The sequence below is a fragment of the Hyperoodon ampullatus genome (assembly GCF_949752795.1).
Source record: "Hyperoodon ampullatus genome assembly, chromosome: 9".
NCBI classification, from domain to species: domain Eukaryota; kingdom Metazoa; phylum Chordata; class Mammalia; order Artiodactyla; family Ziphiidae; genus Hyperoodon; species Hyperoodon ampullatus.
The window spans coordinates 35,422,611-35,566,789 of NC_136922.1; the positions used below are offsets into that span (position 1 = coordinate 35,422,611).

At 36.9% G+C, this 144,179-nt stretch overlaps 1 protein-coding gene across 1 annotated transcript; it reads right to left on the reverse strand.

Moving 5' to 3' along the window:
- Window positions 1-4,764: 4,764 nt before the first annotated feature.
- ABCB5 (ATP binding cassette subfamily B member 5) lies at window positions 4,765-103,805 on the reverse strand (the record flags this gene model as incomplete). The annotated part of the gene is given in 28 exon segments (XM_079711818.1): window positions 4,765-4,962; window positions 6,634-6,650; window positions 6,653-6,779; window positions 12,447-12,653; window positions 14,461-14,546; window positions 14,549-14,654; window positions 17,393-17,549; window positions 28,448-28,588; window positions 29,462-29,562; window positions 32,417-32,620; window positions 42,615-42,698; window positions 47,126-47,203; window positions 47,398-47,502; window positions 48,456-48,599; window positions 69,026-69,196; window positions 80,316-80,519; window positions 81,793-81,918; window positions 84,239-84,343; window positions 84,874-84,918; window positions 84,920-84,991; window positions 86,333-86,510; window positions 86,591-86,715; window positions 89,377-89,548; window positions 89,634-89,825; window positions 97,409-97,463; window positions 99,786-99,936; window positions 101,591-101,645; window positions 103,780-103,805. Coding segments are annotated over 28 exon segments (3,432 nt in total).
- Between the last annotated feature and the right edge of the window lie 40,374 nt (window positions 103,806-144,179).

The following is a 144,179-nucleotide window of genomic DNA, read 5'->3' on the forward strand; positions in this document are numbered from 1 at the left end:
GTGGCTTGTTAATTTTACTAGACCATGTAACTGCTGCCAAAACTTTACTTTGATCCTCACATTGATATACTCTTGTGAGCAATGACTATACTCTCAGTTTGGCTAGCCATCTTCCTGAATAAATTGTGGACAGAAGTACTTGGTGCTATGATGGAGACTGTGGGCTCTGGAGTTAGATAACACTGTGAATCCCAAAGCCCAGGCCTCAGCAAATTACTTAATTTCCTTAAGCTTCAGTTTTCTTCTCTTTAAAGAAAGATAATGTTAATATTTGTAATTATGGGGTTGATATAAGGACTAAAGAGACAATGTACATAAAGTGCTTATCCCATGCCTATGTGAAAAATTTCACACACAAAAATTAGCTCTGATTAGAAGCAGTAGTTTAAAATGGTTTTAGGAAAATTCAAAAGTATATTGAGTTAGAAATGTGTGAAATCTCATATATTTACAGTATTAAGGATGCTATTTTTACTTGCTAATGCATAAAGCATTTTAGTGGAAAGAGAAAAAGGTTAAGAAAGTAGAACTTAGTATAAACTTCTATTTAATAAATCTAGTCTCAGGATAAAAGCGAATACCAGCAACAGCAGAATCCAGTAGCAAAGGTGAAGGGAGAAAGATAAATGCATTCCAAATCTTTGCCTAGCAATGAGGATGGGTAGCATGTTGCAATGGAAATAGCACAGGGCTTGAAGGCAAGATTTGTGAGTTTTTGCTCTCTCATCAACATATAACGATGATGTTCGATTGGATGTTTTCAGGGTTCTTTGTGAGCTTTTATTCAGTGGAAATCTAAGAAAAATTGTCTTTTCTTTTCAATGGAATAAAAGCTTGAATGCTTTGTAGTAGGCTGGGCCTCCCAAAGATGTCCACATGTCAAAAGGGTCTTTGCAGATGTGATTAAGAATCTTGAGATGGGAAAATTATCCTGGATTCCCTACGTGGGCCCAATGTAATTGAATAGGTCCTTATAAGAGTAAGAGAGGAAGGACAACAGCGGAGAGAGATGGAGGTATGATGAAGGAATCAGATATCCTCAGCATGCACGCTGAGGAACATGGAAAAGAACAAGGAATAGATTTTTCTCTAGAGCCGTCAGAGACTGATTTTAGACTTCTGTCCTCTAGAACTATAGGATGATAAATGTGTGTTGTTTTAATCCACTAAGTTTGTGGTAATTTGTTACAGCAGCAATAGAAAAGTAATACAGGCTTTATCAGTGTGGTTTTGCTAAAAGGTGGCAAGCTGTGTTACTTGAGGTACTATGTATACATTTGATGATCCATGCATTTTTTTTATAATTATGGCTTTTAAATGAGCTTTTTAATTTCTGTTTTATTACCTCCAGTTTTCCCAGTTTCTTCCCCTCACGAGTTCTTATGAGTGAACTTTCCAGTCAACCTATGATTTCACTTCAGTAGCCCTCTGGGAATAAGAGCTCAAATTAGAACAATGAATACACAGGTGGACACTAACAGGAAATATTTTCATATAATAGGTCATATGCAAAGCACGCTATACATTGATGAAACTGACACATTGAGTAGGCTAAAAACCAGATTATTAGCTATGACCTAAGTTGACTTAACATAAAAACACACCACAGCTTGTTTTAAGGAATGATAAGATATAAGGTAGGTTGGTTGGGTTAGTTATAAAAGAGGTGTGACATGGTGGTTTATTTCTTTTTGTTAATATCTGTGCCTTATCCTTGCTACATTGGTTCAGTTCCACTGGTACCCTCATTGGTGTTTCAATTATTTTAAGACTCAGTGAACAGCCCTCCTTCCCAGGAAGGAAGGGTGGTGCAAAGGACAAGATGTGGCGATGGCTGAGAGCTACTATAACATACTAACATTTAAAGGATGACTCTGATGGATCCTGACCTCCCTGGTCTGCTGCCTTCACTATATTTAGGACTTTCCAGGCCAGGTATTTAGAGGTTCTCCTGTACCCACCCCACTGCCCACCTTCCCCTGCCCACACCCCGCCCCCCTCCACCGGTGCTTCCTTTTTGTCTCCTGTAACATATCCAAGCCCAAAGTTCAAGTAGAAGCAGAGGGCAAGAGTGCTTGGACAAGTTTGGATTGAGGTCAGCCTAAATGAGTATTAGGCTATGAATCATGATGGCAGAAGTCAGTGTTTTCCTGAGACCAGGAAGTCCTCAAGACTAGTGAATGCCTAGTAATATAGATAGAAGTCTTGTGGGAATTTAGGCCCACAAGGATCTAAAAGGGATTTGGCAAGGTACACTCAAGTGCCAAATTATTTCAAAATTAAATAAATTAAACCAACTAAATCACTATGATAAAAGACTATAATTAATTAAATTAAAGTTAGTTAAAGTAAAATTAAAATTTCGTGTGAGTGGAAAGAAGACATTTTTATGGACTTAGGCTAGCCTAGAATAAAAGCTAACCATCCAATGGGTCACCAGTGATGGATAATACTCGTGACAAAGGGATGGCAATATACGACTGTTGAAGCAAAAACAATTTGCAGCCCACCAGCTCATCTTTTCAGTAAAATATAAGCCTCATTTCTGTATCAATAAAGCGTACCTACTATGAGAGACGTCCGTCTGAGCTGAGTCACCTAGTATTTATTTAATATCTACAATATCTAAGGCACTATAAGAAGATAATGCTGAATGAGCTAAATGTGCTGATTTGGTGCCCTGAATAATGCAGCATTCATTACTTACAGCCCTTACGTAAATATCAAGTTGGGAACTATAAACCTAAACATACTATTATTTAATAATTAATTTATAAGAGCTTTAAGGAGTGATTTAAAATTTAAAACCTAGACTTAAATCTGCTAAAGTACCTTTTCATTTCATTTTTTTTAAGATAAAAACCTCAGTTCCTAACTTAGCTTCTTTTCCAGTTATAGAATACCCTGATTTAAGAAAAAGTATACGGATTAAAAAGTCAGACTTACAAAACTGATAAGGTATGTGTAAATGGTGGTTCATTTTGAAAAAATTTCTACAAGTATTCGTAAAATCCTGACCTCACTGAAGTAATTCCATAGCTGGCTGGAATAATTTTGGGGATGGAGTGCCTTGGTTCTATTAAAACTAGTGTTTTAAATAAAATGATGTATTTTAAAACCATTTTAAGAACAGTACAGCAATTTTAAACTTTTAAACTGTGGCAGTCCCTAAAAGCAGCTGGTCTCTACTTATTTTCTGCCTTCATCAGCTGATAACCCCACAGATCCTTGTGTACTATCTGGGACCCTAATTCTCAGCATGGTTGCTTATTCCCATGAAGGCAGTGACTTTAAGAGAATGCTGCTTGTGGAGCACCCTTTAAAATCTTTTGAAATAAAAATGCAAATAAAAAATGAGGGCTATTAATTAGAAAGGAAAGTGTTTCTCTGACATCTGTAGGTATGACGGTAGGATTGCTATGGATAGGCTCAAGGGGAAAGTAGGCATTGCAGGTATTTGCTAATCTAGGAGGGATTACAGACTTGGAGACTGGGCTGCTCCTGCTCTGAGGAATTAAGCATATCCATATCATATTGCCCTTTCCCTCCTTCCCACCCTACTCTGGAAAGAGAAAACACCAAGGGCTCTACATCCACACATAGCAAAGGGGCCACAGGCTTTCAGTGCCAATGCTTTTAAACAATAATCTGGTTCTCAGTCCCCCAAGCCTATTTTTATTTTGCATTTTCTAAAAAGTGGCATAAGACACAAATGGTTTTACTTTTTTTCACAAGATTTCAGATTACCGGCAGAGGGTACTGTAGAGAGGCTGGTTGTAAGTATCTGTAAATGGAAGAAAATACAGTTAAGAATGGAGATAAATCATTAGATGAAATTACATATTTAAGTAAATGGAAAACATGATTCAGTTTACCAATATTGTTATTTACACAGAATTTTTAAATCATACATATATTACATAAAATAAAGTATATATAAAGTTTAAACAAATTACTTGATTGAATAATAATAGAGAAAGGCATTTAAAAATTTTCACCTGTAATAAAAGTAGCTCTTATTTTAAGTAAATAAGTGTTCATATACAGGTAAGGTTGTGACTTATTCTGCCAAACCGAAAGCTTGGAATAATGGAATCTTCAGAATGGATCATGTAAGGCATTTCACTTACTGAAGTGGAAGATAACTACCTAATTCTGCCAGAAATTTTACACTGTAATTCTCCCTATCCCCCTGACAAAGGAATATAATGGAATTTTGGGAAACAGTGGATATTCACTGAAAGAAGTATTGAGAGATATTATGAGAGAATGTCCTATGGTCTGGAGTGACGGACTACCTCAAAGTACTCTAATTTGCTACAAAATTTGGGAAGTTCCAAATTAAAATCAGTCTCCCTGAAATGCCACAGGCCCAACTACATCTTACTCTCTCTTTGCTAAAATCTTTTCATTTAGTTAACTGGGTAATTTTTCCCTCTGGGAATATATTCCCAATTTTATAGTGGAAGTTGAAAGGAAAATATTCACTTTGCAGCAAATTGTTTTATAAGCAAATGTGCTTTTTATAAAGTGAGGCATACAGGGATTATCTCACTTAAATGAATTTAGTAATTTTTGTTTCCTTTTAAAAATCTGAAGGGAAGATGGTGTGTAAACAGAACATGTCTGTACTTGAATAGCATGATTCTATTGATACATGCAATAAAGGAGATCAAAGCATGCCAAATAATTCCTAATTCCTACTAATTACTAATTATTCTTTGCATTACACAAAGATCAAAATACATGTTAACTCCAACAGCATCACTGCACTGACTGTGCACTTACTAATTTAAAATATATGTCTCGATTTCTCAGGAGCTCTTGATGAGTTCCTTGTTCCTTAATTTTTCCATTGTGCAGAACCACTATCAAATCTGCGCTCTGTATCATGGAGAGTCTGTGAGCCACCACGAGGCACGTCCTCCCCTTACTGGCCTTATCAAGGGCATGCTGAGCCACCTGGAAGAGAGAAGGACCTGTGATTGCAACCTTGGGTTAAATGCTAATAAACTTGCGCAAGTCAAATTAATTAAGGTGATCTAATAACATTCATTGTGTATTTGCTTATCTCCAAGGAAACTACCCTACTTTGTGAAATACCCTACTCAATAGAAATCTAGAAAAAGTAATTATAGACACATTAAGTAAGACTTTTAATTTGAAGAGCTTTTGTGACAATGAATAAAAGTTAGGTGGTTATTTGTGTGTAAGTAAGTGGTTCCAAAGTCAAAGCCAGAAAGTAGTATTTCCATACCCAAGTGGAACTGTCTAATTTACTTACTTTATTTCTTCTCACAGTTTTATTTTTTTATTTGTTTGTGTTGGTTTTTTTTTTTTCTTTTTTTTTCATATTTAGTTGTAAAACTGTCCTGGCTAAAACAGCATCTCAGCTACAATGAGGTTATAATGCTATATAAGAGAAATGAGGGAATTCCCTGGCGGTCCAGTGGTTAGGACTCTGTGCTTCCACTGCAGGGGGCATGGGTTCAGTCCCTGGTTGGGGAGCTAAGATCCTGCATGCCATGAAGCACGGCCAAAACAACAACAACAACAACAACAACAACAACAAAATGAAAGTGGAGGGTGAAAACCAATATTTGCTGAGTATATAAAATATTCCAATGATGGATATTTCATTTAAATCCTTTCAGTAACTCTGTGAGGATTATTTTCATTTCCCTGATGAGTAAACCAAGATTTGAAAAGTCCAGGTCCCTTGACCTAGGTCACACTGCTAGTAACTGATGAATCCAGGATTACAGCCCAAATATGTCTGGTTCCAAAAGTCCCATTTTTTTCTTTCATAACACACTGTCTCCTTAGAAATCAAGAATGATAATCATCTACAAATAGCAATTGTGTTGTGATTAATCACATGGGATCTTAGGTCAGACACCGTCTATTAAAATTTAGGGAAGTTTCTTAACTTTTCTAAGCCTTAGTGTGCTGATCTGTAAAATGAGCATAAAATAAGCTAATTCATCAAGTTGTTGTGAGGATTGAGATAGTAGTATATAATAAGCACTTGATAAATATGAAAGATTATAATTCATTCAACCAACATTCATTTAACAAATAAGAACATGCTATATGCAAGAACTATTAGGGGACAAGGACATAGTAAAATTAAACATCTGAAGGACCTTGCAGTGTAGGTTTATTGTTACATGTCTGTTTGCCCCCTTGTTTCCTTCTCAAACAGAGCTAATAGTCTATAGAAGGTAGAGTAGCAGGCTCAAACATTGCAGTGTAGATCACTCTTTTATATATGTAGATTGCCTTATTATTTTGTTTGGTGTCATTAAAATAATAATAAAACAGGAAAGTAATTTTCATTGGGCTTTTTCCTTGAGTGGAGAAACATTTCAAGAATTGGGTCCCTTTTGATAATGAGACCAATTCAAATGAGAAAACCTTTCTAAAACATGAGATGCCCTGTGTCCCAACTCTCTCCCACCTCCCCACCAGCCTCTAACCTTTTTATAAAGGCCAAAACCTTAATTACAACTGGTGACCCTATGACTACAATTCTCTCCAGGCCTTTCTTCCCCAAACTGACCTTGATTTCTTCCACAATACTCCACTTTCATATTTCATATTACATTTTGAGATGAAAGAAGAGGATGTTACCTTTTCACTCTCATTATAAGGGCTGAAGTGGCCTCATCCAACAATAAAATTTTTGGTTTTCGGAGAAGAGCCCTTGCAATAGCTAGTCTTTGTTTCTGGCTGCCAGAAAGCTGTGTTCCTTTCAGTCCAACTTGTGTGTTGTATTTCTTTTTTTTTTTTTTTTGCAGTACACGGGCCTCTCACTGTTGTGGCCTCTCCCGCCGCGGAGCACAGACTCTGGACGCGCAGGCTCAGCGGCCATGGCTCACGGGCCCAGCCGCTCCACGGCATGTGGGATCCTCCCGGACCGGGGCACGAACCCGCGCCCCCTGCATCGGCAGGCGGACTCTCAACCACTGTGCCACCAGGGAAGCCCCTGTGGGTTGTATTTCTATTACAGGAACATGCAATTAAGAAAGCAAGGCTTGGTTATTTAAATTAACATGGCAACTGTGGGCGAGAGCCATCTAAATATTTCAAATTTTGCTACTCTCTAAAATTTGTGTCCCAACAAGTACTACAATCTATTCTTGGGCCTTGTTGCTAATAAATGCTAAACCAGCAGTAAACACTACCATCTCATTTACATATCTAATCTGATCACAAACAGTAGACCTTTGCCATTGTGCTTCTACAAAGGAATTGTTCAAATTAAAGCATAAGAAAAAAAATTATTACGGAAAAAAACTTCCCAGTAAGGACAAATCTTTCCCCATTAAGTTAAATTGTCTTCTGTTTTCAGATCAAAATGATTTAAAGTATCATTTTAAAGGAAATCACTGGGTTCCTTAACTTTGACTTTCACCAACCCTCTATGGGCACATCTCTCCAGACGCCATAATGCCCTTCTCAGAGGTGCAGGTATCATCCTAGCAGTAAGTTAGGCTGACATCTTGAGACAGTCCATTCACCTTTTCAGGCCATGATAGTGACATTTAGCACTTCACAATATTTCTACACTCTCCTACATACTAATGACCCCTTTTTCAGTATACCCTCCATGGAAGGGTAAAGGAAGTTTTTCACTTATCCTGAAGCCATCCTAAATCACAATGGATCAGCAAGCAGGCTCCCACTTGCTTTCTAGATTGTCCGGTTAACTCTGCTTCCCTCCAAGGTTTCACACTGCTTTCTAGTAGCCTTTGCCAGCTGTCTGAGAAATCCATGCCACTGGTACCCAGACAAGGATGTGTGGATGGATGAGCTCCACTGGGAAAGTGAGTCCAAGGGTACAGCCTTCTAAAGGTGGATCCTGTAGCAGCATTATAGAGAAGATGCAGCACATGACTGATGTGCTATTTATCTTAGTGCCCTGGAGAAGCCTGATTCAATTGCTTTCCCTCCATACCTGGCTGCCTTCAGGAGGTGCCTTTCCAGCAGAGTGGGTTTCGAGAGAGCCTATGATATAACTTTATAACAAATGTGTCTGCTTCATGTCAAAGTTCATTTTTCAACTTAAAATGCTCAGTTGCTTACTTTATATCAAACAATGGGTATCTGAATTACTAACGCCCAGTAAAAGCATCTTTTCTGAAGTGAATGCTCTATGAAGAAAACAGACTTTAGCTAGCTCCTCGTGATTTTATCTGGGACTGCTAGCATGCTGGGTCTCTTCCTCCTAAAATGCATTTTATTAAAATTGGAGTCATAGGGCTACAGATAATCAGGTAAAACTGTAGTTCATTTCCACACACTGCAAAGTTCCCATCTAATTAGAGAATTCAATCTTAAGCCAAAAATTGAGAGAGGATTGGGTGGGAATGATAATGGGCTTGTAGCTCTTTCTGCCAGTCCAGCTTAAATTGTATGTGGATTCCTCTATTATAGCTGAAGAAGATACAATACTAGCTTAGAAATCACTTTGCATCTCTTGGCCTTCTCTGGCTTGCAGGGAGATGTAAGTCTCAAGACTGAACTGGTTGAAAATACAATTCAGATGTTTTTGCCCATCATTAAGCAGAACAGATTATAAATGTGACTATACACGTTGTCTCAATAGCAACCCCAAAACATTTTCAGACACTTAAACGGAAGGTTTTTGTTTTTTTGTTTGTTTTTAATGAAGAACTATAGGATTTCATTCTTTCCTGTTTAAACTGAAAATCTAAATTTTCTGGCAAACACTGGGATAGTGAGTGCCCTGAAATCACCTGTTTTATGAGACACTCAAGGGGCAATGGCTGTTCAGTGTGAACCTGGGTCTAAATACCAGTTGGATCCTGGAGGGAACATCAGAAAGAGTCTAATCCTAAACTAACTGCATTCTGGAGATTTCCTGCAGGCCCTGGAAAGAAGTTTCAGAGTGGTTCCAGCGGGAGACGTCATGTGGTTTGACTGAGAGCTGCCACCATGTGAAATTGTGGCCACTAGGGGACATCTACACCTGTTGTGTTTCTCCGAGGATCCTCAAGACCAAGTCAGTGTTATGTCAACTCGTCTTCCAGGCTGATATTTCCAAATGCCTGCAGTTTATCTCCATGGCACATACCATAGATGTGTTACCCTTAGCGTGCTCTGAGTTGACGCTCTGCTATTCACCCTCCTGCCTTGATCTGCCAGATAGGTCCATAATCCTTTATCTGAAACCCACAGGGCTATATTTGTTTAAGAATTCTATTTTTTTTTTACTTTAGAAGAAAATATACTGTAAATTGTACATACTATATATTATTTATATTTAATATGTGATATATATTATTTAACACCCCCAGAAAGGGCTGGGTAGCAACCAGTAATCAAATATATGAATATTTCTGTAGAAATATTTGACAATTCATTCTAAGTAGAACTAATAAAGATTTCATAAAGCCTCACATCATTTTGGCTACCCAACAAGTTGACATCAAACACATGGTCTTTGTGCGTGGAGGGGAGAGGAGGGCATGGAGTTTAAGAACTTTTGGAAATTGGAACTGGGGGAAAGAAAATGTGGATCTGAATTTCTCTCATCTAGACTGTTGTAATGTATCAGGACTTCCCCCTTTCATGCAGTGTATGCCATTGCCACAGAGACCAAAGAGCCTCTTGAGTGAGCAAACAAAAGGCTGAGCTTCAAATGCAATTATTTTCTTTAAAAATTTGATCATGTCATTTCTCTGCCTAAAAATGTCTAGCGGTTTCCTATTTCCAAACTTAGCCTGATAAATCAGAACCTTCGCATTTAGTCCATGTGCATATTCTGTTTGGCTTCTTCTTCTCAATTCCCCAGTTTATGCTTTATGCTCTGAATTTTAAATTTATTTTCCCCCAAATACCTAAAACCCTTTCACATATATGTGTTTCTTCATGAGCTTATTCTGCCTCCTAAGAATGGTGTTGTCCCCTCTCCGCCTAGTGAACTACTCATTCTTCAAAACCCAGTTCAAAGCAACATCCTCTGTGTGGTTTTCTCTGAGCTCCAGTGACACCATCGAGAACGTGAAGGCCAAGATCGAGGATAAAGAAGGCATCCCCCCTGATCAGCAGAGGCTCATCTTTGCAGGAAAACAGCTGGAAGATGACCGCACTCTTTCTGATTACAGCATCCAGAAAGAGTCGACCTTGCACCTGGTCCTCCGTCTGAGGGGTGGCTGTTAATTATTCAGTCTTGCATTCATAATGCCCAATGATGGCATCACTCTGCACTCTAGCCATTTGCCCCAATTTAAGATTAGAAGTTACCAGTTTTAGTAATCAATGAACCTGTTCAAAATGTTAATAAAGGTTTTGTTGCATGGTTAAAAAAAAAAAAAGAGACTTTGTCATTCCTTCTTCTGTACTCGCACCATATGCTCTGTGTGTTTTTATTCCAGCAAGCTGCCCAATGTATTATGTACTTTCTTTCTCACTTTCTACAGACAACCTTAAGCTAAGTCCTGAATATCCACTTTTATGATATCTTTTACATCCTTTTCCTTGTTTTACTTCAGTTTATAATTATTAATTCAGGCCTTCATAACTTAACCCTGGAAATAGCTCCTAAGTGATCTCCCAAATTCCCTATCTTCTCTTCACTCTAAATGGTCATTTTCATTGCCGTTAGACTAGTAGTTCCACTGTCCTATTCAAGAATGCTATTTTGGCACCAGATTTCTCTATGGTTGTATATATTTTAGGGGTAACAGTGATATGAAGGTAAACTAAATTTAAAAACATTGAGAAACAAGCTATTCTTTCTTTTGGAAATAACATCATCTTGATTCTCAAAGTTTATTGTAAAAAGCACACTGAATCTCTGCAGTATGTAGTTTTGGGTAAATCTGAGAAATAGTACAATGAAAAGAATGAAAGATAATAAGCAATTTAAGGACAAAAGTCAAATGGTACAAATATAAAATGGATAGCATTTTACCATGTATAAATTAAAGAAAAAAAACCTATCAGGCGTATGTGGATAATAATCTGACCCTGAATCAATAACGCAGTGAATGCCTTAGTAAAAAAAGGGAAAGACATAGGGTCACAATATTGATAAAAATATGTTACTCCTTCTATTATAGGTAGTAGTGAAGAACCTTACTGGAGTTAGGGAAATTGCATTAAAGGCCCATTTATAGTTAGAGGCATCAATTAGTGTGGACAGGAGATGGTGAGGGAAGATCTAGTAGTATAAAAGAGAGTATGGTGACCAGTATCCTCCCCCAAAGAACAGGGCACTAGATTAGTTGTTTGATATAATGCTTACTAAACTTTGGCATTTCCTTTTAAAGTGAGCTAGAAAATCACATTATAAAAATTGTTTCCAATCAAAAGTAGGTATCTATATTTTTATTTTATCTATGTGTATATGTAGGTTTAAACAGATATTGCAAGAGTTTTAAGCTGCAATTACAGTGTCTCTATGCACTACTTCTGGATTTGTATCAATGCTTGCTATGCTAAAGGCTTCTCTACAGTTAGCCAAGAAAATCTAATCTACAGTTAGCCAAGAAAATCTCAGAAAAACTTTTCTGAGATTTTGTGTCAGCCATCACAGCCAATACAGAGAGGTCACAAAAATGGCAGGCATTTACTTAACACTTTAGCGGGAAAAGGAGGCCCTAAAGAAGTCAATAAGCACCAGGGTAATTTTCGACTGTGATGAGTGCCCTGAAGACTATGTGATAGGCTATAAGGGCTGGTGGGGACTCTTTCAAATAAGGTGGCCAAGGAAGGCCTCTGCAAGAGTGACATCTGAAAGATCTTGAAAGTTAAGGAGCTGGCTCTTCAAAGAGCCAGAGGAAGGGAGGCCCCAGCTGAAGAAATAGCAAATGTAAATGTCCTGTGGTAGGGAAAAACTTGGCCAATTGATGAGACAGAAAGAAGCCAGTGTTGCTGGAGCGGAGGGAGCACATGATGAGCAAGGAGCTGGAGAGGCAAGCAGGGATGGATTATCGAAGGCCTTGCCAGCCGCATAAGGAGTTTTGACTTCATTCTTCGTGCAAAGGGATGCCATTAGGAGGTTTTAAGCAGGGAGGGGTATGACTTACTTTATGTATTTAAAAGATCCTTCCAGTTGCTGTGAGGAAGAATTATAAAGGGGCAAGACTGGAAGCAGGAAAATAGATTAAGAGGCTACTAAGGTTGTCCAGAGGGGGATGATGTGGTGTAGACATGGCAGAGTACAAATGAATAGAAGGTGTAGAATCAAAATATGAAAATTAATTCAGTGAATATTAATACAGTTTGGTCTTGGAAAAAATAGTCACACAAAAATCTCAAATTTTGCTTTTTGTATCTAACTTTACATTAGATGCTAGCTAGCAACAACTAAATTGTATAATCCATGGAGCACATAAAAATAACCACTTAGGCCCAATAAAATACTTGGGCTTACTTGACAGCTTTGTAGTTCAAGATTTCAGATATTTTCTTACCTCAGGGAGACTCTCAATAAAAGAGTGGATATTCGCTGCATTTGCTACTTCTTTTATCTCATTCAATGGTACGACACAGCTGTTATCACCATAGGCAATGTTCTCAGCAATGCTACAGTTGAATAGCACAGGCTCTTGAGAAACGATTGCTATTTGGGAACGGAGCCACTGTACGTTCAATTCCTTCGCATCCACACCATCAAAGAGCTGCCAAAAGCAGAATGGAAAATGGTATGTGAAGATCCAACAACTGTATCATGTTACGGTTCACTGTATTCAAACATATACAAATCATAACAAGAAGGTTAGGAATTCAAGCTGTTTCATAGTATAATGTTACCCAAGGAAGGTTCATAAATCATATGTTGTATAGAAGCAGACAGCATGTAACTGACTAAAGTACCGACTCCTAAACTTACTTGACATTTCTAGGAATGGCTATATATTCTAGAGACCTGCTCAGAGTCTAGAATAACGTCTGGTGCTCTGTACTGAAGTCAGATGAAAAAATACCAACCTCCACTGCAACAGGACCCCACTTTATTAAAGCCCGGTGAGAGAGTAGGTGCAGACTGATACAGTAGTCCACATGCAGAAATAAGTCATTTTGTACAAAGCCATGTTTATTCACATGGACGTATAACAAAATTCAAGTGGCATTTGATGAGCATACCTATTATGTGATGGGGACTCTTCAGACACTGGGGAAACAGTAATAAACAAGACAAAGCTCTTACCCTCCTGTAGCTTATATTCTGGTGGAGAGAGGCAGGCAATAAGCACACAAACAACTCAATAACATCAGAAAAAGAAAGTGTCATGAAGACAAGATAATGGGATAGAGGGTGACTAAGGGTGTGGTGAGGATTTGGGAAGGGGGTGACTGGATGCATTATATTCTATCTAAGGAAGTAGCATTTAGACTGAGACATGAATGATGAGAAGACATTGGCAAAGAAGTTAGAGTAAGAACATTCGAAGCAGGGGAATAGCAAGAACAAAGGTCCACAGTGTGTTTAAAGGACATAAAGAAGCCAGTGAGACTGACACACAGTGCACAACGAGGTAGGAGGGATAGGAGAGGAGTTTGGAGAGAGAGGCAGGGGCCAGATCATGAACGAACTTGATTTGATGGTATGGACTCTGGTTTATTGTAACTGTGGTGGGAACTCATTGGAAAGTTTAAAGGAGGGAGTGTGCTATGCTATGTGCAAATAGGTGAATGTCACCTGATTTTCATACTCATTGTTTTCTCTTGTAACAAGGCAGCCATTTTGGACTGTTCCATTTTGCAAAGGGTCTTTGAGACTCTGTGATGGGGAAAAGACTGTAAATTGCAGCAGAAGGATGACTAACATGACAGTTTTTGACTTTTATGGGCTTATGGTTTTTTGTGGGGGTAGGAGAAGGCAGAACAGGAAATTGTCTTTGTGTGTGTGTAATTTGGTGGTGGTTGTGGGGAGAGAATAATTGAAAATCTGAATACAAGTTAAAGTAAGAAAAGTGCCAGGCGAGAAAAACAGTCCTTGGAGTTCAAAGGAGGGAGAGGTTGCATTTTTTTGAAATCAGGATGCAGAACTTAACGGAGCTGATTCAAAGAAGCTCTAATCATGTCTAAGGTTTTGAGAGTTGGGAGGTGGAGATGGCCAGAGTGAATAGCAGGAAGCCTGAACCAGGGAGGCAGAACAGAGTGACAAAAGAGCCCAGATGTTGATATTACACCCATCTTCCAACACCTGTATTCTAAGAGAATTCCATGGCTTATAAGATCAAATTTTCTGCTCTATAATGGTTGAAGAATCTTTGGAGCTTTGATCTTAGCCTCAAAGTCCTATCCATCATTTCTGTTATTGGTTTGCTTATCCTCTTAGTTAAGGCATAGAGATTTTTTTTTAAACTACTGCACTGTTTGCCCCCCCCCCCCCTCAAATCAGCGAGGATGCTTAAGCCCAAGGGAATGTTTAAGAATAGCCCCACTAACCCCCAGATAAGTTGTATTTGAATTCAGTCTTACCACTTGTTCTTTCACTGGGTCATAAAATCTCTGCAGAAGTTGGACAGAAGTGCTTTTCCCACAGCCGCTGCTCCCAACAAATGCTACTTCCCTTTCTCAATGCTGAGGGATAAACTGTGAAGGATTAGAACATCTGGGCAGCATGGACAGAAGAAAGAGACTTCTCGGAACTCTATATTCCCTTCACATATGTCCTGTGAAAGGAAGTTGGCAGTGTTTAGAGGATGACTTAGAAAGGCTGTAACAAATTATAGCACATTGGCTGAGTGCTTTCTGAAAATTGTGCATGTTTCCACAGCCATTTTAATTTTATTATTTTTAAAATTTATTTATTTATTTATTTATTTTTGGCTGCATTGGGTCTTTGTTGCTGCGCACGGGCTTTCTCTAGTTGCGGCGAGGGGGGGGTTGATCTTCGTTGCGGTGTCTTCTCTTGTTGCGGGCCCTAGAGTGAGCGGGCTTCAGTAGTTGTGGCACATGGACTCAGTAGTTGTGGCTCGCGGGGGTCTAGAGCACAGGCTCAGTAGTTGCTGCGCACGGGCTTAGCTGCTCTGCGGCATCTGGGATCTTCCCGGACCAGGGCTCGAACCCATGTCTCCTTCATTGGCAGGCGGATTCTTAACCACTGCGCCACCAGGGAAGTCCAACCATTTTAATTTTAAACATCGTATTCCTCTCTATAGAGTTGCTGACTGCACATTTGTTTCTGTCACTTCTGTTGAGATTTTTATATCTGTAGTTCTTGTCTTCACTACGGGACTTCACCAAGTTCCTAAAATCACTAGTTTCCTTTGGCTTCAGTACCCAGTCACAGTGTGATCTGTAAATTACCGTTTGACCTGCTGCTCTAAATAAATACATTTTTAAAAAATTAGTTTGTGCTTTATAGACATTTATTGCTTAATTCATCATAGCTGGGGTCCTCATCAACTGTACATATAAATGTTATTTTTGTAGGTTGGACCATGTTTTACAGTTAATATACATTATATTTTGAATTCAGATTTATCATTGTTAATTGATCATTTTTTGGCAGTGACACTTGCCTAAAAGTTTATCTTTCTCTCTATGCTTCATTCTCTTTAGTGGTTGGTAATTTGTAAACCAATACTTATGTACACCAGGGATGTTTATAAAAGACTTTCCAGAATGATCACTAAATGATGATTAACTTTCTATTTATATATTTGGTTCATAAGATTTTAGGTTCTTTTGAACTTCATGTTTGCCCTCAATCAACTGCATTTTAAGTAGTCAGGTTTAATAGTCATGCTCAGTATATTCCAAGCCCAGTATATAGGTAGGAGGCGGGGGTAGGTGGAGGGGAGGAGTACCAAAAACTGTTTGACAATGAAATTATTCTGTTCTCAAAGGAAAGAAATGTTAACATGTGGTTAAGGGTCTAGAATTAGAAAAAATATATCCTGGAAGGATATATGCCAAAATATTAAGTTTAGTAGTAGCTTATTTTTAGCTTATTCAATGCTTTCTGTTTTGCCCACTACAACACATGAATATTATTTGTGAAAAAAAAGTTTTTAAAAAAACCTCAGGATACTGCAGAATAATGAGAGTGCAATTATTTCTGTGTATGCTCTGGTGCCTTTTGGAAAGGCATAGAGAGATGTTCTAGATTTCTAGACTTAATACGTTTAAAAATTTATTCCTACTATTTTAAACATTTTGTTATGGAATATTTCAAACATCTATAAAAGTAGAGAGAATAATATGTAATGGACTGCTATATACCTATCTCCCAGCTTCAATAATTATCAATATTTGCCAATTTTGTTTTACCAAACTTTAACTTTTTTAAAGCATAGGGACTGATATTTAGAAGTATTCATATATTAAATAAAGTAAAGATTAAATAACAATTTTGTAGTCTTTATAAGGAACATTTCCACATTCTATGTCTTGTATACAGTTCTATGAGGACATTTATCAATGAGATGCTCAATCCCTCTATTTAATGTTTAGAAAGAAATGAGTAGTAATATTATTAAATATCTAAATCCTAAGATTAAAAATGTTTCCAACATAGTTTACTTTCCAAAAGACAAGTATAAAATCTTACTTTGACAATAATGTATCTTAGAGTACTCTATTTTGAGAATTTCATGATCTTTTTGTTTCTAACAACCAGCATTCCTTTTAATAATTATGAAGTTCGAGTGATAATGTACTATTTTAAGCTATCATACGTATAAATCTACTGTTAAAATTCTAGAGGGAAATACTTTTAAATGAAAATTTTCTTTTAAGTATATACCTAATAGCTATTCTTTTAAATTTAAAATGTCTAGAAAAATTGAATATATGTTTAATGTATAAGACTACTATTGAGAGGTTTATTTTGAAATTATACAATCTTCCTATTACTTCTCTTTTAATATTCACAGTCTTTTAGAGTTTGTGACTAAATATGTGCATGTGTTTTAATATTTAATAATTTAATAAATATAGTTCCCTTTTTCTCTCTTTTGTTTGCAGATATATTTCCCACAAAAAATGGCATCTGAAATAGCAGGGCACTATTTACTTTGCATATGTTATCAGAGGAAAAAAATGAATAAATCCTAATGCAAATCTTTATCCCAGACTAAGATTTTTGCAGTCTAAGTAAAATCAAATATATAAATCAATCATTTGTTCCAGAATATTCTCATGGCATCAGGCAAATAAGTAAACTAGAAGTACACATTTTAAAATATAAAGTCTGTACATTTTAGTAACAGAGGTGAAAATTTGATTAAGACAAGACCCCCTCTCTCCCTTTGTAGCCGTAACAATTATTTATACCAGCTTTTAATTCTTTATAGCACTCTCTTTTGCAGTTATCAGATAATGCCTTCATTTAAGTCTCTATTTAGAGAGCATGCATATAGACAATTAATAATAAGTGGACATTTAAAATCAGAGTTGTGCTTACGGGTTTTTTCCATTCTTGACTATAGCTGTCTACAGTTGGTTTCTTTTCCAACAAAGCAAACAGATGTGCAGCCCCAGATTTGGCTCTCCAATATTCAGGTGCCAAAACAAGTGTTTCTCCAATGGCCATAGCTCCATATGCAATTGCAGTAAAAACTCTATCAAAATATAAAGCATGTGAATCTCAGTTAAGTCTGTTTTCAAACAAGAGCTGTAAAAGTGAAGGAAAAATCAGGCACTGGAATATAATCTTTTGGCCCAGACAATACCATCAATGCTGAAGGCCCAACAATGATATCTCTTTTGTAATTTTCTACCACATAGTGATTATCCCTTGTCTTGTAGGCCAAAATAATCTTTGGAGCTCAGGTAATCTTAAAAATTTCTTTTCCAATTAGAAAGATAGCTCAAAGGCTCTAACTAATGAATATAAAACTTCTTAGCCTCCTTGATATAAGGCTCATTTGCTTGGAGATTTAACAGAGAATTCAACTAACAATAGGAAGAATGTGTCACCAGTAGTGAGATCTGAATTTACACAGTAGATATGAATGTTTTTTTTTCTTTTTTTGCATATAATGTAGTTAGAACAGATAACTGATGTCAGATGATCGGTTATCTGTCTGAAGTGCTACATGATTTAAAGAGAGCAAAGCATGGAGATTGTACTTTGTTAAGGTCCTCAAAACAATATCTGACTAAAATATACCTTAGCCAGGCTGGAAGAAGAGCTTTGATCTTTGGTCTGCTATAGAATATGATCTCAGTCTTAAAGTATGTTAATTATAAAATGGTAAGTATGCAGATGATATTTGGAAGCCCACAGATTGTTCACAGAAATGTGGCATATCATGTGGCCATGGTTAAATATTTTCCTCTCATTTTCTTTTTCATTTTAGCCATGAAAACATATTACTAGAATGAAAAATAATGCATCTCAGTGGCAGAGCTAAAGGTGTAATTCCGTTTCACTGGCAATATTTAAACATTAGGCAGTAAAAAGACATCACAGAACCCAGTTGTTTGTTTGCTGTGCTGGATCACAGCAAGGTAAACACACTGGTCTCCTTGTGAATTTCTTCAGAGATGGGACCTACTAAGGGGTGAATTTTGATGCAATCTCTTCAGTGACACAGACCTCAGATCTTGAATCTTGTTGTCTTTACAAAGGTCAAACACAGTAATAAAATATACAAACAACCAGTTCACTGGGATGTGAGATGCTAAAATGTTGTAGCCACTAGTTCTGTGATGTCAAGGCATTTTTAGTACTAATATTTACTAAAATTATTTAGAGCTCAAAATGCCATTCAAAATACTTAATACTCAGCTATAAATATCAGAAGTGGTTATTGAATTTAGGTTACACATCAGAGGGTTGTTTTTGTTTTGTTTTTTTTAATGCAAGGGAAAAAAACCAGGCTGAATCAGACTCCAGCCTCAGTCTGATCCAAGAGTCAGCAGGTAAGATGGGAAGAGAATTGGATTATGAGTCAGGAGACCTGGATTCTAGTCCCACAGGGATGGAGGCTTCTCAGAACAACTAAGAAAATACCACTTTCCTCTGATATGAGATGTGCCAAAATATCTACCTGTCCTAAAAGTTGCATCATCAAAAGTCAGTTTAATCATTTGGCATAAATGTACAAAGGTTAACGTCTTTGTTAGGTCTCCCATAAAATGCAATTTACTGAGAAGGGTAGAAGGGAGAACTTGTTTCTGTGAGAGGTAAATGATCCAAAGGATGCACAATAGAGCAAGAAGAAAAGTTTTAGTAGAGAAGGGAGAGTACCAGCTAAAAGCCCTGATGCTGTCTTTATTGTGTATATGTTGAGGGGAGGCTAAGTGGGATGGGGGTTGACGTTGATGAGGATTACATTGAGGAACCTAACTTTGCGGTGATGGGACTATCTGGGGGTTGAGTCAGGGACATTAATCTCCTTTATACTTTTTCCCCAGGTGGGTTCTGTAAAAAGAGGCCAAAGCTGGTCTGCTATAGCATCTGTCCTAACCTAGTCTGGCCCAATTAGCTAGAGTGAACTAAGTTGCATTTCACTTCCACTTAGAAAGTATTTACTGCACAATAACCAGTGCTCTAACTTCATTAGAGAGTTAAACCAGATCCTTCAATTTGGTCCAACCTCCTGGAGGCAGCTGAACCGAAAGCTTACTCCAGAGAAATGTTCAGGCCAACTTCCCATGCCAATGTTGGTCTTGGGAGTTTCACCCATGTGGGATATACAAAGAGGAATGATTTGCTATAATGATGAATGTTTTAAAGTCACTAATAACACATCTGTCAAAGTATTAATCTATCATAAATGCTTATATAGCCCCTTCATGCCCAAATAAGATTACAAGAAACATTCCACCATTCAGAAATGATTTTCATGTTGAAATAATTCTTGAACCATAAATATGTAAAGCAGGAATTCAAAAACCTAAAATTTAACTTCTATAACTTTCTTAGTTTAAATTGTCCATGGAAGAAGAAATCTTATCTACAGTTTATCCTTATATGGATTTACACTGAGTTTATACTGCTTTACTGAATTTATAGCAAAAACCTCCAGGTTGGCTGGGGTTGAGGAAAGAGAATATTGAGCAGGAAGAGGTCTGGAGAGGGTTTTCACATGCTAGGCTTCTTCTTTCCTAGTTTTATGGATTCTTCATGGGTTCATGGGGCTGTTGTCACTGCACCGTTGCTACAATGATTCTTCCACGCATTTTCAAGCAGTGGGGAAATCCCCTTGCCCATCATTGCTGCTGAAATAGAATTAGATTTTTTTAAATAAATTTATTTATTTTATTTATTTATTTTTGGCTGCATTGGGTCTTCACTGCTGCGCGTGGGCTTTCTCTAGTTGCAGGGAGCAGGGGTTACTCTTCATTGTGGTACGCGGTCTTCTCATTGCTGTGGCTTCTCTTGTTGCGGAGCACGGGCTCTAGGTGTGCAGGCTTCAGTAGTCGTGGCTCGCAGGCTCTAGAGCACAGGCTCAGTAGTTGTGGCGCACGGGCTTAGTTGCTCAGTGGCATGTGGGATCTTCCCGGACCAGGGCTCGAACCCGTGTCCCCTGCATTGGCAGGCGGATTCTTAACCACCGCGCCACTAGAGAAGCCCGAATTAGAACTTTTAAAGGATCGTTTGGCTGGGAACAACGTAAAAAAGCATAGAAATGAACAATCCTAATTTTAATACAGTTGATCCAAATAGAAATACCCAGCATAGTTACTGGTTCAGGTCTATTTGTCTCCCCTTAACCCTGCTCCCATATCCAGTTTGTATACCTTTGGTGACTTATTCTAAGAGGAAGTATACTGGGCAGTTCAGAGACTGGACTCTGAAGCCAGATCACTGGGACTACATCCAAACTCCATCATTTATTTGCTAGTTCTGTGACCCTGTGCATGATCTTTGTGCTTCTGCTTCCTTACTGACAATTGGAGATAACAAGACTATCTACATCTTATGGTGTTGTTGTGAGAATTAAATACATTAATAATATAAAGTGTTTAGTATAGTGCTCATTAAGTGTTTAAGTTATTGTTATTCCTCTCATAGAACTGAAAGTTAATTGGACATTTTCTGTTGGAAAGTAAGTTCTCACATTTCTATGGATGTAGATTAGCATAGCAGGTCACACCACAACTTCTGAAGTCCCCACTCAGTAAGTTTCTTCTTTTTGATTGGAAGATAGAGTATCTTTCCTCACAGGGGTGGCCATTACAATTATTCCCATACTCATACTCTTTTCCCCTAACATCCATGTAACAGTACAAACATCCTTTTCTTTTCACCATAAATCCCTTTCTCAACAGAAGGGAGAGAGAAAATATACAACTTATATTTATTTGGTACTTTGGGTTTTATAGAATGTTTTCGTATACATGATACCATTTGATCACCTAGGAGTAAGGCACACACATCACTTTTTAATAAATAAGGAGACTCTTTATCTCAGAGAAATAAGCAATTTGCCCAGAATCACATAGCTATGAAACTGTAGGCCTGGAACTTGAACCTCCTTGTTAACTGTTTTCCCTTACACAATGCTCCTTCTAGTGGAAAGCTGACCTGAACTGTCTCTCCCTGCATGTTGGGGTTTGTTACCACTTGTTTCCCATTTTAGAATCTTCAGAGGACCCTAGATAGCAAATCCTCCTTGATTTGTCTCCTTTAGATCCCTTCAATGGTTGATCCCTCTATCTGGTCTCCTTATCTTTTCCTCCTAACCTCTGGATAATCTCTGGGGAGGAGCCTGGCAGAAGCTGGGTGGCTGCCATGGCAATGAAAACTGAAAGAAGACTTTCCTGTTTTCCTTGTTTTGGCTAACTGAGGTTGTTTTCCTAATTATGTTAACACAGTTCCAAGGCTGCCTGGCCTACCAGAGCAAAGATGATGGTGGAGACCTAGCTTGCTTTCTATCCCTTTTTACTCCAAGCTGTTAACCTACTATTAATATTCACTGAAAACCCACCTATTGTTCTTTTGGCCAATAACCACATTAAATATTCAAAGTTCAATATGATTTCCTGTCAAGAACTGCATTTGGATTTTTGGAGGACTAGGCCACAACACATAAGCTGCTTGGCTCTCTGCTTATCAGGCAGTTTTCAAAGCTATGGCTTTTATAATTACTGTACTGAAGGCTGTCATGCCTTGATTCTTTCTTACCCATCTGCTCTACTTAGCTTCCTGCTAATATGCGTAGCAAAGAAGGAAGAAACAGAGAGAGGAAAGTTCTGACGTGGGAGTATGGAGAATAACAGAAACCTCTGCTGGGCACTAATGGTTTCTGGACTATACTGCAAAAGGCAAGTTAGCTAGAAACTAACCTAAAGGCACTAAAATTCAGACGGGAGAAAATAAACTTATGTTGTATTTCTCAAAGTCTGTACATTTATACTGAAGTAAATCCATAGTGTTGCCAGGGCTAACAGAAGCAGAAGGGGAGATTTTTACTACACGTATGTGTATGAGAACATAAGTAAGAGATTTTCTGAATGCCTATGCATTGGCTGCAAGACAGCAGAGGGAAAATGTTATCACCTTTTAAAAAATGCTCATTTCAGAGAAACTTCTACAATAATAGAGATGGATGGAGACAGTTTCTACCATAAGAAATGTATGTTGCCAATTTTTTTAGAAGAAAAAGCTAAGGTTTTAGCTAAGTAGCCTTGCTGATAAAGTAACATTATGAGCACATCAAGGGATTCTGCTGTTAAAACTCCCTTTGTGCATCTCCTTCTATAAGGCACACTGTCATTTCTGAAAGAGAGACAGCTTATCCATCCTGGTAGCTATAAATCATGAAAATACATTCACATTTTATAGAGTGAATAAAGCATCTTTATTTTATACAATAAACTAAAATATGACTTCCCCAATTTTTATATAATTCTAGAAAATTTTCTGGTAATGGCCAAAAGAAAACCCTGAGGTTTCAAGTAGCTATGGAGAGCAGCCTGGAATTCAGTCCCTATGCTCATATTTCTTAAAGAGTGATCTTCAGATTCTGTGCCTCAGAACAGTCTGGGACGTTTGGTAAAACGTAGTTTCCTGGCCCTACACCAGATCTACAGATCTCTGGGTTAGATCTGTAGGGTGAGCTCCAGGTATCTGCATTTTTAACTAGCTCCTCGATTGATGAGTTGGGAAACCATTGATTTAGAGAATGGCACAAAGTTCTTTTTATGTAAGGAGGGTTCTAGTAGGAGAGAGTTTTCTTTGTAAAATCTTCCATTCAATTAGCTGATTAGATAGAAAGCTGTCTGTGTCCTTAAATTCTGGAAGGCACAGAGTCCTTTAGGCCAGGTGTAGTTTAGTGTGTCTAAAAGGACACTTGTGACATGTTTATGGTAGCTGGGGACCACTTTGGGTCTCTAAGAAAACTGAAGATTTTGCTATTGAAGACAAATCTCATCTGTTCACATTTTGCACAGCCCCATACCCATATTTCCCAGAGCCTCTCTTCTTTGTCCATACTATAAAAGTATGGGTATCCTTACTTTGTTTGTAGTCTGGTTGAATGAAACTCAAATCAAAAGTGATACTCGTGGTCCAAGCTCAGATAGCTCATTGTTTCTTCCTTTCCTCAGGGCACTAGGAAATACCAGTGTGATTACTGTTCATTAATCGTTGCTCTCATGTTAATAGTTCTACATGTGTTCTGACAGCTAAAATTCTTACGTCTCCAGAAATGACCCTTTTCAATGAATTTAATGAAAAAAAAAATCAGGAAGTATGGTAGTCCAGTAGGAATTTTTGTATGGGGGCCTTTTGATTCTTCTATATTTTAGGGTCATAAACTAATACTAAGCAAGTTACTTGTTCCATTTATGGTAAGAATCAGCCCAGCTCTGGATATTTAAATGTTTGGAAAACTACACAATAATTTTTTAAAAAACCAATAATTTTATAGAAAGGTTCTATGAAAGTTTGTCACAGAATTAGTTATAATAATAATAATAATTAATAATAATAAATGTCACCTAAGCAAAGCCCCTAGCATCTTGAGTCATGAACTTGAATCTGTGCTCTGCCACTTGCTGATTAACTGACTTTGGGCAAGTTAGGTAACTTCCTTGAGTGTTAATTTTCCCCATCTGTACAATGGGAATCATAGTATTTCACAGGGTAGTGGAGAAGATTAAGCAGAAAATGTATTACAAATCCTTAATACTAAGTAAGGACTCAATCAAGTTTGTTGTTATAGTGATTATCATATGAAACAGAATGGTTGGCAGCCTTGAGAGGCCCCATTCAAGAAATGTCCTGCCTGATGTCATTTGCAGGCATGATAGTGATTGCATGATTTTGAAGTTGTATCATTCTTTAACTAAGAAAATTCTTTGCTTAGTTTTAATCTAAACAAATCTCAGTATGGAGAAGTAGATTCCCAGCTACAAACATTCTACTTTTCTATAAATGGCTGTCTTTGACTTACACCCAGTCCTTATGCCAAAGCACTTGGATGTAGAAGGGAAGAAAAAGAGAAGAATCTGTAAAAAACAGGAGTGATGTGGAAAAGTTGAATCTGGGAACACATTTCCAGGAATGACTGGACTGCTTAATTATGCACCACTCCAAATCTCCCCCTTTATTTTTGGTTCAGTCATTTATTCAGTGAATATTTATTGTGTGCCTATGATGTTCCAAGCTCTTATTTTTGGCTCTAGGGAAACATCAGTGACCAAAACAGGCTAAGCTCTGCTCTGACTGAGCTTACAGTCTACGCACTCAATAAATCTGGAAACAAAAAAGATAATTTCACATAGTGGTAAGTGCTATACACAAACTAAACCATGGTAATGGGATAGAGAGTGATGAGGAGAAGGGCTAAGAGGACTACTTTGAGCCATCAGCAAAAGTCCCTCTGGGCTTCCCTGGTGGCGCAGTGGTTGAGAGTCCACCTGCCGATGCAGGGGACATGGGTTCGTGCCCCGGTCCGGGAAGATCCCACATGCCGCAGAGCAGCTGGGCCCGTGAGCCATGGCCGCTGAGCCTGCGCGTCCGGAGCCTGTGCTCCGCAACGGGAGAGGCCGCAACAGTGAGAGGCCCGCGTACCACAAAAAAAAAAAAAAAAAAAAAAAAAAAAGTCCCTCTGAGGAGTGGACTTAGGAGCAGAGGCTTGGATGGTGAGAAAGAGGCAGCCCAGTAAAGAACTGAATGATTATTCCAGACAGAGGAAAGAGCAAGTGCAAAAACACTAAGAAGAGAGTTCCAGGGACAGAAATGCAAGCAGGGGTCTGAGGTGCAGATCACAAAAAAAGACAATGGTAGATGAGGTTAGAAAGGAAGGCAGAGGCCCAAATGTGTAGAGCTTTCAGGTCAGAGTAAGGAATTTGGTTTTATTCAAATTTCAATGGGAATTTATTACAGTATTTTAGTAAATTGATGGAATTGGATTTGTGTTTTAAAAGATCAGCCTAGCTACTGTGTGGAGAATGGATTACAGGGAAGCAAGAGAGTGAGTACAGGGACATCAGTGAGCAGGTAGTTGCAGTGGTCCAGTCAAGACAGGCAAAGGGATAAAACAGGAGGTAACATGGGTAGAGATGGTAAGAAGTATTTTGGAGTTACAGCTGTTAAGACTTGGTGCTGTATGTGGTGGGTGGAGGCAAAAGAAGCAATAAGGGTGACTCTTAGATTTTTGGGCCGAGCAACTGCATAGATGGTGGTGCTGTTTATTGAGATGGAGAAGTCTTGGAGAAGAGACACTTTGGGAAGGAAAAACTTCAAATTCTGTTCTGGACACATTAAGATATGATTAGACACCTAAGTGGAGATGTCCAGTAGGTAGTTGGATAAGCATGTGGTATTTAGGAGTGGAAATACACAGAAGGGAGTCATCAGGATGACTTTAAAAAAACACTTTTTAGTTATTTAAAAAAATTTAAATTTTTTATTTTTAATATTTAAAATATTTAATAAATATTTATTTATTTATTTAATAATATTTTAAAAACCATCAGATTGGATGAAATTACCAATTAGAGTGTGTGGATGAAAAGCACTGAGGGCTCTAAAGCCCCCCAACACAAGGAGGCCCAGCAGAAAATCAGGAGCCCGTAAAGAAAATAGAGGAGGAGGGGCCAATAACAAAGGAGAAAAAGCCTAGAGAAGAAAATGTTTCAGGAAGCAGAGTATAAAATGCTGCTAAGAGGTCAAGTTAAATGAGATGGGAAAACCGGACACTGGATGGGTCTATGGGTGGGCAAGATGGAGGTCAGTGGTGACCTTGATAATGAGTCTTTCTAGTGGAATGGTAGGAATCAAGGCTTGACTGGAATGAGTTTAGGAGAGGTTGGAGATGAAAAGGTGTAGATAACAAGAATAGGCTACTCTAGAATTTGTTTTGCTGCAAAGGAGAACAGAGACATTGAAAGTAGGCAGAAGGGGACTTAAGGTCATGGGAGAGATTTCTTTCTTTTTCTTATGACAGGTGATTATAAAGCAAAGAAATAGTAGTGACAGAAACTGATGTGAAGAGATGATTGCAGGAACCTATTGCAGACAAGGACTTTAGTTCTTGCATGGAGATGGCAGGCATGGTGGATCAGTGGTACCCTAGTGAGTTTGGTGATGGGAAAATGAGGTGATTCTGTCTTGATTGCTTTGTTACACTATCTTCAAGTAAATCCATTAGAAAGTAACTGGGATTATAATTGCTTTTATAAATGAAAATTCTTCTGTGAGAATTGATAAAATCATCAGACATCCTACATTAGTATAAATATATTTAATTGGCTTGCTCTCTACTAATACCAAGGAACAGTTATATGAAGGAATGGGAAACTGGGGATTTAAAGATGGCTGCAGAAAGTTTAGAGCAACGTAAGGAAGACATGTTCTGAGTTTCAAACAATTGGCTTGCAAGCAAACTTTTGGAATACAATCAACTTTTAAGCTTGTGATTGCCTGCATTTCATAAGAACCAAAGAAACAACTTGCTAATTTAGTGCAGGCTGGTGAGCTGAATGAAGTAATTTAGGTGATTCTACATTTGGTTTCTTGTTAATTTATCTCTGTAAACTAGTCTGTGTAATCAGAATGAAGTCCAAGGCTAAATGTCATAATTGTGATTTATATGTTCACACAGACAATACTGCACACTGTTTTAGAGGGTAGGAAAACATGGTATAACAGGGAGCCTAAAATTCCTGTTGACATTTTACATACAGATATTCCTTTTTTTTTTTTGCGGTACGCGGGCCTCCCACTGCTGTGGACCCTCCCACCGTGGAGCACAGGCTCCGGACGCGCAGGCCCAGCGGCCACGGCTGAAGGGCCCAGCCGGTCCGCAGCATGTGGCATCCTCCCGGACCAGGGCACGAACCCGCGTCCCCTGCATCGGCAGGCGGACTCTCAACCACTGCGCCACCAGGGAAGCCCCCAGATATTCCATTTTATAAGAAAATCTGCTTCATGAAACCTCTAAATGGCCTCATAGATTCAAAAATATTAGGTTGGTGAACTGTGGATGCTTTCCTTCTGAGTGCCTAGCAAAGAAACTTCCTGGGAACTCAGTTAATGTTTGACAGATAAACAAACAAACAAATAAACACATGAAGAGGAACTGAAAATTATTCCAAGTTATTCTGAAATTATTTGGCTTCAAATGATTTCTGGTCATTTCTTCAAATTGAATATATCCTCAAAGTACAAATATGTGCCACCAATAAGGATATTCAAAAGAATGTGTCTGAGTGTTGAGAGGTAAATCCCAAAGAGGAGTTCCCGACATTTTTTGCCAAATGGCAGTATCCTTGAAGCAGGTGTAATCTCCCAAGTCATTATTTTGAAGAGGCTGATCCTTGCTTTGATGTGTATGTTTTGGTGGGCTTCTTAAAAAAAAAAATAACGTTACTTTTTGGAGTCAAATATTGTATGGATTTCTCTAGCTCTAAACGTTTAGCAGTGACATTTATGATATAGATTAGTAACAATCTGACATTTTAGGGAGACTTAAGAAGCTCAGAATTAATACCCAAGGTAAATTTTTCTAATTTCAGAAGTTGAATTTAGGTGTTTCTATGAAGTAAAGAGATTCATAACTATGTGAACAGAGTTCCAAATAGAAGCACCAACAAATGCTTTGGGAAGAGGCAGCCTCATTGGGATGCCATGATCAATTCTCAATGTGACTTTTCTGAAGAGAAATACTCATTTACATGTGTTTCTCCTGGAGTATTTGCTTAGCAAGGAACTTACCTCACTGATTTACAGTCACACTTGATAAAGCCATCTCCACCTTGGAAGATAATGGATAACAAGAAGGCATATTTTACCCCTACATTCCCACGTCTAGTAAACTGAAGTAGGAAGCAATTCATCTGGGAGTTTAACTCAGAGTACCTGTGTTATATCAGTATTTTACCAGCTTGACTGCACTTATATCAATAGATATTAAATAACAAAAAATTTTTTAATTTCCCCAACATGTCTTTTGCACATATATATGATTTAAATGATAATACACGCTAAACTAGACATTTTTCTGGTTAATTTAAGTACATAACCCATTTACAGGGTTTATATACTTGTACAACTTACATGAACATGCCCTCTGGGGTCATTCGTCCTGCTTGAATTAAATAAGTTCCAAATCGAAAACACGCTGCATAGGCAAAATATACAAAGGCATGGCTGAATGCATAACAGATTCCAATGATCTGTGCTTTCTTCAAGGTATTTCTGAAATGCACAAAATTTACTAGATAATGGGGCATGAGGTATAGTAAGGTCCTTTAAATAAATGTAGAGTAATGAATACAGAAGGTAAGACGTTATCATTTAGGGGGTATACACTTTTTCTAATTATTAAAGAGAAAATGACTTTTTAACTACTGAGAATTATTATAGAGAAAACAATAAATATAATGATTTTCTCTATAGCTATATGCTCTATAGTTCAGTGTAACAAAGCTGCCTCTCTGTATTTTCAAATGAATGGACAAGGTCTGTGAAAGGATAATTACTGAAAGAGTTAAAGATAAAGAGATTTGGTTTAAAAATATTTTCTATCCTAATGTTGTACTAATAGAATAAATAGTGGGAATTAAATGGCGGTACCAACCACAAGCATGAGTGTAAAAGAGTACAGAGCTATCTTTCTGATAAAGTAATACAAAGAGTATCACTAAGTAAATGTGGTAAGGAGGACTAGTTTAAAATTAAAAGAACTGATCATATTTGTTGTCCATATATTCATTTTAAAATGTGAACTCTTTTATTAGAGATTCAATATAAAGGGCTAAGCAATATTATTTTCTTTCTTAAATATGTTATTTCCTCAATCATGTTTCATGGAAATAAGAAAGATATGCACACTTTGTTATAGTTCATGGCAATGTGGGAGGACCTAAAACATATATTCTAAATGTGCTTGCTCTCAACTCCTCTTTCTAGTTTCCTCTTGGTGGAGTCATATAAGGAATTATGCTATGCCATCACTCGGAAAGATTCCAGAGCAAATGAGTTGGCAGGCAAACCACTGGAGTCACCCAGGAGTGCTGCCTTTATAGGAACAAACTATAGTTAATACAGTCAGTATGAGTCTACAATCACCTGTGCTGAGTCTGAAGCATCTCCCCATACATTTGCCCGAAGGCTTTTTCTCTTGTTAATGACACTGTAGTGCGTATATTCTCCACAGCTTCGGTTGCTATCTTATAAAACAAGATAATCAAATAGAGAAATAAAATTAGTAGTGGCTAAACTTCTGGTTGTGAGTTACAGTCACAACGGGGACATATTAAGTACATTAAGTCAATAAGTGTTTCTGATGAGTTTTCTTAGCTTCCTTTTTCTCCTTCCCCAAAGTAAGACAGGAAAATAATATATTAGGATAACAAGCTCAAGGAAAATTCCTTTTGAAAAGATTTAGTCCACTGGTCTAAATTTAGCCCTCTTTAAGTCTTCATTGAGTTTCTATTTAAACTAGTTCCATAAGCAGAGGGATCAAACATTAGTGAGCATTATGTCCGTATGTAATTATGCAAAGGAGCTGTCCTATGAATTATGAGCTGATTTAAGAAGAAGACAGCAAAGAGAATCAAATAAATAATTATTTTATTCTAGCACAGAAATGCAAATAGCAACCAAAGTTCTCAGGAACACTGCTGTAAAGTAACATGGAGTGTGGCTTTTGAATTCTGTATAAGATATTGTATAGCTGTTTTTCATTTTGATGTCTGTGAACTTAAAAAAGATATTTAGTTCAAATGTAATGCTTCTTCATAGTTATATAGTTTTCAAAAAGAAGGGGGATCAAAAATGGAGGAGACTTTTGGCTCAGAATAACTTCTTGGACATGAGAACACATGTTGACTTGAAAGAGAAACTTTCTGCTTCCACATTCTCTTTCCAGGCTGGCAGAGTGGACTGTGGGACAGATGAAGACTTAGGCGGAGACCCAAGGTTGTTTGAAGGAGAACTTGGGTTACGGGAGAGAACTGGATATGTAGACCATGGTCAGTACACCAGGATTCTGCTCTAAATTCTCATAATTTCAAAATGAACTCAAAGAAATCTCCATCTGTAACATTTTGTAGTGCATGAGGAAAATGGATGAGAATGCTGATATCTTGAGGAAAACAAAAAGAAATGAACAAAAAAGTCTTGTGATCATTTTTCACAATAAAGAAAGGACTGAAAACAGAACCTTAGAAAATAGTCCTTTTTTAAAAACTAATATTGTCATTTTATTTATTTATTTTTTACTAATATGGTCATTTAAAATCTGAAAAATAAAACATTTGATGATTTTTCCAAATCTACACATGCAACCAAAGAAGGACCAATACGTTTTATTGGTCCATATTCTAAGTTTTGGTGATTGGTAAAGTGACTGATTGAAAAGCTAGTGGGAAAGGACACATTGCCTATTTTTTTTTTTTTTTTTTTGCTGTACGTGGGCCTCTCACTGTTGTGGCCTCTCCCGTTGCGGAGCACAGGCTCCGGACGCACAGACCACATTGCCTTTTTGATTGCAGTTATTGATTGTATAGTCTGAGGTTACTTTAATAATACAAAAAGGAAAAAAATCAAACAGCACATATACAACTAAAGCTCATGACATAAAAATTAAGATGAATAAAATATAATTAATTAGGGCCAGATTAACTTGGAAATTGTGATAATTTGCTCACACAGAGGGCTGAACAACTTTTCTGTGTTTCTGAAGCAAATATATGCTATGTAGTTCAGTCTGTACTGCTCAAGCAGACATTCCAAGGGTCCTTCTCTAGTGCAGGAAAGGTGGAAAGGTCCAAGGGTCATGAAAACCAGATTTCTATGAGTCTTGTGCTTGGTTGGATCCCTATTCATGAATATTCATGCTATTTATAATATGATACAGTCGCTGTGATACAGACCATAATGATATTAAAATCATTTTTATATTCAGGCCTTTCACCAATGTGATATAGATCTTTGAAACGGTATCATGAGGGGAGTTGGGGCTGGGTGACCAAGAGAAGACTTGGCATTTACATGATGCAGCTTCATAGCGTCACAAGAAGCAGGTTTTGGACCTCTATCAAGATGAAAGACAAGAAGAGAAGGATAGAAGGCCACCAAAAAAAAAAAAAAAAAAAAGAACTCCCTACCATCTAAGGGGTAGGCAGCAGCCTGGGAAAGTAATGCACTGCCTGCCACTGGAGAAAAGGGTGGATAAAAGATGGATAGACACTCAACAGGGATGTTGTACAAGAGATTTCTACTTTGGGTGAGTGGCTGGATCAAATGACATCTCTTTCAACTTTTAGATATTATGGTACTACATTACTTATGTTTCTCTAAATCACTACTACAATGATTATTTTTATGAATATGATTGATCCTGAGAAACTTATATATGTCAAAAAATTTTCCAAGTAAATACATTGTTCATTTTGATCATTTTAAAAATGGTCCTTGTCTCTAAAGCTTTGTTTTGGGCACTACCAATATCAGTACCTTGCCTTGAATTTAGTAACTATTATATTTCCTCTTTATTTTGAAAAATAAAATACCCAGAATTGTTCAAGACATTCAATTATTCAATAATCAGAGAATGTGGAATCACAACGTTAACAAATTCCCCCACAATTTGGTAAGAGTAATAATGGCTGACATTACTGAGTGCTTACTGTTTTCCAGATACTATTGCATATACTAATAAGACTAAGTGTTTTCTGTAATAGTCATAAAGATCTGTAAGAGGTACTATTTTAGTTCCACTTTACAGAGGAAGAAACTGAAGTCCAGAAAGGTTGATGTAACTTGCTCAGATCACACATTTGTTAGTGGTAGAATCTGGATTCAAATTCAGCCAATTTGACTCCAGAGCCTATGCTCTAAATTATGCACCCTATTGCTATGACATTATCTACACCCCATCTTAAACTGATCTGTATGAATTTCAATACATATACATCACCTTACAGATTCCTAAGAAAGGAAGTTATGTATTGTAAGGATAGGAGCTCTTATTTATTTTCTTTTAAAATGTTATGATGGGAACAACAGTCTTTATTTTACCTTTCCAGCATGCTTAAGTTCTTGCTTATCCTTGTTGGCAAATCCGGTCATTGCTGCCATTTCAATCATTCCTGTCAGAGCAAGTACCAGAGCAATACTCAGAATCAAGAGTGTCATCTCCCATCCATATATGAAGGAAATGATAACTGAAAGTCCCATATTAGTTGCATTTTGTGTTAAGACACCAACCCTTGAACCTGTTGCCTATAATCAGACATATTTTGGAAAGAAGTCAGTTAATTTGAAATTTACAAGAATTGCTATTATAGTTTCTTGCAAAATAAGATAAGCTTTCTTTTTTAGGCTTTATATATAGATTTTTATTTTGAATTTATACTTAGAGATTAAATAATAGTTATAGTTTAAAAATGTCCACTACTGGGCTTCCCTGGTGGCGCAGTGGTTGAGAGTCTGCCTGCCGATGCAGGGGACACGGGTTCGTGCCCCGGTCCGGGAAGATCCCACGTGCCGGGAGCGGCTGGGCCCGTGAGCCATGGCCGCTGAGCCTGAGCGTCCGGAGCCTGTGCTCCGCAACGGGAGAGGCCACAGCAATGAGGCCCACATACTGCAAAAAAAAAAAAAAAAAAAAGTCCACTACTAAGGAGTCGTTATGTTTTATTTGTCTATATTATGTCTGATATTGTCCTTTGACATGTTCCTATTATTTCTGAATATGTTCTTACTTTCTGACACAAAAAGATTTTCCAGGCCCTACACCTGAAATCTGTCATTTCTCCAAGGAGTCCCAGTTCCTGTTAGTGGAGAATGTTATTTAGGACTTACTATATGAAGAAAAAAAAATTCTTAATTAAAAAAATCAATATATGATGCTAGTTGTGCTCATTATCAGTGGAATGTTAGTAGATAGAACTGGGGAGTGTGTGTGTGTGTGTGTGTGTGTGTGCGTGTAGATGCATGCACATATTGAAATCTATATTTATTTCTCTGTTTACATTTCTTGAAATCCATGAGTTCATACCAATACCTCCAGTTCCAATCCAAAAACACAAGGTTATTTCCATCTTTCTCCCTTCTAATATTTGTTATCCCCTTCTTCAACAGTGAGAAACCTGGCTCCCATTTTCTTTAACAGGGTTCCTTGATCAATCTCTCTGCTATCATGCAGATCGTGACCAATCTGCTATCATTACCCCTGTCTCTCCCCTGCATGCATATCCTCCTCACTCTTCGCTGGCTTGGCTTTCCCACATGAGGCTGCTGCCTCACATGGATGCCCAACTTACCATATGTGGGCTCCAAAACCAACCCTGCCCCTTCCCCTTACACTGAAAAAGGGCCAGTACTTTTTAGCCACTACACTGTAGTAGTGCTGAATGGAATGACTGAGGATATTCATTGAAGTATATACTTTGGATATGATATCTTGCATTCCCTTTTCTGCACTTTATAACTTGGTTTCACTCAGCAAAGGTCTAAAGAGGCAATATCAAGACAGAAAAGGAGTTGGAAACATCATGGTGTGAGGTAACTTAAAAGAAATTTGGAAAAAAATCTTAAATTAAGTAGAAATATCTTCATAACTGCTTTACGAGAACTGCATGTCTTATGAATTAACTTTCAGTGGGACACATGTTAAGTAATAAACAGAAATGTTAAATTCCTTTATGCTGTGATGAAAAAATGAAACACCTATTTACATAGAAACACAGCTATAATCAACCAAGATATCAATTCACATTTTCAAAGATATGTTTTGCTCTGATCATGAAAACATGGCCATTGGAAAAGGTCTAAATAATGTTAAAAATTACATCCTTCCAGACATAAATACATACACACATTCAGATTAGGATTATTGTGTGTATTCAGCTTTGTATCCTGCTTTTATCCCTTTACATTATACAGCAAGTTTTTTCCTGGGTCACTAAATAGTCTGCAAAAAATATCTAGTAGATTGCTTCCAATTTTTCACTATTAAAAGCAAAGATGTAATGAACATCTTTGTGCAAAATATTTGTGCTCATCTTTTATTTCCTAATGTTAAATTCTTAGCCTGGAGTTATATGTTAAAGGGTATATACTCTTACATTCTTCATAGATATTGTCAAATTCCTTCTCTAAAAGATGATATCAATATTCACTGAAGTATCCCCCAAATTAGTATCATCATTAAAATAACAATAAAAAGCCCTCTTTGGGCTTCCCTGGTGGCGCAGTGGTTGAGAGTCTCCTGCCGATGCTGGGGACACGGGTTCGTGCCCCGGTTCGGGAAGATCCCACATGCCGCGGAGCGGCTGGGCCCGTGAGCCATGGCCGCTGAGCCTGCGCGTCTGGAGCCTGTGCTCCGCAACGGGAGAGGCCACAACAGTGAGGGGCCCGCGTACCGGAAAAAAAAAAAAAAAAAAAAAAAAAAGCCCTCTTTCTCCACAGGGCTCTGACTTGTTCCTAAAACACTTTTGTGGTTTTAGTTTCAAGACTGCATCTGATAATGATCCACTATGTTCCCATTTTTTCACTGAACTATCAAAGAAAACTCAAAAAAAGTAAAAACAAATAACAATAGCAAACACCAAACAAACCACTAAATACTGAAAACTCAGACAGGTAACCCATTTTACATGCTTTAGGGCGTTATACACTAACTCTAAGCTATGAGGCTGAAATAAAAATGTCATTTGGTACTAATGCTTGCTTACACTCTGCCTCTTGAGAGTTTAAGATGATGCAGAGATAAATGATGCTGTATATTATGGACTGAATGGTCCTACACCCTCCACCCAAATTCATATGTTGAGGTCCTGACTCCCAGTTCCTCAGAATGTGACTGTATTTGGAGATAAGGTCTTTAAAGAGGTAATTAGATTAAAATGAGGTTTTGAGGGTGAGCCCTACTCCAATATGACTGGTGTCCTTATAAGAAAAGGAAATTTGGTTGCAGACGTACTTGCATAGAGAAAGACCATGTGAGTACACAACACGAAGAAAACTGTAAGTCAAGGTGAGAGGACTCATTATGAAACCAACCATGCCAACACCTTGATCTTGGACTTCTAAGCTCTAGAACCATGAGGAAATAAATTCCTGTTGCTTAAGCCACTCAGTCTGTGGTACTTCGTTATGGCAGCCCTTGCAAACCAATATACTGTACTTGCTCCTCTCCTCCCACCCTCACCATGAGTTTCAAAGTTATATAGATCAGATAGCTGGATGAAGAGGCTGTGGAACTTAAGTACTTGTACTGTTGAAGGTCCCACCCCACATCAGATTAACTATGGAAAGCTCCTACAGCCACATAAACATATATATTTTTTGCTATAAAATAGTTAGAAGTTTTTAAAAAAATTACAATCAAGTTTTGTTAAGAATAAGATAATCATTGTTCTTTTAATGTAAAATTTATCTAAATATTACTAAGAAATTACTTGCCATCAATTACTTGATAGCTATGTTTTTAGGCCTTTATACATTCATTGATTTCCACTTTGTACTTTCTTATTTTGAGATCAATGACTTTTCCTTTTTCAGATCTCAGTCTTTGGCATGATATCTATATTAACAAAAGTGTAAAACATATCCAGTGAACAATTATTCTTTTCTGTTTGGGTATTTCCTATTAGGTGGCCATAATATAGTTCCTTTTTTCACCACCTTCCTCTGTTTTTATCCTATTTACTTTAAGATTCCAGCTCTTTACAGGAAATCAAAAGAAAATGAAGCAAAAAGGTGAAAAACAGGAAAAGTAAAGACAGAAATCATGCTGAGGATTGTAGTTTTTGAGTATAAAATTATGTGGTGTGTTGGGAAAAGAGGTAGAGGTACTTATCAGAGGCACATCAGATAAACATTTGAGAGTCACTTAAAATTAGTCTAAGGAGTATGCACACCAACCTCATGTCTAAAAACATCCAAGTGTAAACTTGCCAAATTTTTAATGGAATGGTCTTGTATTTGAGCTTTTTGTTTGGGACATAAGAACTTTCTATAAAGTGACTTGCACTTGCATAACCTTGCTTATTCAATAAGCTTGAGTTATCCACTCTTGTACTAATCTGCTTCTTGAAAGTAAGATCATATACCTTTCTAAATGGCATTTTAGTTTAAGCTACCAGAAACTTACTGAAATATTCAGTCAACGCAGCCATGGACAGGCCACAAACCCTGCCTTTTGGTGATGGTAGTAGGATAAGAAGGATCTGAATATATCTTTCCTGTTCCAGGAAGAATTAACAGAAAACAACAGACATCTGGCGTTGAAAAATACTACAAGAACTAAAAGAAAATTTAAAATTGCCTTAAAGACCTAGAGGAATAGTGTAGCTCTGGAAAGAATTTAGAACTGGAATCAGAGGAAATTTAATTAAACTTCTTTAGATTATTTATCAACGTGCATGATGATAGAATTTTTCCTTGGAAATCAAGAGCAGAAAGTCATAATTAAATAGTTCTGCAGATAACAATTATTTATGGAGTATCTACTATGTCCAAATACTATGTTAAATGTGGGTAATACAACTTTGATAAGAAAGTTCCAGAGGAATAGCTGCCATAAGAAAATAAATGGAAAGATACTCAGTAAGCAATTGTAGAAATAAAATTCTATATAGCAGGATTTCTGCTTCTGGCTAACATGAAGAGAGGGAATGGATTTGTCCTCCCATCTGAAACTAATAAAAAATAGACAAAATATATGAACCAATAGTTTTCAAGATACTAGACCTAAGGCAACCAAGGGTAGAAATGGGAAACAAACGAGGTGAGCCCTGTGTTTGCCACAGTTTACCCCTTAAAAGAGCTTCCAGGCTTCAGAATAGGAAGGGTAAACTGAGATAGAGCCCAACAGACTCCGTAAGTGGAGTAGACAAAGCTGAGTCTGGAGAAACCAAGGAAGCTAGAGTTTGCAGCACAGAACACTGAAGAAGAGAGAGGTATACCAAAAGAGAAATCTGGATATCTGCAGAGGGTCCTCCTTGAGTATTCAACTGAACAATGCATGTGTGAGGGCTAGTCATACCAGTCATACCAAGACCATATGTTTGGTCATACCAGCCTGACTGAATAACCTCATGGTTCACTGGTCATTGGGTAGAGTATATTGAAGGGTCTTGCCTCAGTAGTTGGCTCTAGTCCTGCTTAATAAATCTTAAAATCAAGACACCCCCCAAGATCAAACTGTTCCCAAGTAACTTAACTGCATCCCAGAACAAAACAAGAATATTTCTAGAAATACAAAAATATTCAGCACCCCAAAATGTTAAATTCACAATGTGTGGCATCTACTCAAAAATTACCACGTATAACAAAAAGCAGCAAAAAAGGACCCAAAATGAGCATAAAAATCAATCAGTTGAAACTAGCCCAGAACTGATACAAATGTTAGATTTAGCAGACAATGACATTAAAAGTTATTATCATTGCATAACATACATTCAAAAAGTTGAGGTAATGAAAATAAATGAAAACGACCCACATCAAAATTCTACAAATTCAAATGTCAGTATCCATAAAAAAAGTTTTATTGTAACACAGCCATGCTTCTTTGTTTACCTATTGTCTATGGTTGTCTTAGGACTATAACGATGGCGTTGAGGGGTTGCTAGAGAAACCATATGTGCTGCTCTCCTTGCTTTGCACTGCTGCTCAGTGTGATGATATTGTATATAATTTGGCAGCATGTTGAGTGCCCTGTGTGTTGCTGTACTGTGATGTTTCATCCTAGTTTTAAAAATTACCATTGTATGCCCATCATCTAAAGACAAGAAAGGAAGAGAAAAGTGGACTTTGGATGTCCTGCTTTTAAGGAAGGCACAATGGACTGTGGATCACTTTGTGTTCTAATTAGATGTCACAGTGCTGTGTTTATTATGCCATGAGACTATATAGTCTTAAAAATACACAAAACAGGTCGACATTAGCAGACTAAGCACACATCACAAAATTCCTAATTCACAGGAAAGTAACATTTATAAAAATTAGAAATGGGAAACAAATGGAATGGAAATAACACATCTTAGCAGAATTTCTTCATAAAACAAAAAAGTGAAAACAAGGCTGAATCTAAAGTAAGTTTCTGAGTGGCTCATTTATTAGCTAAGCAAAGAAAGTCACTCACAGATAGTGAGTTAATTAAATCATGTTTGACTGCAACAGTGGAAGAAATGTGTTCAGAGAGCATAAACTAATATCAGATGATTAGTGTTTTGATAAGAACAACTGCTCAAAAAGTTGAGAAAAACGACAGCAATATCAATCGTCAACTGAAAACCAAGGTAGGTCATTTTGAGTCGTTTTCCCTGGCTCTTGATGGGTCGACATATGTTACTGATACTGCTCAACTGTTGGTTTTTTTGAGGAGTCGATACTGAGTTTGAAGTGACTTTAAAATTAGCTGCTATGAATAGTCTGTGTGGAACAACTGAAGGTGACAATATTTTCAAAGAAGTTGAGAGATAAACTAGATGAGTATAACCTGAAGTGTAATCTGCTAAGATGTATTACAACTGATGGTGGCAAAAATATTTGTAGAGCAGAAAAAACAAAAAAGGTTTAGTTGGCAAATTTACAAAGTTTGTGAAAATGTAAGGTGTTTAAGGCCTATTGTTATTCGTTGTATTATTCATTAGCAAGTATTTTGTGGAAAATAAATGAACTTATCACACATTATTAGACCAGTGGCGAAGTTCATTTGCTCCTGTAGACCTTACTATGTTTATTTCTTTTTTTGTCAAAAGTGGAAGCCGAATTTCTTGACTTGTCTTCCCAGACAACAGTTTGAGGGCTTAGCATTGGTAAAGTTTCACTGGAAAGTTTTGAGTTCAGGGCTGAGATTGAAATTTTTTTTTTTTATAGGAAGGACCACCTTTAACCACTATGGTTTTGGATATTAGCTTTTGCTGTAGACTTGATAATGTCTCAATTAATTCAACCTAAAATGGTAATGCAAAACAGCAATTATATGCCAACCTTATACTGTGGTAAAGTGATTTCAATGACTACTCACATCATTTGAATTATAAGTAATGTTAAGCTGTTTTATGCACTTTCCATGTCAAAAAGTTAAACCAAAAAGTGAGGTCACCATTGTCCACGTAATGATACCCTAGCTCTACCTAATCAATTCACTGGGCTCTAGGAATTAATAAAGGAAATTTTTGTTTCTTGGGGCAATGTAACTGTAGTTCTGATGAGAATTCTTGGAACTAACATTGTGTCTGTCGGTATATCAAGTGTACACTGTGGCATCAATTACACACTTTCATGTGGACAAAAGTGAGGTAAGACTTCTGGTTGATGAAAAGGGGTTGCTAAAATATACAGAAATAATACTTTGTAATTTTGTGAAATTCAGTCTCCCGAAGAATTTAAAATGGCTTTATACCTTTAATAAAACTACATACTACACAGAAAATAGTCTGTTGACAGATGTACTGGCAGTAAGCCATTACCTTGGGCTGAAATAATACCAGTTAAATTGGTTGTATTCAATCAACTATTTCAGGAATCATTTTGTCCTATAACCTTATTTCACTAACATGTTTTTCTCATGACTCTCAAAGTATCAGAACATCTAAAAATAGCCAGGAGTTTATATTTTTGGTGACTAGTAAGGGTTTCAGAATAAAATTTACTGTTATTAAAGGGTTAGTTGATAAACATTCACCCTAATACATTTGCTAAAGTAACATGTAACCGAAATTACATGATGAAGAAACTGAGATGGAAATATCTTAAGTTGATATGATAGGATATATGACCCCAAATTATTGTTTCCTGATTCATCTCTAGTGTGGTGTGTCTTTGTGATAAAAGAAATAGTGGACAAATAGGATTAGTAAATAATCTTCCTTCAGTAGAAAGAGAATCTATTCAAGTTAGATATGAATCTACCTATATATGGCAAAGCAAGGGTTTATGTGAATTGTATGCCAGTAGACACAGTCTTATTCTTGGAATCCTTCTTTGGTTGCTATGCTTTACAAATTCTGCAACTTTAAATGTGCCATCAGTATTCCAGCCATCTAGTGTTTAGCTGCTACTTCTTACTTAATGAAAATGATTTGACTTGCCCAGAAGTTATCATGAGACCAACATTTACTAACTGAAACAGGAAATTTTCAAATGATTCAAATAGTATTAGTCAAAGGTTTATAAGGAATCACACTGACAAATATTCTCATTAATTTTTCTTGATGAGAGACAACATTATGTATTAGAAACAACTAATGGGTATTCAGAGAGTAATGTTGGTCTTTAGTACTAATTTGTTCTTTTCATTGAAGTAAATACTAAAAGAGATGTCTCACGTATCAAGTATAGCTTATAGTAAGAATACCTATTTCACTGGATTCTTAAAAGATCTGAATGATGATAGGTAGTAAGAGAAAAACATGCACACAGCAAAGGAAAAAAACCCAAGTTTTGTAGAATGGGGATTCAAAGGGAATTATAGGGATTGATACTTCTGCCAAAAGTAGTGAACCATTGAATTTCTAAACACAGATGTTGTCATTTATCTGATTCTATTGTGCTATGGAAGATTAATGCTATGCTCATTAGTTAACTATTAAGTGAAATTTTATCCATCATTTTCTTACCACTTATACAAGTAAAATCCAGCTCCTCAGCCTTACTTTAAAATTTAAATACTATCTAGTGAAATTTAGAGTCTTGTTTTCAAAATTATCAAAAAAAGTTTCAGGAAGAGATGAAGATGATGTCCCCTTTCCTCTTGAGCTCTTTCTACATCATAAAATTAGTTTTCCAAACCAATACAGAAGCATGTGAATATTCATAATTGTAACCAACTTGTTTTATTCTCTAGTAATATAAATCTATCCTTGTATGTACATATTGAACAAAGAAGTCTTGCAAAAGTTACAAAAATTAGAATAGTGGCCACGTCCTGTGGAAATAGCTTCCAAAAGAAAATACAATTTTGAAGAGCTGTTTTAGTTGACAATTTGTTGCTATGGTAGCAATGCTGTAATCAACATTTCAGTATTTCTAAACAACAACAAAAAAATACTTTTAAGATTTTTCTGTCATTCGGAGGTGCATCTTTGACTTTCCTTTTCTCCCACATGAATGATAAGGAAAAAGGAAAGTCTATAATTCTGCTAGAGTTCTTATTTTAACAGAGATCAAAAACTTTACCTCACTTAAATTAAAAATGGGAAATCTTGTTTTGCATTCCTTTTCTCAATTATAGTTGAAATCCTGCTTGTAATATAAAGGTTAATTTTATTAAAATAATTGGAAGAAAACTAATAAATTACTCTTCATCTCTTCCACACTACTCTACTCCCCATAAATATTTAAGTGTCACTTTGATGTACACTATGCTGGTCATTCTGTCATTGATTTTGAATATGGTTCATAAACATGAATTTTATTTATACATATTGTGACCAGTCATGATCACACATATCTCTTTAACTTGATCTGTATAACAACTAGCACAGAACCATTTCCAGATGCATATGAATTTAACATGTTACATATTATGCTAAATAAGATTTTATTTTCTGGGGGGAAGGAAAAACTAAACTTCATTCTTTTATTAAAACTTCTAAGTTACGTGTATGTATTTTCATTTTGTCACTTTTTCTTATCTTACTATTTAATTCTGAGCTCTTTTCTCTAACTCATTCTTGGTATCTTCTTTAGTCCTCTGGTTATCCTATTACATGTCCTAAATCTCCTTTATTTTTGGTTAAAAATGTCCAGAACTGAAAGGCTTCTTTATATCTTTCACTGAGAGCTCCCTGTTAGCCCTGAGACTTACCTGGTCTCCTTAATGATGTGGGTCATCTCAGCATAGCTCACATATATGCACAAACACATGTGTGTACACGCATGCATGCATACCATATACATACACCATTTAAAAATAAAAGCAAGGACTTCCCTGGTGGCACAGTGGTTAAGAATCTGCTGGCCAATTCAGGGGACATGGGTTTGAACCCTGATCCGGGAAGATCCCACATGCTGTGGAGCAACTAAGCCCCTGAGCCACGACTACTGAGCCTGAGCTCTGGAGTCCGCGCCCCACGGCTACTAAAGCCCGCGAGCCTAAAGCCCATGCTCCGCAATAAGAGAAAGCACCGAAATTAGAAGCCCACGGACCCCAGTGAAGAGTAGCACCCACTCGCCACAACTAGAGAAAGCCCGCGCACAGCAACGAAGACCCAACGCAGCCAAAAATAAATAAATAAATAAAAAATAAAAGCAATATACATACTCCTTGAATTTGTGCTGTATCTATGGCTAATATTGTTGTCAAGGCTCCCGTGCTGTTTTCCTTATCATCAAACCAGGATATATCCTAGAGAAAAAAGGGAATTAACATATGGTCATCAAAAAGATCCTTTTCTGAGTTGCAATTTTGCTACATTAACTTAGAAGCCATTTGCCTGCCTCCTTACTCACAGGCGCTTAATTCTTGTAAAAACTATGGATCAAATAACTTTTGTTTCTTACTTCACAAAGATCTATATTTAGATACAAACTGAAGAACTTAAGCCCAACAGCTTGGACTCATTACCATGCTGCAATATTGTATAATAATCAATGTTTAAAATGGTCATTTCGAACCACAAAATAATTTGTAATTTTACTCCACAAGTAATTTGTGGAGAGCAGATTTTACTTAAAAAGTAAAGTAATGCACAACACAATTTAGAAATATTTCCAAACCTTTCTGTCTAAACATATAAATGATAAAAAATAAAAGAAAAGTCTGTCTCCTTCTCTTCAGGACCCAGATAGGTGAGATTTTCCCTGACACTTCGTATTCCCCCTTAGATCTTATAAGTACTGGGCCTTGTGGGAAGCTAAAGAGGCAGAAAGGCTGCTGTAAAAACCCTGCAGCCAAAAAGCATGCAATTTGAAGGAGACAGGTCAAAAATACAAGCAATAAAAGCCTAATGTTATAACCAATTTCATTTTCAACAGCAAATAGAGATAGCACTTCTTAGCACCTCTCAACTTGAGGAATGCTGATTTCCTTTTATTAGTTATTGACTGTTTCCTCCCATGCACTCAAACCAGTTATATCTCTTGTGGATTAAACTACATGCAGACTGTCTCTAAAAATTGACTGATTTTTAGTGAGTGAAGAGCAAAAGACCCAGCCAGGGCCCTGATGCCCAGGTTACACATTTTTGCCAACTAAGGAAACAAAAGCAAGAGAGATAGAAGGCTGTGCATTAATCATGCTGTTGTGTGAGAAGAAAGCCCCCGTGGAGGAATATGGCAGCAGCCAGGGGGATTACAACCCTGGCATGACATCACTACTCTTTAAACCCCTGGATTGGGAAGGTGTCCCAAAGAGTTTGGGGTCCTAGACACCCAAAGGGCATCTTATAGAGATCATGATATTCACTACACAGTAGCCACTTTGAGAATACAACCCGAGTCAAGAGCCTAACATATAACCATGAACACACATCAGCAATGATAGTAACTATAGCACTCTTGATCTAGAAGACATTACCTGTTTTTTATTGTATACTAATTCTTTCTATATTTCAACATAACATGGAATACACAAAGAATTTCTAGATACAATATAAAGTAAAAATATAGAAAAAGAAAAAGAATTTATCATTTACTATTACATTCCTGATTCTATAGTATAGTAATTGCTATAATACGCAAGGCAAAGGATACATATATGACTAGTCTTCGTCTTTCTCTGATGTTCAATCAGCAAGATATCCAAAACTGCTTTTCAACAAGTCAGCAATTATGCACTCTAGGGATTGTTTTCCAGCATAGGCATTATATGGTAAAACACTTAGCAGAGTTTCTGGAACACAGCTGGTATTGAGTAAAAATTAGCTTGCTTCTTCTCTTCCTGATGGTAAAATGATTATAAGCTAGGCTAGCAGGTTTTCTGATACTAGTAAATCCATTTTTTTCCTGCCAATAATTCTATTAGAAATAAAAAATTACAGTAGCACTATCATAAGTGTGTGGTATGTCTTTTCTCATTTAATCATCACAACTCTATGAGATAGATACTATGACTATCCATATTTTATATATGAGGAAACAGAGGTACTGAGAGATTAAGCAGCTTGCCCAAGGCCACATAGCTGGAAAGAACTGAGGCCAGGATTGAAACCTAGGCAACCAGATGCCAGAGTTTTTAATCAACTATCCTGTTCTGCCCTTCATCTAACTGAAACGTTACAGCTGAGTTTCCTGACATGTTTTCCTGCTTGAGTAATTGTTACTTCAAATCCTTTTGGAAGTAGCTTTTTGAGATTCCTTAGTGATCTCCACTAATGCCATCATCTTATGATTTAGTGACCCTCCACAGAAGCCCTAGCCAATCCAATTTAGAGAGAAATAGGCAAAAAAACCCTTCATATCTTTTAAAAAACCTAATAGATCTATAGGTCAATATTTATTATTAAGAAATATAAATTTAGCTTTAACCACAATAAGCAATGGATTATTTATAACCACTGAAGTCAGCAACAATTAGAACATTCTTTTCAACTGGAGGGATCTCAAGTCATCAAATAAAATAGAGATTTTATACCTACAAAAAGACCACACCTGATTCCATAAATACCTCTATTTCAACTGAGGTTTCAAAATGGTTATAAAAAGCACTGCAAGTCTCAGCATGATTTCTAAGACTTAAAATATCTTATCTTAGGGAAAAAAAACAACAACCAGGTAATAGGAGTTAGGGCAAAACTGTACATTAGGAACTTCCCTTACTACAAACAAAAGTGAAATTCGTTAAGACATTTATTGAGAAAAGCCCAAACACATTACTCTTTTCTTTCAATTTAAGAAAGCACATAAGCAAAAAGAGTGCTAAAGAATGAAGAGGGGGCTTCCTTGGTGGCGCACTGGTTGAGAGTCCGCCTGCCGCTGCAGGGGACACGGGTTCGTGCCCCGGTCTGGGAAGATCCCACATGCCGCGGAGCGGCTGGGCCCGTGAGCCATGGCCGCTGAGCCTGCGCGTCTGGAGCCTGTGCTCCGCAACGGGAGAGGCCACAGCAGTGAGAGGCCCGCGTACCGCAAAAAAAAAAAAAAAAAAAAAAAGCCCGAAAGAATGAAGAGGGAAAACAAATGGTAAGCTGAAAGGGGCTCAGGTGAATTTATGGGAGAATTTAATAACATCTGCTGAATAACACAGAGTTTCTGTCTGTTTGGCTTTTTATGTGTTTTGAGGAAGAAGAGTTTATGGCTTACAGATTGCTGTATACTTATGGGCAGAAACTACTTAATCCAAGAATGTTACTGTCCTCCTGCTCACATGGCTAATGCTAGGGCAAAAGAGTAAGGTCCAGTATCAGCCATCAGGATATTGGATTAACAATATCCACTGGTTTAACTGGCTTGTGGCCTTGGGACTCCTCCACCAAAAGCATCCTGTAATCCTCTAGAAAGTTCAAAGTAATGATTGGAAAAGTTAAAGTTTATACTCTTTTATTTAAGACATTCAGACATTCAGGAAACATTTTCAAAAGTTCCTGAAAATTGAAAATAAATGTCTTTGAATGTGTAAAAACATAAATACACAAAGAAAAACAAAAATGAGCAAAAATTGTCAAGTGTGAAACATAGTATTAGTTAATTAAAATCCTGCCTAATTTCATCAAAGATTTGAGGTAAAGACATAAATTGTTCATAAAAAAAACCCCAAAAGTACAAGCTTAATGTGAGCGAGAGAAGATGTGCAGTCATTAAATCATTTTATGACCCTTCATGTAGATTTTTGTTTTTCTGGATTAAGGAGTGTCTGCAGTTGTCTCTGACAGGACATTTTTGAGAGAAGAAGTTAGGCACCAATTGCTTCAGAGCATTAAGTTGCTATGGGAAACCTCCCACTCGCTTCATTTTATATCTTGCTGTCCTCTAAGAGCGCACAAAGGCAGAGGAGTTTTGTTACTCAGCAGTCCTTTGAGCACTACTGCTAAAAGTCACAAGATGTAAAAACTGGTTTTGACGACTCTGCTGGAGTGACAGTAACTCTACTTTTGAAAAGAAATGACCCTGGCAGGAAGCTATTTGCCCCTACACGGTGAGCTCTGGTGACAGAAAGTGTGGCAAAGGGCTTCAAATGATTACTGGCTTTCAGGGTAACCCAATATACCTTGGCCTTCTGAAAGAATTTTAGAGGTGCCAGTCTGAGACATTTCTGCCATTTGCCCCCAAGACTCACTTTTCAAGATTACTATTTGATACACCTAGTTTTAGTTATTTCACAGGTGTGAATGATCATCTGTGGCAAGCCAACCTGCCAGCTAGACTGATGTTATCTGAATTCAGAGAATGGCTGCCTTAAGAAGTCAGCAATGAAAAAACTTAAACTGTGCATATGGATGAGAAGTATGGCAATTAACTCCTTTTTAAACATGTTCCCCAGGATATTGTAGTTCTTAACACTCCTTTTCAGTTTTAATTTAGCCTCCATTCTGATTCTAGAACAACTACATTATACATTAAAAGAGATTTGTCAAGATAAATGCAAGGAACAGGGAGTGGACTCTAAATCTTGTTTTCTATAAACTGCATTTTTGAACATAACAATTTTGGACTTGCTTCTGTTAGAAAATACAATACAATAATTCTAATACAGTTGCTGCTTGGTACACAAAAAAGGATGCTTTAAAATGATCAAAGGAAAGGTTATGTCAAGAAATTGATGTGAAGAAAAACTAAAAGCTAGAATATTTTAAAACACATTTAAAATAAAATAAGAAAAAAGCCCAACTAAACACTGACCTGATATAACATGGCTTTAAATGCCAAGTGTCTTAATCTCATGGTTAAAATTTCCCCTGCTCTGCCATAAAATAATCCCTGGAAAAGAAACAAACAAACAAAAATCAACATTTATTCTTAACTGTCTTATCTATTTCTTTGGAACATTTAGTTACTATATTTACTTATTTGTATTTTATTTAGCTATTATATTTAGTTACTATTTTTAACTCAAATAGGATGACATAAAACAGTAATCATGTACATATTTGTTTAATTCATTAAAAGTTTATCTGAATGAAATAACTGACAAAGCAAATAATACCCAAAATTACAAATATCATAGAATAAATTTCTGCATCATGCTTTAATGTGGTTTTATCATCATTTTCAAACATCTGAAAAGGAATAGATTTTTTTAATCAGGTGATTGAAGGAGAATATATTATAAAAGAAGGAGAAAAAACTAAAATGTCTATTCATCAGGATTTAAAAAATGAATTTCAACATAGTAATTTCCACACATTTCTGGGGAAAAAAATGCACCATTATTCTATCCTTTACATTCATTACATAAAAAAAAAATTCACTACTTCAATAAAAAAAACTTCACTCTTAATTCTCTCACTTAAGCAATGTAAATATAGGATCAGACAAATAAGTCCTCTATCTGCTATTAATATCACCACATATTTTCAAAGAAACTATTGAAATTAGTTTTCTGATTGAGTTATTACTTCTAATAACTTCTCATAACTCAGGTTTCTTAATATTCCTCTACTCAGAGTACTACCTGCAATATGAGACCTTTATAAATTTCTCTAGTTCCTAAAATTAGTAGTTATACATATACTGGCATCTATGTTGACACAGTGTAGCAACAGTCCAAGAGACTGAAGACTTAAGGTGGCTCTAATAAGATCCATGAATTCATCAGCTCTCCTGGGTTCCCCAGCACAATCCCAAACTCTCATTATTTCCTTTCTCTGAGCTGGCTGGTAATAAAAAATGGCCATTGTTCAGACCAGTTGAAAGAAAGAGTGGTCGTATTTGTCTCTTTTATTACTTCAGTGCTTTGGAATGCTGATACAGCACTGGAGTCAGAATTAGAAAACAAAGCAATTTCTTTACTGATTGCCCAGTCAACAAGGTCCAGCCAAACACTTCACAATAGAGGCTGGCTTATCCCCTGAGAACATTAGTTAACCTTTCTATCATGGATCCCACACTAGGGGTGACCTACTACACGTCCCAATTTTCCCCTTGCTGGGTCAAAGTATACCAGGTCTGTTCTCTCAGGTTACACTTTGCTTAAAATTGTTAAAAATACTAGCAAATAAATTTTACTTACAGTTACAATTTTTGCAAAGATGATGGAAAATACTGGATGAACAGTTCCATTTAGAACAGAAGCCAATGTCCCCAGAACCACAGAAGGCCATTCAGACTTGTTTAATTTAAAAATTTTTAATAGAGAAACTTCAGGAAGACTTGTCTATAAATAAAATACCTTGGTTATAACCCCAGTTTGAGAGCATAATGGAACCTAGAGAAGTTAGCCAATCTTGAATAAATCTATAATGTAAAATGTCAAATATAATAGGTAACAGAGTAGAAAGTAGAATTTTTCTTAGAAAAATTTTACTGCCCATATTACTGATAAAGATCTCAAAACATAAAATAAATTTTACACAAAAGTGACTATTTGTGCAACTTATCACCTTTTGGCATTTCACTCAGTCACTATCATTAAAAAAGTACAAAGTAACCCACATGTTCTGAGAGCTAAGACTCACAAAAGAAATGACAGGCATATTTTCCTTTACACCTGTTAAACTGAATTGAATATCATGCTCTAGCATAGGACAAAATCTAGATAGGAACTAAGCAGAGACAAAAGATAAAAGTTTTTCTAGCATTTTAAGCTTGAAGATTTTCTAGTTTTGTGACATTGATGGAAACATTTTTCTAATATCTTGGTTAAAACTTGTTTTGGGGTTCCCATTTATAAGTTAAGTGCTGCAATATCTGAACATATTATTTATAGTCACCAAGCCTCCGTTTCCTTATCTTTTTGAGGAAGGTATCAGTTCCTATCTTACAGGATTTTAAAAAAAATTTATTTTATATTGGAGGATAGTTGATTTACAATGTTGTGTTAGTTTCAGGTGTACAGCAAAGTGATTCAGTTATGCATATACCCATTCTTTTTCAGATTCTTTTCCCATATAGGTTATTACGGAATATTGAGTAGAGTTCCCTGTGCTATACAGTAGGTCCTTGTTGATTATCTATTTATTTTATGTATAGCAGTGAGTATATGAGTATATGATCCCAAACTCCTAATTTATCCCTCACCGCCCACCTTTCCCCTTTGGTAACTGTAAGTTTGTTTTCTAAGTTTGTAAGTCTGTTTCTATTTTGTAAATAAGTTCATTTGTAGCATTCTTTTAGATTCCACATATAAGTGATATCATATGATATTTGTCTTTCTCTGTCTGATTTACTTCACTTAGTAAAATAATCTCTAGGTCCATCCATGTTGCTGCAAATGGCATTATTTCATTCCTTTTTATGGCTGAGTAGAGGATTGTTTTTATTTTTTAATTTTATTTTATTAAATTTATTTATTTATTTTTGGCTGCATTGGGTCTTCGTTGCTGTGTGTGGGCTTTCTCTAGTTGTGGTGAGTGGGGGCTACTCTTCATTGCGGTGCGCGGGCTTCTCATTGCTGTGGCTTCTCTCATTGCAGAGCAACGGCTCTAGGTGCGTGGGCTTCACTGATTGTGGCTCGTGGGCTCTAGGGCACAGGCTCAGTAGTTGTGGTGCATGGGCTTAGTTGCTCCACAGCATGTGGGATCTTCCTGGACCAGGGTTTGAACCCGTGTCCCCTGCATTGGCAGGTGGATTCTTAACCACTGAGCCACCAGGGAAGCCTGAGAAATGTTTTTAGAATTAAGCTTAACTCAGTATTTGCAAACAGTAAGTACCCAATAAATGTTAGCTGTTGCTCATGTTATTATGAAAGGAAGGATAATATTATGCAAAATCTGAGATCTTATACAGAGAAAGAACACTGCAAGTAGCTCTGGTATCTGCTAGTCTTTCCTGGGATCCATGGAGGGTGCTATGGGGAGGTAGTGATCACAATAATCAGATGATAAATAACACAATGGTGAATTCCCCTTATTTTTGTCTGGAATATGTAGGGGATTTATTTCAGAAACTTAAAAAATCTTATGAATAATTTTGTAGTGAGTAATTATTTTGAATAGGAAAGTAGACAGCGAACTACTAGGCATTTCATATGTTAAAACTTCCTCACGGCATTCACTCTTGAAGTAATGGCGTTTATGAACCTAATTAACCAGAGAAAGACGTCAGGAAAGACTATAAAATAGTTTATAATTCTTGCTTTAATTTTAGTCTGGCAACTATAATAGAAACTCCATTGTTTGAACAAAAGAACTTTTAAAATTCTAAAGCCTTTGAAGTCTAGTTTCAGGATGGCTAAACCTGGGATTACTTAATAATTTGATTACCTATTATCTTTCTTTCTGAAGTTTTCTGAAGATTAACTTCATAAAGAGCCTTACTTTTCAGTTAGGTCACTGTCCAACAGAATATACAGAAATTTTAAAAGTTCCATTCCAACTCTTTGTGGAGCACTAAATACAGATTTTCTTTTTTGTCAAATTCTTCATAAAATTACCTCATTTTGTAAGGAAACTAAGGCTTAGCATGTTCTAGGAACAACACCAGTAAATTACAGAGCCAGTAAATGTAGGAGGGCTGTCTTGCTCCTACAGAATAATCTACCCTTTTGCCTCTAAAAATATAAAACAGATGGAAAAAAAGGGTATTACTTAAAGTTATAAGATAGAAAAGAATAAAATGAAATAGGATCAAAACAAAATGAAAAATTTTAGTAAAATCATGAAGGACTCTGTGCTACCTAACTGTGTTACAGGTTATAGCATGTTTTAACGGAATTTGATATAAAAATATATGAAATTAGAGGCATTTTGTAAAGAGATATGAAAACGTTTAAAAAAGCTAAACAAATCTCTTAAAGATTTAAAAATTTAATCTGATATATTTTAGAGCTTTATTGCATTATAATTTTCATGCAATAAGCTGTACATATTTAAAATGTACAATTTGAAAAGTTTAGACATAACTACACACCCGTGAAACCTTCACCACAGTCAACATAGTGAACATATCCATTACCCCTGTAAGTTTTCTCCTGCTTTTGTATTCTGTTCCTTCCATACCTCTCAGCTGCCAGTGCTCTTCTACTAAAACTACTAATGTGTTTTCTGTCACTATAGATTGTTTTGCAATTTCTAGAGTTTTCTTTTAATAAATGGAATCACATAGTATGTGCTCTTTTCATCTGGATTCTTTTGCTCAACATAATTACTTTGCGATTTATTCATTCTGTTGCATGAATTAATATTTCATTCATTTTCATTGCTGAGTAGTATTCCATTGTATGGATATACCACAATTTATCTGTTGACATAAGTTTGGTTCATTCCAAGTTTTGGGCTATTACAAATAAAGCTACTATAAATACCCACATATAAGACTTTGTGTGGACATATGCTTTCATTTCTCTTGGGTAAAAACATAGAAAAGGAGTGGCTGGATCATAGTAGGTATATGTTTAACTTTTTAAGAAACTGCTAAATGATTTTTTGAAGTGGGATTACTAATTTTTTTATTCCCACCAACAAAATGTGGAGTTCTAGATGCTCCACATCATCACCAATACTTGGTACAGTCTTCTTAGATTTAACCATTCTAACAGGTGTATCATGACATCTCGGTTATGATTTAATTTGCATTTCTCTAATGCCTAATGATTTTAGGCATCTTTTTGTGTGCTCATTTCCCATATGCACATCTTCTTTGGCAAAATGTCTATTAACATCTTCTGCCCATTTTTCAGTTGGGTTATTGGTATTTTTATTACTGTGCTTTGGGAGTTCTTTGTATATTCTGAACACAGTCCTTTATCACATATGTGACTTACAAATATTTTCTTCCAGTTTATGGCCTATGTTTTCATTTCTTAAAAAGTTTTACAGGGAATTTCCTGGTGGTCCAGTGGTTAGGACTCAGCGCTTTCACAGCTGGAGTCCAGGTTCGATCCCTGGTCAGGGAACTAAGATCCAGGTGGTGCAGCCAAAAAAAGGAAGTTTTACAAATAGCAATTTTATGGATTTTGGTGAAGTCTAATTTATCAATTTTTTTCTTTTATGAATTGTGTTTTTGGTGTTTATAGCTAGGAAATCTTTACTTAATTCAAAGTAATAAAGATTTTCTACTGTATTTTCTTATGAAAAGTTTCTAACTTTAGGTTTTTCAGTAAGGTCTGTATTCCATTTATAGTTAATTTTCATCTGTGCTTTGAGGTATGGATTGAGGATGAGTCTTTTGAATAGATATGTAATTCTTTCAGCATCATTTCTTAAAAAGACTATACATTCTCTATTGAACTGCCTTTGCCACTTTTGTCTAAACAGTTGACCATATGTGCGTGGGTCTATTTCTTGACACTTTATTCTGCTCTATTGATCTATTTGTCTATTTTTGTTCCGATAGCACATTATTTTGATAACTATAGCTTTGTATTAAAAATTGGAATTAGGAATTATAAATCCTACAACTTTGTTCTTTTTAAAAGTTGTTTTACACATTTTATCTTTTTGAATTTCCATCTAGAATCAGTTTGTCAAATTCTACAAAAAAGCCTGCTAAGATGTTTACTGGGATTGCTTTGAACCTATAGACCAATTTGGGGAGAACTGACATCTTAATAACATTGAATCTTTTTATCCACACACATGGTATTTCTCTCAATTTATTTAGGTCTGCTTCCATTTTTCTTAGTAATATTTTATATATTTCAGTGTGGGGGTCTTATAATCTTTATCAAATTTATCCCTAAGTATTTAATATTTTTGATACTACTGTACATGACACTGTTTTGAATTTCATTTTCCTACTTTTTGTTTTTAGATTATAGAATTAGAGTTGATTTTTATATATTGATCACATATTCTGATCAGTTGTCAGCCAAACTTAGTTGTCAGTTGTAGTACCTTTTTTGGTGTGATACCATAGCACCTTTTCTTGTGGATTCCATAGAATGATAATCATGTTGTAATTATGTTGTTTGTGAATAAAGACAGTTTTATATCTTTCTTTTCTATCTGGATGCCTTTTATTTTCTGGCCCTATTGCACAGGCTGGAACTTTCAGTTGAGTAGAAGTGGTGAAAGTGTACATACTTGCCTCATTCCTGATCTTTCACCATTTAGTATATTGTCAGCTGTAGAGTTTTGGTTGATTCCCTCTATCAGGTTGAGGGAATTTCTTTAAATTCCTAGTTTCCTGAGAGTTATCAGGAATGGATGGTGCATTTTGCCAAATGAGCTTTTTGCTTTGATTGAGATGATTAGATAGTTTTTTCTTTTATTTTTTTAGTAAGGGAAATTACATTAATTTCTGAACTTTAAACCAAACTTGCACTCCTTGGATAAACCCTACTTGGTGATGATGTATTATTCTTTTCATATATTGTTGGTTAGATTTGCTAAAATTTTGTTAACAATTTTTCCATCTGTGTTCATAAAGGATATTTGTCTATAATTTTCTTTTCTTGTAATAGCTCTAATTTTGATATCAGAGTAATGTTGTGCTCAGAATGGGATCTTCTTCCTCTTCAATTTTCTACTTCATAGAATTCACAAATAAAGCCACCTGGGCCTTCAGTTTTCTTTATGAAAAACGTTTTAACTTCAAAATCAATTTCTTTTTAATTGGTATAAGATTATTCAAGCTATTATTTTATTCTTGAGTAGGCTTTGGTAGTTTGTGTCCTTCAAAGAATTTGTCCATTTCATTGGAGTTGTAGGATTAGTTTCCATAAGATTATTTTATTATTCTTTTAATAGCTATAGAATCTGTAGTGATATCACCACTCTCATTCTTAATATTGGTAACTTGTGTCTTCTCTCTTTTCATTTGCTCAGTCAGTCCAGAGCTTTTCAGTTTATTGATGTCTCAAAGAAGCAGCTTTGGATTTCATTGATGTTTCTTCTTTATAATTATTTTCTTCCTTCTACTTTCTTAAAGGGGAAGTTTATTCATTTGAGATCTTTCTTTTTAATATAATATAGGTGTTTAGTAGTATAAATTTCTTTCTCAGTACCACTTTAAGCCTCATACCACATGTTTTTTTTCGTTTTTTGTTTTTTTTTTTGCGGTTCAGGGGCCTCTCACTATTGTGGCCTCTCCCATTGTGGAGCACAGGCTCCAGACGCGCAGGCTCAGCGGCCATGGCTCACGGGCCCAGCCGCTCCGCGGCATGTGGGGTCCTCCTGGACCGGGGCACAAACCCGTGTCCCCTGCATCGGCAGGCGGACTCTCAACCACTGTGCCACCAGGGAAGCCCCCATACCACATGTTTTGATTATGTTTGGTTTTTATTTTCATTCAGTTCAAAATACTTTTGAATTTCTCTTTTGATATCTTCTTTGATCGTATATTATTTAGAAGTGAGTTATTTAGCTTCCAAATATTTCAAGATTTCCCAGGCCACTTTCATTCTTGATTTCTGATTTAATTCTATTTTGGCCAGGTAATATACTTTGCATTACTTGAATTTTTTAAAGTTTGTTGAGGCTTGTGTTATGATCTATCTTGGTAAATGTTTCAGGTACACTTGAAAAGAATGTGTATTTTTCTGTTGATAGGTGGCTTCTTGCATAAATGTCTGTTAGTTGGTTGTCAGCTTGGTTGTCAATTTAGTTGACAGTGCTATTAAAGTCATCTATATCCCAGCTGAATTTTTATCTACCCATTCTATCAATATTTAAGAGAGGGTATTAAAATCTGTGAATATAATTGTGAATTTGTCTGTTTCTTTTTTCAGTTCTTGATAGGTTGATCCTTTTATAATTTTCAAATAACCTTCTTTATCCCGGGTAACTTTTTTGCTCTGAAATATACTTTGACTGCCACTAACAGCACAGTCTACCTTCAAGTAATATAATAGTATATACCATTTAAGAACCTTGAATAGAATACTTCCATTTCCAGTCTTTTGGCTATTGTTTTTATACATTTTTACCTTTACTATAAACCCCACACTATAATGCTTTTTTTCTTTAAAGTAGATTATTTAAAAAACATTATTGATACTCTTCATTCCTTTGTATAGATTCAGATTTCCACCTGGTACCATTTTCTTTTGCCTGAAGGACTTCCTTTAACATTTCTTGTAGTCTGCACTACATCTACAGGTGATGAATTGTTTTAGCATTCTTTTACCTAAAAATTCTGCATGTTGCCTTCATTTTTTTTTTTTTTTTTTTTGCGTTATGTGGGCCTCTCACTGTTGTGGCCTCTCCCGTTGCGGAGCACAGGCTCCGGACGCACAGGCCCAGCGGCCATGGCTCACAGGCCCAGCCGCTCCGCGGCATGTGGGATCTTCCCAGACCGGGGCACGAACCCCTGTCCCCTGCATCGGCAGGCGGACTCTCAACCACTGCGCCACCAGGGAAGCCTGTTGCCTTCATTTTTGAAAGGTATTTTTCTGCAGGTAGCATTCTAATGAGTTTTTTTCCTTTCATTACTTTAAAGATATTGCTCTATTGTCTTATGGTTTGCATTGTTTCTAATGAGAACTCTGTGATATTTCTTGTTTTTTCCTTTATACAAATTGTGATGATTTTCTCTGGATGCTTTATAATTTTTCTCCTTATCACTGTTTTTAAGCAATTTGACTATGGTGTGCCTTGGCATAGTGTTCCTTGTGTTTCTTGCGCTTGGAATCTATCGAGCTTCTTATATCTGTGGGTTTTCAGTTTTCATCAAATTTTGAAAATTTTTTTCATTATTTGTTCAAATGATTTTTGGTTCCCTCTCTCCTTTGGGAACATATAAAATATACTTATAATAGTTGTTTAATGTTCCTACTATTTCTATCAAGTGTGTCATTTCTGGGTCTATTTCTATTGATTGATTTTTTTTCTTCATTTTGGGTACTATTTTCCTGCTGTTTTTCTTGCCTGGAGATTTTTGATTAGATGCCAGACATTGTAAATTTTACTCATTGGTTATTTTTGAATTCTTATATATATTATTGAACCTTGTTCTGGAACACATTTAAATTACTTGGAAACAGTTTGATACTTTGAAATTTGCTGTTGGGCTTTGTTTTCTGGGCTCAGAGCTGAGTTTAGTCTGGGAATAATTTTCCCACTCTGAGTTAATACTTTTCTTAAGATTCAACTCAATTCCCCATAAATTTAGAGATTCCTCACTTTGGTTGGTTTAATAAGAACTATTCCTGGCCCTTTGTGAGCTCCCAGAATTGTTCCTTCTTATACTTTCCTTTGCCTTTGTCAGTTTTCTCAGTAAATGCACTAATTAGTACTCAGATGAAGAGCCAAGGGAGAACCTCTGCATATTTCTGGAACTCTCTCTCTCTCTCTCTCTGAGGTGCTCTCTTCCCTCTACTTCTTTGCTCTGAAGACTGCCTACTTTGGTCTCTTGGGCTCTGCCTAGGTTCCCATTCCAGCTCTGAGGCTTATAACTTGACAGTAACCTGGGTCAATGATAAGATTCATTTCATTTGTTTCCCTTTCCTCAGGGATCACTGTCTTGTTATGCCTGATGTCCAATGTTAGAAAACTGTTTCACATACTTTTTTCTAGTTTATTAGGTGTGTCAAGCAGGAAGGTAAATCTCGTCCCTGTTAACCTATCTTGGCTGGAAGTAGAAATCTCTAATTTCATCTGGTTTCCACAGCAATTGACATAAATGATCTATTCCTCTTTTTGTAGTACTTTTCTTAGTTGGCTTCTATGATGTCACACAATCTTAGCTTTCCTTTTATTTTCCAGCCATTCTTTATGTGTCCTGTTCTGGCTACTGCTTTTCTACCTGAATTTAAATTTTGTAGTATCCCGGGTCTCAATCTCCTGTCCTAGTTGCTCCTCCATCTATTCTTTATTTCTCCTTAGACTTCTTTAGTCAGGCATATCAGTCCATTTTTTTCACCACTATCATCTCTTCTCTGCTCTGCTCTCCCTGATCCCACACAGCAGCCACATCAAGCAAATCAGTTCATGCACTCTTCTGAACAAGACCCTCTCATGCAACAGTTTTTTTTTTTAAGTAGATTAAAAATTTTTTTTTTATTTAAGTATAGTTGATTTACAATGTTGTGTTAGTTTCAGGTGTACAGCAAAGTGAATCAGTTCTACATATACATATATCTACTCTTTTTTAGATTCTTTTCCCGTATGGGTCATTACAGTTCTTAATCTGTTTGTGTCATGGACCCCTTCAGAAAACTGATGAAGTCTATGGAATCCTTCGTAGAAGAATTTATAACAATGTACCAAATAACACATCTCAAAGAAAGCCAATTATATTGAGATATAATATTCAAAATGTTTAACAAAAAATTTGAAGCTCTGATATAGTTATGTGCTTCATTATTTGGCACATTAAATAACAAGATCTAATAGTGATGAATATAAAGATATTCTGGGGAATTCTCTGGTGGATTAGGGATCTGCGCTTCCACTTCAGGGAGGATGGGTTAGATCCTTGGTTGGGGAACTTAGATCTCACATACTGCATGGCATGGCCAAAAAAAAAAAAAGATATTCTAAGATATCTGTAATTACTATAATGTGATATAAATATTTCTGTGACTTTCATTGGTGACATCACAGGCCCTGGTAATACTAATGTACTCTGTTGTTTATATTCATAATTAAAGTAAATTAAATTTCTATCAAGTATAGGTAGAAAAACTAGTTGTGATTTTTTTTTGCCCATTCAGGTTAATTCCTGTGAGTCATGAACCACTGGTTAAAAACCCCCAATGACTTTCTGTTAGAGTAAGAATAGAATCCAAAATTGTTTTTATGTCCTACAAGGTGCTACATGATCTGGTCCCTGAGTATCTCATACACTTCTCTGCCCAGCTCTCTCCTCCTTAGTCACTGTGGCTCCCAATTCCAGGCCCTTATGTTTGCTGATTCCCCTGTTCAAAATAATACCAGCTCTGTCCTGGTTACTGATTTTTTGCTTCTCAAGTCCAAATTCATCCTTTTTTCTGATAAACTTTTCTCTTTTACCAGTTGGTAAGATGTCAAGCTCTGTCAGTAGAGGCTGCTGGAAAGACATTGTAGGAGGGGATTATTCTTCCTGCTCTTACTGGTAGCTTACTGGGAAAGCTCCTGCAGGATGAACTTTTTTCTCTGCTGTTTTGCCTGCACAGTTTTTTCAGAGTTGGGTGCCTGTAGAGTGCAATTTTCTTCTGTGTTTAGGTATCAAGAGCTTTCTCCAGCTCTTGGCTTACCCATTAGAAGCGTAGCCATGGGGCCCAGACAGCACAGGCTTATGTTTCAGCCGGGTCGCTGATGTCTGCACCTCTTATACACAGAACTGCACTTGACTCCTGCAGAAGGCAACCTCTCCAGCCCCTGGTTTCAGCAGTGCCCAGTAGCTTCTCCTGGCACCTAGTGGGTTCTGAAGCTCAGAACCTCCCTGTGGAAGTTCTCTCTTGGCACCCTGGAGGACAGATTTCAAGCAAGCTCCACCAGGGAGGTACCTGGGCATCTTCTCTGCTATCCAGTGAGCCAAAGCTGTGCCCTTTGCAGTAAGGCCTGTATCTCCTCTTCAGTTTCGGGTAATAATGAGTGCTCTTCCTTGGGTCTCTTTTTACCCCAGGGGTGGTGGTTGGTACTTTTTATTGCGACCTCTGCATTCTTTAGAGTTGTCTTAATTTCCACTAGCCAATTCCTATTACTCCAATTCCCTAATGATTCATTACACTAAACTTTCTCTGTTCAAATCATCGTGTGGTTTCTGTCTCCTGACTCAACCCAGACTAATATAACCTCCCGTTAACTATTCTAAAATCCTGCTTCACATTTTTCATTACGTTATTCTTTTCTTTTTTTTTTTTTTTGTGATACGCAGGCCTCTCACTGTTGTGGCCTCTCCCGTTGTGGAGCACAGGCTCCGGACACACAGGCTCAGCAGCCATGGCTCACAGGCCTAGCCACTCCACGGCATGTGGGATCTTCCCGGACCGGGGCTGAACCTGTGTCCCCTGCATCAGCAGGCGGACTCTCAACCACTGCACCACCAAGGAAGCCCAATTCGCAATTTTTGACACCCAATAAAAAATGGCCAGGCATGCAAAAAAGCTAGAAAATACAGCTAATAACAAGGAGAAAAATCAATTAATGGAGACTGCTCCAGAACTAACACAGATGTAAAATTTAGCAGACAAGGACATTAAAGAAATAAATAGCACTGGAAATGGTAAAGACATGGGAAATTATATAATTTTTTCCTTATTTAAATCTCTTTAAAAATAATTGATGATTTAAGCAAAAAAAAAAAAAAAAGAAAACAACAACAGTGAAAACAATGTAGCATTGGGCTTATAATACATGTATAAGTTTATAACACATGTATATTACTATTAGATAATTATAATAATAATAGCTTGAAGGCCAGAAACGGAAGAATGGAAGTATACTAATGTAAGTTTTTTTTACTATATGAGAGGTGATGTAATATCATTTGAAGGTAGATGGTGATAAGTTAAAGGTATATACTATAAACCCTAAACCCATCACTGAAATAACAAAGAGTTATAGCTAATAAACTTACAAAAGAGATGAAAAGGAATCATAAAAAGTACTCAGGTAATCCAAGTGAAGAGAGAACATGAGGAAAACAGGAGCAACAGCAGAAAAATAGCAAAGATGATCTATTTAAATTAATTCATATCAATAATCACATTAAATGTAAATGGTCTAAATACTCCAATTAAGTCAAGGATTGTCAGACTGAATACAAAGCCAAGAACCAACTGTATGCCACCTACAAGAAACACATTTTTTAAATAAAGACACAAATAGGTCTACATTAAAAGGATGGAAAAAGACATACCATGATAACTCTAAGTAAAAGAGAGCTGGGGTGGGCTATATGAGTATCAGAAAAAGAAGACTGAGGAGCAAAGGACATAACCAGAGTAGAGAAGTTTACTTCATAATGATAGAGGGATCAATTCATCAAGAGGACCTGACAATCCTGAATGTTTATGCCCATCATAACAGAGATCCAAAATACATGACACCAAAATGGATACAACTGCAAGGACAAATCCAATCTACAATAATAGTTGGAGAATTCAATATCCCTCTCTCAATAATTTATAGAACAAGTACACAGAGAATCTATAAGGATAAGGAAGACTTGAATAACACTATTAACCGACTTCACATAATTGATATTCGTAGAACACTTCACCCAACAACAGCAAATGCACATTATTTCCAAGGCTACATAGAATATTTACCAAGATAGACCATATTCTGTGTCATAAAGCAAGTCTTAATAAATTTTTAAAAATTCAAGTCATACAAAGTATGTTCTCTGACCACAAAATCGTTAAATTAGAATTCAATATAGAAACATCTCTGGAAAATCCCAAAATGCTTGGAAACCAAATAACACTTCTCAAGTAAATGACCTCAGATTCAACCTAAGAAAACAAAGAGGGAAGAGCAAGTTAAACTTAAAGTAAGCAGAAGAAAGGAAATAATAAAGATCCAAGCAGAAATCAGTTATATATAAAGAAGGAAAATAAGCCATAGAGACATCAGTATAACAGAGAATCCAAAGATAGACCCATACATATGTGGACAAACTGATTTTCTACAAATGTATAAAGGCAGTTCCATGCAGAAAAACAGTCTTTTCAACAAATATTTCTGGAACAACTGCAATGTGCAAACAAAATAAAACAACAACGAAACAAACTTCTCACCATACAAAACACCATGAACAGAAATTAACTCAAAATTTATCATAAACCTAAATGTAAAACTAAAACTATAATACTTCTAGAAGAAAACGTAGGGGAAAATATTTGTGACCTTGGATTTGGCAAAGATTTCTCAAGTAGAACAATAAAAGCTTGATTTATAAAAGAAAAAATGATAAATTGAACTTCTTCAAAATCAAAGACTTCTGTTCTTTGGAAGATCCTCGTAAGAGGATGGAAAGACAAGTCCCAGATGAGAAGAAATATTTTCCAATCAGTTATCTGATAAAATCCTTATATCCAGAATGTAAAGATTATATAAAGAACTCTCAAAACTCAAAGACAAGAAAACAAATGACCAATCAAAAAATGGTATGAGCATAACATGTGAACAGACACTTTAACAGAGAAGACATATGGATGGTCAATAAGCACATAAAAATGCTCAACATCATTAGTCATCGGGATAACTCAGATTAAAAGAAAAATAAGACACCACTACACATTTCTAAAATCAAAATTCCTGGATATATCAAGTATTGACAAGTATGTGGAGTAGCTGGAATTCTCATATATTATAGGAACGTAAAAGGAAAATAGTTTTGCACTTAATTAAAAAGTTAAACATACTCCTATCATAAGATTCACCCATTCAAATCCTAGGTATTTACCCAAGAGAAATAAAAGCTCATGTCCACAGAAAGACTTACACGTGAATGTTCAGAGCAGCCTTACGTATAATATTTAAAACCTGCAAACAAACCAAATAACTCAAGTGGGCATCAATACCAATAGCTCAAACTGTGGTATATCCATATAATGGAATACCATTCACCAACAAAAAAGGAAGGAACTACTAATACATTCCACAACATGCACGAGTCTCAAAACAATTATGCTTAGTGAAAGAAGCCAGACAGAACAGGATACATACCGTCCGATTCCATTTACATAAAGCTCTAGAAAATACACACTAGTCTATAGTGGCAGTAAACAAATCAGTGGCTGTTAAGAGTCAGGGAAGAGACATTGGGAAGGTTGGGATGCAGTGATTACAAAAAGCATGTAAAAATTTTTAGGAGTGATTGGTTGACAAGCTTGACTGTGGTGATGGCTTCACAGGTATACATATATGCCCAAACGTTTCCAATTGTATACTTTAGTATGTGCAGTTTATTGTAAGTCAATGAAACCTCAGAAAAACTGTTAAGAAAAAGAAAGTCAAACAAAAGAAACATCGGTATACAGCAACCCAGCTGGCCATTCTTGAAGTTCTGCAAGAATCCCCAATGAGACTGAGACATTTTAATGAATGTTATGTAAATATAATGAAAATGTGGATTGAGGAGCAACTAACTGCATTGTAGGTACAAAGATTGCTTTTTCTTAACTTCAGTAAGATCTGATAATGGACATGTGTGAGTTTCTATAGATGATATTTATGTGTAACATACTCTGCCATAGAAGAGAGGTCTAAGTACTGCAATGCTTAGTGCTTCCTTTATTTTTCATATTGCCAAATACATAGACATTTTATTAAGCTGATGAGTGGATAATACTTGGGGAATGAGTCTTTATTCTTTGCTTTTTGCTTTCCTCAGTCTCTTATTTACTTTTATGTGGTAATTCTAAGCCTTGCTTATATAGAAACATTCTTATGAACGTTATGAAAAATTAGTAAAAAATGTAATTAGCTTTTTCATTTTAGTTTTTTTAAATAAAATTTTTATTTTAGAATAATTTTAGACTTATAAAAAAATTGCAAAGGTAGTACAATATCCATGTACCCTGCACATAGTATACTCCAGGGTCAACATCTGAGATTTCTATAGTGCTTTTGTCACAACTAACAAAATAGTATAAAACTAATTATTAACTAGACTCCAAACTTTATTCAGATATCCTTAATTTTTATCTATTATCCTTTTTCTGTTCTAGGATCCTCTCCAGAATATCACATTGCATTTAGTCATCATGTCTCCTTAGGCTCCTCTTGGCTGGGACAATTTTTTAGATAGTTCTTATTTTTGAGGTACTTGACAGATTTGAGGAATACCTGTCACATACTTGATAGAAGGTCCCTCAGTTTGGGTTTGTCTGATGTGCCTAGTTTTTAGGGGTAAGACATTCAGCCTATACTGATTCCCCTTCTCTCATTCAAACTTGAAGTTTGAATTGTATTTTGGGTCTTGCAGACCCTAGGACTTAATTACAGTGCCTTAAAAGAGAATGTTAAGAACACTGTTGTTGAGTGGGAATGCATTAGAAGAACTATCACTGCAAAAGTGAAAACACCCAGACACCCAGGTTCCTGGCCCATATCTCTCCCATTGATTCAATTACATTTCCTTGAGGTTTCAAATATTATTTCCTAAAAGCAAACAGAGCTCAAACCTTATTGATGAAGCTATGTTACCAATTAGCTCAATGGTTTTCACAGTACTAGCAAACATTTCTTAAAACAAATTAAGGTATATGAAGTTTAGTTTAAAAATATAAAAGGGCACATAACCATTAAAACTATTTTTTATTGACATATATCTGACTTACAATATTATATTAGTTTCAGTTGTACAACATAGTGATTCAATATTTTTATAGATTATACTCCATATAAAGTTATTATAAAATATTGGCTGCATTTGCTGTGCTGTCATTCTAATCATTTTTTTTTTTTTTTTTTTTTTTTTTGCGGTACGCAGGCCTCTCGCTGTTGTGGCCTCTCCCGCTGTGGAGCACAGCCTCCGGACGCGCAGGCTCAGCGGCCATGGCTCACGGGCCCAGCCGCTCCGCGGCACGTGGGATCTTCCCAGACCGGGGCACGAACCCGTGTCCCCTGCATTGGCAGGCGGACTCTCAACCACTGCACCACCAGGGAAGCCCCATTCTAATCATTTTTAAGGGTAGGGTCCTCCTGGATCTGAGAGGTCAATTCCTTCTGTGTCACTGTCCTTTTATGCTCAGGCTTAGATCATTCTTTTTTTGTGTGGTAAAATAACATAACATAAAATTTTAAAGCAATTTTAACATTTTTAAGTGTACTTTAGTGGTTTCAAGTATATTCACATTGTTGTGTAACCATCACCACTCTCCATCTCCAGAACTTTTTCTTCATCCTATACTGAAACTCTGTACCCTTTAAACCATAACTCCTGATTCTCCCTTCCCTTAGCCCCTGGTAACCTCTATTCTACTTTCTGTCTATGAATCTTACTATTCTAGGTATCTCATATAAGTGAAATCATACAATATTTGTCTTTTTGTGTCTGTCTTATTTCAGTTAGCATATGTCTTCTAGGGTCATCCATGTTGTAGCATGCGTCAGAACTTCCTTCTGTTTTAAGACTGAGTACTTTTCCATTGTATGTACATACCACATTTTGTTCATCCATTCATCTGTCAATGGACATTTGCCTTGTTTCTACCTTTCAGCTATTGTGAATGATGCTACTGTGAACATTGGTATACACATATCTGTTTGAGTCTCTCCTTTCAATTTTTTTGGTTACATGTCCAGAAGTGGAGTTGCTGGATCATATAAGTAAGTCTATAAGAGGCTAATTTAAGAGCGATCTGGTTTCAAATTTAGCTTCAAACCCTAGCAGGTGTATAATCTTGAGGCAATATACCATGGTGGTTATATGAATGAGCTAGAGGGCTGACTGTCTGGGTCCAGGTTCTGACTTCATTGCTTCCTAGCTACTACTCAATCTCCGTGCTTCAGTTTGCACATCTGTAAAATAGGAGAATAAATGTACGAATCGCATTGGGTTCTTGTAAGGATTAGTTATTATTGTCCATTTGTTCCTTTATTACACCTAAAATAATGACTTATGAATGGCTTCAGGGGGTCTGTGAACCCCTCAATATTATATATAAATCTTTCTGTACCAGTGCACTTTTAAATTTTTCAGAAGAGTTACAGTGGTTTATTTTTCCCTTTCTTAGTCAGATTCTCAATGGGACCCTGATCTATCAAAGGGGGAGAAGCACTATCCTAAAAGAAGTTAGTGGCCTATAATTTAACACCAAGCCTTGTAAATGTGAGCTTGATTAAGCAAGCTTGTAAAATGTCCCATGATGCTTTTGGGATGAGGTATTCTCTGTGTTGCCTTTGTTCTCCTGGCTGAATTTCAGCCAAGGAAATCCCCTTGCAGCAATCCCCTTTCTGTTCCCAGCTATTATAGTATTGCTACAAATGGTTAAAAAAAAAAAAGAAAAGAAAAAGAAAAAATCTAAAAAATTCCCAATTCTATATATAAAGAGAAGGTAAGATATCTGACAGACACACCAAAACATGTGTGAGTGTGTGTGTGTGTATGTGTAATAATTAACCTAACTTCAGTTTTGGATGACCACTTCTTGGGCTTAATATAATAAGGTAACCCGCAGCTTAATGTAATATACCAATTTACTTATTAATTCTCCAAGTAGTATAAACATAATGTAAGGCGCCTCAGAGGAAGACAAACAATGCATCACATGAGAAAGAGAAGTGATGATAAAGAAAAGCCTATGAGGGCTGCAACAAAGCAGCTCAGTCTCTTCAAAGAATAAAGCTGTGATGGAAACCCATTTTCATAATTAGCAAAGGGTCTTTTTTTTTTTTTTTTTGTAGTACGCGGGCCTCTCACTGTTGTGGCCTCTCCCGTTGCGGAGCACAGGCTCCGGACGCGCAGGCTCAGCGGCCATGGCTCACGGGCCCAGCCGCTCCGCGGCATGTGGGATCCTCCCCAACTGGGGCACGAACCCGTGTCCCCTGCATCGGCAGGCGGACTGTCAACCACTGCGCCACCAGGGAAGCCCGCAAAGGGTCTTTTTAAAGGTACTCCATTAATGTGGTGTAGCTGAAGCTCCCTTAATAATAATTATTCCTTAGATTTGCATACTACTTTTAACATTTCAAAGAGCTTTTACAGGCTTTATCCTAAAATCAGTGTGGGCTTCCTCCGCTTCCCCAGGAGCCTGCAGGTGTTCACTGCCATGACTCCTCATGGTAGGATAACCTGGCAGCCTGCTGCATTGGCATGCTGGGTCTAAACAAGTAGCAGAGTGGAACTCCATAGCTTGCAGTATAGATCTTTATCCACTAATCCTAAGTCCTCCTTTTTTTTTTTTTTTTTTTTTTTGCGATACGCGGGCCTCTCACCGTTGTGGCCTCTCCCGTTGCGGAGCACAGGCTCCGGACGCGCAGGCTGAGCGGCCATGGCTCACGGGCCCAGCTGCTCCGCGGCATGTGGGATCTTCCCGGACCGGGGCACGAACCCGCGTTCCCTGCATCGGCAGGCGAACTCTCAACCACTGCACCACCAGGGAAGCCCCTAAGTCCTCCTCTTGAACAAGATTAGTGAAGCAAAACTAGATTGCAGCAAGCCTAAACTAAGAAGTCCAGAAAAGAGCACTTCAGGCCTTGGAACTATTCTGTATCACACTCATCCAGATACTATTCACCAAATATTTATTGGCTGTCTAATAGTGGCCAGGCATTGTTCTAACGCTGGGTATGCTGCAGTTAACCAATTAATGCCTTTGACAACAAAGAGTAGATATTCCAGTGGAGGAAGGGAGATAACAAAATAAACAAATACATATATAGTATGTTAGCTGATGAAAAGTGTTATGGTATGTTTAAGGGGCAGCCAATGTGGGGTAGAGTGGTAGGGTGTCAGGTTCCAGGAGGAGCTTGGTGCTCAACTCCATAGAACCTTGTAGCTACTGTAAGGAATTTGGTTTTTACTTAGAGTAAGAAGTGAGATAAAGAGCCATTGAAGGATTTGAAGCAGAAGCACGACATGATCAAATTTACATTTTAATAACGTCGTCCGGCTGCGGTGTTGAGAACAGATTGAAGTGGGCATGAGAGACAGCTATTGCAATAATCCAAGTGAGAACAAGAGTGATATTTCCCTCATGCCCCTTTTCAATCAAAACCCACCCCCTGCCCCAGTAAACTATTGATCTGATTTTTTTTTATCACTATAGATTAGTTCTACTGGTTCTAGAGTTTCATATAAAAGGAAGACAATGAGGTAATGGAGAGGAGGGGCTGGGAGGATAACTGAAGGCTGACTGTGGAGGGAGGTGGATGCAGCATTCACCAGTAAGAAATAATACATTTTATTGTTCCCTCTTTGTTGGTTAGTGGTTTACATGGTATTTTGAGCTATAAAAAAATCTGTTAACTGCTGTGGGTTAGGCCATGTCATGCCACAGAGTCTGAGAGTTCTTAGACAGATGAGCAGAAACAAGACCTGTTGAATGCCCTACCCTCCTTAGGTGGGGACCTCTTTAAAGACTTGGTTCTGCAGCCACCATCTGTGTAGTGGGTGTACAGGACTCTCATGGCACTAGAGTGTTCATTTACTTGCCTGTATTTTAACTCTCCTCTTCACCACAAGTCAATTATACACTGAAGCATATGTATTTCATGAGTTTACTACACTACTTGTCACCTCATTTGCTACCATTTACCCTCACTCCATAAAAGATCAGCAAAGTCTATTTAAAGCAGTTTCACACCCATACATCTCTACAATGTTGATTTAATTACCCCCTTTAAAAACTGGAAAACAATAACATAATTGAATTTTAAAAATATATACTTGGAATAATAGTTTACAAACATTTTGTAATCTTCTTTTTTCACGTATGATATAGATTTCATTTCAACCAGTAGGAAAAAAATATTTTTAGTTTATCATGTCACTAAGCAACTGTTTATTTTAAAAGTCTGAACAAGTTTTGATTGCCTGAAGTGATTAACATATTGGATGAAAAGACAATGGGTACAACATTTAACCTCTAAACAACTTCACAGCCTATTACAGTATTTTTTAAAAATCTTATATATGTATATCAATTATATCTCAATAAAACTAGAAAAACTGTAATTTGAGATGGTTAAGTGTAATCATTTTTCAGTACATTCAAGCCCTAAGTAACTAAACATCACCGTTAATAAACACAGTTTGAGTGTATTCTATAAATAGAGCCCTGTCCTAGTTACTAAGTATAAAAAAATGAATAAAGTATGAGACATGCTTTTGAGGGAATCATCGTTTCTTCTTCACCAAAATGAACCAAATTGGCAAAGTGTCCACAATGAACATGGATTTTCATATCACTTGCTTATTTTATGAAAATAAGAAATATCATGAGCAACATGTAGCATTCTCATCATTTGAGATGGAAACAACAGTAAAAACTTATAAAATCTGATCTGCAAGTTGGTAATAGTAACTAATAGATTTTTCAATAAGCAGTGGGCACTCTGGCTGCCAGAATCCATTTCTGGTCACACAAAATCAGTGTTTAAAAAGAAAAGCCTGTAATTTTCTTAGAGAGAAAAACACAACCCATTTTCAGACAAGCACAAAGTAAAAAGTTCCATTAAGCCTTCTGAAGACTTTGAAGGTTATGGTTTGAAAGAGTGTTCGGCCACGGAAAAAAGTATTCTGTGGCTTTTCATATCACCACCACTAACTACCCTCCCTGATGCAGTGCAATATGGTAAAGGGCCGACTCTGCATTGTGGCCATGAAGCATGTGCAACAGCTTGCAATGAGCAGGAAGTCAGTGTGAGGGCCCCAGGGCTGTTGAAGGAGGATGGTTCAAGGTCAAGGCAAACCACACTGTATGCTTCTCCACTTGAAGTGAAATTAAGTTAAAATGAGTACTCTGGGGTTGCCCAAAGAGGAAAAAATGGCCAGAGAAGAAAATCCCACGGGTGTATATGGAAGAGACAAAGGGTGGATGCGATTATAGTTGTGATAGTGGTAGGGGTGTGGAATTACTGGGGACGTGGAAAGTGCAGAACTGTTGGAGTGGAGGTATATATGGGATGCTTGCTTGGATATGAGCCTCATATATATTTTTAACACTAAGTATAGCATCTTGTTCTCTCCTCCAAATCACTGCATCCGTACCTTAAGGAGGGCTGTGAAATTAATAAATAATCTGCTACGGAGCCATACTTTCTTGTATTTAAAAATAATGCTGAACCAGGAATATGAAAATAATAAATGAATCTTCTCACTTACCTTCTCCAGTGCGGCTTGAACCACTGATTTGCTTTCTGTATCTAGGGCAGAAGTAGCCTCATCTAAGATCAGAATCTTCGGGTTTCGAACTAAAGCTCGAGCCATTGCGATTCTCTGTTTCTGTCCTCCACTCATTTGAGCTCCTTTTTCCCCTACCAAGGTATTAAATTTCTAATGGAAAATAGGAAAGAAAACAGGAACAGAAGGCAGCATGGTTAGATGATTAGAACAGAAAATGGCAATCACAGTTGTGTTTTAATGCCAGCTTAATCTCTACTTCAGCCTGGCTGGTATTGACTTATGATTTGTTCTTCGTAAAAACAAACAACTATTTTAAAAGAGTGTAGTGAAGAGAAGCCCTAAGAAAAATTTGGCTAGGACTAAAAGACATGAGAACATAGGATAATCAAGGATTTTAAGGAAGATTAATAATAATCTGAACCGATTTTCAAAGTTTTAAAGACATTTTTAGAATGCACTGGTATCTTTAAAAGAAACACTATCTGGACTCTGTTGAATTGACCTAATTGTTTTTCTTTCACCAATACTGTACTGCCTTGATTACTGTAGCTTTATAATAAGTCTGGGAAAGTTGGATAGTGTAGTCTTTTAACTTTGTTCTTCTTCAACACCATGTTGGCTATTCTTGGTCTTTTGCCTTTCCACATAAACTTGAGAATCAGTTTGTTGATATCCACAAAATAACTTGCTGGGATTTCTATTGAGATTGCATAGAATCTATAGATCAAGTTGGAAGAACTGACGTTTTGACAATATTGAGCCTTCCTTTCCATGAATATGGACTATCTCTCCATTTATTTAATTCTTTGATTTTATTTGTCAGAGTTTTGTAGTTTTCTTTATATAAATCATGTATGTATCTTGTTAGATTTATACCTAACTATTTCATTTCTTGGAGTCCTAATATAAATGGTATTGTGTTTTTAATGTCCAATTCTACTTGTTCATTGTTGGTATATAGAAAAGTGACTTTTGTATATTAATCTTGTATACTGCAGCCTTGATATAATTTCATTGTGTACTTTTTTGGTCTGTTTTCTTTTATCTAGCATAATATTTTTGAGATTCATCCATGTTGTGTGTATCAGTAATTCACTCCTATTTATTCACAATGTGCATCTATCTTGGGTTGCCAGATTTAGCAAAAACAAAAACACACCAAGAACCATGGAGCTCAGTTAATTTTGATTTTCAGGTAAACAATGGAATATTTTTTTAGTATATTTCATACAATACTTGGGATATACTTATACTAAAAATTATTGTTTATCTGAGATTCAAATTTTACTGAAAATTCTGTATTTCATCTGGCAACAATACATAAATCGCAATTTGTTTATACAGTCAGCTGCTGATGAACATTTGGGTTATTTCCACTTTTTGAATATTATGAATAAAGCTGTTATGAACATTCATGTACATGACATTCTTGTAGTCATATTTTCATTTCTTTTGGAAAAATATGTAGGAATAGAATGCTGAGTCATAAGTGTTATGTTTAACATTATAGTAAACTGTCAAATTTCTTTCTAAAACGATTGTACCAATTTCACTTTATTCAGAATGAAAGAGAGATCCAATTGCTTTATATCCTAACCAGAAGTTATCATTGTTATTCCTTTTAATTCTGGCCATTCTATTGAATGTGAAATTATCTCATTGTGGTTTTACTTAGGATTTCCCTGGTGACTAATAATGTTGAATATTTTTCATGTATATTTTCTCATTTGATTATTTTTTGGTGAAATGTCTGTTCAAGCTTTTTTCCAGTTTTTATTTTATTTTAGTTTTTGGTCTAATTACCATTTTGCAAAGTTCTTTATATATTCTGGGTGCATATCCTTTGTCAGGTCTGTGTATTGAATATTTTCTTTCACTCTGTGTCTTGCCTTTTTATTTTCTAAATGGTGTCTTTTAAAAGGTTTTAATTTCAATAAAGCCCAGTTTATCATTTTTTTAAATAGTAAGTGCTTTTCCAAGAAATTTTTGCCTAGCCTAAGGTCACAAAGATTTTCTCCTAAGTTTTTATTTCTGAAGTTTTATGGCTTAAGTTTTTACATTTGGTCTAAGATTCATGGCAAATTATACGTGTATATAGTATGAGGTAAGGGCCACATTTCTTTTTTTTTTCTTTTTCCCATATGGATATCCAATTTTTCCAACACCATTTGTTGAAAAGACTTTCCTTTCTCCCACTGATTTACATTGACCTTGTCAAAAATCAATTGACTAGGTATGTGTGAGTCTATTTCTAGACTCTCTATTGTGTTCCGCTGACCTACAAGTCCATTGTTATGTCATTACCACTGTCTTAATTGCTTTCTTAAATTTAGCTATTGTAGGTCTTCCAGCTTTGTTGTTCTTTTTATCAAAATTGTTTTGACTATTCTTGGTCCTTTAAATTTTCAGATAAACGTTGTAATCAGCATGTTGATTTCTGCACATGCAAGAAGACTGCTGGGATTTTGATTGAAATAGCATTAAATTTATAGATCGATTTGGGGAGAATCCATACCTTTAAAAATATTCAATCTCTAAATCAACGAATAAGGTACATCCTATTTATTTAGGTATTCTTTATTTTTTATTTTCTTAACATCTTTATTGGAGTATAATTGTTTTACAATGGTGTGTTAGTTTCTGCTTTATAACAAAGTGAATCAGTTATACATATACATATGTTCCCATATCTCTTCCCTCATGCATCTCCCTCCCTCCCACCCTCCTTATCCCACCCTTCTAGGTGGTCACAAAGTACCCAGCTGATCTCCCTGTGCTATGTGGCTGCTTCCCACTAGCTATCTATTTTACGTTTGGTAGTGTATATATGTCTATGCCACTCTCTCACTTTGTCACAGCTTACCCTTCCCCCTCCCCATATCCTCAAGTCCATTCTCTAGTAGGTCTGCACCTTTATTCCCATCTTGCCCCTAGGTTCTTCATGAGCATTTTTTTTGGGGGGGTTCCATATATATGTGTTAGCATACGGGTGTATGGTATTTGTTTTTCTCTTTCTGACTTACTTCACTCTGTAGGACAGACTCTAGGTCCATCCACCTCAACACAAATAACTCAATTTCGTTTCTTTTTATGGCTGAGTAATATTCCATTGTATATTATGTGCCACATCTTCTTTATCCATTCATCTGTCGATGGACACTTAGGTTGCTTCCACGTCCTGGCTATTGTAAATAGAGCTGCAAGGAACATTTTGGTACATGTCTCTTTTTGAATTATGGTTTTCTCAGGGTATATGCCCAGTAGTGGGATTGCTGGGTCATATGGTAGTTCTATTTTTAGTTTTTTAAGGAACCTCCATACTGTTCTCCATAGTGTCTCTACCAATTTACATTCCCACCAACAGTGAAAGAGGGTTCCCTTTTCTCCACACCGTCTGCAGCATTTAATGTTTGTAGATTTTTCTTCCTTCTCCCTTTTTTTCTTGGTGAGTCTGGCTAAGGGTTTATCAACTTTGTTTATCTTCTCAAAGAACCAGCTTTTAGTTTTATTGATCTTTGCTATTGTTTCCTTCATTTCTTTTTCATTTATTTCTGATCTGATCTTTATGATTTCTTTCCTTCTCCAAACTTTGGGGGTTTTTTGTTCTTTCTCTAATTGCTTTAGGTGTAAAGTTAGTTTGTTTATTTGAGATGTTTCTTGTTTCTTGAGGTAGGATTGTATTGCTATAAACTTCCCTCTTAGAACTGCTCTGCTGCATCCCATGGGTTTTGGGTCATCGTGTTTTCATTGTCATTTGTTTCTAGGTAGTTTTTGATTTCCTCTTTGATTTCTTCAGGGATCTCGTTTATTAAGTAGTGTATTGTTTAGCCTCCGTGTGTTTGTATTTTTTACAGATTTTTTCCTGTAATTGATATCTAGTCTCATAGCATTGTGGTCAGAAAAGATACTTGATATGCTTTCAATTTTCTTAATTTTACCAAGGCTTGATTTGTGACCCAAGTTATGATCTATCCTGGAGAATGCTCCATGAGCACTTGAGAAGAGAGTGTAATCTGTTGTTTTTGGATGGAATGTCCTATAAATATCAATTAAGTCCATCTTGTTTAATGTATCATTTAAAGCTTGTGTTTCCTTATTTATTTTCATTTTGGATGATCTGTCCATTGGTGAAAGTGGGGTTGTTCAAGTCCCTTACTATGATTGTGTTACTGTCCATTTCCCCTTTATGGCTGTTAACATTTGCCTTATGTATTGAGGGGCTCCTATGTTGGGTGCATAAATATTTACAATTGTTATATCTTCTTCTTGGATCAATCCCTTGATCATTATGTAGTGTTCTTCTTTGTCTCTTGTAATAGTCTTTATTTTAAAGTCTATTTTGTCTGGTATAAGAATTGCTACTCTAGCTTTCTTTTGATTTCCATTTGCATGGAATATCTTTTTTCCATCCCCTCATGTTCAGTCTGTATGTGTCCCTAGGTCTGAAGTGGGTCTCTTGTAGACAGCATATATACGGGTCTTGTTTTTGTATCCATTCAGCCAGTCTATGTCTTTTGGTGGGACAATTTAATCCATTTACATTTAAATTATCGATATGTATGTTGCTATGACCATTATCTTAATTGTTTGGGGTTTGTTACTGTACGTCTTTTCCTTCTCTTGTGTTTCCTGCCTAGAGAAGTTCCTTTAGCATTTGTTGTGAAGCTGGTTTGGTGGTGCTGAATTCTCTTAGCTTTTGCTTGTCTGTAAAGGTTTTAATTTCTCCGTTGAATCTGAATGAGATCCCTGCTGGCTAGAGTAATCTTGGTTGTAGGTTTTCCCTTTCATCACTTTAAATATGTCTTGCCAGTCCCTTCTGGCTTGCAGAGTTTCTGCTGAAAGAACAGCTGTTAACCTTATGGGGATTCTCTAGTATGTTATTTGTTGCTCTTCCCTTGCAGCTTTTAATATTTTTTCTTTGTATTTATTTTTTGAAAGTTTGATTAATATGTGTCTTGGTGTGTTTCCCCTTGGATTTATCCTGTATGGGACTCTCTGTGCTTCCTGGACTTGACTATTTCCTTTCCCATATTAGGGAAGTTTTCAACTATAATCTCTTCAAATATTTTCTCAGTCCCTTTCTTTTTCTCTTCTTCTTCTGGGTCCCCTATAATTTGAATGTTGGTGCATTTAATGTTGTCCCAGAGGTCTCTGAGACTGTCCTCAGTTCTTTTCATTCTTTTCTCTTTATTCTGCTCTGCAGTAGTTATTGCCACTATTTTATCTTCCAGGTCACTTATCTGTTCTTCTGCCTCAGTCATTCTGCTATTGATCCCTTCTAGAGAATTTTTAATTTCATTTATTGTCTTGTTCATCACTGTTTGTTTGCTCTTTAGTTCTTCTAGGTCCTTGTTAAACGTTTCTTGTATTTTCTCTATTCTCTTTCCAAGATTTTGGATCATCTTTACTATCATTATTCTGAATTTTTTTTCAGGTAGACTGCCTATTTCCTCTTCATTTGTTAGGTCTGGTGGGTTTTTGCCTTGCTCCTTCATCTGCGGTGGGTTTTTCTGTCTTCTCATTTTGCTTAACTTACTGTGTTTCGGGTCTCCTTTTCACAGGCTGCAGGTTCATAGTTCCCGTTGTTTTTGGTGTCTGTCCCCAGTGGCTAAGGTTGGTTCAGTGGGTTGTGTAGGCTTCCTGGTGGAGGGGACTAGTGCCTGTGTTCTGGTGGATGAGGCTGCATCTTGTCTTGCTGGTAGGCAGGTCCACGTCTGGTGGTGTGTTTTGGGTGTCTGTGGCCTTATTATGATTTTAGGCAGCCTCTCTGCTAATGGGTGGCGTTGTGTTCCTGTCTTGCTAGTTGTTTGGCATAGGGTGTCCTGCACTGTAGCTTGCTGGTCATTGGGTGAAGCTGGGTCTTGGCATTGAGATGGAGATCTCTGGGAGATTTTTGCCATTTGATATTACGTGGAGCTGGGAGGTCTCTTGTGGACCAGTGTCCTGACCTTGGTTCTTCCACCTCAGAGGCAGAGCCCTGATGCCTGGCTTGAGCACCAAGAGCCTTTCATCCACACAGCTCAGAATAAAAGGGAGAAAAAATAGAAAGAAAGAAGGAACGAAGATAAATTAAAATAAAGTAGAAAAAATAATTATTAAGAAAAAAAATTTTTAAGTAAAAAAAACCCCAAAGAACGAACAGACAGAACCCTAGGACCAATGGTCAAAGCAAAGCTGTACTGACAAAATCACACACAGAAGCATACACATACACACTTACAAAAGGAGAAAAAGGGGAAAAAATATATAACTTTGCTCCCAAAGTCCACCTCCTCAATTTGGGATGATTCGTCGTCTCTTCAGGTATTCCACAGATGCAGGGTACATCAAGTTGATTGTGGAGATTTAATCCGCTCTTCCTGAGGCTACTGGGAGAGATTTCCCTTTCTCTTCTTTTTTCGCACAGCTCCCGGGGTTCAGCTTTGGATTTGGCCCCGCCTCTGTGTGTAGGTCGCTGGAGGGCGTCTGTTCCCGTTCAGACAGGACGGGGTTAAAGGAGCAGCTGATTCAGGGGCTCTGGCTCACTCAGGCCGGCGGAGGGAGGAGCAAGGATTCGGGGCGAGCCTGCGGCGGCAGAGGCCGGCGTGACGTTGCACCAGCCTGAGGTGCGCCGTGCGTTCTCCCGGGGAAGTTGTCCCTGGATCCCGGGACCCTGGCAGTGGCGGGCTGCACAGGCTCCCGGGAGGGGAGGTGTGGATAGTGACCTGTGCTCGCACACAGGCTTCTTGGTGGCGGCAGCAGCAGCCTCAGCATCTGATGCCCGTCTCTGGGGTCCGCGCTGATAGCCGTGGCTTGCGCCTGTCTCTGGTGCTCCTTTAAACGGCGCTCTGAATCCCCTCCCCTCGCGCACCAGGAAACAAAGAGGCAAGAACAAGTTTCTTGCCTCTGCGGCAGCTCCAGACTCTTTCCCAGACTCCCTCCCGCTTGCTGTGGCGCACTAACCCCTTCAGGCTGTGTTCACGCCGCCAGTCCTCTCCCTGCGCTCTGACCGAAGCCCGAGCCCCAGCTCCCAGCCCCGCCCGCCCCGGCGGGTGAGCAGACAAGCCTCTCAGGTTGGTGAGTGCTGGTCGGCGCCGATCCTCTCTGCGGGAATCTCTCCGCTTTGCCCTCCACACCCCTGTTGCTGCACTCTCCTCTGTGGCTTCAAAGCTTCCCCCCACCCACCCACAGTCTCCGCCAATGAAGTGGCTTCTAGTGTGTGGAAACCTTTCCTCCTTCACGGCTCCCTCCCACTCGTGCAGGTTCTGTCCCTATTCTTTTGTCTCTGTTTTTTCTTTTTTCTTTTGCCCTACCCAGGTACGTGGGGAGTTTCTTGCCTTTTGGGAGGTCTGAGGTCTTCTGCCAGCATTCAGTAGGTGTTCTGTAGGAGCTGTTCCACATGTAGATGTATTTCTGACGTATTTGTGGAGAGGAAGTTGCTTTCCACGTCTTACTCTTCCGCCATCTTGAAGCTCCTCTCTATTTAGGTATCCTTTAATTTCTCTCAGCAATGTTCTACCTTTTTTTACATAGAAGATTTACAGATCTTTCATTATTCTACTTTATATTTTTTGATGCTATTGTGAATGCCACTTTTAATTTTAATTTTATTTGTAGTTGTTGCTACTATTTAGAGATCTAGTTTATTTTGTTCATAGGTATAGGTCTTACTAAAGTTATCTATCTACTTCTCTTTGAGTGAGTCTTGGTAGTTTGTGTCTTTCAAGGAATAGAACTTCATCTAAGTTAGCAAATTTATAGGCATATCTTTGTTCACAGTATTCCTGTATTAACCTTTTAATGTCTTTGGGATTAATAGTGATGTACCTTCTTTGATCCCCGATATTGGTAATTTCTCTTCTCTTTTTTTGTTTCTTCATCAGGCTTCCTACAGTTTTACTGATTTTATTGATCTTTTAAGGAAACAGCTTTTGGTTTCAATGACTGTTTCTAATGTTTTTCTGGTTTTGATTTCACTGATTTCTGCTCTAGTCTTTATTATTTCTCTTGCACTTGCTTTGGGTTTGATTTGCTCTTCTGACTCTAGTTTGTCAAGGTGGAAACTTAGTTTACAGATTTTAGATCTTTTTCTTTTCTAAAGTAAGCACATAATGCTGTAAGTTTCTATTAAAGCAGTGCTTTAACTGTACGTTGATGCTTGAACAATGTAGGTGTTAGGGGCACCAACCCCCGTGCAGTCAAAAACCAAGTATAACTTTACAGTCGGTCCTCTGTGTCCACATTCTTGAATTCAACCAGCTGTGGGTCGTGTAGTACTACAGTATGTATTTATTGAAAAAGGAATCCATGTATAAGTGAACACATACAGTTCAAACTCATGTTGTTCAAGGATCAACTGTATTCCACAAATACTGATATCTTGCATTTTCATTTTTATTTACTTCAAAATAGTTTTTAATTTTACTTGAAACTTCCTCTTTGAGCCATAGGTTATGTAGAAGTAGGTTCTTTAATTTTCAAATATTTGTGGATTTTCCAGATATATTTCTGTTAATAATTTCTACATTTTAATTCTATTATGGCCCAAGAACATACTTTACATGTTTCCTTTGAAATTATAAGTTTTTTCTTCCAATGGTAAAATCGATAGCTAGTGGGAAGCAGCCGCATGGCACAGGGAGATCAGCTCCGTGCTTTGTGTCCACCTAGACAGGTGGGAGAGAGATGCAAGAGGGAGGAGATATGGGGATATATGTATATGTACACTTGATTCACTTTGTTATAAAGCAGAAACTAACACACCATTGTAAAGCAATTATACTCCAATAAAGATGTTAAAAAAAAAAAGAATATTGTTTAGCTCAGTGAACAGTCCATGTGCACTTGAGAGAAATGTTTTCTGCTGTTATTGGGTGGAGTGTTCTATAAATATCAGTTAGATCTAATTGGTTGATAGTATTGTTCAGGTCATCTATATCCTTAGTGATTTTTTTGCCTGCTTGTTCTATCAAGTACTAAAGCCTTCAGCTAAAAATGTGGATTTGTCTCTTTCTCCTTTCAGATGTACCAGTTTTCTTTCATTTTGAAGTTTTTCTTAAGTGCGTAAACATTTAGTTTAGTTTTTTTTTTTTTTTTTGCCTGTGGATCATAGTTTCCTATTTCTTTGGACATCTAGGTATTGTAGAATATATATTGAATTCTGTGCATGAATGTTGAAGAGACTCTGAATTCTGTTTTCTTCTGAAGAAAATGTTGATTTTTATCCTCATAGGCAATTCAAATATTGACTGATCATCTTGAACTATGTAATCTTGGTTTTATGCTTTGTTGGGGTTAATCTACAGAAAGTCTCAAAACTTGGCAGGACCCAACATCCAAGTTCTATCTCCTTTAGGGATCTTGTCATGGCTTGGTTTTCAGATTTGTTAGAGCAGGTCTAGAGTCAGCCTTACTCTAAGGTGTGGTCTTTACCCCTAAGGTGTGACTATTTTTGGTGTCTCAGCTATATGCCTGAGTTATTAAAAATGGTGTTAATGTGACCTCTCCACTCTGGCTGGGTTGTGTTTTCAACATCTCCACTATACTGCTTGACTTCTACTATCTCTGCTCTACTCTCGGCTTTGTAGCAGCTGCTCTCTGGTAAGCCACGGGTCATCTTATCCTCAGAGAAGGATTCCCAAGGGATGCCTACATAGACTTCTGCCCCCTACCTCATGTCCACAGCTCTCTCATTTTGCCTCTCCAGTTGCTTAAGCTGCCCTGAAATTCTGTCTCTGCCTTTTAGCTCAGTGGGACTGCCATGTTCTCTCTGGATTCCATTTTACAGAGATATGGTCAGAAATTTGTTCCCAGGAAGCATGCTGAAAATTCATGGACTTTCTTAATGAGTTTCCTTTCTCTCAGGAATCACAGTTTTGTGATACCTCTTATCCAGTGCTTGGCACCAATTGTCCTATGTCTCATATATTTTGGCCAGTTTTATGGCTGTTTATGGGAAAAGGCTAGCAAGTATCAGTTAATCCTAATATATTAATTCAAAAATTTGTGTATATCATAGAAGGAGTAATGGTATTTATTTCTGAGTATAGCTTTCCCTAAATTTTCACCTATACGAATTAACCACTTATGTAACTTTTATTTATTATTATGCTTATTCTATTTCCCTGGTTAACCATGGCTGTGGAATTTAGTTTCTATCATAATAACCCAGCATCTTTAATTTGTTCTTTGGATTATACGTTTAGGATTTACTATTAGATTTATAGCAAGGGACATCTTTGTGTAAATATTGGACTTTTAGTAAAAGCAAGTCATAACTTATAGGGAATGACTTAAGAGGCACCAGAAAACTTTCTAATTCCAGGTGGGAAACTGAAGATCGTTGGTGTTTTGAGGAAAGGAAGTCACTGCAAGTGTCAAAAGGTCAAAGAAAGGAAGTCTTTGTTTTCCCAAACCACACAGCAAAGAATGACCTCAAGCCTTTAATGTTTTCTGTCCTAATTATGACCCTAAATAATGGGGATACGTGGTAATGAATGGCAAACATAAGTTTTTATGAAATAAACAAAAGAGAACAAAATTATTATGACCTATGGAGTGTAGTTTGTAAAATATATCCATTGAAACAAACTTTTTTTGTTATGGTTGCCTTCTGGGATGTTGGCATTTTATTTGTGTTTTTAATTTCAAATCTCATCCTTTCATATTTCACGAGGTGCTCCCCACAACAATTTCAGAGGATGCTGATGAACAAATACTTTGAGAAATAGAAATATTTTTAGAGCTCTCTATCAATTTTAAATAGCCATTAGGATCCTAATACCCAAAATTATAGTTTACTGTATCTCTTTCCAACTATCATTTCACATGTCTTGTCCAATATTAGCTCCATGTACTTCTAAAGTCAATGGTATTTTTCCTTTGCCTTATCACAGAACCGATCTGAACACTGTGTGTGACATTCCCACACTTAGCCACAAGATGGCGGTGCAAACCAACATTTTTGCAGATACGTGCTATCCCTCAGCTTGCACTGATGATTTTGTTTCATATTTCTTTTGTTATATTTTAACATATCCGTTATTTTTTCCTTTTCCATTTGCAGTGAGAACAAGTAAGAACTAAACAGATTAAAAATTGGACCTTTCAAAGATGTATTTCTTCTTTTGGTTGTTACCATGCTCTCTCATTTTCAGATGTGTCACCTAGGACAATGCAAAAATTAATCACACTCCCCCTACTCTGTAGATGTTATTGTTATTTAACTTATTTTGGAATATTTCAGTGCTTTACACTTAAGCTAAGGATATAGGCTACATAGTGTACTTACCATGGGGAACTCCATTATAAAATCATAAGCATTTGCGTCCTTTGCTGCTTTCTCAATGTCTTCATCAGTCACGCCATCTCGTCCATATCTAATATTGTTATTAATGGTGGTCCCAAACAAAACAGGCTCTTGGCTGACCACTCTAAAATGTTCTCGATAATGCTGCACATTTAAAGTTCTGATGTCGTTACCATCCACCGTGATCTGTGAATCCAAAGGAATGAACCACGTTGTGATGCCTTTCACTGCATTGGGTTAGAGTCCCTTTTACTACTGAGAAGCAGGTTATTTCAGGAAACAATGACTGACTATATTTTGATAAAATATTTATAGCATGTATAATGCCAATAGACTTTTTCTGGTAGTTGGGAATTAATAAAACCTTAAAAAAATGACTTAAAATTTGGCCAAACTACCTGAATCTTTACTCTACTATCCACAAATTAGGTATTATGAGGATATATACTCTAGGAGCCACAAATATTATCATGTAAACACAAGTAAAAAACTGCAGTTTTGTTATTTTAAGACTGATGTGACCTTTGCATTTTTTTTCTAGGAAACATCCTTCCTTCCCTTCAACAGCCCACTCCTCTGCAAAAGGTAAAAGTGCATTCTATTCACTGCTATAAATAATATTAAATGAACATTGTCTTCTCCATAGATAGTACCATTACCTATTATCCCAACATATTCCAATGACAGAAGCCAAGGTTTGATAATTATAACTCTGGTATTTCACACCAACTGGTATTCTGTCTGGGCATGGATATTCTATGCAACTGCTTTATGTAAGGAATGCTAATCCAGTAATTTATTTATTCAATATTAGCATGGATACATGAGTCTAGTATACTCCAAATGAAGACTTGAGAAATCAAATTTAAGTTTTAGAAGGGTAGATTTTCTTTTAAAAATAACAGTTGAAAAACTGAATAGGAGCATTAAGAATTATGCTTCTGTGACTATCATAGTCTTGTTCGCTATGCTGTTTACAAGGGTGAGAAAGTTAAGTGCAACATATGGATGATAGAAAAAAATGAGACAGTATATTTTCTACAGATATGATTCTTTTGGGATGTTTTGAGAAACTGAAATTCTTGATAAGTTCTGCATACTACAAATTACTATTTTATTTTTCTCTATAGCATTTATTATCTTCTAACATATTATATAATTTACTTATTTTATTTATGGTCTGTCTCTACTATTAGAATGTAAACTTGATGAGGGAAGAGAGGTTTTTATGCTTTGTTCACCAATGTATTCCCAGCACCTAGAATAATGTCTGGCACTTCGTAGGTTCTCAGTAAATATTTGTTGAATGAATGAATATGCAGGAAAGAAAACAATATGGTTTCTCTCCCAGTTTCACTGTTAAAAATTAAAAGTTGACACAGCTGTAAGCTTTCTGTAATAGGTGGAATTTCCAAATCTCATCGTGTGGACTGCATGTGATCTTGCTAGTTGCACTTACAAAGCCATCATCAGGATCATATAACCTCTGCAGAAGTTGGACTGCTGTACTCTTCCCACTGCCGTTGGGGCCAACCAAGGCTACTGTCTCTCCAGACTTAATTCTGAGATTCAGACCTTTCAGAATCTATTGGAAAGTATGGGGGGAAAATTCCATAAAACTAGGATAAGAATATGATTTACCTATCTTCAGAAATATAATGTATAATTATAAACAGGAAAAAATTCTTTGGCACTTAAAAACAAATTTAGATCTTATTACGTTTGTTTCATGTATGTGTATAATAACCTACAAAATTTTGGAGAAAAACGCTAAACATCTCTCTATATAAAGAGGAGATCTAAATTGAGTACTTAAAGATTATTAACTAGCCATAGGAACCGTTTTTTCATATTTTCAACCAAAATAATTTATGTGAATTTCATGACTACCAAGTTAGTGAAAGTTATATCTTCTAACTTGCAACAATTGAATGAAATCTTGCCAGATATCCCTGTGGGCTATTTAAGGAAGTTCTTTCTTAGAATATACGTAACATTGTTGCAAAATAGACTCCAAACTAAAACAATTGGCAGACTTCTTAGCGACTCCCACGAATAGGATTTCACCACTAGAAAGCCTCTTTTTCTAGCGGTGGATCTCACAGGGACATTTCAACTTAGGGGGAGTACTTTTACAATTTTCTCAATAACTGGGGGTTGTTACCAGCATTTAGTGTCCCAGGGACCTGCAATATGAGAGAAACCTCACAAAAAATTACCTTCCCAAAATGACAACAGTAATCCTGTTGAGAAATTCTCACCTATCTTTGCTTACATTTTCCCAAAACATGGGAATATCCCCTTGGATTCTTTCACTTTGATCTCCTCATTTGTAAAGAAAGAGACCCTGTAAACAAACCAAATGTAAAACCTTCAAAGGGCCAAGCAAAGAAGAATCCTCTAAAGGAGGTGACAAATCAGGGACCCCCAGTGAGAGCACCTCCTCTCCCACCTGCACTTTTACTCTAGAATTCGCATCTGTTCTTTCTTTGGAAGAATCTGTGTTTTGTTTATTTAAAGTGGGTGGACTTTTGGGGCGGGTAATTATTTATTTTTCAAGTTAACAAAAAAGCCTATGTTTCAAATGTTCATTTAAAAAATACTTGTTTAAAACCCATACAATGAAACGACAAAATCGGTGCTTAAGTCTTCACGAAGCCAACCCAAATGTAGTTGCAAAATGGAATTAAAATGCTCTATTTATGTTAAGAAAAATGATAGAAGACAACACTATTCCAATAATGGTAATTAAGTAACAAAAATTTTAAAAAATAAAGAGCTTTGAAAAAAAGAACAATGAAAGACTTAGAGAAAAATAAGGAAATAGGAGTAGGTACATATTTTTTGATGCAAATTATGCAGGAGATATTTGGACACTTTAAAAGACATTGAAGGTTGATGGCATCAGTAATTTTACCAATTTCACTTAAAATCATGTCATCCTTTTTCTATAAAGCAGGTGTTTTATTAGGAAGTACTCTTTGCAATCTTTAACAGTAACTACCTTTTTAGATAAATACACTAATAAGATGAAAGGATGAAGACAATAGAAGAGACAGACACATTTTTACAAGAATTTGTCAAAGACTGAATGATAGAGGGAGAAGGATACACTTTATGCTGAGTGTGTGTGTGCCTGTGTAAAAGTGAGAGAGAAAGAAACTGAGGCAAAAATGCTAGTGTAGTAAAAGTCCTAGGAAAGGGATAATGGAAAGACACAATATGTGCATAATTCCCCCAGGTTAGAAACTTTAGAAAGTTCAAATGAGTTATCTATGCTGAGTGGGAAAACATCCAGGGACCACCAGTATGTGGCAGCATCAATCCAAGACATTTTTGCTGTGCTCCCAAATCCAGAGTGAAGGAATTCCAGGAAGTCAAAAATGCTTTAGTCAGTTCAATATAGAGAAGAGGCTGCAAAATGTAACTAGCTCTTCTAGAGTTATTTGTCCATTACTAATCCTTCCTTCTTTCCTTCCTCTCTCTCTTCCTTCCTCCCTCTCTCTCTCTCTCTCTGTCTCTCTCTGTCTCTCTCTCTCTCCCCTCAAGTCTTTAAACAAAGTAGCCAAATCTTGGTCAAAGTGATCCTAAACAGTTTCATATGAGGAGATCCTAGCCAGTGGAAGGTAATATTAGAAAACTGTACATTTTCATAATTAAATTTTACTTACTTTTATAGATGGTCTTGATGGATAACTGAAAGAAACATTTTGTTTGTTTGTTTTGTTTTTTGCTGTACGCGGGCCTCTCACTGTTGTGGCCTCTCCCGTTGCGGGGCACAGGCTCCGGACGCGCAGGCTCAGCGGCCATGGCTCATGGGCCCAGCCGCTCCTTGGCTTGTGGGATCTTCCCGGACCGGGGCACGAACCCGTGTCCCCTGCATCGGCAGGCGCACTCTCAACCACTGCACCACCAGGGAAGCCCCTGAAAGAAACATTTTTAAATTCTACATTTCCTTCTATGCATTCCAATTTATAGCCTGTTGTTGAAAACTTATCTATAGCAGGTTTCTTGGAAAAACAAAGAGGACATTATAAATCTTAGAGAAACTAGGCTGACACTCTCTATGTCCTAAAAGTAGTTTTAAGATGGGTTTTCTTTTACAGTGTTCTCCTTTCTGCTTTAGAAGTACATTGAGTTAGATATGAAGGTTTCAATAAAATACAATCTCCTTGTTGAAGAGTTAAAATAATCTGTCTTGGGCTTCCCTGGTGGCACAGTGGTTGAGAGTCCGCCTGCCGATGCTGCCCCGGTCCGGGAGGATCCCACATGCCGCGGAGTGGCTGGGCCCGTGAGCCATGGCCGCTGAGCCTGCGCGTCCGGAGCCTGTGCTCCGCAACGGGAGAGGCCACAACAGTGAGAGGCCCGCGTACTACCAAAAAAAAAAAAAAAAAAAAAAAAAAAAAATCTGTCTTTCCATAGCCAATTGGGCAACATGGATTTTGCCCATCTTTTTGTTTAAGTGAAATGAAAGTGCCTGTTTTTTGGTTTCCTTCTTGCAGTAATGATAGTTATCTTTCAAGGCAGTTAGGAGTCTTACCTTACCAATAATGTGGAAAATATTAAAGGTGGCTCCTCTAGCTATATATAGTGAAGGTTTCAAAGCTAGGGGCTGCTGCTCCAATGCAATAACTACTATGGATTACACTAATAAAAACCTACAGGAACAAAAAATAATATTTATCCTTTACAGTTATATAAGAGGGACAAGAGAATGAAGTGTATACTTGGTTGAGACTCAGAGGTATATTAGAGAAATTAGGTAGGAAAGAATGGAAGATGCTGCCGAATATAAAGGAAATATTAGTTAATCCAAGTGTAGTTGGCCTTTTCCTAATGTTGAACGACTTCTAATTGTCCCCTAATCTTGTCGTTATTACCTGTTGGGAAGCTGAGCAGAAAAATCTGCTTACTGAGGAGTGCTGAACATACATGAACCTGGGTGGGTAAGGAGGTGAGCTGTACTTCCCTGCATGCTGGTTAACTCCTTAACTTTAAAGAAAAGGATATTATAGATTTCATTGTCTTAGAGATGCTGTACTATTTTTTCCCAAACTTTTCTGAATTCTTATATTAGTGGACACCTGTTCATTTTCAGACAGACACATCTCTGCCAAAAGTCAAATAAGCGAAGAACCCCACACGCTAAGTGTTATTTCCCCTGTCTTATAGATGAGGAAGCTAAAGCTTAGCAAGTCATACACCTATAGTCACACATAAATTGAGGAGGAAAGATGTGCTAAAAATTCCTCATGCTCAAGTTTCATTTATCAGAAATAAATGAATAGCTTAAAGACTTAAAAATGAAAGTCTCAAGTTCAAAAGATGACTTTAGTTGACAGAAAAGAAATCTACATACAATGGGAAGGCCAAATGAGAACTAAAGTATACAGACAATATCAATTTAGTTCAGCAAGACAAATGGTTCTTAATCCTGAGCTGATCTGTTTATTATTGAAACTTGGGAGCATAACTGAAAAAATTACAATTTAATGTATAACCATTAAGAGTTTAAAAAACTCTAAATTGTGATATTGGACAGAGCTGTGTATAGTCTGTTTTTAACATTATTGTATGCTGAAAGGACAGAGGAAGAGCAGGAGATTCCAATCTACAGAATATTTCCAGAAGAAAACATTTAGCAAGGTGAATGTAGAGCGCTCTCTTATCTCAGCAAGATGGAAAGGAAGCAGTCTCACTAGAGGCTGGTCTTTTTGACTTCTGGATTAAGACAACTCTATCTCCCAGTGGAGAATTCAATTATGATTCTTTTAAAAACATCATGCTTTTAGAAGACACTAACCATGCAGGATGAGTAAATCCTGCCAATGTATAGCTATAATTTAAAGGTGTATACAAATCATTTGAAGGAAACAAATATTTGTTTATTAAAAACACTCATCTTCAAACATTCAGTCATTCAAAGAGAAATATTTAATAAATTCTAGGTAAGAAAAGATTATCTAGGCCAGTTACCTTTGTTCTCAAATAAGACTTACAGCAAGAAGAGTTCCGATGGTATAATCAGGCTCTCCACTAAGAATCAAGGAGGTTCCATACCAAAAAGCAAGTCCATAGGTTCCATTCATAAAGAAGTACACAGCACCAAGAGAGAGTTTCGAAGCTATAGCTTTTTTCATGCCAACTTTCTTTGCATCTTTTAGATTCTGTGTGTACCTTAAAAAGACAAAACACAATATAATAGCCTTGGGGGAAAATAAAACCAAGCAGATATTATCATAATTAAAGGAACAGACCTTTGAATTTCTTTTTCCTGGGACCCAAAGGCTATGACTGTTCGGATTGATGACAAGACTTCTTCTGCTACAGCCCCAGCTTTGGAATAAGCATTTAATTCCTTACTGGACAATGAGATAACTATCTGTAATAAACAAAGGCCACAGTTAACCAAAGAATAACCTGGGATGGACAAATATCATATGATATCACGTATATGTGGAATCTAAAAAAAGGCAACAAATGAACTTATCTACAAAACGGAAATAGAGTTACAGATAAAAAATAAACTTATGGTTACCAAGGGGGAAGGGGAGGGGAGGGATAAATTGGAAGATTGGGAATGACACATACACACTACTATATATAAAATAGATAACTAATGAGGACCTGCTGTATAGCACAGGGAACACTACTCAATACTCTGTACTGGCCTATATGGGAAAAGAAGCTAAAAAAGAGTGGATATATGTATATGTATAACAGATTCACGTTGCTTTACACCTGAAACTACCACAACATTGTAAATTATACCCCAGTAAAAAATTAAAGTGTGATTGATTATCAGAAAAAAAAAAAAAAAGAATAACCTGGGGTAGTAACAAGGTGCAGAGAATTCAATTCAGGTAGAATCTAGAATAACAAAATTTTACTATTGAAAAGGTACTTATCACTTATTCTAACCCCATCAGTTTGCAAATGAGGAAACCAATGGTCACGGATATTGACTTTTTAAAGTCTCACCGCAGTGAACAAGCTTAGCTTAATGTAACCTAGAGTCTAAATCTCTATTTTTCCTTCTAATAGAGCTTCACTGTTTTTTCTCTGTGCTTTTAAAAGCTTAGAAAATGAGTATCTATATTAATACAATTTGGAAAAATTTGATTTGGAGAAGGATATTAGGGACACAGTTCTTCTTATGTGCACCCTGGAAATCAGTGTGCCTGATGTGACTCGATTTGATTTGTTATTATGTAAAAAACAAGACTTCCAGAGAGTATGAGTCACAGAGTTGTGGCAGGAAGAGGAATATGACTCCTGAAACTAATACTACATAATGCAGCCTGCCTAGTAAACGCTGTATCGCCACATAGTAAAATGTGAGATTTGAGAGAGAGAGAGAGGGAGATAGAGTGAGAGAGGAGACTATCATTCTTGGTGATATTAGTCAGGTTTACCAGATTTATCATAAATTTAAATCATAATGTGCTTTTCTTTATTATACACCCCACTTACTATTCCTTTAATTGGTAAAGGATTTAATTTAGTAATTAGCATAAGAGTTCAATGAAAGGAAGAAAGGAAATTGTCTTCAGAGTTGTGAGTCTATAAAACTACAGCTTGCTCATATAACAAATCTATCCATTTTCAAAATACATTCCACATAAGTGGAACTAATTTTATGTAAGACATGCACAGATGTTTGTTAAAGCAGAAGGTAATATAAACTGAGTAATACTCATTATTTACTGAATTCACTTAATAAAGACAGCTATCACTGGAGGGGAAGCTGCACATAGCAAAAAACCTTGTACATAGCCAGTATTCAATATGTATTTGCCCAATTAAATTGAATCGAAGGATGCTAGACACCATCCAGCCTGGCTTCTTTAGTCATTTAGATAATTTTGACTTTACTTGCTTCCTACTTGCAATTAGTTAACAACAATAGCAGACCTTAGTTTCCCCACTGCTGTTCTTTTAAAACTCATTGTCCACCTCACTTCTTGGGCAGTTAAGGCTCTGATTTTAGTAACATACTGTGGGTAATCTTCCTACTGAGGGGGTCCTCATTTCAAATAAGCTGGGGATGAAGATTTTGACAAGGGTTACAAGGTCAACACTAGAAGTCACACTAAATAAAGATCTGCTGTCTATACACCCAAGTCTATTTTGAAGGAATTATTCAAACAGAATATTTTTATTGCTGAAAATTCTTGTTTGGTTGAATTTGTATGTTGCTAGCAAATAAACTCAGTGAATTTTATGGCTTTGACTTCCATAAAGAACAACTGGCTTTGAAAATTTTTAAACTCCAAAAAAACCCTGAAACAAAACAAAACTCCATCTCTTAAGAATGCACTGTGCCTCCAATCTAGAAAATGGGTATACACATTGGTAGAACTATATTGGCAGAGATATATATATTTTGCCTTGCACAAAGAGCATTGGTTTCAAAACCAGGCTGTAAATAGATTAATATCTTGTAAAGAGATTAAGATTAATACAGTATAACAGGGCTAAAAATATAATTTAAATGTAAATACAAAGTTTGTTTTAAAAAATTGAAACAGATTTACATACTACATAAAAATATACATTAGCAGACATTTTAAATGTTAATTCAGAGCCTTATAAAAATATAAACTTGAAATGGCTGACATAAAATAGTCACCTAATAGCTCAGGTGTTTACTGTTTTAGGATTTTCTCATTCTGTTCTAGTGAAATGAATTGAAACACATTTTTCTGGGAATTTAGACAACACAAGGCTTTCCCAGCATTCAATGTATAACAGCATAAAGCATAAACCGCATAAAGTATGACAGCATAAAGCTTTATCCATGCTATTATTTGAAACTGCATTAGGTTCTAAATGAAGTGGAATGTTTTAGAATGTTAGTAAGGTATTAAAACCAAACCTCATTGTAGCCAAATAACTTGAAGATAGAAAGGTAGTTAATATTCCTTCCTATTTTGGGACACAGAAAAAAAAATAGAAATGCCTTCTTTTTTATACAAACTCAGTAAAATATCTAGTTCACATTCCTGCTTCCAGTTAACACTACATTAGTCACCTTGCCTACCCTAGAAAACATGGCTGTTGAAGCAATTATAAGAGGTGATGTGGACAGAGTCACCAGGGTGAGTTTCCAGCCCTTCACCAAACCAATCGCCAGGCCAACAGAGAATGTAGACATGTTTTGAAACAACAGAGCAATCTTGTCTCCAATATCATCATTGATTTTGTTGATGTCACTGAAACAAGAAAATAAATGCAGTTAAGTCATTTATACATCATATATGAGAACAGAGTTGATAAAATGCACATCCATCCTCTTACTCAGTCATGCGAGTATTAAGTTCACCGATGTCACAACTGTCAAACCAGCTGATGTCCTGAGACAAAATTGAATGAAAAAACTGTTTTTGAATTCTCTTGGTCTGTCGAGCTGCAGTTATAACCCCAAAGGAAATCTGTATGTAGCCAAAAACCAAGGCAGTAACTCCTATTCCAACATAATACAGGATCAACCTGGAAAAAAAATTATTGTAAATTTTAGTGAGACTGAAGCACAACATTTTTCCCTTGTTACCAAAAGAACGAAATCTGTCATAATACTTGATTAAGAGAATTTGGGCTAAAGCCTATAAGATAACTAAAAATAAACCACCATGAGAAAGACTGAAGTATGCTGATGTAGGAATCTAGGTTACCCTTGTAAGACGTTTAGAGTATGTCTCTCTTATATTATTAGCAAAGATTAGCATTTCAAAACATATTTGCTACTTATAGTTTCTGTCCATATTTTTAATACTTTCATTTGAAAATGTTACATTGATGTAATTATGATAGCTGTATGTGGAAAAGGAGGGTAAAGAAATGATAGTAGTCAAAAGCATTTTGTAAAACTCTTTAAATACATATACTTAAAATCCAAAATTCAACTTAAGGAATTTACCCTAAGGAAATATGTACAAAGATTAATATAAATGATTGTTCATTATAGCATTAATTATAATACATAAAATTGAAAACATTCTAAATAGCTACCAGTAGGAGACCAGATAAGAAATGTAGTCATTTCATACCAAAATCTATGGGATGCAGCAAATGCGATACTAAGGGGTACTAAGGGGAAGTAGGCCTATAAACAAGAAAAATCTCAAATAAACAATCTAGCTTAACACCTAAAGGAAAAAGAAAACAAATGAAGCCCAAAGTCAGTAGAAGGAAGGAAATAATAAAAATCAGAGCAGAAATAAATGAAATAGAGACTAAAAAGACAAAAGATCAATGAAACTAAGAGCTGGTTCTTTGAAAAGATAAACAAAATTGACAGACCTTTAGCTAGACTCACTAAGAAAAAAGAGAAGGCTCAGATAAACAAAATCAGAAACAAAAGAGGAGAAATCACAAGATACCACAGAAATACAAAGGATTATAAGAGAATATAACGAACAGCTATTTGCCAACAAATTGGACAACCTAGAAGAAATGGATAAATTCTTAGAATCAGACAACCTTTCAAATAAACAAATGGGACTACACCAAACTAAAAAGTTTTGCACAACAAAGGAAATTATCAACAAAATGAAAAGATGTCCTACTGAACAGAGGAAGAATCTGCAAGTCATATATCCAATAAAGGGTTAACATCCAAAATATATAAAGAATTCATAAAAATCAACAACAAAAAAACAAACAACCCAACTAAAAAATAGGCAGAGGATCTGAGTAGACATTTTTCCAGAGAATGCCAGAGATGGCCAAGAGACACATGAAAAGATGTTCAACATCACTAATCATCAGGGAAATGTAAATCAAAACCTCAATGAGATATCACCTCACTTCCATCAGAATGGCTATTATACAAAGACTAGAAATAACAAGTGTTGGCGAGGATGTGGAGAAAAGGGAATCCTTGTGCACTGCTGGTGGGAATTTAAATTGGTGAAACCACTATGGAAAACAGTATGGAGATTCCTCAAAAAATTAAGAATAGAACTATCATATGATCCAGCTATTCCAATCTGGGTATTTATCTGAAGAAGTCAAAACCACTAATTTGAAAAGACATATGCACCTCTACATTCATTACAGCATTATTTACAATAGCCAAGATATGAAAACAATCTAAGTGCCCACCAATGGATGAATGGCTAAAGAAGATGTGGTACACACACACACACACACACACACACACACACACACACACACAGTGGAATACTACTCAGCCATAAAAAAGAAAAAAATCTTTCCATCTGCAGCAACATGGATGGACCTTGAGAATATTATGCTAAGTGAAATAAGTCAGATGGAGATAGACAAATACTGCATGATTTCACTCATATGTGGAATATTTTTAAAAAGCAAAATAAATGAACAAACAAAGCAAAACAAAAAACTAACACGTAGATACAGAGAACAGAGTAGTGATTACCAGAGGGGAAGGGAATGGGAAGAGTGTGAAATGGGTGAAGGGGGTCAACTGTGTGGTGATGAATGGAAACTAAACTTTTGGTGGTGAGTATGCTGTAGTATATACAGAAGTTGAATTATAATGTTTCATTATAATTATAATGAAACATGTTATAAACCACTGTTACTTCAGTTAAAAAGAAAAAGAAATGTAATCATTTAATGAACGTGTACTGGGTGCCCACTAGTATGAAGTTCTAGAAATAAATACAGTCAAGAGCAAGATAAGAAGTCCCTATTCATGAAGAGTTTACATTCCTGTGGGAGGAGACAGACAACACACAAAGAAAAAGAATTTCAGGTTGTTCTATGAGGAAAGTAAACAGGGTGATAGGTCATGGAATAACTGGTGGGTAAAGGTGAGTTGGGAGAGATAATGAAGATAAAAAGAATGATTAAGAAAAATTTCTTTGAGGAAATGATATTATGGCTGGGATCCAAAAGGAGAAATGGAGCCAGCCATAAAAAAGCAAGAAGAAGAGCATTCCAGGGACAGATAACAGCAAGTAATAAGGTCAGAGGCAGGAAAGAGCTTAGCATGTTCCCAGAAGAAAAGAAGTCCAAAGAGTTATGAAATCATGAGGCTGGAGAATTTGGCATATCATAGGGCTCTTAGCTATGGTGCGTTGTACAGGTTTTCTTCCAAGAGAAACAGAAGACCATTTAAACGTAGAATTTTCTTATCTATTCAACTTTTAAAAATATTAGTCTGGGTCCTCTGTGGAGAATGGATGGAGGCTACAACAAAACAAAACAGACAGTTTACTTAAGAGGTTATTGCAGTGGTCAAGGTGAGAAGGATGGAGGCTTGGATGTGGATGGTAGAAGCTGATTGCAAAGAAGTAGACAGATTATAGATATATTTTGGAAATACAACAACAAACAAGAATTGCCAATGTAATGGATGTGAGGAATGCAGGAGGGGAAGAAAGTAAGGATAACTCCTTAGATTTTGTTTTCAGCAACTAAGTGAATGGGGTGCCATTTACAGATGTGGGAGACTGAGACAGGGACAGATTTGCAGGAGATATCAAGTGATTTAATTTAGACATAAGTCTGACATGCATATTAAACATCAAAGTGGATATCAAGTAAGAAGTTGAAAATGAGAGACTGAAGTGCTGGAGAGGGGTATAGGCTGGAGATGGAAATTTGAAAGTCACCAGCTTATAGGTGGCAATTAAAACAAAGTATTGGCTGAGATCATCCACAGAGACACAGAATAAAGTATAGATAAAAAAGAGGACAAAGGACTGAGCTCAGGGACTCTCCAAACATGGTAGAGTTTAAGATGAAGGCCAAGAGCCAGTAAAGAAAGCTGAGAAGTGGCCAATGAGGTAGTTGGAAATCCAGGAGAGTAAAGTACCATGAAAAGCACAGAGGACCATACACTTGAGTCTCATTATTCCCAGATTCTGTGTTGGCAAATGTGCCTGCTCAATGAAATTTATTTGTAATCCAAAAATCAATTTTTGTTGCTTTCATTGTTATTTATGGACATGTGTAGAGTGGCAAAAATTTTGAGTCACCCAACACAGGTACTCCCAGCTGAGGCTGAACAAGGCAACACTCTGCTTTTTTGTTTGTGCCCTCATACTGTAAACTAGTGTCATTTTTGTGATCTACGTAGTGGCAAGTTTTTCTAATTTTTGTGCCTTTTGTTGATGTTTTCACTGTTTAAAATGACTCTCAAGAAGCATGCTGAAGTGCTGTCTAGTGTTCCTAAGTCCAAGGAAGCTGTGATGTGCCCTATGGCACATGAAAATACATGTGTTAGTTAAGCGTCATTCAGACATGAGTTATAGTGCTGTTGACCGTGAGTTCAGTGATAATCGATTGATGAAAATGTTGTGACTGGAGGTTCACAGAAACCAGGAACCAATGGTTCAGTATTTGCTCATTCAGTTTTCATGATGACTTTAATAGAACATAATTATTACAATAACGATAATTGACTGTTTTCTAATAAGAGGGAATGTTCGAGGGCAACATAGAACACTATAGGTTTAATAGAAATCTTATTGAACTTTTTTTAATGTTGTGGGGAAAATGTTTGCAATATTGTAAGAGAAAACTGGGTTAAAAGATCAAATGCAAAGGAGAAAATAAAGACTTGTACACCGAAAACTACAAAATATTGTTGGCAGAAATGAAAGATCTGAATAAATGAATTGGAAGACTCAGTGTTGTTAAGATGACAATCTTCCCAAATTAACCTATAGATTCAATTAATCCTTGTCAAAATCCCAGCAGGCTATTTTGCAGAATTTGAAGAGTAATCCCAAAATATGTGTAGAAATATATGTGGAAATGAAATGTCTAAAAAGAAGATTGAAGTTGGGGGACTTTCATTTCCTGATTTTTAAAAATTTATTTATTTATTTATTTATTTAAACTCTAAAACTATAGTACTCAAGGCAGTGTGATACCAGCATAAGGATAGACTGTCAATAAATGGAACAAAAATGAGAGAACAGAAGCTAGCCCTTACATTTATGGGCATTTGATTTTTAGCAAAGGTGCCAAGGCAATTCAATGTAGAAAAAATAGTTTTTTCAAGAAACAGTCTCGGGACAAATGAGAAAAAGAAGTGCAAAGAAGAAGTGAGGCCCTTACCTCACAACAGTCACAAAAATGAACTCAAAATGGATCATAGACCTAAGTGTCTGAGCTAAAATGTTGAAATTTCTAGAACAAAATGTAGAAGAGAATCTTCACGATCCTATGCAAAGAATTCTTAAATCCAAAAGGAAAATCCATAAAAGAAAAACCTGGTAAACTGTACCTAATCAAAATTTAAAACTTTTCTGTTTCAAAAGAAATCTTTAGGAAAATGAAAAGACTAGCCACACATTAGGAGAAAATATATGACAATCATATACCTGACAAAGAACTTGTATCTAGAATTTACAAAGAACTTTCAGGATTCAACATTGAGACAAGCAACACAATAAAATAGGCAAAATATCTGAATATGCGCTTCACCAAAGAAATATATGAATGCTTAAAAAGTTAATAAAAAATGCTTATTAGGGAAATGCAAATTAAAGTCACAATACGATACCATGTCATACCTACACAATGGCTATAATAAAAAAGACAGTAACAAGTGTTGGTGAAGATGTGGAGAAACTGGAACACTTACACATTGTGGTGGGAAAGTAAAATGATATATCCACTTTGGAAAACAGTTTGGCAGTTTCTTAAAAAGATAAACATAAACTTACCATATGACCCAGCAATTCTACTCCTAGGTATCTACCCAAGAAAAATAAAAACATATGTCCACACAAAGATTTATATATCAGTGTTCATAGATTCGTTATTTATTAATTTTTATTTTTGCGGTACACGGGCCTCTCACTGCCGTGGCCTCTCCCGTTGCGGAGCACAGGCTCCGGACGCGCAGGCCCAGCGGCCATGGCTCACGGGCCCAGCCGCTCCACATCACGCGGGATCCTCCCGGACCGGGGCACGAACCCGCGTCCCCCGCATCGGCAGGCAGACTCCCAACCACTGCGCCACCAGGGAAGCCCCGTTATTTTTAAATAGCAAAAAAATGGAAACACTCCAGAAGTCCATTATTTGGTGAACAGATAAACAAAACATGATATATCCTTGCAATGGATTACTATTAAGCAATAAAAAGGAATAAACTACTGATACACATCATAACATGGATGAACCTCGAAATCATTACACTTAATAAAAGAAGCTAGGTGCAAAACCCTACATGTATGTTTCCAAGCACATGTAATGTCTAAAAAATGCAAATCTTTAAAGATAGCAGATAAGAAGTTGCTTGGGGCTGGGGGTGGAAATGGGGATTGATTGCAAAGGAGGAATCTTATTTTCAGAATAATTGTCTGATAAGTAAGACAAAGACACAGACAATATTAAAACATTAAAATTACATAAAACCATGAGTCATTGTCTTTGGAAAGTAGGTAAAATAAAAATTTTCAGTTCTTGATTATTATAGATGTAAGAGATATTATCTTATCCCCACCAAAATAGTTATATAAAACAAGGTTTCCCAGAAATGTGTTCATCAAAACATTAGCTCAGCAGGATGTTTAGTTTCCATAGTCAAACAGGTTTGGAAAACTTTGATTAAACTGAGCCTTAAGTATGCTTATCTGTCCTAAGTGTATCCAAGGAGGCTGTCATATACAGTGTTTTCTGAACCATTTTGACTATGGAACCCTTCTTCACCATATACCTCAAATATTTCCAAAACAGTACACTGGTTTGAGAAACAATAACATAACAAACACAACATTATAAATGTTAAGAATGTTTCCTTATAAGTTCAGTAATCTCTTAATAACCATACATAGATTACATAGACATATCTTATTCTCCCTTTTATTACCTGTTTTTAAGATAGATGCCCCTATTTTTAAAAGTTCCAAACTTTTTTGTGAGAAACTCATACTTAATGATTGTAACATCAGAACCCTGCTTTAATATTGTAAGACTAGAATTCAGTAGAAGGCAGTTCCTGGATCCTAATCAGGAATTTTTAAAAGATGCAACATAAATAAACTTTATGTAAAAAGTGCTAAAAAATAGAAACATTCCTTCAAAGAAAGTTGAGACTACAGCAAAGCACAACTTGAGGCAGCATTATTCACACTGTCCAATAGAATGTTCTGTGATGAAGAAAATATTCCATATTTGTGCTGTACAATATGGCAGCCAGCCATATGTGACTTGAGCACTTGGCAAGTGACTGAGAATGAGAAACTGAATTTTAAATTTTATCTAATTTTAATTAATTGAAGATTAAGTAGTCACATGAAGCTGTGGCTAACAGTGTGGAAGGTCAAGAATTATGGCCCAGAGGGTGTCACTACAATGTGATGGATGTCTCTTGGGGTTGTGTAGGATGGAGGCTTCATTTTTTGGGGAAAAGAATAAGAGATCACTTAGGTCAGATAAGACTCTGTTAGTTTCAGTGAGACACTACTGAAATCCAGCGAATATACTCAGTAAGTTTGCATTTCTCTAACAAACTCAACACATGTGACAGAGGAAAGCATATTGCTTAATACACAAGCCTACAAAAACAAAATGTCCCTATACATTATCTATTTCAGACTTTACTATTTTTAGTCTGAATACAACTTTACTATAATAGTCTGAATAATTAGTCTCCGAAATTAGCCTGAATAAAACTTTACTCTTTTTATTTATTTTTTTATTTTACTATTTGTTGCACACACCTTCTTGGCTTTTAAATTTTGCAGAAGTGGCATTTTTCTGTAAGTTTTGTAAGAAAAAAATTTTAAAAAGGAAAAAGTAGCCATTTAACCTCTAGGTTATGTACCTTCAGTTCTAGGAAACAAAATTTAGATAAAAATGCAAATCCCAAAACAACATTTCTATTGATGACAATTTTGTCAAAACTGAAAGCATATGAACTTGTATACCTTTCAAGTAGGAGAAAAAATTATAGTTACACAATTATAATTGTGTAATTATATTTTCTATACCAAATAAAAGAAGAGGACATGTTTGCTTTACTCATTTATATGCAATATTAATGATCAAACATTTCAGTTTTCTTCCATATAAATATTGAATAAAGCAGCATGCAATGAATATGATATTAACATTTCATCTGGACTTACACAATCATATCTTCATTCACCTTCTTTTGAGACTGAGTACAGTTCCGATAATTTGCTGTAAAAAAGTTTTTTTAAATTATAAAGGAAATTAATAAATTTATAATTGGCCATGATGTCTTTTATACATAGCCCTCCAAACCAAATATAGTCCCTTCTCAAGAAAATGGACTTAATGACTACACACTGGTTAATGATCATCTTATTTTCTATTCTTTAACCTAAAATTTGAAATTGTTATCTCTGGTCTCAAGAAGCACACATGCAACATGAAAAATTATAAGGAAATATTAACCATGTAGCTCATATGTGGAAAGAATTCTTTAGGACATCTCTGATTTCAGGTAACAGGTACATAAGTAATAGTAATAGAATTTTCCTTTCCTGTCAAAGTTATGCATTTAGAATTCAGTTTGAGATACTCCAGGGAGTAATTTAGAAAGTCCAAGAAAAGCAAGAACACAAATGAAAGTTGTAGAGGTAGGAGTCACAGGAAAAATTTAAAAGAAGCTCATTGAAATTTGTTGGGTATAACAAGGATAGCAACATCATAAAATGGTATTTAAATAATCCTTGGTTTACCAGTTTGCCATGTAAACTTTTCTATATATATTCTAGCAAAAACTACATCATACATTAATTAGTATACCAAGGTTGTAATTTTACCAGAAGCACAAAACAGTGGTTGATATCAACTATCATAATTTTCTTTCTTAAATGGCCATAATAAACATTTGTAATAAATTGCAGACAACATCCTCTTCATATCTTACATAACCACAGTATCATCACATATGATGATGTCTATGATCTTTACTTATGTGCAAACAATCATTTTTCCTTTATTCCATTTTTGGAATTGTGGTAGGAAGCATTTTTAAAGCAGCTTATTAAAAATATCAGAATTGACATAGAAGTATTAAAACTCCGTAGAAAGTTTTAATGAAATTTAACTGAGTTAATAAAGAGAATACATATTGTTTCTAAAAGTGGTTCCTACAGTCACATAAAAATGGCATAATGTCATTTTGGAGATTATATTAATAGACGTAGAATGTGCAAAAGTTCAGTGCTGGCATAAAAATGGGCCTCTGATCAATATGATAGTTATTATTCATATTTTCAATTGTAGGAGCAAAAAAATCCTCCTCTACTATTCTTTAGAAAACAAATGTTAGAAGGTTGACAACATGCCTTAATATCTCCACTTCTCTTTAATAATATGTTATACCAATAATATCCATACATTTATCTAAATCTTTATCAACCTTTTTATGTGTTCATTACATTTGAAAAAACACACAATGAAACTCGAGAAACATGGAGAAGCCTTAAACAAAAACAAAATTAAAATTCAGGGGCTTCCCTGGTGGCGCAGTGGTTGAGAGTCCGCCTGCCGATGCAGGGGACACGGGTTCGTGCCCCAGTCCGGGAAGATCCCACATGCCGCGGAGCGGCTAGGCCCGTGAGCCATGGCCGCTGAGCCTGCGCGTCTGGAGCCTGTGCTCCACGACGGGAGAGGCCACAACAGTGAGAGGCCCGCGTACCGAAAAAAAAAAAAATTCAGTAATATCAGTCAGTTATGTATTGACTATCCTATCTAAAGCTGACAAAGCAATCAATTATAGAGCAGACCTAACCAAAGGAGTACTCCTAAACAGACTGCCTTAGGTTGCTAGGTTTATTCTTTCTCCCTCCTGCCCTCCTTCCCTCGCCCCCTCCTTCCCTTTCTTCACTCACTCATTCAGAGAGAGAGAGAGAGAGAGAGAGACATATTTGGCAATCAATAAATATCTGCTCAATGAAATGGCAGTTCCATTTGTTTAACAAACAAAGTGGCATCTTTACCTTCTGTCATTAAAATATCAAAAAATTAATAACTGTGTAGACAGGATATCCTCACATGGAAGATGGAAGCTATGGATTTATTCACTTAAACAAGACTAGGGCATTTGAAAAATTAGGCTTTGGGTGGAAAGTAAGAGGGTATGAATTAGTATTTAAAGTCAAATAGGGCACAGATGGTCTCCAGCCTGCCAACTCACCTTACAGATTTTGGACTTGCCAGCTTCCATAATTGTGTGAACCAATTTCTTAAAATAAATCTCTCTCTCTCTCTCCCTCTCTCTCTACGCAAACACACACACACACACACACACACACACACACACACACACTTTGTATTGGTTCTGTTTCTTTGAAGAATTTTGACAAATACAGATTTTGGTTCTTTGGTCCCTGGCAATACAGAAGAATAAATGACTTAAATATTATATAGATATTGTTTGACAAGAAAATAATCTGTATTATAAGTTTAATGTTTGTTTTATTTAATGCTTTTGAGTCCCTAGCAATATAGAAAAGTAAATATTGTACTCACTTGTGTTGGTTTTGACTAGACATCCACTGATAAGGCTGTCACTCATTTCTCCTAAAATCAGTGACATTACAGGAAGACAGGCCCCATTTACTAGTGATGCTAGTAATCCTAGGATCATGAGTATGATGTCCAGTCCATCAGCAAAGCAAAACTGAGGAAAACAAATAAAACATGGTAGCATGACTGCTGTTAAAAACAAACACCAAAAACCAACCTACAGTTTTTGCCATCAAGTAAATGTTATTTTACAAATTAAGAGGCCAAATAAATGTATAAAATCATGGATAAGTATTTATATATAAAGTAAAAAAAGCGCTGATCTTAAGGATTTACAATGTACTTTGGAGAAACTATTGAAAAATAAGGTAGAAAAGTCAGTACAAATTGTAGATCTCTGACACAAGTCAGGCCAGATGTGCATATAAATCAGAAACTTCCTTCCATTTGGTTGATTCCAAAATAAATTATGATATTTGAAAAGTCTGTAATGACAATATCTTGGCTTAATGAAATATCTTGCCTTATGAAAGTTGATCTTCAAATTTTCAGTTCCCTAGGTGTATCAACGTAACAGCAATGACACAACTAAGTGCAAAGAACAGTAACTACCTAGTAAAAATTAGTTCACCAAATGTAATGAATCATATTTTTCATTCTTATTTTAAATTCCTCAAATTTTTTGTATCCAGGACAACATCTATCCTGTAAATAAGGGTCTATGATAATTTTAAGGCTGTTTGGAATGAGAAAGGAATGCCTGAAAGTCAAATAGTGAACGCTTTGTATTCTATGCTATAATGGGTCCCTACAGCACTATTCCAAAACCAAAACATGAACAAAACTTGAAAAAGTGGATTACTTATCTTACTGAGAGAGGTCAAGATAAAACGTATAAGGTATTGAAATAAAATTAGATTTGAATAGCAGCAAAAGGAACTTAGTACATATTTTATGAATGGATATTGAGAAAATTTCACGTTTTTCCATTCACTCATGCAATAGCTAATAAATATTTATGGAGTAACTGCCATAGCATTGTACTCAGTACTACAGATGATAAGAAGATATCTGCTCCTCCACCTTCCCCTAGAATAGTGTGTTATCTACTTGATAAAGCTTGTCATGTTCTGCTACTTTCCAAGTTTTTTAATTTTTGACTTTTGAAAAAACAGGCACTGCTGCCTATGTATTTCTAATGACAATGACAACCAGGCTGACATAGAGATTAGGGTCGGTGGAGGTGATGTTTTAGGAACACGTCTGAAAATGTTCCTTGAACATAGTCCCAAAGAATTGTGCTGCCACACTTTTTGATGCATAGGATTTATAAAATATTTATGTAAATTTTTATTTAAAAAGGATTTATAATATTTTAAAAATAATAAAAGCAAATCATTTCAATGTATTATCATTGGAAAATACTGAAATGTAAACATACAATAGCAAGAGTCACTCATAATTCCCCACTACTGAGAAATAACCTCTGATAACATTTATGCAGCACACACACACACACACTTGCCTGCACACACATACACACATATACATGCTTTTTTGGGCAAAATTGGATCATTGTATGGATATTGTGTTATTTTTCTTATCTCTTATTGTGGAACTTATGGGTTTTTTATATATATTGATATTTTTCCTATTGGAAATAATAGTTTAATGAATTCTTTTCTTAAAATTCCCCTTTTCCCCAAATAGATGTAAATTATCAAACAAAAACAATCATTCTATGCACTCCTGACAATTCTCTAAAATTTTCTGATACATAGACATACTTTCTAACTAATTTCACTTACTATCTCAATAGGTCTAACAACTTGCTGTCTTACTTTGGGCAGTTCTTGCAGTTTTCTGGAAAACAAATATTTACAATGGAAAGATTACCATGTGACTATAATTTTCAAAATTTTCTAATTAAAATTTTATTGAAGTGTCAAATTTCACTCATTGGTAACCAGTTTATATCAACACTGACATTTTAAAAGCAAACTTAATAATAGACAGTACAAAGATTTTTAGTATAATCACTGGGAAAGTTTAAGTCATCACTGGTTGTCTCTACATTATTTAGGTAACAACTGAAGATACATCTGGAGTAGAATTTTTTTTTTATTGTGATAAAAGACACATAACATAGAACTTACCATCTTAACTATTTTTAAGTGTGTAGTTCAGTGGTATTAAGTACAATCACACCGTTGTGCTACCATCACCATCACCCACCCATAGAACTCTCATCTTGCCAAACTGAAACTCTATACCCATTAAATAACTCCTGCCCCGTAGCCACTGGCAATCACCATTGTACTTTCTGTCTCTAGGAATCTGACTACTATAGCTACTTCATTTTAGTGGAATCATACAGTATTTTGTTTTTTTCTGAAGGGCTTATCTCGCTTAGCATAATGTCTTTAAGTTTTATCCATGTTGTAGCACGTCAGAATTTTCCTCCTTTTTAAGGCTGAATACTATTCCATTGTGTGTGTATATATATATATATATATATATCCCACACTTTGTTCATTCATTCACCAGCAATGAACACTTAGGTTTCTTCTACTTTTTGGCTATTGTGAATAACGCTGCTATGAATATGGGTATACAAATATCTCTCTAAGTCCTTGTTTTCAATTCTTCTGTATCCAAGAGTAGAAAAGCTGGATCATGTGGTAATTCCATTTTCAATTTCTTGAGGAATCATCATACTGTTTTCCACAGTAGTTGCATCATTTTACATTCCCACCAACCCTGCACAAGTGTTCCAATTTCTCTATATCCTCAACAACACTTCATATTTTCTGTTATATTTTATTATTACTATTTTTTTAATAGTAGCCTTCCTAATGGGTATGAGGTGGTAGATTAGAATTTTCAAACCCTTTGTAACAAATTACTCAAGAGCAACTGAGGGGTTTAAATGAAAGAAGTTCTATTAAATACACATTAAACAAATGTACTGAGAATTTTGTCCCCCATTGAAAATTTCATTTCTTAGCTCATATTTCAAGGAGCTCCAGATGAAGAATGTAAATTTTGTCCATTGATTTCAGAGAAATCTGTAATCTGTCAATTACACACACACACACACACACATACATATAAGATTATGAAACTTTAAAAGAAGGGTGGAGGGGATCAGATTAAATTTTCCAAGAGAGACGTCACAGAATGATGAACTTCCAAGTCTTTTCTTCAGCTTTATAACATATTGTTCTGGCTGCTTTCATAAATGACAAGTCACTTAATTTTATTCTATCTGAAGTTAATAATTTACATATGTATTGGGCCAGCTTTCTCTGAGATGATTCATAGATGACAAAAAAAAAATATTCCTTCAAGATTATAAAGGCTACAACCCCTTCTCCCTACCCAAATGTGGATTTTAAAGCTTAAGACCTAGTAAGTTATCTTGTTTTGATAAAATTTTGTTTCAGGAATATTAAATAACTAGTGATCTAGAGGGGTTCACTACCATTTTACAGTTTATACATCAAAATGTAACACAATTATTAAGGTAAAAGTGGAAATTAAAGATTTTAAACCATTTCCATTTTAAATCTCTAAATTAATGAATTATAGGTGTAGGACATTTTATAACACACATACAAACACACACATAGACACCTATTTACTGAAAAAATAATCAGAATCCAATATTTTGTTATGTACCACATGGAATGAAGGATTCATGGAGAATTAAAACATAAATATTCAAGTATTTTCTCTCTATATGCTGGTAAGCTATAAGAAATTCAGAAGAATAAATATCTGAAGTAAATACTAAATCAGTAAATCCTGTAGCTATTATACTTCTTAAATTTACTATTAAACCACTTATAACACTGATTATGTTGAAGTCCAGCAAAATGCAAACAGCCCTGCTATTTTTGGAAAAAAACTATAAACATTTTTGCTACAGCTGAGAAAAGGGTAAGGTATATTTGAAGTTGCAGAACAGTTTTTGTAGAATTTAGGCAAAGCTTACCTATTTCTCTGATAATTTTCTTGCATTTCTTCAACTCAGAATTTGCCATCTTATTTACAATGTAACCCTTCTGAAATAAAATATTAACAAGTATATCATGATGATGTGAATTTTTATCACTTAGTCGATACAACGCATTCTTTACATCCCTAACAACTTCTAAAGAAGCATGCTTCTGAGTTTCACCGTGCCCCCACTACCCCCCACTCCAAATGAAGTTTCTGGTTACCTAACTCACCAACTCAGAGTTTTTTTTATGAATTTATAACTTCTTTGCTTAACTCTGGGCTTAGATTTGGAGCTAATAAAATTCTAGAAATGGAATAAAAGGAGGAAAGCCAGACTCCATGAACAATGCATGTTTTCCTAGAACATTAGATTTTATTCCTACTCTGACCCTGATTTTATTGTTACTGATGAAAATCTTTAAATTAACTATTGCTTAGTTTTCTCTGTAAAAAAACTGATGCAGTAGTTTCTGTTAGCCAACAGCTTGAAGGACTAAGGTTTTTAGTTCACCAAATATAAGGAAGTTAGGGCTTCTACCATATATGAATTAACCGCTCTTAAAAATTAGAATAGTAAAAAAACCTCATTTATTATTAAAATTATATTAAGTATAATGTATTATTCCTTTAGATGATACTTTAGGATCTTAGCTTGTCTTAGGTTGCAATTATCAATATAAACTATCATTTCATTGCAAATATGCAGTTGTTTTTGCCTCAATCTGATTTGTTAGACCATGTAACGTATTACCTATATTAGGATGATTATAACAAATACAAATTTAAACTCTAGAGTGAAATTAGTAATTAATTAAATACTTCCTAAGCCTCTGTAAAAACCTGTAAAATACACTTTCAAACGGTATGCTTCTCCATGAAGAAATGATCACAATGAGTCAGAAATGGTTTTAGCACTTGAGAAGGAAGACATGATACAAATACACTGGCATATGCTTCCCGTTTTGGAAACCAATGGTCATAACTTCATACAAGAAATCTTCATAATTGCTGTACTGATGTTATACCATCTCCAGTTATTTAATGGAGTTTAATTTAATCCAGTAAGTAATTAAACTCTATCAATCATTACACTTTATAGAAATTAAGTTATATAATAAAACTCATAAATTCATAAAAAAACCCAAACAATTTAGGCCTACCTTGGTAAGTGCATGATCTCTTCATTTACACCAAAATTATGTGTAATTTCCCCCCTCAACAAATAACTAACTGCTCTTTCAGAACTGTGTTTTTCTAAGCTTATTTTCTGATCACGCCTTAATATCTGATTACAACAATGGTGAATTTCCAGGTAAAGCACACTGTGTTCTTATCATACTGTACTTGGGAAACAAAGTGAGCAAAGAAAACTCATTGAGCCAAATAAACACTCTTTTTTTTTTTAATTTAAAAATTTTTTTTAGTTCGCTACAATTTAGATTTATTTATTTATTTTTAGTTCTCAGATGGCTTTTCTTTTTAAAAAAATTTTTATCATTTTTTTTATATCTTTATTGGAGTATAATTGCTTTACAATGTTGTTAGTTTCTGTTGTACAACAAAGTGAATAAGCTATAAGTATACATATATCCCCATATCCCCTCCCTCTTGAGCCTCCCTCGCATCCTCGCTATCCCACCCTTTTAGGTCGTCACAAAGCATCTAGCTGATCTCTTTGTGCTATGCAGCAGCTTTCCACTAGCCAACCATTTTACATTTGGTAGTGTATATATGTCAATGCTACTCTCTCACGTTGTCCCAGCTTCTCCTTCCCCTTGTCCTCAAGCCCGTTCTCTACGTCTGCATCTTTATTCCTGCCCTGCCACTAGGTTCATCAGTACTGTTTTTTTTTTTTAGATCTTTCTTGACCTACCTCCTAGAGTAATGGAAATAAGATAAAAAATAAACAAATGGGACCTAATGAAACTTAAAAGCTTTTGCACAGCAAAGGAAACCATAAATAAGACCAAAAGACAACCCTCAGAATGGGAGAAAATATTTGCAAATGAAGCAACTGACAAAGGATTAATCTGCAAAATATACAAGCAGCTCACACAGCTCAATATCAAAAAAACAAACAACCCAATCCAAAAATGGGTGGAAGAGCTAAATGGACATTTCTCCAAAGAAGACATACAGATTGCCAACAAACACATGAAAAGATGCTCAACATCACTAATCATTAGAGAAATGCAAATCAAAACCACAATGAGATATCCCCTCACACTGGTCAGAATGGCCATCATTAAAAAATCTACAAACAATAAATGCTGGAGAAGGTGTGGAGGAAAGGGAACCCTCCTGCACTGTTGGTGGGAATGTAAATTGATATAGCCACCTTGGAGAACAGTATGGAGGTTCCTTATTTTTTTTAATTTTTTTAAAAAATTTATTTATTTTTGCTGTGTTGGGTCTTCGTTTCCGTGCGAGGGCTTTCTCTAGTTGTGGCAAGCGGGGGCCACTCTTCATCGCGGTGCATGGGCCTCTCACTACCGTGGCCTCTCTTGTTGGGGAGCACAGGCTCCAGACGCACAGGCTCAGTAGTTGTGGCGCACGGGCCCAGCCGCTCCGTGGCATGTGGGATCCTCCCAGACCAGGGCACGAACCCGTGTCCCCTGCATTAGCAGGCAGACTCTCAACCACTGCGCCACCAGGGAAGCCCTGGAGGTTCCTTAAAAAACTAAAAATAGAACTACCATATGACCTAGCAATCCCAATACTGGGCATATACCCTGAGAAAACCATAATTCAAAAAGATACATGTACCACTATGTTCATTGCAGCACTATTTACAATTGCCAGGACATGGAAGCAACCTAAGTGTCCATCGAGAGATGAATGGATAAAGAAGATGTGGCAGACATATACAATGGAATTTTACTCAGCCATAAAAAGGAATGAAATTGAGTCATTTGTAATGAGGTGGATGGACCTAGAGTCTGTCATACAGAGTGAAGTAAGTCAGAAAGAGAAAAACAAATACCATGTGCTGATGCACATATATGGAATCTAAAAAAACACTCTTTTTAAAGATGTGTAGTGTCTATATACCCAGTTTTCTATTGTTTAGTCCCATAATGTTTTTTAGTTAGCTGAGTTAGTAATTATAATAAGTAAAATAAACCTTTTCAATGTCAATGGCACATTTGCACAACAAATATTCATTGACTAATCCTATATGAAAAGCATTCATTTAATTATCTCACTGTCGTTACCCTTAAATAATCACCTCCTTCTCTGATTTCCTTCTGAACTTTGCTCAAAGCTGTATTATGTTCATTGAAGCATTCTGACTTGTATTACAATTCATAGTTACCCTATTAGATTATATTTATTTACCTATTCCTTCATGAATTCATTGAAACAAATTTTGAGCTTATATGATGTGGCTGCTAGTTTATAAAAATAAAAAGATATTTTCCCATCTCCTAAGGAACTCACACACAGTTTTTCTCTGTACTACAGCCTCAGTACTCAGTGTGGTCCCAAGACCAGCAGAATCAGCAACACCTGGGACCTTGTATAATTTAAATTTAAAAAATTGTGGTAAATCCTGTTCCATTGATTTAAATATCCGTTTTTATGCCAGTACCATAATGTTTTGATTACTGTAGCTTTGTAGTATAGTCTGAAGTCAGGGAGCATGATTTCTCCAGCTCCATTCTTCTTTTTCAAGATTATTTTGGCTCTTCAAGGTCTTTTGTGTTTCCATAGAAATTTTAAAAACTTTTTTTCTGACACTGTGAAAAATGCCATTAGTAATTTGATAGGGGTTGCATTGCATCTGTAGATTGCTTTCGGCAGTATGGTCACTTTAACAATGTTGATTCTTCTAATCCAAGAATACGGAATATCCTTCCATCTGTTTGTGTCATCTTTGATTTCTTTCATCAGCATCTATAGTTTTCAGGTCTTTTGCTTCCTTAGGTAGGTTTATTCCTAGGTATTTTATTTTTTTTTTTATGTGGTGGCAAATTGGATTGTTTTCTTAATTTCTTTCTTTTTTTAAATTGAAGTATAGTTGATTTACAATGCTGTGTTAGTTTCAGGTGTACAGCAAAGTGTGTACAGTTATACACACATATATATTAGACTCTTTTCCCTTGTAGGTTATTACAAAATATTGAGTAGAGTTCCCTGTGCTATACAGTAGGTCCTTGTTGGTTAACTATTTTATATATAGTAGTGTGTATATGTTAATCCCCAACTCCTAATTTATCCCTCCCCCACCCTTTCCCTTTGGTAACCATAAGTTTGTTTTCTGTCTGTGGGTCTATTTCTGTTTTGTATATAAGTTCATTTGTATCATTTTTTAAGATTCCACATATAAATTATATATTTCTCTGTCTGACTTACTTCACTTACTATGGTAACCCCTAGGTCCATCCATGTTGCTGCAAATTGCATTATTTCATTCTTTTTTATGGCTGAGTAATATTCCAGTGTATAAGATGTGATATACTTAATTTTTCTTTCTGATCTTTTGTTGTTTGTGTATAAAAATGCAACAGATTTCTGTGTATTAATTTTGTATCCTGAAACTTTACCAAATTCGTTGATGACTGCAGTATCAATAGTTTTCTGGTAGTATTTTAGGATTTTCTATGTATGGTGTCATATCATCTGCGAACAGGGACAGTTTTACTTCTTCTTTTCCAATTTTTGATTCCTTTTGTTTCTTTTTCTTCTCTGATTGCTGTGGTTAGGACTTCCAAACCTGTGTTGAATAAAAGTGGCCATAATGGGCATGCTTATAGAAAGCCCAGAAATAAACCCACACACTTATGGTCAATTAATCTATGACAAAGGAGGCAAGAACATGCAATGGAGAAAAGACAGTATGTTCAATAAGTGGTGCTGGGAAAACTGGCAGCTACATGTAAAGGAATGAAATTAGAACATTCTCTAACACCACATACAAAAATAAACTCAAAATGGATTGAAGACCTAAATGTTAAGACCAGATACTCTAACACTCCTAGAGGAAAGCATAGGCAGAACACTCTTTGACATAAATTGCAGCAATATTTTTCTTGGATTCCTCTCCTAGAGTAATGGAAATAAAAACAAAAATAAACAAATGGGACCTAATTAAATGGAAAAGCTTTCGCACAGCAAAGGAAACCATAAACAAAACATACAACCTGTGGTCTGGGAGAAAATATTTGCAAACAATGCTACTGGCAAGGGATTAATTTCCAAAATATACAAACATACAGTTCATACAGCTTAACATAAAAAAACAAACAAACAACCCAATCAAAAAGTGGGCAGGAGACATAAATAGACATTTCTCCAAAGAAGACATACAGATGGCCAATATGCACACAAAAAGATGCTCAATATTGCTAATTATTAGAGAAATGCAAATGAACACTATAATGAGGCATCGCCTCACACCAGTCAGAATAGCCATCATTAAAAAGTCTACAAATAAAAAATGCTGGAGAGGTTATGGAGAAAAAGAAACCCTCCTTCACTGTTGGTGGAAATATAAATTGGTACAGCCACTATGGAGGACAGTATGGTGGTTTTTTAAAAAACTAAAAATAGAGCTACCATATGATCCAGCAATCCCTTGCCTAGGCATGTATCCAGAGAAAACCATAATTCAAAAAAATACATGCAATACATTCAATGTTCATTGAAGCACTATTTACAATAGCCAGGACATGGAAGCAACCTAAACGTCCATCGACAGAGCAATGAATAAAGAAGATGTGGTAGATATATACAGTGGAATATTACTCAGCCATAAAAAGCAACGAAATTGGGTCATTTGTAGAGACGTGGATGGACCTAGAGACTGTCATTACAGAGTGAAGTAAGTCAGAAAGAGAAAAGCAAATATCATGCATATCATGCATATATGTGGAATCTTGAAAAATGGTATAGATGATCTTATTTGCAAAGCAGAAGTAGAGATACAGGCGGAGAGAACAAATATATGGGTATCAAGGGGGAAAGGGGGGGTGCGAGGAATTGGGAGATTGGGATTGACATATATACACTATTGATACTATGTATAAAATAGGTAACTAATGAGAACCTACTGTATAGCACAGGGAACTGTACTCGATGCTCTGTAGTGACCTAAATGGGAAGGAAATCCAAAAAAGAGGGGATACATGTATACATATAGCTGATTCACTTTGCTGCAGTAGAAACTAACACAACATTGTAAAGCAACTATAGTCCAATAAAAATTAAAAAAAAACAAGCTCCAATTGTTTACATATCCTCTAATATTTATACTTTGTCTTACTGCATATTCTCAAATGCTGTTATCGTCTTCCCTCCACATGTCTACCTAGATTGCAGAGTTGAGAATTATATATAAGAGCTCCAAAATTATATATATCTGATGTGATGGTTTATTTTATGTGTCAGTTTGGCTAGGCAATGGCACCCAGTTTTTTTATTAAACACCAATCTAAAGGATGTTGTAAAGGTATTTTTTTAGTTGTGATTGACATTTAAGTTAGTAGATTTTGAGTACAGCAGATTACCCTTCATAACGTGGGTGGGCATCATCTAATCTGTTAAAGCCCTAAGAGAGAAGACTGAGGTCCTCTAAAAAGGAAATAATTCTACTTCAAGGACTGTCTTCAGACTCAAAATATCAACTTCTTGCTAGAATTTCTAGCCTCCTAGCTTGCCCTGAGGATTTTGGGCTTGCCAGCCACCACATTCATGTGAGCCAATTTTTAAAAATCAGTGCTCCCCATTTCCAATCTCTCTCTCTCTAGATAGGCAGATACAGATAGATATAGATATAGACAAAACAAATAGGTTTTTCTGGAGAATCCTGACTATCACACCCAACAAGACAGGAAGTTATGTGATGAATAGTACATAGAGTGACTATTCCAGCATCTACAAAGAACATTATGACCTAAATGGTTTTACCACACAGATGAGAAGGGCCCTGAAGTTAGTCTTTGGAGGGTGGTTAAGATGTCAATAAATGGAGATTTGTGGAGGAGGAACAAGAACATAATTTCAGGAATGCAAAGGTGAATTATTTCACAATAGAGGCATGAAACCGGTCTGGTTAGAATGAACAGTTCATGCCAAAATCAAGAAAGAGATAAGGTAGATAAGATTGTAGAAGGCACTGCCCAATTTTTCAGGCAACTATTATAATTTTCTGAGAATGAGAGTGACAGGGCTATTGATATTTGATACATTTAATCTGATGTCAAGGGTTGACTGTAGGGACTTGGGAAAAGACAAGATTCAGGTAGACCCATTATAGTGTAGTTTTATAGCAGTAAGAAAGTCATATTTGAGAGATATTTTTAAGGAAAGGTTGACAAGATGCAGATTTAGAGGACAAGAAAGAAGGAATCAAAAATAAAAGTTCAATGACTAAACTTCAGAAACTGGGAATAAAAGAGTAGGAAAGATGGAAATGGGGAAGTGAGGAGAGGAAGCTGGTTTGGGGGAAAAAGTGATATTCTGTTTAAAAATGAAAGTTTGGGTTTATATTAGAGTGTCCAAGTGAACAAATCTGTCATACAGATGGAAATGTGGCACTGATAATTAGGAAAATTGCCAAGCTAGATATATACTTGTAATAGTCATCTGCAGAGAAGGAATAATTAAAATTTTGAGAATAAACTTGCTTTAATACTCTGACAGTGTTATATAAAAGCACAGGTGAAGTGGTATAGTAGAGATGTCAAGAGTTTTGCTTCTAGGGCAGTGTTGTCCAACAAAAGTTTCTGCAAAAATGGAGATATTCTCTACATTGTGCAAGATGGTACTCACTAGGCATGTGTAGCTATTGAGCACTTGTAATGTGGCTGTTAAGGGAAATGAATTTCTAGTTTTATATAATTTAATTAATTTAAATTTAAAAAGCCACACATGGCTAGTCACTATCATATTGGAAAGCACATTGTTAGAGTCAAACTACCTAAAGTCAAATTCTGGATTCCCCACACATATAACTTTGGGCAAGCTATTTAATTCTTACTACAGCACTAAGCACAATGTCTACAACTCAATAATACCTCTCTTCCTTTTTGAATTATATCACTGCTTGCTTAATTTTGTCAGTTTAGGACAAACAAGCCATATCAATTACCACAAGATGTCAGTGTAACATCATGATTTAAAAAAAAGAGATGAAGGCAGAATTAGATATCAAAATGGTGAAGTAGGAGCTTTCTACCATCTTCCATCCAAAAAACACTGATTTAGACAATCACTCACAGACAATAGTGCCTTTGGAGATGTCTGGGGGTAGTCCAGCAGAAAATCTCCAGTACACTGTTGGAGAAAAAATCTGAGATTGAATGGATTGAAGAGGGTAAGAGGAATAGTTTAACTTTCTCAGCTATGCAGGAGGCCGTTAAAGATACCAATTCCTTTCTTGCCCCATCTAGAACACTGAGGTGTGCTGCATGACTAAGGGACAGGGAGTGGCTGGGATAATAGCAGTCAGAGCTCAGAATGGAACATATCAAAGGGATGCAGATCCTACTAGCCATATGGAAGACTCCATCAAGAAGCCAGCTCTTAAGCTGCTTGAGATGCCTTGCCTACAGATCTCCCCAATTGGCCCATGGGTACCCCCAACATTCTGCATGCCTCACCCACACTCAACTACCTCCCAACCCTGTGGCTGGCTCCCTGTGTACACCCCTGAGGATGGTGGAAGCAAGGCTTTGCAAATAGCTAGTGAGCATGTATGCACACGTGTAGAAAGCTGACCCAAGTTTACAGGACTGGGAAAAAGCACACAAAACTGAGAAATGCCCTAGGAAAATAAAGAAAATGAGAAGCTGTCAGAACCTGGTCTGGCTTTGCAGGATCAAGAGACGGCATACAGTCTTAAGAATTTCCCTCCAAGAGGGAGTAAGAAGTGTGGAGTAGACATACCGACAGAAAAGGTCTAAGAAAACCTCAGAATTCCTAACAGGGCTGATGGAGTATATTTCTCTCCTGAAGTCAGTCAGTAAAGACTAGAAGAGGTGGCCGCTTCTTCAAATGCAAAGACAGCAATGTAAGACTTCAAGAAATATAAAAAATCAAGGAAACTGGACACTACCAAAGGAACACAATAATTTTCCAGTAAGTGATCCCAAAGAAATGGAGATCTGAGATTTGCCTGATAAAGAATTCAAAATAACCGTTTTAAGGAAGCTCAGTGAGCTACTAGAAAACAGAAAGACAATTCAACAAAATCAGGGATACAATACTTGAACAAATGAGAAGTATAAAAGAAACAAAAATCATAAAAAGAGAACCAAACTAATTCTGGAGATGAAGAGTGCAATGAATGGAAAACATGAAATAGAAACTGTCAACAGCCTATCAATGAAGAAGAAGGAAGAATCTATGAAGTAGAAGACAGGTCATTTGAAATTACCAGCCAGAGGATAACAGAAAAAATGAAAATAAAATGATAAATAAATGAATGAAAAAGAGTGAAGAAGGTGAAGAAGGCTTACATGAACTATAGGATACTATCAAGAGAAATAATCTATGTGTTATTAGAGTCATAGAAGGAGGAGGGAGAAAGGGGTAGAAAGCTTATTTTAAGAAATCATGACTGTGAACTTCCCAAATCTGGGGAGAGATTGGACATTCTAGTTGATGAGGCACATAAGTTTACAAGCAATTTCAACTCAAAATAATCTTCTCCAAGACATATTATGAAAAAATTGTCTAAAATCAAAGACAAAGAGAGAATTTTTAAAGCAGCAAGACAAAAGAAATTCCTCACGTATAAGGGAACCCTCTCATAAGGCTAACAGCAGAGTTTTCAGCAGAAACCTTGCAGGCCAGGAGAAAGTGGGATGATATAGTCAAAGCACTGAAAGAAGAAAACTGCCAACCAAGAATACCTTGGCAAAGCTGTCATTCATAAATGAAGGAGAGATAAAGACTTTCCCAGACAAACAAAAGCTGAGGGAATTCATCACCACAAGACCTGCCTATGCTGACAGGAGTTCTTAAAGTTGAAATAAAAGGACATTAATTAGTAACATGTAAATATATAAAAATATAAAAAACACAGGTAAAGTTAAGTATATAGTCAAATTCAGAATAGTCTAACACTGTAATATGGTGGCACTACTTAACTCTAAGTATAAAGGTTAAAAGACAAAAGTATTAAAATAACCATAGCTACAATAATTAGTTAATGGATATGCAATATAATAAAAATAGTTAAATTATTACATTAAAACATAAAAGGGGGGGAAGGAGTAAAAGGGAAGAGTTTCTAGATGTGATCAAAGTTAGGTTGTTATCAGCTTAAAATAACTGGCAAAAGATGTTTTAAATAACCCTCATGGTAACCAGAGAGTAAAAACCTACAGTAGATACACAATATATAAAGAGAAGGGAATTAAAGCATACCACTATGATAATCATGAATTCACAAAGGAAGCTAGCAAGAGAGGAAGAGAGAAGCAATGGAACTACAAAATAGCCAGAAAACAATAAGATGGCATTAGTAAGTCCTCACCTATCAATAATTACTAAAATGTAAACAGATTAAATTCTCCAATCAAAAGGCATAAAGTGGCTGACAGAATTAAAAAAACCCCCAAGACCCAAGTATATGCCTACAAGAGATTCACTTCACCTTTAAGGACACACATAGGTGCAAAGTGAAGGGATGGAAAAAGATATTCCATGCAAATGGAAATCAAGAGAGAACAAGGGTAGCCACATTTATATCAGACAAAATGGACTTTAAGTAAAAATTGTAACAAGAGACAAAGAAGGTAATCATTATATAATGATAAAGAGGTCAATTCATCAAGAGGATATAACAATTATAAATATGTATACACCTGACATTGGAGCACCTAAACATATTAAGCAAATACTAACAGATCTAAAGGGAGAAACAGAGAACAATATAATAATAGTAGGGAACTTCAGTATCTCACTTTCAACAGTGGATAGATAATCCAGACAGAAAATTAATAAGGAGACATTGGACTAGAATTTTACTTTAGACCAAATGAACCTATCAGACATATACAGAACATTCCATCCGACAGCAGCAGAATACACATTATTCTCAAGCATGCACGGAATATTCTCCAGGATATATCATATGTTAGCTCACAAAACAAGTCTTAGCAAATTTAAGAAGACTGAAATACCAAGTATCTTTTTGGACCATAATAGTGTGAAACTAGAAATCAATAACAGAAGAAAACTGGGAAATTCACAAATATGTGGAAATTAAGACAACATACCCCTGAACAAACATTGAATCAAAGAAGAAATCAAAAGGGAAATTTAAAGTCTTGAAAGAAATGAAAATGGAAACACAACATACCAAAATTTATAGGATGCAGCAAAAGTAGTTCTAAGAGAGAAGATTATAATGATAAATGCCTACATTAAGAAAATGAAAAATCTCAAATAAACAACCTAACTGTACACTTCAAGGAACTAGAAAAAGAACAAACTAAGCCTAAAGCTAGTAGAAGGACGGAAGTAAGAAAGATCAGAATGTAAATAAATGACATTGAGACTAGAAAAACAACAGAAAAAAAGAAACTAAGGGCTGATTTTTTAAAAAGATAAACAAAATTGGGACTTCCCTGGTGGTCCAGTGGTTAAGACTCCACAGTTCCACTGTAGGGGGCATGGGTTTGATCCCCGGTCAGGGAAACTAAGATCCCGCATGCCGTGCAGCGTGGCCAAAAAAATAAATAAATAAACAATAAAGATAAACAAAACTGACAAACCATTAGGTAGACTAACTAAGAAAAAGAGAGAAAATACTCAGATAAATAAAATCAGAAATGAAAGGAGTTATTACAATCAATAATACAAAATACAAAAGATCATAAGAGTCTACTATGAAAAATTACATACCAACAAGCTAGATAACCTAGAACAAATGGATAAATGCCTAGAAAAAGATACAATCTATCAAGATTCATGACAACCAATCAAGAATCATGAAGAAGTAGAAGATCTGAACAGACCAATAATAAGTAAGAATATTCAATCAGTAATCAAAAACCTCCCAAGAAAGAAAAGGCCAGGAACACATGGTTTCCCTGTAAATTTTACCAAGCACTTAGAGAAGAATTAATGCCAATCCTTCTCATACTCTTCCAAAATTTGAAGAGTAGGGAACCCACCCAAACTCATTTTACAAAACCAGCATTACCCTGATACTAAAGCCAGTATGGAGGTTGCTCAAAATATTAAATGTAGAACTGCCATAATGATTCAGCACTCCCACTTTTGGGTAGATATACAAAGGAAATAAAAACAGCATATTGAAGAGATATCTGCACCTCATGTTTATTGCAGCATTACTCACAATAGCCAAAATATGGAAACAACTTAAGCATTCATGAATGGATGAATGGATAAACAAGATGTGGTATATGTATACAATGGAATATTTTCCTCCATGGAAAAGGAGGAAATCTTGCTATTTTTAACAACATGGATGGACCCATTATGCCAAGTGAGATAAGTCAGACAAAGACAAATACTGCATGATCTTACTTATATAGGCATGCCTCATTTTACTGCATTTAGCTTTATTGCACTTTGCAGATATTGAGTTTTTTACAACTTGAAGTTTTGTTGCAATCTTGTGTTGAGCAAGTCTATCAGTGACATTTTTTTCCAAGAGCATTTGCTCTCTTCATATCTCTGTTTCACTTTTGGTAATTCTTGTGATATTTCAAACTTTTTCATTATTATTGTATTTAGTTATGGTGACCTATGATCAGTTATATCTGATCATAGTATTGCAAAAACATTACAACTTGCTGAAGGCCCAGATGATGGTTAGCATTTTTAGTAATAAAGTATTATTTAATTAAGGTATGTACATGTTTTTAAAGACATAATACCATAGCACATTTAATAGACTGTAGTACCGTGTAAACATAACTTTCATAATTTTGGGGAAACCAAAAATTTGTGTGACTTGCTTTATTGCAGTGGTCTGGAACCAAACCTGCAATATCTCTGAGGTATGCTGTATGTGAAATCTAAAAAAGCTAATTCACAGAAACAGAGTAGTATGGCTATTTCCAGGGGCTGGGAAGTGGGAGAAATGGGGAGGTGGAGATGATAGCCAAAGGGTACAAATTTGTGGTTAGAAGATAAATAAGTTCTGAAGATCTAATGCAGAGTAGTGTGACAATAGTCAACAATCATGTATTATATGCTTTAAAGTTGCTAAGAGATTAGATCTTAAATGTTCTCACACAAAATGAAATTATAATTATGTGATGTGCTAGAGGTGTTAGGTAATGCTACAGTGGTAATCATATTGCAATATAAAGGTATCAAATCAACATGTTGTACACCTTAAACTTACACAATGTTGTATGTCAATTATATCTCAATTAAAAAAAGATAAGAGTTAAGTAAGTAAGAAATTTGACTGAATGTTAAAAGAAGAGAAGGTACTTTAGCTAGATAGATTTAGGAAAACTATTAAAAACAATTATTACATTATTTTAGGGCTTCCCTGGTGGTGCAGTGGTTGAGAGTCCACCTGCCGATGCAGGGGACACGGGTTCGTGCCCCGGTCTGGGAAGATCCCACAGGCCGCGGAGCGCCTGGGCCCACGAGCCATGGCCGCTGAGCCTGCGTGTCCGGAGCCTGTGCTCCGCAGCGGGAGAGGCCACAGCAGTGAGAGGCCCGCGTACCGCAAAAAAAAAAAAAAAAAAAAAAAAACAACATTATTTTAAAGATGGAGTACAATAGAAATAAAATGGTATTATTCTTTTAATCTTTATAGAATTATTGGATAATAACATTCATCCTAATACTAAACAATGTCACCAATATAAGATATATTTTTTAACTTTTAAAATATATTTGAGTCATGAGTTCTTTCAGGAAAAAAAGCCCCACTTAAAATTCTTCATAACTTATGAGAAAGAATTAAGAGCAGAATATCAGTTTCCCATCTCAAATATTGCTGAGGGTGAAAAAGCTCCAAAGTCATATACAATTTTCAGATCTAACAAAGAATATAAAAACTATGGAGAAGAGGAAAAAAAAGTATTGTGGGAAAATATCTTTGTCTTTTACTTAGAAAAATATCTACTCAGTAAGGCAGATGTGCTCTGTAATAAGTGTAGGAGCTGTTAGCAGCTGACAGTGTTTGGAAAATTATGGTTCTTCACTGTCGTGTTAGACTTTTATATTTTCACTGCTATAGTCAATAAAAGTTTTTTAGAGTTATTCTTTTATACTGGAAGTTTGATATTTGATATTCAGCAAAATATCAACTTTATGACAACCTTTGGCATTGGTACAAAGTATAAATATTATGTGTGTATATATACAGATATATATTCAAAACACTTCTAATATTATGGGAGCATAACACAGTAGGAACTTTTGTGAGAAAATTCCTTTGTGAGAAAGTTCCTTTTAGTGACACCATGGTCACTTAATGGCCTGCAGTATCAACCAAATTCTCAGTAGGCTTTGCTTACCACATTTCCTCTGAATTCTAACCCTTGTTCCTCTAAAATCCATGGGAATAGATTGGTCAGTTTACTTTGGTTTGAGCCTAAATGAATGCTTTAAAGTGACTCTTTAAAGAAACCCATTAAAAAATCCTCCCACTCTGGAAGTGTTTTGCCAAGACTAACTCAAAGCCACAAAAGATTTAGGGTTGGTTCCAAACTGGAACCTGTAAGAACTGTGTGGGCCTTTAATTCAGCAAAAACTCCATGTTTAACAGAAACTCAGAATATTAAACATCAGAGTATAAGGTAATTTTCCAGATCCCAAAGCATTTGGTATAAAGCCATGGAACGCTACGAGGGAATTCTCTAAGTGTAAGTCTTTCTTTTGAGTGAAATGAAAGGATCACAGTGATCCCTGGAGAAGAGACAAGGTCTTGGACAGGGCAGAAATCTGACCCTGCCATGGAGTCATTTTGTGATCTGGGCCTAGTTACATAGTTTCCTCATGTTTACTCTGTTTCCTAATAAAGTAAGTGGTTATAATACTGACTAAAAATTCGTCCATTAGCTATCTCTTCACATTAATAAAAAAATTATTGCTTTACTCTTTGTTAGCAACAGTAATAACAGTTCCTATACATTAGCAGTACCTGTAGCATGTGTGGGTGGGTGGTTTCTTATATACTAGCTCTATTCTGAGCATTACTCTGTTATACACTGTACAAAATATTTTATGGAGGTGTCAATAAATATTAGATATTATTATTGCTATTATGAAAATTATCTTATTTAATCATTGCTTTATTAGTCTCATTTTTATAAGAAGCTATTGAGGCTTAGAAGACTTAAATAACATTGTCAAGTTAACACAACTACTAAAGTGGCAGCGCCAAATTTGTCTACTCTAAAACCTATGCTCTTAACCACTACTACTCTGCCATTCTACAGATTTGAAATTCACCTTGAGCTCTGAAGTTTTAAGAAGCATTCGGGGGCACACTAATTCCTTGGCTTCAAAAGGCAAAAGAAACTCCTACTCTCTCAACCACTTTGAGGCTCATTTTTTCCCACTGAGCCTATGATCAAATGATCATGGCAGTAGACTAAGATTAAACCTCATTTTAAAACTGGAACAATAATCTGTACCCTCTACCTCACATGCACATTGTGAGGATATAATTAAATGATGTGTTTGAAAGAGCTCTGGAAACCATACAACAATTTCTTTACAAATGTATAAAACATCAATTGGTTGTATTGTCTCCACTCCTATCCTTGTTCTTTGCTGGGTACTGGGTTAAATGCATTATATACAAATGCTCCTTTAATCCTCATCACAATTTTGTGAAGTGGCATTATAATTCCATTTAAAAAAATGAGGAAGCAGATTCAAAGTGTTTAACTTGGTCTGACTTGGATAGTCAGTAAGTGACGGAGCTGGAAATTTTACCCATTTATGTCTGGATCAGATGAGGTGGTATCAGTAACATATCTATATCTAGGTATCTAGATCTACCTACCTATAAATGTATATATACTATATACATGAACTTAATATTATCAACCCGATGTTTAGAGAGAAGCTGCTACTAGGAGATACTAGAACCCAAAAGCTGGCAGCTGACTGCATACATGGCTCAACAATGAGTCTTCCAAAGCAGGCAAAGCAGGCTAGTGGTTTCCCTGTGATTATTATATTGTGATTCTTGGAACACCTGTGTCAGGATACAGACTTCTTGATAAAAATGCAGATTCTTGACCCTCTCTTCAGACTTTTGAATTAGAATCTCTGGAGAGTATGGCCCATGAATACACATTTTTAACAAGCTCTACAAATGATTTTATTCAAATTAGAGTTTGAGGTCCATTGCATAAAGCAATGGGCACCTGGCTCTACCCCTGGTTGTTTTTATACACAGAATGTTTTTCAAGTTCCTCTTCTAAATGGAGGAAAAATAACTTCTCTGGGACAATGATGTTTTTATTTCATAATATGAATTATGAAAGGTTACATTAATGTGGCTCTTGTGTGTAAAATCTCCCAGCCAGGCAGCCAGGCATTTATAAATATATTTTGTCCACATCCAGGCCATGAACTCCATTCTCATTTAAACATCAACTAAAAGAAAATGCATAATTTGTTGCAAGATTAATTTCCTCCAGGGGAGGAAACACTAGCTAGTCACATGTGAGGGTCACTTGCTTCTTAATAGCTCCTTCCTAAATAAATTACAAGATAAACCGCCAGTTCTGAATGGACAATTAGGGAAGTTATTAGAAGCAATGCCTTTCCCCTTGAGTTTTGTAAAAATTTCTGAAATCACTTCTAATCTACAAAAGGGAAAATTATTTTTCCTTAGGTGACTCACAGTATTTTATTCATATCAAAAAGGGATTATAGAGATTATTAGACCACTAATCCAATTCAATAAACTTTGATTATTACTGAGTTTTTCCTAAAGAATATGGAAGTGATTCATTCCAAAATAGTCTCAGTAGGGTTGAATTTTCCTCTCTTGAAGTCTTACTTAAAAAGAAAATGTTTCACAAGGAAACCTCTGAATATTGTAGAAAATATTAGATTAATAATACATTTACTACTAGAAGCTATTTTGCTGAATAGTTAATAGAATTAGGATGTATTTTTAAATGTACCCAGGATTTATTTTAATCAGATATGGTAAGACATATAGACACAGAAATGACTTTCATGAAGGAAGAAGTTCATACCCACAGATCCCTAGAAACATGAAGCATACTGCTCCATCAGTGCCACCCAAGAAAGCACCAGGGTTGGAAAGCAGGCAGAGGAAGCAGAGGAGACCGTGTGCAAGAGCCTTTACTGTAGTTTCTGTGAAAAAGGCAAGGCAAAGCAGGATAAGCAGGCTTAGAATTGGCTAGTGTGAATAATTTCAGTGGACTCTGGGGTGTAGGGGCTGTCTCTAGTTGTCTTGGCACCTTACCTTCCTTGTGGTGATTAGGGTAGGATACTGGCTTGCTCAGCATGTGATAGCCTAATAAAAGAGATGGCTAAAGGTATGGGCTCTGGATTTTATATGGCTTGCATATAAAAGGAGTACTCCAGGATGAATTGTCTGCTATCTCTAGGAATTAGCTAACCATAGGAGGGGTAGTCCCTCTAGGGTCAATAAGGCCCCAAGATGTCAAAGCATCAGAAAATAAAGAAAATAAAAAAACATGACTAACACAGAACATGACTAACTAACACAGAAGTTCTTGTGCTATTGCTATAAAACAAGACAAATTCTTGTATTCATATATTAGATGTACTTGTAGCATATGTGGGTGGGTGGTTTTCTATATACTAACTCTATTCTGAGGTAATGTGTTAATGTACTACTACTTCTCCAGGAGTTATAGGGCACTTTTTAAAAACAATAGCTTTAAATTCTTCATAGACTGAGTATTATAGTGACATTTTAAATTTAGAGCAAGAAAAACGTTAAACTTTACAGCAACATTTGGCATCCAGGTCCATCTGTTCTGAAATTCTGTGTGTGACCAAAGAAGTAATAATTGGAGCAGCAAAGAATTGAATATAATGAGTTAAGGATGGAGAAGACCTGCTTGAGAAACTTGTAAATCTAAGGAATGGCTACATCTCAACAGCTGCCACTATAGGCATGAAGGTGAGGGGAGGAGCTAAGATTTGGTTAGTTTCTTGATGAAAGGGATACTTTCTCACACAGAGCTAATGCTATCTAAAGAATCTCTGAGAAAAGTGGAACTGGGTAAAGGGCTCAGGCGTGGAGTATATCAGAATGTAGACAAAAGGGACAGGAGGGGAGAGTCCGAGAAGCTTAGAAGAAAGGCTCTTTGAGCACGGCATTCCTCCATTTTCCAAACGTCCTCATCTGGTCAGAAAGGTGGTTTTCCTTTTACCTTTCTGGAACACCTACGACAGATTTTATGTTTCTTAGAAGTCTGGCTTCTAGTACCATAGGAACTTCTGTAGGTGACCGAAAGGCCTCAACATCAAAGGCAACAATGGCATGGCATGAATTGTTTTAGCACTGGTAGTCTGAACAAGGTTACCTACCTGGTTTACTTTGCAAATTTTATGTGTTAAAAGTTGAATATTCCTGACTAGAGCATATTAGTTAGGACTCTAGGTTACAAGTGACAGAAATCCAGGGCCAAATAGTTTAAGCAAAAAACAAAGTCTTTGGGTTTCCTGGGACTAGGGACTAGTTTATTTTCCCCAAGTCTCACCCTACGAGTAGATATGAGTCTGGTGGGCCAAAGCACTTGTGTTAGAAACCCCAAGGTGCTCACTGGATTAGGATGATCTTGCCTGTAGGTTTTCCTGGGTGGGAACAAAGAGGCAGAATTCTGAAAGGTTTTTTTTTTTTTTTTTTTTTTAAGTTACAGGGAATAAAGTTTATTTTGGCAGAGACTGTTAAAATTAAAGTTGCATACATTAGTAACATAACTCAACGTCCTTAATTTGGTATGTGTGACACATTTTCTTGCTTTCCTGTGTTCTGCTAAATCACCATAACCTAAACTGCTTTATAAAATTGATGTGCTGAAATTTAATTTTACTGTTTTCACCTATGCTCTGATTCCAAACAAAACTTTTCATAAGCTTCTTCTATCTCTGGGTCCATCTCATCTGGAGAAGAAAAATGGATACTAGGATCATGAAAGTCAATCAGGAAGCACTAATTTTTCTTTCTAAGCTGCCTAATAAATATTTATTGGCCACCTAGTTTGTGTTACTTATTGAGGGTGTAGTATATAATAAACGAAGGAGAGCCTTTGTCTTCAAGTTGCTCCAAGGCTAGTAAAGACTATATTAGATGTTAAAATGATAAGAATAAATATTCTTCTTGATCTCAGCAAAGAGCCAAAAATGATTATGAGGAAATAACCTCCAACTGGAGGCATGTTCTGAGTGGGGAACAGGATAACATCTCTTGGACAAGTTTGCTGTTCCAATGAAACTTTCTCTCTGGGAATGACCTAAATTTCTCCACCGTTAAAACACCCTGTGTCGGGCTTCCCTGGTGGCGCAGTGGTTGAGAGTCCGCCTGCCGATGCAGGGGACGTGGGTTCGTGCCCCGGTCCGGGAGGATCCCACATGCCGCGGAGCGGCTGGGCCCGTGAGCCATGGCCGCTGAGCCTGCGCGTCCAGAGCCTGTGCTCCGCAACCGGAGAGGCCACAGCAGTGAGAGGCCCATGTACCGCAAAAAAAAAACAAAAAACAAAAAACAAAAAACACCCTGTGTCTATAAGTCTCATAAAGGTCCCTGGATTTTGTAAAGAAAGATACCCTAGCTAGTTTTTTGTTTGCTATCAGATGTTGTTTATTGGCTGATTAAAAAAAAAATCTTAGTTTAAGAAAGCTCACCCATAAGAATCAATGCCATTAAGTCACTATTCTAATTTGGTAACTCAATCAGCACTGCTGGATCCTGTGGGGAGTTTGGGGTGGAAGGTGAAAGACAGCCATGACCCAAAGACTGGCATGACAGATGTACTCTTTTGTGAGGGATGTGATGGCTAACAGATGTAGCCATAGGACAAGATGTGCCCTTATCAAATGATGGGCATCAGTAACACGACTTTTCACAACTACCTTAGGAATGCTTAAAATTATTTTTAAATGACTTTGAGCCATAAAATTGTGAGAGTCACCTCATATCTCTATGCTTTAGCTTGCTCAGCAGCTAAACAAAGGAGTTTCCTGGATGTTACTAAAAACTCTGGGCTCCAAAATTTTATGTATCTAGGGAGGCTTCAGGGATGCAATGGAATATACATTAGTTTGTAGCCAGAAGATGTGGGTTTGACAGTAATTTCTACCTGTTTGTTACATCACTTTAGGCCAGTGGTTCTGAACCGGGGATAATTTTGTGCCGCCCCCCGCCCCTTCCTCCTCCAGAGAACATCTGGCAATATCTGAAAACATTTTGTTTTCAATAATTGGGGGTGGTAGTTCATCTAGTAGAATCCATGGTTGCTGCTAAACATCAGGCAATGCATAGGACACAGCCCTGCAACAGAAATGATCCAGACCAATAATACTTCCGTTTGGATATACTGATGTAGATAAATCACCTCAATCTTGGCTTCTGCATTTTGTTGAATACTGTTTTTGAAGATAGTAAATGAGATAGTTGTGAAAGCACACAGTAAATGACAAAGTGTGGCAACACCTGTGGTCATCAGTCTGAGTGTTGCCTTCACAGTGACAGTGGCAGAAAGGGAAGTCTGGAAGTGGAGCGGTAGCCTCTGGGACACAGCAATGAGGGGAGATCACTGAGATGTTGCCACCTGGCAAATACTGCTTCCTTGATGATTTTGTTACTCTTTGCTCCCCCTCCTTTTGTGGCCTCTTTGATGGAATTTCCTGGACGACGTATGTGACACTGACATCTGGGTACTACTGTGGCTGAGATCCTGTGCTTTGAAGTTAGGCAGACTTGAATGTGAATCATGCTTTACTGCTTCTGTGTGACTCAACTTTTCTGGCACCCAGATTAATATAGGTATAATATTTCCTACTTCATAAGGCTATCTTGAGGCTTCATGTTAAGCCAGAGCCTGTGATCACAGAATAAATGGGTGCTGTCATTACCGTTATTTCTGCACTCAGTGCTATAGGGTCACTTTAAGTATCTCTCCCGTTTACTTTTCCTCTTTACTTTTCTGTCACCCATCTCTTTCCCCAGCTGAGCAAACTTTCATTATGACTTCCTTATGAACAAATCAATACCTGTTCTTCCCTGGTTAACATTAGTCAACTCAATCTGTATTAGATTGAGATACAAAAAATGAAGTTTCTAACAGAAAGTTATATAAGCAATCAATAAAAATTCCCTGCTCCCTGAAAAAAAAAGGGGAAGTTATTGACTACAGGTTGCAGAATTTTGTTGTTGAAGAGAATCTATAGCTCAGGTTTTCCTGCCTGGTCTTAAGTCAGAATCTTAGAGGAGCTTTTAAAAATACAATATCTGGAACTCCATCCCAGTCCTGGTGAATCAGAAACTTTGGCATAAGGCCCAGAAGTATGCATTTTCTAAAAGCTCTCTGGGTTCTGAGATGCACGGGAACATTTAAAAAATAGAGACAGTAGGGTTCCACATGAGACTTACTGTACAGAATCTCTGGAAAAGGATAAAATAACAGACACACACATAAAAATATATCCATAGTCTTACTTGATCTTTACCACAATCCTGAGCTTAGGCTGGAGAGGATTGTTACCTGCAATTTTGGGGTTGAGTCTTAGGACTAAGAGACCATAGGTGATCTGTTTACAGTCACAAAAGACAATATATTTCAGTATTTGTTCAAAATATTTGCTGACCTTCCCTACTTTGCCCTTCTCTGGAGCTCTACCCCATGAGAGGAGTATACTTACTGTTCTATTGACATCAGGCTTGGCCCTATAACTTGCTTTGATTGAGGAATGTGAATGCAAGAGGCCCATGCCACTTCCAAGCAGAAGTCTTCAGGCATTTCATTGGTCAATTTATTTTTTCCTTCTGCCACCAGACTACCATGTCCCTATCAGTGGCTGCTATTTCAGTCAAGTTCACAGAATGAAAAAGACTTGGAATGCAGTGGCAGTCAACCTGCGGTGGTCATTAATGTGAGCACAAAAGAGACCTTTGTTTAACCTTACAGGATTTTGGGATGATAATCCCCACTCTCTACTCCCTTCTCCTATAACGGAAAAAAGAGTGAGAATTTGAGCCCAGGTCTTCTGTCCATGACTTGCTGTTTCTGTTATACTTCTCAGCAGAAGAGAGTTATGTCTGATCTAGGTGGAGAGGGGATTATTTGCTCCCTTTGCTAGGGCGGCAACTGGGGGAAGGTGTGTTTTTGGTATGCTCAGCTGGAATTTAGAATAGAGATCTCAAATTTCTTCCAGCCCAGAAATTCTATTGTTCTTTGACACTCCTGAAGAAACATCACTGTCCATTGTTGCTACTTGGGCTAATACAATTTGTGGGGCTGTATAGTTGAGGCTTAACTGTGGCATTAATCTGGGATTGACAGGGAAATAAATCACCATATATAACATCCCTTATATGGAAAAAAGTTTTCCAAGTTCCAAATAATAGGCAAAAAGGGTAAACTTTTGAAACAAGTTCTTGCTTTACCTTAGGGTTCAGGTAAAGCTCAAATGATATTTTCTAAAAAAAAATACATACATTTAAAAAGGTTGTTATTCACATTTCGCCCACAGGGGGGCCACACAAGTCAGTACTTAATATTTTCTTTTTTCCCAATGTTTCCAATATTTTATTATTATTATTTTTTACATATTTATTGGCATATAATTGCTTTACAATGTTGTGTTAGTTTCTGCTGTATAACAAAGTGAATCAGCTATACATATGTTCCCATATCTCTTCCCTCTTGCGTCTCCCTCCCTCCCACCCCCCATCCCACCCCTCTAGGTGGTCACAAAGCACCCAGCTGATCTCCCTGTGCTATGCGGCTGCTTCCCACTAGCTATCTGTTTTACATTTGGTACTGTATATATGTCCATGCCACTCTCTCACTTCATCCCAGCTTACCCTTCCCCCTCCCCGTGTCCTCAAGTCCATTCTCTACGTCTGAGTCTTTATTCCTGTCCTGCGCCTAGGTTCATTAGAACCATTTTTTTTTTTAAGATTCCATATAAGTACTTAATGTTTTCTTGTGATAAACCTGTTTACATATTTATTCCTAGTGCTTTTTTCTCCCTCCAGAAATCCAGGTTGTCTCACAATTTATAACTTGAGCTAAAGAGGTTGTTTTTCAAGTTCTTTATATAAAGATAATTTCAATCTGCTTCAGTTCTTCTAAACCCTTCATTACTATTCAAATTTTGATGTCTATGGTAGATTAGAGTTTCTATTTCATTTTCAGAGATTTAAAGTAGTTTTCCCAGACTCATTTTTCTATAGCTGAAGCCTCTGAAACCAAGAGAGATGAGGTAATTTTAATCAGAATCAAAATTAGTTACCAATGTTCCTAAATTTAAAAACCAGGATTTTGTTTTTAAAAGATATCAAATTGGAAACATGATGAAAATAATTCTTAGCAAAATGTAAATAATAATAATAGTAGCTATCATTTATTGACTACCTACTCTGGACCAGATTTTTTTGGTACATGATTCTATTTAATTCTCTCCAAAGCAGCTTGGCAAGGTATATGTCATCTTCATTGTCTGGGATGAGTCCCAGAGATGTTAGTTGTCATAACTACCACATGACTTTAACGGAAAGACCTGGCATTTGATCCCAAGTCCCTCAGAAGCCAAAGTCCACAAGCTTTCCTTTACACCACAGTGCCTCTCCCATTTGGCTTTGAAATGAGTTTCTACTCTGGCTATCATATTTATCATCTCAAGTTTCTTCCTCAATTACATATTTTACTTCCAAAATAAATATTTATGCACATAAACCTCTATCTCAACAGGAAGCACAGAATTAAAAATCGCATAATCACCATGAAAGCTTCAAGTGATCTTCCTACGGGAAAGGGAAGTTGTGGTTTGCAAGGAGCACATGCAGGGACCCCTTACCAGCAGTTTGTGGGCCACTGGACCACAGGAGAGTGGGGAAAGCACTGGGAAGGCAGAGATCATAAATTTGCATTTGAAGTCCTCCCTTCACGAGCAAGCGTAATTGATAGGAATCATTTGGGTTCATTACTTAATCTATATCGTTCTCTTTATAAATGCAACTATTAAAAAGTCAGAAGAATCCATGCAAACTTTCAACCACTAGATGTCACTGTTGCTTACGAAATGGAATTGCCCCCTCAGGTGAACTCTACTGTTCATCAAGAGATTAAACACATGTGGCTCCTGACAAGGATCTTGCGTTTTTCTTGGAAGAGACAAGACACACCTATGTGAATAGTTACAGAGTAGCAAAGGAGTGTGCATTCATTCGTGACTGATTGCAAATAGGAAGGGTAGAGGTAACAGGAGCTGTAAGATCTGAGAGAAATAAATGTAAACTGGAGTCGCTGTGGAAGTTTCCACAGATGTGTGACTAAGATGATGTTCTAATGATGAGTAAGAGCTGGCCAAGGTAGGAAGAGAGCAAGCTGATTCCTACGAGGAGTGACATGAGCACAAGCAAGGAGGTGGAAACAAATATTGACTTCTGGTGAAGGGGAAGATTCCTTTGGGGAAGAGTGGGAGTTGGTTGTGGAGGAGACAGATTGTATAGAAACAGAAATAACAAATAACAAAGAGGAGGAATTTATTCTTCCTGAATGTGCCTCTAAAAGTTTCTGAGCAGAAGAATGATGTGACGAACATTTCACTGTAGGAAGATGAACTGTTTGGGTACTGGGGTCAGGTACCAACGAAGGATCACGACTGCTCGAGCTGCGTGATTTGAGTTTTCTTCCCCGTGTAATTACTTTATCCCGGTCCTTTCGCCATTTTTCATGTTCCCTTCCCGCCAAATCTCGATCTGGAAAGAGCAGAGATAACCCCTCCCCCCCTTCCCCGCGCCCAACATAAAACTGTCACCTGTCTGTCTTCCTCTAGAGCAGGGGCTTCTGCTTGTCTCGTCCCCAGAGACTTGCCTTCCTCTGCTTGACCATTTCTGACATAATCTGAATTTGTGCTCTGATGTATTCAGCCAGTCAGCTCCCCTTTAGGAAAAAAAAAAAAAAATCAAAGCTAGGCTTTCACCTCAGTGAGAGAAACGTCTGCAAGCAGAGGCGCCTCTATTCCACTTGTCCTGAACCAAGTGGGCGACAGTTTCAGGGATTTTCCTTTTTGCCCAAACGTCACCTAATAAAGATCTGAGAAATGAGGGAAAAAAGGAAAAAAACAAACCAAACCAAAACAACTTTCAGACTTTCAGCTCCTTTACTTAGGTGCTCTGAGGAGAGTGCAGAGGGCGGCCAGCGAGTGGAGAAGGCGGAGCTTCTTGAGCCCCATGCGGCAACCGGTCGGTCCTCACCTCCTTCCGGCCGGCAGGCGGACCTTGCTGGGGTCGAAGCAGACGCGGAGCCATTGGTCTCTCGGACTTTCACAAGCCTCAGTTTCGCGGGCGCCCACTCCGGCATCCTGTCCTCAGGCAGAGAAGCCACGAAACGTGTCGCCAAGGACCAAGATGATGGATAAGCCACAGGGGAAGACGAGCAGCACGTCCCAGAGGGCCACAAACGCTCGCCGCGGTCACCCCGGGAGCCCGGGCTCCTCTCACAGAGGGCGAGTCCTCAACATCCGGGTCCGCCGCCGGCGTCCGCTTTCCCGCCACAGCGAACAGCCGGAAGCGGCCGTCGCAGTCCTGAGGTGGCTGGGTTCCTACTCAGCGGTGTGGACCACTGAAGACCCTGGCAGAGGAGTTCACGGTAAGAAGGCCATGTACCGTTAAACAAAGCGGGACGGCAGCGGTGGTGTCCAAGTGGCGGGCTGTGGCAGAAGACGTGTACGCTCAACGCCAGCTCCCGCGACGTTCCCGCTTGGCTTTCTCTAGTTGAGAATTACGTGATGCCGAACGCAGTGAGTTTACAAACCTAGCGGCTTAAAGCATGTGAGTGGCTTCTCACTGTCCTCAGGACAGAGGCCCTCCAGGCTCCCCTAGTCCCACAGTTCCAGGAGTCCTGGGTGCTGTGCCTTCTGCCCTGGGGTTCACCAGGCTCTGGCCTGCGAGGCCCCTGCTCATTTTGTTGGGTCTGGAACGCCCTTACGTCCCTTTTTTCCGCTTCTCACCGCAGACTCCAGGTTAACTCATACTCGTTCTGCAGCTTCACTTCCCTCAGGGAAGCCTTCCCCACGTAGGCTTTCTTCATAGCATTAGGTGCTTTTCCTTTCTAGCATTTATCTTCTCAATTACGTCCCATATTTGTGTGACTTTGGTAAACCTCTGTCCCTCCCATTAGAATGTAAATTCCTTGGTAACAGGGTTCCTGTCTGCATTTGCTCACCATTACTTGTAATCTCATCACTGTGGGAGACCGTGGTGAAAACACTGATGCTCCACTCTGGGTCTCTTATGATTCCATGGGAGTGGGAGGGGACATGGTTAAGAAACTGAAAATTCAGAGTGAAATTCTTCTAGATAAGAGGGCTCTTATCTTTTTAGCTTCATTCCAAGTTGCCTGAGAAAAGCCACTTTACATTTTATTAACAGGGCATGAAATACCGAGCCACTTGTACTCTGAGCCCTGTAGGGCATAGAAACCTCAGCGTCTTACAACTTTAGGACTAAATGGCATGGGGCCGTGATTGTTGTACTCCATAAGTGAGATGAAGCTAAAAGTGTTCAAACCGTTCTGAAGACATTTCCACAAACAATAAAACCCTTCCTGAAATGACTGCAGAATCATTAGGGATTCTTGGTCAAGACGTACAGATTACTGCCTAGAGAAATAGAGGCACCCATGGCAGTCTGGGACAAACAGGTTCAAATGGTGGTTTAACTGAAGAGTCAAATTCAAGCCTTTGGACACAATTTTTAGCTGAGTCCTTGTTGCAGACAGTTCTTTGGATTTTGTGCAGAGATGACAGGATCTCCCTGTGCCCAACTTATTGTGTGGATAGTGAATGACTTAAATTCTTTTCTTGGCTTAATGCTGTTAACCTCCTCCAAGAAAGATATGAGTCAATCAGTGATCTCATCCAGCTAATAGTGTGATTAGATCAGGAATGACAAAATTGTTATGGGAGAGGGCTATATGCATTGTATATTGTTCTTTCATGTTTATAGCTATGTCAGATTGTATATTGAAAAAATGATCACAACCATATTTCCAGTTCCACATGGTCCTCCAAAACCTTGCCATACACCCTCAAGGGTTGAGGTCTTTGCTCCTCTGTTTGAAACTGGATGGTGTTTTGTGGCTGTCTTGACAAAGAGAAGGTGGTAGAAGTGACACTGCATGACTACAAGGCTAAGTCAAAAAACGTGATATGGCTTCTACCTGGTTTACTCTCTCTCAGGATGCTCACCCTTGTAACCCAGCCACCATGTTGTGAAGAAGCTTAAGCCACAGGGACAGGCCAGGGCTAGGTTGATCAGGCCACAGACTCAGCTAAGGTCTCAGCCTGTTGCCATTATCAACTCACATATGAGACAGACTTCACTGATTCTAGCTCTAGCCTTTAAGCTCTCCCAGATGAAGCCAGGCAGCGCAGAGATAAGGGGTTCCCACAAAGCCCTGTCCAAATTGCAGGTTCGTAAGCAAAATAACTGCTGTTATAAGACACTAAGTTTTCACGTGACTTGTTACACAGCAGAAGGTAACTGGAGAAATAGGCCTACATAGGGAGCAAATCATTCTATTTAAGTTTGCCTCTATGCTTTTGTTGATTCTATTTCTTGGGCCTGAAATACCCTTTATTTTCTTCCTCTCTCATTTCTTTCACTTGCCTAAACTTCCTGCTTAGCCTTCTTGAATCACCTCAGGTCTTAATGTCTTTAGGAAGTCAGCCATAATCCTAGTCAAATGCCCTGCCTATGTGTGTAAACCTCAGTAACAGTCCTAGCCACATGGGCGCTCAGGGTCCATTTAAGTGTCTGATGTCTACACCTTATTGGTGCATTCATCTTTGTATTATTCATCTTTATATCATTAATCTTTGTACACTCAGGGACGAACATAGTGCCTGGCTCCACCATCTACTACCTGTGTGAACTTAGCTAAATTAATAAGCATATCCAAGACTCCCTTTCCTTATCTGTGAAAGGAGATAAAAGTTCCAACTCATAATATTTTGTGAGGATTAGAGGGTAAAGTCATCTAAGGTGCTGACGCATAGTAAATGCTACATAAATGTAGCTATTACAGTTATTAGAGTAACCTCAAAATAGGAGAAACACCAGCATTCCAGAACACATATCCAACAAATGATATTTTGAGATACATTTGTCAGAGTTCTTGACCCTGCTTTCCTATTCCCCTGTAGGGCAGCTTGGAACCCATTACCTTTTTTCCATAACATAATTTTCTTTGTACACCACCCACAGAGGGAGGACATGTGTAGCTTTGAAAGGGAACATCAATTGGATTGATGAATGTATTTTGAAACGTAGAGCAGAGATGAAATTTTTGGAAGCCAAGTGCTTGAGATGGATAAGGTGCTTTAAAGTTCAAGTGCTTGGCTTTGGATATCAGAATCCAAAGTCCTGAGGTAATAAGGCATGGAGATTATGCTAAAATCAAAGAATGTATGATGATGTAAGAGTTAATGAGAGAGACCCAAATCCTGCCCTGTATTCCCTCACTCCCACCTCCCAAGCAGAAGGGAATTGGTTCATGATGTCCCAGGGTTCCAAGGTGTAGCCAGGGGAGACTGGAATACTGTTAGAAGCCCCTTGGTTATCTTGGGGCTGGAGTAGCAGACCAGCCATGGCCTGATGAAGTGCCTGATCTAATAGCTCTGAGGATCTCCTCAGAGCTTTGTGTACCCCAAGGGTGAGAGAAAGGATCCAGTGGAGGTGCAGAAAGAGATCCAATGTAATTGAAAGAACTTGGAGCATAAAAGGAAGACATGGGGAGAGAGAGACGGAGAGAGAGAGAGAGAGAGAGAGAGAGAGAGAGAGAGAATGTGTGTGTGTGTGTGTGTGTGTGTGTGTGTGTTTGCATGTGTTTGCTAGAGGCCATTTAACATCAGCACCTGCCAACCCATGAGAAGCACCTATTGAAGAGATTTACAGCTCAGCAGATACCAGACACTGTAATAGTTGATTTTTTCTTGGTATGATTGGTGTAAATTCCCAGGTGTGGGTAAGTGGGTAATTTGAATACAATTTATTTAGGCAGAAGCTCATTTTTTCTTCAATTACTCCCCCTTTAGAACAGAAGGGGTCCTTTAGTCTTCAAGTGAATGGACAGCATGGTAATGTCCAGCCTGTTGCAGCAGCAGCCCTCTGCGAGCTCAGTGGATTTAAGGCAATCTAGTGACCATTTCCTGTTGATGGCCCTTCCAACAGCATGAATCTCTTCAGTGTGGTTTCCCAACAGTCTTAGCCAGCTGCTCCCCCAAGAAACCATTGCACAGGCTTTTGTGGAGGCCAGCGGAAATATCCCTCTCCTGGAGACGTGCTGCTTCGTTAGGACTTGCAACCCTCAGCAACGTCGACCTTCTTAGCACTGTAATCTGGAAAAGCACATGCTGTTCTCAACGATCTTGGCAACAGGCTTTATGAGAAAATTTTGTGGAAGTTGTCTTTTCCAGTTATAGCTAAACCACCAGGGTCAGTTTCTACTTTGCAGTCAAGATCCACTGATGAATATAGTTGCAAAGCCTGCAGTATCCAGAAATAAAATGCTCTAAACTCTGAATCTTATGCAATTCAGAAGAGAAACACTATAGGGGAAGTAGTCTAGGGGAGCAGTTCTAAGGGGGTATTTATCAGATTGCCTAGTTTATTGTCCTAGCTCCAACAAGTTACCAGTTCTAAGGTCCAGAAAGGTATTTTACTTCTCTGTTCTTCAATTTTGTTTTCTAGAAAATAGACAAACACTTTCTTGGTGGGGTTTTGGGATTAAATGACAAATGCATACAGAACACAGTGACTGGCATTTTGTGAGTTCTCAATGAATGTTGGCTTTGTTATCATGTTTATTATTATTTCTAGCATTGATGGTGGCAGAAAATGTTGGCTGCCTACCTATAGACACATCCTGCTTCTCTATCTTCCTTTTAATCTGAGCATTGATTATGTGTATTTATCTGGGAGCTGTGTGCTGATAAATCTTGATTGAAAACTTCTCACTAATAAGTAGTTCCCCTCTGTTTCTGATGGTATTTCCCCACCTGCTTGAAGGTAGCCATGGCCAGATGACTTGCCGTGGCCAAAGAAATAAGAGAGATGATACTTGTCACCTCAATCAGTGACACTCCAGAAGTCCCAAGAGAGAACAATGGGTACAGAAACCCCTGCCAAAATGTGATAGACATATAGCACGAATGAAAAATACACTTTTCAGCTTCAAACCACTGAAGTAATTGGAATGTGTTTGTCATCTGTTACCATAGCTTTACTTGGCCCATCCCAACTCATATAGACAAGCTAACTGCTAAAACCTATTTCACTCGTAGATAACTATTTCGTATAGCATACTTATGTCATTTAAAAAGTTCATTTTATTTTCTTCAAAAATTATTTTTACAATCAACTGTTTTTTGTGTAAATTCCCAGAAATTATTAATTCATAGTTGTTTTGTTCATAACATGTCACACTGATTTTAGCTTTTGCATTGTGAGTTCTGTGGTTATTATTTCTAACAAGCTCAATTTGTTTGTGTCAAAATTTGCAGATATAAATTCTGATATGAAGATGTGAGTCTTCTTTAATGTTCTAATCAATAATAAAATTTTATTAGAAAGGGAGCAGTACATAGAACAAACTCGGGGACTAGATGGATGGATTCCAAAACTGCCTCTGCCACTGCCAGCTGTGTTACTTGGGATAAGTTTCTTAACTTTCTCTGTTTTACTCCTCTCATCTATTAAAAAATGGGGGTAATATTAGCATCTAATTCATAGGATGTTTTTATAATGTCCCGTGATAAGTCTGTGATTAATCCTATGATGAGAGTTAACACATGCATACCTCATTTTATTGCATTTGCTTTATTGCGCTTCACAGATAATACATTTTTTACAAATAGAAGATTTGTGGCAACTCTGTGTTGATCAAGTTTACCAGCACCATTTTTCCAACAGCATTTGCTCACCTCATGTCTCTGTGTCACATTTTCTAATTCTTGCAGTATTTCAAATGTTTTCATTATTATATTTGTTATGGTGATCTGTCATCAGTGATCTTCTATCTTACTATTATAATTGTCTTGGCGTTTTTTAGCATTAAAGTATTTTTAAATTAAGGTATGTACATTTTTTAGATATAATGCTGTTGCATACTTAATAGATTATAGTATAGTGTAAACATATGTACTGGGAAACCAAAAAATTTGTGTGACTCACTTTATTGCAATATTCACTTTATCACAGTGGTCTGGAACTGAACTTGCGATATCTCTGAGGTGTGCCTGTAAACTGTTTTTTTAAAGCTCTCAGAGTAGTGCCTGGAACTATAGAAGCTGTACAAGTATTTTTAAGTGAAAAGATATTGAGGCTTAACTACTGTTAACTTTAATTTTTTATTGTTTATTTGTATAAAGTACAGTTGTTACTTGCTCTGCTTTTGTAGCTATATATTCTATCAATAAGATACGCTTTAGTCAGTTTTTAATTTATAAAACATTTTACCATGAATAGAATATTTATATTGATTATATCTACTAGTAATATTTATTATAAATTATTTAAAATGTTATATTTATTTTTTATTTTATTTTATCTTACTTTTGGCTGCATTGGGTTTTTGTTGCTGTGTGCGGGCTTTCTTTGGTTATGTCAAGCGGGGGCTACTCTTTGTTGCGGTGCATGGGCTTCTTATTGCGGTGGCTTCTCATTGCGGAGCATGGGCTCTAGGCGTGTGGACTTCAGTAGTTGCGGCATGCGGGCTCAGTAGCTGTGGCACATGGGCTCTAGAGCGCAGGCTCAGTAGTTGCGGCATGTGGGCCCTAGAGCACGCGGGCTTCAGTAGTTGTGGTACATGGGCTCAGTAGTTGCGGTGAGCAGGCTCTAGGGTGTGCAGGCTTCAGTAGTTGTGGCGCGTGGGCTGAGTAGTTGTGGCATGCAGGCTCAGTAGTTGTGGCTTGTGGGCTCTAGAGTGCAGGCTCAGTAGTTGTGGCTTGTGGGCTCTAGAGTGCAGCCTCAGTAGTTGTGGTGCATGGGCTTAGTTGCTCCACGGCATGTGGGATCTTCCCAGACCAGGGATCGAACCTGTGTCCTCTGTATTGGCAGGCAGATTCTTAACCACTGCACCACCAGGGAAGTCCTCTGCATCCTCTTTTAAATCATAAACTTCTCAAGGTGAGAGGCGGGATCTGGTTTCAAGAGGTGTCTCCAGCTTTGAAGATCATGTCTGGCCTTAGTAGACCCCAATACTTCCTGAATGAGCAAATGAGCAAAGTATTATTCTCATTAAACACTCAAAAAGCTGAAGTTGAAACTTCCCTGGTGGCGCAGTGGTTAAGAATCCACCTGCCAATGCAGGGGACACGGGTTCGAGCCCTGGTCCGGGAAGATCCCACATGCTGCGGAGCAACTAAGCCCATGCACCTCAACTACTGAGCCTGCACTCTAGAGCCCACAAGCCACAACTACTGAGCCTGCGCACCTAGAGCCTGTGCTCCACAACAAGAGAAACCACCACAATGAGAAGCCCACGCACCACAACAAAGAGTAGCCCCCACTCACTGCAACTAGAGAAAGCTCGCATGCAGCAACAAAGACCCAAAGCAGCCAAAAAAAACCCCCAAAAAAGCTGAAGTTGTATGAAGTATAGTAATTTCCCCAAAGTCAAACTGCTCATAGGTGGCATAGTTGATATGACACTCAAAGACTGCTGACTCCCTAAGGATTTTTCCAATACTTTACTTGTCAGGGATAAGAAGATGTGCTGCAGAATAAGTTACTGCCATTGTGTAATCCCTTATCAGATTTAAGGTCTCAGCAGCTTGGGGCTGACCTAAGGTGGTGTATAACTGTGCAAAGTCCCCTGATACATGTTCTAAAGGGGAAAGGGAAGGGAACCTTGAGGTCAAGAGGGGCTTCTAAAGAGTAAGATAACACATGTGTTAGTGAAATGGAGCAGGACCCCTATGGTCCTTGCTGCCCCATGTCCTCAGCCTGCCTTTTGTCTGTGGAAAAACTTTAGCCAAAAATAAGTTTAATCAGAGAAGTGAGAAAATGCAGAAGCAAAGGAAAACAGTCAAAGGAGACCAAATAATAATAGTTTAGTCATTAAGCATAGTCAAGGACCTTTAGTTCTTCCTTAAGGGGTATAGATAGTATTCTGAGCCATATCTTGTGAGCTGTCTTATAGATAATGAAACCCCCACCAGGTGGAAGAAGTTAACTACGTGATGACCAAGCTGTAGCCATGACATAAGCTGCCACAGTTCCGAGAAGTGGCCTCAAAGGAATGGAAACAAACGACCCTGGAACTGAAGATTAACTGTACCTAAAACAATCAAGATGATGCTGGTCAGACCACTGATGACCAATTTCCAGATGACTGCAGAGCTGATTGTATTGTTTCTGCATGTAGCCCCCTCCCTCTGTCTATAAAACTCTTGCCCCCTAATTGTCAGGGCATGGGAGTCGGCTTTTGGACAGATGTCCACCCTCCCCCCGCAACTGGTTGCCGTCATCCAAGATAAAGCAAACTTTCCTTTCCACCAACCTGGCCTCTTTATTGGCTTTTGGGCGGCGAGCAGCCAGACCCCACTTTCGGTTACATTAGGAAATTGTCATATTCTTGAAAACAATGGCACATCTAGGATGTGTAGAATATTGACTCAAAATGTGGTTTAATCTCCTTAGAAATTAAAGTACTTAAGAATGTGAGATACTTAAGTATTTATTCTTTGATTATTTTAAGAAACATCTCTGACATCAGATTGCAAGCCCAGTTAACTGGTTAACTGGTTGACCCCAGGTAAATATTCCTATGGGCTCACGTCTTCCACCCACACCCCCATCCAATTTCCATAGAAAAGGTCTCTTTAATGTCTTTTGTTCATGACATGTCTGTGTCGTTTCTACAATTTTTTGTGGAGTAATAATCATGTTCCTCCTTGTTTTACAAATGAGAATTTTGAATGTGAAAACAAAAGATGAACTTTACTGATGCCTTAGTCTTTATCAACTTAATCAACCTGATCAACACAAATGGTTTCTTTATGGTGAGTGGCACAGAAGACCCAAAGTGTCTTTTTTAATAGCTGAAACAACCCTTCAAGTCACTGATTGGTTTTCTTATTTTATTTCCATTTAAATTTCTCGAAGATAGGCTTTTTTTTTTTTTGGCTGCTTTGGGTCTTTGTTGCTGCGCGTGGGCTTTCTCTAGTTGTGGCGAGCAGGGGCTACTCTTCCTTGTGGTGCGCAGGCTTCTCATTGTGGTGGCTTCTCCTGCTGCGGAGCACAGGCTCTAGGCCTGTGGGCTCAGTAGTTGTGGCTCGCAGGCGCCAGAGCGCAGGCTCAGTAGTTGCGGCGCATGGGCTTAAGCTGCTCCGCAGCATGTGGGATCTTCCCAGAGCAGGGCTCGAACCCATGTCCTCTGCATTGGCAGGCAGATTGTTGACCACTGCACCACTAGGGAAGTCCCCTAAGACAGGCTTCTTAAATTTACCACTTCCCTCAAAATATAAAACAAGCCAATAGAAGATGTTTCTCAGAAAAGCCAGCCACTAATGTGAGCAAACTCGATTTGAACATATTACTGTAAATTTACTTCGAAGAGTGATCTTATATTTAGCATGGACAACTTCTAAATGGAAAAGGTTGAGGGGATGCTGTTCAAAGAATAGTTTAACTTTTAGAGGAATTTCAGTCCCTTCCTGTTTTGGAGATACATAAAATATGCCAGTAAGTTGTGCTTTTGTTGACTTTGGTTAAAAGTCTGTTTGATGATAAGTATCTTTTCAGTTTCTTGGATGATTCATTTTGAAGTCTGGCATTAAGAAAGCATTGGAAAATATTGAGGAAAGAGAGGCTCACTACTTCTAGCTTTAGGGCATTTGACATTCATCTCTTCCTTTCTCTTTTTAGGTTAATTTCTTAATCTTTAGGTAATCATATGTTGACAGTGAACATTCACCTCCAAAAAGCAACAGCAGCAGTTGTGAAATATCTCTTTATGTATAAGTATGTTCATAGCATGGGATCAGAATTAATTTGTTTTAGGATTAGACTAAGCAATATATGGTGTGAACTTATGTGGGAACAAAAATTCTCAAGATTTCTTACTGAGAAAACCATCTCTGACCATTGCCTCAGATTGCCGTCGTTGGTGTTCTAAGGAAGTTACCACTTCTTATTAACAGATATGGGGATCTGTGATGCCCTGCATACACACACAGAGAGAACATTAAATTAAGGTAAATTTAAAGTACTAAGAAGAATAAACTTATAAGCATAGTTGTTAAGATACTTACAGGATAAAATCAAGTGTTCTCCAAGACTTAAAGTCAGGTCAAGTTTCTGTTGTTGGTCTAAAATATAGCATTTTTTTTGTTACTTGGAAAGGCAAAATATTAAACCATTAGTTCTCATTAGCTCGATAGCAAAATTTGTTAGATTAGCTGGCCAGTGCAAGGGCCCTGACAAAAAAGAACATGGAGCATATGAGTTTACTTAACTTTTTCTCTGTTGGGGCCTCAGAGAAGCTGGAGGAGAAAGAATATCTGTGACAGTCTAGATTCTGTAGCTCTGAGGGGGGATTAATGGCTGGGATGAGGAGACTTGAGTGGAAATTCCAAGAGGGGAGTGGTCAATGCTAATCAGCATTGTGACCTTCTTTAACATTGTGCTGAGCTCCAGCCTACAGAGAAGGTACACCTCAAAGGAACAAATGAGACTTGAGTGTATTACTAGGAGTCACTAGAATTGTGTGACATCATAGCAACATCCCTGCCATTTTCTCTGTTTGTCGGGCAGGTGGAAAAAGCATTGTGAAGGAGCAATTTCAACAAAAACGAAAATGGAGGGATGGCGATGGACTGAGAGAAAGAGGGCTTCCCGTATAAAAACAGGAGGTGTTTGCAATAACCAAAGGGGGTACTGAAAATGTGCTAAGTACTTCTATAAGTGTTTTTCTCATGAAATCCTTAAGATAAACCATATGAGATGGATCCAATTTTCATCTCCCTGTTATAGAGGAAAACACTGAGGATTAAAGATATTGAGTAAACTTTCCAGGGTCTTTAGTGTCTTTAAAGACATATAAAGACAAATAAAGCTGGTAAGTAGCAGAGCTAGGATTAAAATCTAAGGACGGGCAATGCAGTTTTAATTAAATATTCAAAGGAGGAACATGATTTAAATGGGAGTTAAAAAAAATTTGTAGCTCTGGAGGGTAGAAATAGTAGAAATAGGAATGAAAGGGAAGTTAAACAAAAGGGTAGATTTCAGTACATCATTAGGAAGGACTTTCTGAAGTTTGAATTAATTCAGGGAAAAGGAGTCTTTGTGTAACAGTGAGCTTCCTAATACTAGACACATTAAAGTGGAGATTAGATGACCACCTGTTAGAGAAGCTGTAGAGGAATTTCAGATATGAGTGGGAATGGTAAACAGGTGAACTTCAAGTTCCTGTGATTGAAAATTACCACCCTTGGAGTTCCTTAACGCCAGCATTCATATGTATTTTTGGACCTAGAAAGTAAGAGTTTAATCTCAGGTAATTCTGATCTTTCTAAGAGACAAAACAAAAAAGGAAAATGTATCCTCAAGTTGATAAACAGGTAGAAAATGAGTTTATCAGTGCAAGTGAACCTTTTCTTTGTTCTCATCTCAGAGGGCAATTGAATGCAAGTGTCTGTATTTGGTTGCTGGCGTCAGTCAATGAAAGAAGTATGGCATAGCAGGGACTTTAAAATGATTTTAAATTATAAATATTGTCAGTCTTGCTTGCATTTGTATCTGTGTGTCATTGATCATCACAATTTTTAATGGACATCCAGGGCCCAGTTTCTAACACATGCTTAGGGTTCCTTGGGCCTGAGAGACATAGTCTTTAAAAATCATGTATTTATCACATACTTATGTTATCCGAATTGAATCAAATAATAATGATGTCTCATTAGCACTGTCTCTGTATAGCTTTAACAACAAAATGATAAAATGAATGAATAGTTCTCAATTCAGTTGAGATCTTGAGCTCTTTAAAATTCACAGTGACACAGTAGTCACAGCAGGTGGAGGATTAAAGATGCTTCCTGTCCCATAATTATTTGTGAGCTGGATCTGCTCCTTTTTGAATAAGAAAATACCTCGTCACCCACTCTCTTTGGAAGACTTTTCTTATGTATTTACACTGAAGATGTTGGAGGAATGAGACCTATACAATCAGTGATAGGCTAACTTTATAAGACAAAGACAAAAAAGGAATCATATTTAACACTGCTTGGTTGAACAAAATAAAATAGTAAGCATATGACTTATGGGTTATATATCTTATAGCAATGGACTGTTATCCAGCTAATGGAGAAGTGAAGTAAATGGAATATGATGTAGATAAGGAGACTAAAACCATTATTATTTATTCTAAATTTTTGGCAATTAAATAAAAAATAAAAAAATTCCTTATTGATAATGTTCCTAAGGAATAAGGAAGACTTTTTACCCACAAAAATCTAATGCATATTTATTGGGAGTGAGGCTTACTAATTTAGGTCAATTAAACAAATTAAAAAAAAAATTCTTCTGCATGAAATCCTCGATTTGACCCTGAAGAAGACATAAAATCGAACATAATATCCAGAACTTCAAGACGTTTACCATCTAGTACAGAATCAATCAAATGAGCCAGTAACTCTAATAAAAGGCAGTATATTACACATATTGTAACTGAGGTATAAACAAAGTTCAGCGAGATTCAAAGGAGAGAATGCTCACTTCTATTTGGGGTTGGGAAAATATACGGCTTCGTGGAAGAAATGACATTTGAAAAATAGATGGGATATTTATAGGTGAAAAGAGGGAGAGAGGGCATACCAGGGAGACAAAGGATTAAAAGCAAGATGATAAGCAGGTGTGAGTCAGTTCTGAGAAAGTGTGCCAGCTAGAGTGGAGCATAGGTATGTAAGGAGGTGAGAAATAGGAAATAATACAGGAGATTCAGGCTGACGCCAAGCGTGGTGAATTTCCTGTACTAGGCTGACAGGTGTACATTTATTTTCACAGGTGATGAGGTTGTTAAAATGTGTAGAGTTGAGGGATGGTACGGTCATAGGGCTGCCCAGTGTTGTGTGCAGATTGTCAACTGAAAATCTTAGAGGGTGCCATTCACAAGATAACTCTGTATATTTCTATATTTATTATGACCAGTCATTGTAAATATGTCAGGTTTCCTGACAGATAAGTCAAGTGTGTTGAAGATGTGGTGTCTTTTCTGATTTGTACAAAAGCACCAGATGGGCTAGTGGTAGCCTGGGACAGCTGTGCTGTAGGGAGACATATCTTATAGCAGAATATAGGACCAATTGCTTCAAGTAGAGACTGAGGGCTTTGACAATAGTAGACACAAAAATAGGAACTTAGCTTGGTAAAGACAGGCTGATGTAGCATCTAGATGGAAGAAGGACCCATACATGACTTCAAAGACAGGTGACAGATAGTGGTAGCAAATAGGAAACAGAAAAGTGAGAAAGGACGTTTCTTAAGATAGGGGAAAGGGAAGTAGATGGAGGGCAGAGATGAGAGGCTCCTTTTTTTTTTTTTTTTTTTTGCAGTACACGGGCCTCTCACTGTTGTGGCTTCTCCCGTTGCGGAGCACAGGCTCCTGACGCGCAGGCTCAGCGGCCATGGCTCACAGGCCCAGCCACTCTGCGGCATGTGGGATCTTCGCGGACCGGGGCATGAACCCGTGTCCCCTGCATCGGCAGGCGGACTCCCAACCACTGCGCCACCAGGGAAGCCCGAGAGGCTCCATTTTGAACATTTTGGAGCCAGAGGTGTTAGCTGAACATCCAGTTGGAAGTGTCAACTGTTAGGTTGAAAAGCTGAAATGTTGGTCTGGAGGGCAGGGCGGGAGTTGGGCTAGAGTCAGCCACATCAAAATGATTGCTGAGATAACAGGAGAGCTTTTACAGAGAGACAGGTGGAATACAACTGGTGTTAGAAGCAATAATCCTTCTTATCACATTTTGCTCTCTAACCCCAAAAGAATTAGGGATAAATCTTGCAAAAGGAGGCTGTTTTCTTAGTACTGTGTTTGTTGGATAATGTGTTTCCTTTCCAATTCCTGCCAACCATCAAACACAGCATGTCAGCTCTTATATGTAAACATGTAATTTTTTTCATTATAAGATTAGATAGGAGTGTTGGCAGGAGAGGTTTTCTGCCCACAGGTAGAATCACTGATGACTTGGTAATATTTTAATGGAGAAATAGAGGCATAGAAATCAGTTATAAAATGCAATCAACTTCTCACTCAAGAAAGTAAGAAATGACAAAAAACATATAAAAGTATTTTTCTTTGACCTTTTATGTACTCTATGTGGCTCCATATTTTTATCTCGGTGTTCTTCAACATGATATATGACAAACCCACAGCTAACATCATACTCACTGGTGAAAAGCTGAAAGCATTTCCTCTAAGATCAGGAATAAGAAAAGGATGTCCACTCTTGCCACTTTTATTCAACATAGTTTTGGAAGTCCTAGCCAGAGTAGTCAGAGAAGAAAAAGAACTAAAAGGAATCCAAATTGGAAAAGAAGAAGTAAAACTGTCACTGTTTGCAGATGACATGATACTTACTATACATAGAAAATCCTAAAGATGCTACCAGAAAACTACTAGAGCTCATCAATGAATTTGGTACAGTTGCAGGATAAAATTAATACACAGAAATCTGTTGTATTTCTATACACTAACAATGAAAGGACAGAAAGAGAAATTAAGAAACAGTCCCATTTACCATTGTATCAAAAAGAATAAAATACCTAGGAACAAACCTACCTAAGGAGGCAAAAGACCTGTACTCTGAGAACTATAAGACTCTTATGAAAGAAATCAAAGATGACACAAACAAAAGATATACTGTACTCTTGGACTGGAAGAATCAATATTGTGAAAATGACTATACTACCCAAAGCAGTTCACAGATTCTATGCAATTCCTATCAAGTTGCCAATGGCATTTTTCACAGACTAGAATTAAAAAGCTTTAAATTTGTATGGAAACACTAAAGTCGCCAAATGGCCAAAGCAATCTTGAGAAACAAAAACGGAGCTGGAGGAATCAGGCTCCCTGATTTCAGACTATGCTACAAAGCTACAGTCATCAAAACAGTATGGTACTGGTACAAAAACAGAAATATAGATCAATGGAACAGGATAGGAAGTCCAGAAACAAACCCACGCAGATATGGTCA